Source organism: Oncorhynchus tshawytscha, linkage group LG34 (assembly GCF_018296145.1).
Source record: "Oncorhynchus tshawytscha isolate Ot180627B linkage group LG34, Otsh_v2.0, whole genome shotgun sequence".
NCBI lineage: Eukaryota > Metazoa > Chordata > Actinopteri > Salmoniformes > Salmonidae > Oncorhynchus > Oncorhynchus tshawytscha.
In genome coordinates, this window is record NC_056462.1 from 2,536,944 (window position 1) to 2,681,122 (window position 144,179).

Consider the following 144,179-nt stretch of genomic DNA (forward strand, 5'->3'; position numbering starts at 1 on the left):
AATCATATCATAACTACATGTCATTATAATCAATCATAAAAATTATGAATAGTCAAACAAGGCTTAATGTGAAGGGAAAAGTCATTTTCATTTGACGGTATAAAACTGTCATTCTTCAACTGTTGCCATAGTAACAAATCCTCTTTCCTGCCCCCCCTCCCCTCCTCTCTAGTTGATCATTTCTCTCCATCTTTCTGTCAATGTCTTTCTGGACTCTGTGGCATCACATCAAGCTTTGATCAATAGAAACACAGTTGATGTAAGTGATACATGTGATGAACATGATTGCCACGTGTTTTTCTTCAGGCTAGATTTTAACGGAACCATTTCAAATGATTCACTTTTTGTCAATAGCTCATCACCAAGAGTGGATTCTGAATGTTGTTGTAGATAAAATGCCTTAATGTATTTCATACATATTACTTTCATTTGCAAAATATTTCCAAGTACTTTTCCGAAAATCTGTGCTTGAACACAGATTGACGTTCCAATTCATTTCGGCAATCATTTGTGTGTGCGTACTCAGACCTACTTGTGTGTGCGTACTCAGACCTACTTGTGTGTGCGTACTCAGACCTACTTAGGGACCACAACACTGCCATTCAACTGTCTCCAGAAATGGAACTTCTTCATAAGAGCGTTCCATTAAATGTGATTTTTTTTCAATTAAGACCACAGACAATGAAGAGTACTGACATTTTCTTTCTGCAGTCTTTTAAATACAGATTAACCTTCGTTATGAAAATGGTTTTACAGCGTTAATGTGAGAGGTCTTCATGAATTAGACAGACTTACTTTTCAATCTGTCTTTTAGGTAATAGTAACATATGACCATTTTGATACTTTCCTAGTGCAATGATAAGTTGTGTGTCCAAATAGTTGTCAATACATATTTACAGGATAGTGTTTTCTCCAGCGTTGTGGCAGCTAGACAATATTTTGCTCACACCCCCATGGCAACATGATGTACAGTATGGATTTTGTTCTCGGGAATGAGCGCCCTACGATTTCTCATTCAGGTGGAGAAAGATTTTGAATACACTTTTGTTGCAAAATCAATTGTGAGCTCGCTCTCCGAGCGCTCTTTACCTCACAAATTGTTCGCCACCTTTTCCATTTGATGAATTACACCACGCCAAAAAGAATGTATGGCTGGGTCCTGGGCTTTTTTGCTAGCACACACTTTCCCCATGCCCTGAATTAGTCTGACATTTCATGCCCGAATGGCTCTCTGACATTTAGTTTAAGGAAATATCATGGTCTGCTGAACTGTCAAGGCCTAAACCTGAAAACACAGATGAATAAGGAAAGAAGTAAATACATGATGCAGTACTGAAATGATGGTCTGAAATAAATACATATACCGTCCTGAAATGGTGGTCTGAAATAAATACATATACCGTACTGAAATGGTGGTCTGAAATAAATACATATACTGAATAAATACATATACCGTACTGAAATGATGGTCTGAAATAAATACATATACCGTACTGAAATGGTGGTCTGAAATAAATACATATACCGTACTGAAATGGTGGTCTGAAATAAATACATATACCGTACTGAAATGGTGGTCTGAAATAAATACATATACCGTACTGAAATGGTGGTCTGAAATAAATACATCTACTGTACTGAAATGGTGGTCTGAAATAAATACATATACCGTACTGAAATGGTGGTCTGAAATAAATACATATACCGTACTGAAATGGTGGTCTGAAATAAATACATATACCGTACTGAAATGGTGGTCTGAAATAAATACATATACCGTACTGAAATGGTGGTCTGAAATAAATACATATACCGTACTGAAATGGTGGTGGGAGTCAACCACCTGAAATACAAACACGCTATACTGAAATGGTGGTTTGAGTCAACCACCTGAAATACAAACACGCTATACTGAAATGGTGGTTTGAGTCAACCACCTGAAATACAAACACGCTATACTGAAATGGTGGTTTGAGTCAACCACCTGAAATACAAACATGCTATACTGAAATGGTGGTGGGAGTCAACCACCTGAAATACAAACACGCTATACTGAAATGGTGGTTTGAGTCAACCACCTGAAATACAAACATGCTATACTGAAATGGTGGTTTGTGTCATATTGAAATTGTTTTGTATCAACCTGCCCACATTGCCAGTTTAGTAATGAAGTCTTAATTGTCTCTTTATTGACTCTATTGGTTGAGTGGATTGTTTTGTGTACAATGCTCCAACTTTTTTGGTCTTGTGGTTTGTTCACAACTGCAAGATGCCTGTTTGGATCTCAACTGATTGAATTCCACTTCCTCCCACACACACATGCATTCAACCATCCTCTATAATATTTCCAACAAGCCTTTTTATATGATTGCATGCATAATTAATTTATTTTCCGTCATGCGGAGAAATTGGATCTTTGGAAAATGATAAAAGGGTCTCTTGATTGCTTTGAGATTCGAGTGGTAATTGTCTTTTTCAAATCCCTTTTTTCCCCTCAAGTTTCACTCCTTATAACCAATTCAATTTCTATTTTTTCCCTTTCCCGGTCCAAAAACATATCCTACTCATTGCCATGCACCACTGCTCATGTGGGCCATTACCGCAAACATCAGACTGGTTCCACAAGTGTTGTCATACAGGGCATTGCGTCTTCATCTCAGCCCTGCATGTGAGGTGTGAGATGAATATACACTTTTATCCTCAATGTTCTGTTATTTGCATCCTAACGTTGCCTGAGAGAGAACAGCAGTCACAATAGGCTGGGTCTTAAGATCTTGTGGTGCAGAAGACAAGTGCTACTCCCTGCACCACAATAGCCCAGGCTGTGGGTAGAAACAGATGAACACTCACATACTGAACACTCACATACTAGAGATGATGCGTCCCAAATGGCACCGTATTCCCTACACAGTGCACTATTTTTTTTTGACCAGGGCTATAGGACTCTGGTCCAAAGTAGTGCACTATGTAGGGAATAGGGTGCAATTTGGGATGCAGGCTTAGTGTTGTACACATATGCGATAGAGACCCTATGGTTGCACATATAGACATAGGACAAGGGTAGTGTCTGTTCCTCTCAAATAATTGATTGGATTTATATTGTAGTGCTTACATAGTAACGGGGAACTCACTGGAGATCGAATGACATTGCAGGCTACGTGTATGCTACATCTCATGAGTCAAACAGCGTTTTAGTATCTTTTTCTGTCGTGGCATCTCGCTGTTGCATGTGCAGCACAAGAAAAGGTCACCGCCATTACCCCTAACCTCGAAAACCCGATGATGCATCAATGAAGATCACACAACCTAGTTCTCTTTCAAATACTTGTTTTCGGGCATCTCACTATAGATATAGCGACATCATCAGAGTAACCGGAAGGTTGATCTTTTGACAATATATAGTGCACCTCGCGCTACACAGCACAGAAACACAGCAGCGAAGACAGAACCACCAGCAGAACCAGAGTCTTTTAAAGCTTTACTCATGACAGGCCTACAGTGCCGTAGCCCACGGCAGCATTAACTACTCTCTGTGTCTTGTTTAATATGCTGTATTATTCTGCTGTCACGGCCGCAACGCCGGGGAGCAGACAGCAGCACTTCATGTCAAGCCTGTGATACCAAAGGTGACGGCGAGGCAGCGCAGTGTTTTTTTCTTCTTCTCATGACACCCCTGTGTTGCAGGTCAATTACTAACCCAGAAGATGACAGAAGACGGCAATTAAGAACTCTAGCGTGGCGGCGTGGAGCGAGGGAGGGAGGAGGGGAGGCGGGGGGTATAGGGGACGGAGGTGGTGGCGTCAGTGGTTAATATTCTGCCACCTGCTTAACAACAACTCCCCCAAACTTCCTGTTGCAAGCTATCAAGCGTCCCCGCCGAGGGCTGAACTCTGGCTTTATCAGTGTTAATTCACATGCGTGTTTCTCTCTCTCTCAATTCAATTCAAAAGGGCTTTATTGGCATGTTAAACATATGTTTACATTGCCAAAGCAAGTGAAATGGTATTTTCCACTTATGTTAATTGTCTATCGGAAAGGATCCGTGAAAAATTACTCTCTCTATATATATATAGACATTTCAGTGTTGTAACAATGTGCAAATAGTTGAAGAAGGACAGGAAAAAATAAATAAACAGATAAATATGGGTTGTAGTTCCAATGGTGTTTGTTCTTCACTGGTTGTCCTTTTCTTGTGGTAACAGGTCACAAATCTTGCGGCTGTGGTATTTCACCCAATAGAAATGGGAGTTTATCAAGATTGGTGACCTGTTGCCACAAGAAAAGGGCAACCAGTGAAGCGCACACATTTGTTTTCAAATTCTTTGTGGGTCTGTGTAATTGGAGGGAAATATTTGTCTCTAATATGGTCATACATTTGGCATGAGGTTAGGAAGCACAGCTCAGATTCCACCTCCTTTTGTGGGCAGTGTGCACATAGCCTGTCTTCTCTTGAGAGCCAGGTCTGTCTGTGGCGGCCCCTCTCGATAGCAAGGCCGTGCTCACCGAGTTTGTACGTAGTCAAAGCTTTTCTTAATTTTGAGTCAGTCACAGTGGTCAGATATTCTGCTACTGTGTATTCCTTGTTTAGAGACAAACAACATTCCAATTTTATGTTTTTTTTAATTGATTCTCTTTTTGTTTTCTTCTGATTTGCTTGGGTCTAATTGTGTTGCTGTGAGGCTCTGTGGGGTATGTCTGTGTTTCTGAACAGAGTCCAAGTACCAGCTAGCTGAGGGGAGTCTCCTCCAGGTTCATCTCTCTGTGGATTTAATTTTTTTAATTTGACATTTTATTTCACCTTTATTTAACTAGGTAGGCCAGTTAAGAACAAGTTCTCATTTACCACTGTGACCTGGCCAAGATAGAGCAAAGCAGTGTGACACAAACAACAGAGTTACACATGGGATTAGCAAACATAGAGTCAATAACACATTAGAAAAGTGTATATACAGTGTGTGCATATGTCGTAAGATTAGGGAGGTAAGGCAATAAATAGGCCATAGTGGCGAAATAATTACAATTTAGCAATTCAACACTGGAGTGATAGATGTGCAGAAGATGAATGTGCAAGTAGAGATACTGGGATGCAAAGGAGCAAAAAAACAAAAAATGAGGTAGTTGGGTGGGCTATTTACAGATGGGCTATGTACAGGTGCAATGATCGGTAAGCTGCTCTGCCAGCTGATGCTTAAAGTTAGTGAGGGAGATATAAGTCTCCAGCTTGAGGGCTTTGTTATGGAAGGTTTGAGAATCGCTTCCTTTTAGGTGGTTGTAGAATTGAATTGCTCTTTTCTGGATTTTGATGATTAGCGGGAATCATCCTAATTCTGCTCTGAATGCAATTATTTGGTGTTTTACACTGTACACGGAAAACACCAAATAAAACATGCCCCCCCCTCCAAACCTGTAATGGGTATAGAGGCCATGTTTTCATCCTTTCTTTGCTTGTGTGGCAGCAAACATCTCTGAGAGATATAAGAAGTCTGATTGACATTATACAAATTACTCTACAATCAAGACTGTTTTCAACAGAGTGCCAAATGAAGGAATTGAATGAATTGCACAGTTACATTTGAGAACTCCAGTGGTGAAGGGATACATAGCTAATTAGCTAATAGACCAATTAAAACAAACAAACAACAGTCAACACTCCGAACACTGTATCCTTTAGCTTTGTATGGAAGATAGTGGGCATCGAGGGAATCGAACCCATGACCCTGATGTTATTTAGTCACCTACCCACTGAGCAACACATCTATTTACCCTGGCGAACTCATCTCCAGGGTGATTTAACGCCCTTGTCTGTTGCAGCTATTGATATGCTAAAAGCCTTGCCCATGTCAGTTCGAAACGAGATGATTTTCACTGCCCCCCCCAAAAAAACACCCCAAATACATTTTCTAGAGTGCTGGTCCGCCTTTGCAACATATTTTTCATTCTCTCAAGTGCTACAACACAAGAGTATCTTTTCTTCATTTGTCATTGTTTATTGGGGAGTATATTTCCCCATTGGACTCAACCAGGCCATGGAATCTGATCCTATTAGGATTTCCAGGTAAATCCTAAACACTATTCTATGGATTCAAAAAGGTGGACAGCCAAACGTTTTCTTGACACAGAACCTTCCTCGCCAACTTTGCCAGTTTTGGGGGATTTTGCCATGGTTATGTAGCTCAAACCCAGGACGTGTAACTAAGACGTCGGTCAGATATGCTCCAAATGAGGAAGAAATTACATTTGAAGGGAAACATCTGTCCATCTGGCTGCCTATCCAAAAGGTTGAATTAACGTGACACGTGCAGACCCAGGTCAATTGACTTGAACTCAAAGTCAGTGGACAACAACAACCGTGACAAAGGTCACCATCATTACAGGCACATGACTGACGGCCAATCAGCTGCTTCTAGTTCTCTCAAAACAGTTGCACATGTCTAGATCAGTGCCACACGCGTCTATTCATGTGAGTCAAACATGACCACCATGGCTAACTACGAGGACCTCTCTCTCTCTTGGAGATCAAGCACAATATTAGACACACACACACTCAAACACACACACACCCCTCCCTCCATACTCCATTGAGCATGTTTCTCTCTCTGGTGCCCTGTATTTCAAGGTCTTGCGAGTTAATGAGGGCAGGCTGAGGTGAGAGAGAGAGACTATCAGCCTTTTATTACTCTCCATTAATAGTCTTCTCAGCACCCTCTGTGTTTAAGACCTCACGCTAGCTGTGCTAATGCTACAGTAGGCTTATTGATATTGATCATTGACTTTGAGAACTATCAATTCAATGAGACGGCTTAAGTGTATTCAGACAATTTTCACTGTTCAGGACAATCTTTCCTGAGATTGAATGTTGATTGGTCAACGTTGTCAAAGTTTAAATGCAAGATTCAATAATTGTCCCATCTGGATTCATTTGTCAGCCAGTGGCCATTTTGGCTTCAGTCAGACAAGAGGCAAAGAAGCAGAAGATTTGGTTTCTGTGTTTTGTATTCAGTCACAGGCTGCAGGCAGAGATCAATATTCATGAATATGATGTCCAAATCATTACAAGGCCACTGTTCCCACATCAAAGAGAGTATTTTCTGCATCCCAAATGTCACCCCACCCCTTATATACTGCACTACTTTTGACCAGGGCTTATAGGGCTCCAGTCAAAAGTAGTGCACTATTTAAGGAAAAGGGTGCCATGTGGTACACAACCCAGTTTAAAGACCCAGGAAAACCAAACATTTGTTTCAAGCTCCTGTAAAACACCCAGTTTGGACAAATGACTCTGAAAGATGGTTGTGTTTGTACCGTGTCTACGGTCAGGAGAGGTTTATTTTCCAGCTGGTTTTTTAATGAGTATCTGCCCGGGGGCTTGTGTTACCCCCTGTAACTCTATTATACTTTGTCGAGTTTGATATTGTATTGTTATAATGTATTGTGTGGCAATGTCTGTTTGAGAGATAGATACATTGCTGGATATGGCTCATCAGCACAGGCATTGTTTTCATGCTAGCCTAGATAATTAAATGTGTACTAGTCCATTTCAACCTGGGATCGATTGACTCCAGGTGCTTCTGTAGGGAGGAAAACCACACCCACCCACACACACAAACACACACACACACACACACACACAGTCTGGTAGTTAAGCAATAGGCTCATGTGTTGCACTACCACAGGTCCAACACTTCATCCATTATTGACCTCTGTGGTCTGGGCCAGCTGCCTTAGAGTGTTAGGAACAGAGAGGAATTTAAAGTATATACCTATTACCTATGCATTGTGTGTGTGCGTGTGTGTTCCTGCATAGCAATAACAAGTAAACTTCAGTATGTCTCTCCTTTAAATCCCATATGAAAAACCATGAAAGGAATTTAGCTAAATGATGCAGGGAGGAGAAAGCGAAGTTGTTTTTACTAAAGCAGCAATGTAATTTTAAAAAATCTATTTGCGATAGTTACAGTACATTGTTAGCCAGATGAAAATAACAAGAGGGCCCCATAGTCGATCAATTGAGTTTTTAATATAAACGGAACACATCTAAATTACACAAACATACATACTGTAATTTTCTTAATTAAAAGCTCATTTGCCTTAGAAACATAACCTAACTTTGCATGTTAAAACACATACAATCACTCAGCTGTTGTTGTTCTTCGTAGACTTAAAATAGACTGTAGGGAGGAGTCACTAATTGAAATGGCTTTTTCAAGCTCGTAGAGAATAGCACGTTCAACGCTTACATCTCTAACCATCCATTATCTGGTGAGAGTTTTGCTTACAGACATTAAATTAAACATCCGACATCTGGTAATGTCCATCTGTGTGTCGTTACCTGGAGGTTTCGCTTTATGACATTCACTTTCATCTTGTCACATTCCATGAATATCATTTCTTAACACTCATTTGGATTGTCCAAAAAAAGTGGGGTTCTGACTTAATTGTATGCAAATGTATCATTTTTCTCCATTATGATATCGCTATGAAACGGGATTGCTGCTGGGTTATTGAGAAAACAAATACCTCGGGCCAAATACATTTGGGATTCAATGCATGATTTTTAATCACCCTTTGGACAGAGAGCATATTTTGTTTGACTTTTTGCTATATTGGCCTACTGATTCCATTTATTTTAACAAGAAAAAATGTGCTTTTATTTGTCTCAGGAAAGATCAAGCACATTTAGCTTTTCTGTTCTTAAGCTAGAGATATCTGCATTGGATGCATCTCAAGCCAATGCGTCCTCCAATGTCGCACTTCTGCATCTGCGGTGAAAGGTGACAGAGCTAGAGCGTGTTTGTCAGACCATGAGACATCCCGAACATTGGTGTTCTCACGGAAACGTCTGTGGCGTCCCAACGGTTTGACCTGCAAACTCTACAGAAAGGTGATATTCTCACAAACTTGATTGTGTTCTCCGGTTTGCTCTGCGACCTCCACATGTCTCACGGGACTTCTCTGAAGGTAACCAGTACCAGGTTAAAAACATTTATGGAAGAATGAAGGTACTTTTTAAATTTAAATTGGTTTAATTTAATTAATCTATTTCATTTAAAATTTCCATGTTTCTTATGATTTATTTTTTTAGCCTTTTTTTGTTGTTGCCATTTATGAATGTGTTATTCAATGCCTCTATCAGGGCTATAGAAGTAAAGGCCAAACCATTTGTTTAAATAAAATGTAATCATTTTTGTATACCTAAAAGGGTCCCAAAGTTCTAAATCAAATAGCTAAATGATCCATAGTATTCTCATCTCAAAACAATACCACATGTCAGTTTAGACAATTTAAGAATTAATCATTCCTGCTCTTGTTGTTGATACAGGGCTGACAATGCGTCATCACACATTCACACATTCATCTCCTTTTCCAAATGTTACATATCCCAACCCCTTTCTCAGTGAGGGAGGGGAGTGTGGCAGGAGTTTTACATGGTCAGAGAGCCGCAGTAGAGAGCAGCCATCTCTTGTTAGGACTGCAGCGCTGCGTTTCCTCAACCGAGGATGTGATCCGACTGCAAAAATGCCCATTTCGCCTGATCACATCCCAAAATGACTCCTCTCCCTCCCTCGAGAGCTTGATAAATTGTCGCGCCTCACTGGCAGCAGCCCCTTTACACCTTGTCAATGACTGAGCATTTCTTATGTGTGGGTCTTATTATTCGTCAGTGTATTTTATTCAATTTCCCCCCCTTGTTTTCTCCACTCTTTATCCTAAGCTCTTTTTGCCTCTCCTTTTGTACAGTTTCCTGGTTACATGACATAGCAAATTCATAGCGAGAGCCACTGAAGACAGCATGTTTTGGCTGCATGTTCTCCCCAGTGATCTCTCACTGTGACAGTCCCAAGATGTATAAATCCTAATCCCTATGAATATTTCCATCCCCCTGTTCATCCGTCTCCCTCCTCTACCACTGTTAATGATGCTTCTGTTGCCTCCACCATAGAATAATACTTTCTAACCATTCCATTTAACATGTAACATACCAAAGCATTAAAAAACACAGCCTAACCTAATATACAGTGGTTTGCGAAAGTATTCACCCTACTTGGCATTTTTCCTATTTTGTTGCCTTTACAACCTGGAATTAAAATACATTTTTGGGGGGGTTTGTATCATTTGATTTACACAACATGCCAACCAATTTGAAGATGCTAAATACTTTTTCTTGTGAAACAAACAAGAAATAAGACAAAAAAACAACAGAAAACTTGAGCGTGCGAAACTCTTCACCCCAACTAAAGCCAATACTTTGGAGAGACACCTTTTGCAGCAATTACAGCTCCAAGTCTCTTGGGGTATGTCTCTATAAGCTTGGAACATCTCGCCACTGGGATTTTTGCCCATTCTTCAAGGCAAAACTGCTCCAGCCCTTTCAAGTTGGATGGGTTACGCTGGTGTACAGCAATCTTTAAGTCATACCACAGATTCTCAATTGGATTGAGGTCTGGGCTTTGACTAGGCCATTCCAAGACATTTAAATGATTCCCCTTAAACCACTCGAGTGTTGCTTTAGCAGTATGCTTAGGGTCATTGTCCTGCGGGAAGGTGAACCTCCATCCCAGTCCCTATCGATGAAAAACATCCCCACAGCATGACGCTGCCACCACCATACTTCACTGTGAGGATGGTGTTCTCAGGGTGATGAGATGTGTTGGGTTTGCGCCTGACATAGCATTTTCATTGATGGCCAAAAAGCTCAATTTTAGTGTCATCTGACCAGAGTACCTTCTTTCATATGTTTGGGGAGTCTCCCACATGCCTTTTGGTGAACACCAAAAGGCTTATTTTTTTCTTTAAACAATGGCTTTTTTCTGGCCACTCTTCCGTAAAGCCCACTCTGTGGAGTGTACGCTTAAAGTGGTCCTATGGACAGATACGCCAATCTCCGCTGTGGAGCTTTGCAGCTCCTTCAGAGTTATCTTTGGTTTCTTTGTTGCCTCTCTGATTAATGCCCTCCTTGCCTGGTCTGTGAGTTTTGGTGGGTGGCCCTCCCTTGGCAGCTTTGTTGTGGTGCCATATTCTTTCCATTTTTTAATAATCGATTTAATGGTGCACCGGGGGGGATGTTCAAAGTTTCGGATATTTTTTTTGAACCCAACCCTGATCTGTACTTCTCCACAACTTTGTCCCTGACCTGTTTGGAGAACTCCTTGGTCTTCATGGTGCCTCTTGCTTGGTGGTGCCCCTTGCTTGGTGATGTTGCAGACTCTGGGGCCTTTCAGAACAGGTGTATATTTACTGAGATCATATGACAGACAGATCATGTGACACTTAGATTGCACACAGGTGGACTTTGTTTAGCTAATTATGTGACTTCTGAAGGCAATTGGATGCACCAGATCTTATTTAGTGGCTTCATAGCAACGGGGGTGAAATACTTATGCATGCACCCCTTTTCTGTTTTTTATTTTGTATAATTGTTTGAAACAATCCAATTTTTCATTTAATTTCACCAATTTGGACTATTTTGTGTATGTCCATGACAGTACTGTGCAGCCGTCTTCATCGACCTTGCCAAGGCTTTCGACTCTGTCAATCACCATATTCTTATCGGCAGACTCAGCAGCCTCGGTTTTTCGGATGACTGCCTTGCAGTGTGTCAAATCGGAGGGCATGCTGTCCGGTCCTCTGGCAGTCTCTATGGGGGTGCCACAGGGTTCAATTCTCGGGCCGACTCTTTTCTCTGTATATATCAATGATGTTGCTCTTGCTGCGGGCGATTCCCTGATCCACCTCTACGCAGACGACACCATTCTATATACTTCCAGCCCGTCCTTGGACACTGTGCTATCTAACCTCCAAACGAGCTTCAATGCCATACAACACTCCTTCCGTGGCCTCCAACTGCTCTTAAACACTAGTAAAACCAAATGCATGCTTTTCAACCGTTCGCTGCCTGCACCCGCACGCCTAACCAGCATCACCACCCTGGATGGTTCCGACCTAGAATATGTGGACATCTATAAGTACCTAGGTGTCTGGCTAGACTGTAAACTCTCCTTCCAGACTCATATCAAACATCTCCAATCGAAAATCAAATCAGCTTTCTATTCCGCAACAATGCCTCCTTCACTCACGCCGCCAAACTTACCCTAGTAAAACTGACTATCCTACCGATCCTCGACTTCGGCGATGTCATCTACAAAATTGCTTCCAACACTCTACTCAGCAAACTGGATGCAGTTTATCACAGTGCCATCCGTTTTGTCACTAAAGCAGCTTATACCACCCACCACTGCGACCTGTATGCTCTAGTCGGCTGGCCCTCGCTACATATTCGTCGCCAGACCCACTGGCTCCAGGTCATCTACAAGTCCATGCTAGGTAAAGCTCTGCCTTATCTCAGTTCACTGGTCACGATGGCAACACCCACCCGTAACACGCGCTCCAGCAGGTGTATCTCACTGATCATCCCTAAAGCCAACACCTCATTTGGCCTCCTTTTGTTCCAGTTCTCTGCTGCCTGTGACTGGAACGAATTGCAAAAATCGCTGAAGTTGGAGACTTTTATCTCCCTCACCAACTTCAAACATCTGCTATCTGAGCAGCTAACCGATCGCTGCCGCTGTTCATAGTCTATCGGTAAATAGCCCACCCATTTTTACCTACCTCATCCCCATACTGTTTTTATTTACTTTATTTTCTGCTCTTTTGCACACCAATATCTTTACCTGTACATGACCATCTGATCATTTATCACTCCAGTGTTAATCTGCAAAATTGTAATTATTCGCCTACCTCCTCATGCCTTTTGCACACAATGTATATAGACTCTCCTTTTTTCTACTGTATTATTGACTTGTTAATTGTTTACTCCATGTGTAACTCTGTGTTGTCTGTTCACACTGCTATGCTTTATCTTGGCCAGGTCGCAGTTGCAAATGAGAACTTGTTCTCAACTAGCCTACCTGTTAAATAAAGGTGAAATAAAAAATAAATAAAAATAAAACATGAAATCCAAATAAAAATCTATTTAAATTACAGTTTGTAATGCAAAAAAAATAGTAGTAACGCCAAGAAAGGATGAATACTTTTGCAAGGCACTGTATCATAACATGACACATAACAACATAAAACAAGACAGGTGTTTTTAAACTGGGGCAAACAGAGGGACAGCAAGGAAGCACCAGGGGGTCCACAATGAATTATTTTTTGATATTGGTTTTATCATACCTGCAAAACATGAGTCTTGATAATATGATATATCTGTCTTTTCTATCCACCCCCTCTGACAATCATGTTTTTCCTATCCAGTGATTTTTATTTATGATCAGGTTTTGTGAGAGATGTAGCCACTTTAGATTGTTTCAGTTGATGGGTGCTGTGCTAGTCCGTTGTGCTTGTTGCAGTAAAACTACGTGTGGTTATTATGAGGACCACAACGTCGAATGTTGGCTTCAACTTGGCTTGTCATAGAAAGCGTTCCAGTACAATAGGAATCCGTTTTTTGGTCACTTGCCTCAACATCTCACTTGCCTCAACATAACCCAACATCTCAAATGGCTAGGGTGAGATTCATAGCCACTGGAAATAGTTTGGGGTTGGGGATGCTGCGAGAAATTGGTTTTGCCCATGTTGAAGACGTCCATATCAGTCCACTAATACAGAACTAGCTTAGGCCCAGTGCACTACTTTTGTGAAATTGTTAACTAAATGTATTTGAGTGTTTACAAGCATTTGTAACTTGTGTCTGATAAGTATCTTTACAAAACAGTTCATCTGATAATGATTGTGGAATATAAAAATACTTGCTCAATATGTTTTCCAGTTTCTTGAAATACTTTGCAAACGCAACTTGTTTCTATTTGAAAACTGAAATGGTCTTTTCCTTTTCAGTAGATGCTCTGATCTAGAGCGACTTGCAGTAGTGAGGGCATACATTTTCATACTGGTGTCGAGTGGGAATCAAACCCATAACCCCAGGTACAAACATAGATGAGCGGCCTGTGTACAATACAGTAATGTACATGAACACATAAAAATGGCCTACCTCAGCCGACCCAAAGCCAATTGTGCGCCACCCTATGGGACTCCCGATCACGGCCGGTTGTGATACAGCCCAGGATCGAACGAGGGATTGTAGTGATGGCTCTAGCACTGAGATGCAATGCCTTAGACCGCTGCAACACTAGTAAGAACTGGTTTGTAAGTATGGTAAATTAATACTGCACAAAAAGTGGTTGTTTTCCATGTCATTTGATCAAGAAAAAAATATTGAATTTGATTGTTATGCTTTGTGCCTGGCAAATTGTGCACCTTTTGATGTAAGTGCAAGGTTTTGTTCTTTCTGGATTCCCCTAGAACAGTGCCACAACTCTTACAAATCTGACTACTGAATCCTGCAAGATACTATTGTTAATTATACAACTACCTTTTTGCCAAAGCAATTTGTGCTCAGTTTTTGGCCACACTACAGAGGTCTATGTTGGTCAGCGAATACTAGTAAAGGCCCAGTGAACTACTTTTGTGAGAAAAAGGAGATTTTCTTTATTGATCATTTTTATTTTATTCTGAATTTCAGCACCCTCAGAGTGCCCCTACTTCCCGTGGCTATGGAGAGATTAATGCTTCTGCCAAATGAACATAGGCTTCAGCAACATTTCCCGCTATTCACATCCCCATACATGCATCCAATCTATTTCAGGTGATGTCCACATTATTCTGACATATTTTAGAATGTAAAAATCATTTCAATGCCAATACCTTGGGAAGGCCTATAGAATGTATTATTCTTAAAGTGGTAATGCATATTTTTTTGCATACTTTATGGGGGAAGTTCTTTCTATATTAGGCCTACAACAATATATGGAATTGAGGTCCTTGAATATTACAATTAAGTGCTTGAAAAATTCCTTGAAAGTTCATGAATTTGACTTGCCAATGTCTGCATAAACCTTGTAGCCTATTAGTAACACTTATCGGCCTAAACAAAATGATATAGGCCTACACGTGTACAAGGTGAAAATACATTAGGCAAAAAACATTTGTACGGGTTCCTTGGCCATGGGCTCAACATATTTGGGGGTCCATGACGTGAAAAAGTTGGAAAACCCCTGCCATAAGAGACACACCTACACACACATAACAATGTTCAATCCATCAAGGCCAGTACAACATGTTTTATTTTATTTAACCTTTATTTAACTAGGCAAGTCACTCAATGATCTCAATCAAAATCTCCATCCGACTGAAAAACAGCCCAGCACGTCCTACTGTTTGTGTTTATAGTACCACTGTGCAAACCATCCACCCAGTAACCTCCCACCACTGGCGTTGCTGTAGCCCCAGGACCAGGCCTCTACGCTGGTGACAACGGGCCTCCACAGGGTATGCCCTCACTGGGGCATTGAGATGAGAAGCCTAGCAGAGTCTGTCTAATTGAGGGAGCGGTGTATTACAGCCTTGCCTTAATGCAACGCTGTAGTATTTTCCATAAAAAGCTCCTACTTCCCAAAAAGTGCCGCTAATACGCTTTAGCTGCTTTCCTACAGCATGCTGCATGTTGGTATTGTAAATATCTTGTATCAACAATATCTCCATGACATCCTAAAGGTAAAGAATTGAAGGGATAAAGCTTTTAAATCCAACATCCCCTATTTCTTCTTCAAGCAAAAGAAGAAAGAACATTTTGTTGTTACCAAGTGGGATTAAAATGTCTTAAATTATACTTTTTTTGTACACGATATACACAAAACCATGTCAAAGTGGAAGAAAAAATTCAACATTTGAAAAAACAACAACAAAAACATGATTGGTTAAGTATTCAACCCCCAACCCCCTATGCAGTGGAAAGAAAACATATGTGAACCCTTTGGAATTACCTGGATTTCTGCATAAATTGGTCATCAAATTTGATCGGATCTTAATCTAAGTCACAATAATAGTGGGCAACAAACATAGTGGGCTTAAACTAATAACACACAAATGATTGTATTTTTCTTATTCTATATTGAATACATCATTTAAACATTCACAGTGTAGGTTGGAAAAAGTATGTGAACCCCAAAGCTAATGACTTCTCCAAAAGCTAATTGGAGACAGGAGTCAGCTAAACTGGAGTCCAATCAATGAGACGAGATTGGAGATGTTGGTTAAAGCTGCCTTGCACTACAAAAAAACACAAAAAATTGGAGATTTCTATTCACAAGAAGCATTGCCTGATGTGAACCATGCCTCAAACAAAAGAGATCTCAGAAGACCTAAGATTAAGAATTGTTGACTTGCATAAAACTGGAAAGGGTTACAAAAGTATCTCTAAAAATCTTTATGCGCATCAGTCCATGGAAAGACAAATTGGCTATAAAAATTGAGAAAGTTCAGCACAGTTGCTACTCTCCCTAGGAGTGGCCATCCTGCAAAAATGACTGCAAGAACGCAGCGCAGAATGCTCAATGAGGTTAAGAAGAAATCTAGAGTGTCAGCTAAAGACTAACAGAAATGTCTGGAACATGCTAACATCTCTGTTACGAGTCTTCGATACATAAAACACTAAACAAGAATGGTGTTCATAGGAGGACACCACAAAATAAACAACTGCTGTCCAATAAAAACATTGCTGCACATCTGAAGTTTACAAAAGTGCACCTGGATGTTCCACAGCGCTACTGGCAAAATATTCTGTGGACAGATGAAACAGTTGAGTTGTTTGTAAGGAACACATAACACTATGTGTGGAGAAAAAAGGCACAGCACAGCACACCAACATCAAAACCTCATCCCAACTGTAAAGTATGGTGGAGGGAGCATCATGGTTTGGGGCTGCATTGCTGCCTCGGGGTCTGGACACCTTGCTATCATCGACGGAAAAAGGAATTTCCAAGTTTATCAAGACATTTTCCAGGAGAATGTTAGGCTATCTGTCCACCAATTGAAGCTCAACAGAAGTTGGGTGATGTAATAGGACAACAACCTAAAACACAGAAGTATATCAATAACAGAATGGCTTCAACAGAAAATATGCCTTCTGGAGTGGCCCAGTCAGAGTCCTGACCTCATCCCGATTGAGATGTTTTGCCATCTACAGTGGCTCCTCCTTTAAAAGTTGCAAGCTTTCACCGCGGGTCTTAGAGGTACCCAGCGTCACAGATTAATTGCTCCAGATCACCGCAAGGGGGAGTTAGAGCACTCATTGTGCATTTGGGTTCCAATGACGAATTTGACGCGAGCCACCCATCCCATTTCTTCAACAAAGATGGCTGACATAACATTACGGTGGAAGCAAATGTAAGTAATTATAACGTCATAACGACTCAAGCAAAACATTTACAATTGAGAGGAATATATTAGTTAATGTAGAGACAAAAGATTGTGCATAAGTTTTTGTCATAAAGTTAATTTACGAAAATCGCTATTTAGCAAGGTTTTTTTTCAGTCATATCCAATACCAGGTGTATCAAACTCCATTATGTGAATGATGCTGTGTCTGAATTTTTTTTTTAAATAACCAGACATTCATACAGACTTGCCATGCAGAATTTTTGCACAAGCAAAGATTCTGCCATATCCTGCCAGTACGCCACTCAGTCGGAGAATGATGCATGGAAGACGGCAAGGAACTAGATGGGAGTAACAATCCAGGCTATTTGCTCTTGAGACCGGCATAATAATGTAATGAAACAAGCGACACTATTGACTGTGCACAAATGTATTAATTGGGGTTGGGGCCAACTGTGGCTAAAAACTCTATCAATTGTAATCTTTAACATGTGGAAAGGGGAAAAAGTCTCACTAGTGTTGAGTAATGTGCTGTTAAAATTGGTGTAGGTAAAATGTATTGAAAGAGCATATTGAAGTTAGAAGCAAAAATCTACAACTATTTTAGCACCGTTTCGCGCTGCTCTAAGACAAGCATGGGGACTGGTCTTGATAAATCAATGAGATTTTTATTTTCACTTAATCTCCATTTGGGTATTGGTTAGACTAGAATTAGAAAATTAGAGTGTAGAAATGTTATGCTCTTAGTGTAACCTTTATTTAACTAGGCAAGTCAGTTAAGAACAAATTCTTATTTACAAGGACGGCCTACTCCTTCCTCCCCATCGGGGAATTGAACCCCAGTATCACGCATGCCCTCACAACACAGAGATCCTTTAGCTAAATAGCCCAGTACTGTACTGCCTACCGTCACGTTGTACAGCGCCATATTTTCCGTTCCATCCTAACGGAAACCCAGAGGGTTTTTTGTGTTTCTTGGAATAGAAACACCATAATATTAATCGAATGAATTAGGTCACATTTCTTAAAATCAATCCCATATACTATGTTGTCACTAAAAAAGTTTTAAATTCTCTGGTAATGCCAATATGGAAGACTAGCAGATGTTTCTCAAAGATGCCTTCTGGTGTTCAAACTAGCACTAACTTGCATTAACAGAAAAAATGGCTGCCAATTAGATAACGTGCCACAGGATGCTGCAGCAGCCCGCAAGGTGTGCTGCAATATGACGCAACTTTTAAAAGAGCAACCACTGTATCAATACGTGTCCTTTGCGAGGCATTGGAAAACCTCCCTGGTCTTTGTGGTTGAGTCTGTGTTTGATATTCACTGCTCAACTGATGGACCTTACAGATAATTGTATGTGTGGGGCACAGAGATGAGGTAATCATAAAACAAATCCTGTTAAAGACCATTATTGCACACAGTCAGTCCATGCAACTTGTGACTTTTTGAGCACATTTTTCTTCCTGAAATTCTTTAAGCTTGCCACAACAAAATATTTCAATACACTTATTGACATTTCAACTTTTCATTTTGCATTCATTTGTAAACATTTCTAAAAACATAATTCCACTTTGACATTATGGGGTGTTGTGTGTTGATCAGTGACACAACATCTACATTAAATTCATTTTAAATTCAGGCTGTAGCACAACAAAATGAGGAAAAAGTCAAGAGGGTGAATACTTTCTGAAGGCATGGTATACTGCTGCTGTATTCTGCTCTGGGTGGCAGGCAGCCGCGCGGTTAAGAGCATTGATGATGTCAGTTAAGGCAGCCACTCCCCACATCTCTCTGATTCAGAGGGGTTGGGTTAAATGTGAAAGAATTCACACTGACTAGGTATTGACTAGGTATTCTGTTTCCCCGATATTCTGCTTCATCTAGCTATTGGAAGAACAAGATCTGAAAATGGAAATGATAGACAGCGAATATCGCCGGAGGTGAACCAAGTAGCCAGAATAAGATGGATGAGAGAAGCGAGGCATTCCAGTAAAATCACTTCCTGCCCCCAGACAGTTCAGGATTTTGTTCATAAGAACCATAGCGATACCGTATGGGGTTATGGGTAAACAAATATTGATTTCTACAATAAGTCTAATTACATTGGACATACTGTTGTAGTACGATGACGCACAATATCTATTCACACCACATATGCTGGCACTCCACATGTTGACACGGTTTAGCGCTGTAATGGTTTTTGTACTCATTTTCTGAGTGGTATAGCATTTTTGAAGGTCACCACTGGTTATGATGCCAGTGTTTGCATCGCAGTGTTGTGCATTTGGGAGCAGACTGATGCAGTTAGCGGGATGTCCAGATTGCTAATTGACATTGAAAAGCACCATGAAATTTGGCGCCCGATCTTCCTCTCGCAAATATTTTCTCTTGTCGAGCTTCAGACATGACTTTCTTTTTCCTTTCATTCTATTTGCACACGCTGCTACTGGTGTTGGCAGACCAAGGCTTTGGTAACCTGGCATGCCAAGATTAGCTAAATCTCACATGCCAATAATCCCAGGGACAAAGATGCTATGAATGTGATCAGCTGTGAAAATTGTACTGTTTAGTCAGTGGAAGAATGATCATGAATGATACAGTTACTATATACAGTAGTTGGCCATTTTCCCTTCATGATTATGACTGTGTCCTTACGTGACTGACTGGGGTTCAAACCTGTGGCTCCTGTGTGCCAGTGCATATACAGTACATGTACAGTACATTCGGAAAGTATTCAGGCCCATTGACCTTTTCCACATTTTGTTACGTTACAGACGTATTCTAAAATATATGAAACTGTTTTGTTTTAAGGAGTGGCTTCTGTCTGGCCCTCTACCATAAAGGCCTAATTGGTGGAGTGCTGCAGAGATGTTTGTCCTTCTGGAAGGTTCTCCCATCTCCACAGAGGAGCTCTGGAGCTCTGTCAGTGTGACCATCGCGTTCTTGGTCACGTCCCTGATCACGGTCCTTCTCCACCAATATCTCTCAGTTTGGGTGGTTCCAAACTTCTTCCATTTAAGAATGATAGAGGCCACTGTGTTCTTGGGGACCTTCAATGAGGGGACCTTCAATAATTTTGGTACCTTTCCCCAATCTGTGCCTCGACAATTCTGTCTCGGAGCTCTACAAACAATTCCTTTTGACCTTATGACTTGTTTTTTTGCTCTGACATGCACACTGTCAACTGTGGGACCTTATATAGACAGGTGTGTTCCTTTCCAAATCATGTCCAATCAATTGAATTTACCACAAGTGGACTCCAATCAAGATGTAGAAACATCTCAAAGATAATCAATGGAAACAGAATGCACCTGAGCTCAATTTCAAGTCTCATAGCAAAGAGTCTGAATACTTGTTTAAAAATTGTATTTCTGTTTTTTATTTTCATGAAATATAAAAAAATGTCGAGAAAACTGTTTTTGTGAAAAAAGTCAAGGGGTCTGAATACTTTCCGAAAGCACTGTATTAGCCTGCTGAGCTTAAAACCTAGGCCTGATCACAGAGTCAACGCAGAAAAAGTAACTCATGTTACACTGTCACTGTCACCATGGTGTACAAGGAAAACAATTGACTCTTTTTTATGTATTGGGGTTGTGCCGCAGAGCATCATGGGGGTTGAATGTGTTGAGATAAGCACGTTCTAGATAAATGGTTGAACTGATTCCTCTCTCCTGTCCCATCATTATTGAATTGTTATAAAGACATGATTATATAACCAACAAAACATAACATAAAAGACAGACGACGAGGGAGTATGAACCTACGGGAACTATTCTGTCGGGAAGAGGTGGGTTTCTACAAGTTCAAAACTTATTTTCCATGGTAGCACAGTGTATTACTAGCAGAGGCAGGTTCTTAGTCGAGCTAGCTAGCTAGCTTAGAGTGAGTTAGCATCGTCATGGACAACAAAAAAGGATCTGAGACGAGCGTCGGAGTGGGAAAACCAACGTGATCAAAAAGGGAGGAATGAGTAAAGGAAAGAACATTTACTGTGAAGACAAATTTGGAATTAAAACTTAAGGATGAGACGTCAGTGAGTGAAATGAATGAGTGAAATGAATAAGTGAAATGAATGAAGATACGTGGCTGAGGAAAATATTGACTTGAGTGACAATAAGGAGACTATTGAGAAACAAAAATTTGATTGAATTGTTGGGAATCATTGAACAGTTTGATGACAGTGTTGAGCAGTGGAGCTCATATTCAGAACAGTTGGGATATTTTGTTAAGGAAGAGGGAGAATCGGTGACAATGTTTGCTGCTGCATTAATAAATAAACTATCAGAGCACTGTGAGTTAAATGATGTTCTAAATGACACCATTAGAGACAGACTAGTATGTGGGCTAGGGAGTGAAGCTACACAAAATAGTCTATTGACTGAAAGTAATCTGACCTTGGCAAGGGCCATTGAAATCAGCGTGTCCAAGGAACTAGCTGCTAAAGAGGCTCAGCAGTTGAGTTCATCAGGACGAGTGCACAGAGTTGAAACTTAAAATCGGGGACAGGGGAAATCAAGGATTCTGCTTCCGCTGTGGCAAGAGGGACATTAGTCATCTATGTATATGTATATAAGTCCCCACATCGAACGAGATTGCAGAAACAAGAAAAGCTTGGAGAAAACGTCAGACTGAAAATAACTGAGGGACATTCCAGTGAACGAAAAAGAGATGTTCATTCACGCTGTTGAGCAGGAGAACAGAGGTGAGTGACTCTTCAGATGAGGAAGTCACACGGAATATACTGACTGCTGCTGGTGTGCCGCATGGACTATGTCTCTCCCTTGCTAGAGGGGCATCCGGTGCGTATAGAGATTGACACAGGGGCAGCAGTATCCCGTGTCAGATTGTCTACAAAAAAGGCACTAAAACACCTGCCACTTCAGTCAGCACACATTGTGTTGAAGACTTATACAAGCGAATCTGTCGCTGTGAGATGCATCACTGAGGTGAAAGGACACTGTCCATCGCTACTGGGATGTTCATGGCTGGAGAAAATGGCACTGGCCATCAGTTCGTACAATGACATATGGAGACACAGATCTCTTAAAGAAACATGGAGATTTATTTAATGGAGAGCTGGGTAGCATGAAAGACATTACAGTGAAGCTTAGTTTTAAGCCAAACAGCAAACCAAAGTTTCTGAAAGCATGACGTGCACCTTATGCTATGAGACCAAAACTCAAGGCTGACTTGTACGCTTAGTCAAGAACAAAGTACTGGAGCCGGTCAGAGTGGGTGAATGGGTAATACCATCATACCAGTCCTTAACAAGGATGGTATATGTGGAGGATATGTGGATATGTGGAGACTAAAGTCACAGCTGATGCTGTGTTGTCCACTGAGCAGTATCCTCTACCACAAAAGTTCAGCAAAATAGACCTCTGTCGAGCCTACTTGCAGATGCACATACAGTAGATGAAAAGTCAAAGGAGCTGCTCGTCCATCATTTTAAGCGCTGTTCCGAAGGGTGATGGGACCAAATCTTGAGTGGATTGCCAGGAGTACAATGCTACCTGAATGACATCCTCATTACTGGAAAGGACAAGGAGGACCACCTCCAGAACTTGAATGCAACCTTACAGAAATTGAAGGACTACGAGTTCGTAAGTACAAATGTGCATTCTTCAATTCCTCAGATACGTCATTAATGCAACGGGCCTCCACAAGTCTCCGTTCATGGCACGCACCATGATGTGTTGACTTGTAAGGCTGTTCATAATTGCTGTTCATAAAAGGAATCATTCATGTAGGAGGGGAGGAGTCGTTGTGTTTTGGGGTTGTGCCGCAGGGCATCATGGGGGTTGTTTTGAGATGGGCACGTTCTAGACAAATGGTTAAACTGATCCCTGTATCCCGTCTCGTTGTTATTGAATTGCTATAAAGACATGGTTATGAAACCCATGAGACATAACATTCCGGTGCACTGCACTTAAGACAATGTCTTATTGATGGAAAAATCTATTGACTTTACAAGATCATTTAGACCAGGGCTCTCCGACCCTGTTCCTGGAGAGCTACCCTCATGTAGGATTTCGCTTCAACCCCAGTTGTAATTTACATGATTCAGCTTATCAACCAGCTAATTGTTAGTATCGGGTACAGGATGGTAGCTCTCCAGGAACAGGATTGGAGAGCTCTGATTTAGCCTATTTAGCTGCCTCTGTAATAATTCATTGAAATTCGGGAGTTTAGGACTATAAGGTTCTATCTGCATTTTTGTCCAAATGACTGTTCGATGTAATCTGCCTATTTAGTATTCTAAATACCCCAATTCATGTTTTTTCATATTCAAAAGAATACAACATACAATTGGTGACACCATTCAAATCCTCTTTTTGCAGTTAAAACCTTGTAGTCCCAAGATCTCGAATTGTATAGTGTGTGTGGCATTGTGGGCCACCACCCTGCTCACTACGAGTCCCATTAGCCTACAATCAGGCCACAGCACAGGTGCATGCAATTGTGGCTCGTCAAGCTTTGCATACAGCTCAACGCAGCTGTCAATCACGAAAACTATCAACAAAGGACTGACGCCACTTTTTCACCTGGAATTTGAAGTTTATGTTGTACTACGGTGACGTTTTATTTTGTTGTTCTACCTTTTGAGTTCTGCAATTTCTGTATGATGACAATTTCTTAACATAGTTAGGTGGATACCACCTGGGCTGGGTAATACCCATACAGGTAGATAGAGGACTCATCTTTATATCTATGCCTGTCACGTTCTGACCTTAGTTCCTTTGTTTTGTCTTTGTTTTAGTATGGTCAGGGCGTGAGTTGGGGAGGGCAGTCGATGTTCCTTTTTCTATAATTTGGAATTCCTGTGTTTGGCCTGGTATGTTTCTCAGAGGCAGCTGTCAATTGTTGTCCCTGATTGAGAACCATACTTAGGTATACTTATTTTCCGTGTCAGTGTTTGTTCCACACGGGACTGTTTCGTTTGTTTCATTTATTCACATTGTTATTTTGTACTTTTCAGTGTTCTATTAAAAGTAAGCAATATGAACACTTACCACGCTGCGCATTGTTCCTCCGAACCTTCCTACTACTCCTCCTCCTCGTCACAATGGAGTAACACAATGGACAGTACCATTGAGGCTACAATTGAGGCTGCAACCCATTGAGCCCCACAGTGGAGGTGTCATAATACCCATAAAACCTAGTAGTCAAACAGGGAAATGGTTCCAGTAATTTTAAAACCATTAATTTCCCCCTGGCATGACATTTTGATAACCATGTAAATCTCTCTCAGACAAGGTGACTTATCTATTAAAAAATGATAATTAGCATCAAAGTAGACATCATGCAAAACTACAAATCTCTGCAAGCTCCTGCATGTCATCTCTATCTCCAGAGATTCTTACCTTTGCCTCGATTTCGGCAGTCTCTTCCAGATCATCGTGGCATTTGTATTTCTTTATGATAGCTACATTAGCAGCTAATTAGCATATCATTTTTTTGGAGGGTAAATACAGGCAAATATTGACAAAAGTCACCTTGCCCTGGAGAGATTGACACGGTTATCAAAATGTCACGCCAGGGTAAGCCTACACAAAGCACAGCCCTTATTTGAAGGAAAAACGATTGGAACCATTACCCTGTTTAACCTCTATTTTATATGGGTATTATGACTCATACTGTGGTACTCTATAGGAATCCCCACCCAGTTGACTACTTTGACAACTTTAAAATGTCGGAAGAATGGTGAAAGTCCTCAATGGCGCTGCACATGTTAAAATGGCGTTTTGGCCTCTATCATTTTCTTTGGTAATGGCACAGCAGCCATTTTGCAGTAGAAAGCTCACCACACATCAGCTGTCACAGTGGAGAGGTGAGGACTACTTTTTGCCAATTATGAATCGGTAGTATCTGTAAATAAATGTAACCTCCAATGGTGGATAAACTTTGCTGTCGACTGTGTTTCAGAGCAGTATGAGTTTCTCTTGGAGTCAGTAGTTGGAAATATTGAGTGTCAATCTCATTCCATGTAGGGCTTAGTGTCTGCACGTTTTTTCGTGTGTTTTCCTTTCAAATAAGCCCAAGACCACAAGTTGCAGGGAGTTCCTTACTTGTTGACCTTAATTCATCAATCAAGTACCAGGGAGGAGTGAAAACCTGAAGACACTTGGCCCTCCATGGAATCAGTTTAACAACTGTGTCATATGCAATGCATTTGAATTGTTTTGGGCAGTCAGCTGGTGTGGTCTACAACCCTCAAGGGATTGTCCTTATGTAGACCGAAGGATATTTATAGACCTACATTTCTTATGCATTTAGCAATGCGTAGAAATCATTTTCATTCCATCAAGTGATCCATTTGGATTGGATTTTTTTCTCCCTCATATTTTGACCATTTAATTGATGAATATGGTTGTTCTAGGGGCAATCGGTTGTGGCGGGTCCCTCAATTAAACAATCCATCCCCTGTACCACTGTGTACACCCCGTGTCTCACGTCCGGTTGAATTAACTATCAAGGAATAAATGATGAAATCAAACAACTGCATATCGAGCCGGGGGAAATCATTGCCACTTGTGCTCAGCAGTAAGTGCAGAAATGGCATGGTGCAGTAATCCAATACTATTAGCTTAATAGCGTATGGCAGGCATAAAAGGGGGACAATATTGGCATGCGTGTCATGGGATCCTGTGTGGTAAATGATCGCAATGAATAACATAATGCAATATAGTGATGCCCCCTCCCCTCCACCCACTCTCCCCACCACGTTAAAGATGCGTTATTCAGAACAGTGATGTATATCACAGAACAAAGGCCCTTCGAGCATTTAGACGGAGGCTGCTTCTCAAATGGCACCCTATTCACTATAGAGTGCCTTACTTTTGACCAGGGCTGATAGGGCTTTGGTCAAAAATACTGCACTGTATAGGGAACAGGGTGCCATTTGGGATGCAGGCCTAGGGGTGAATGATGTACTGTAGGCCTACAAAGCCTAAAGATAAAAAACCCTGGCTGTCGCTGTAATTTCCTGCCAAACATATGACACCACTTGATCTAACGTCTTAATCGGAATGCATCTGCATATGCAATTTGTGGTAACTGAATAATCATTGAACATTTGATTTCTTAAGGTCTGAATTCTCTGACTCAATTATACACATCCCACAGTGCGTTGTGAGTTGCAACACGGATGTTTGAGGGCGTAGCGCTAAATAATACTTAACAAACTACATTTGATAAACCAGACTATCTGACTCCATCTGATATTATAGTAAAACTATGTGCAATCAAGAATTATGCCTTTAGCTGACTATTAACAAGGAATGGTCATGAGAAGCGAATTCTAAATACAAGTGATGATAACTGTTACATTAATGAATTCACATACAAGGCATTAAGCTTAAGTTACAAAGCATTAACAACCATTACAAGGCATTATTCTAGGCAGAGCTTAAGGTTAATGTACAAGAAAAAGTATGAACTAATCAGACCTACTCAGGCCATGGGCCTGGGTCGCATGCAAAGTAAACATTTTTCCATGGGCAGGATACAGGAGAAGAGAGAGCAACAAACCGTTCCGTTTATTCCAGATCTGACTTGTTTTGTATTCTAAATCAACTGTTGACCAATCCACAGGCCAAACCAAAAGGTAGTACAACTAAGACATCCAATCAGATCAAACCAGCCAACATCCTCTAGGAAGGTGGTCGCATCTATGTGTGATGACCTGAGGGAGGGGGTGGGCTGGTTACAATAGAGAAGACAACATTCCTGAGAGGACTGTTGCATACGGTGTCGTCAGAGTTCACTCTGAACAACTACAAGTTACCATAGAGATTATACAGCACATCCATAAAGATGGCATCAGAGTCCTCCTTAGGGGACACGTTTCAGATATAATAATACTATAGTAGCCATGTCTGGTATCTATCACACATTCAATGGTCAGTCCTCTGGATACAGCAGAGAGATACATTTTGGCCTCTCAGAGCGGGGAAGGCTGATTGGTCCTTGGGCATTGTCTTCTGTGTTTTGTTGAACCATTTGCCAGGCAGACGAAGGTGACAGAGAGCACATAGATTAGGGCCACACCTACAAATCCCCCTTGGACAGAAGCTGTACATGAACATGAATAGCCTGTGTCCAATACAGGAAGAAACGGCCTGCACCACATGAGAGTTTGTTCTCGAGTCTTCAGTCCAGTTTATGCAATCCGACCTCTAGTCCTTGGGCCCATGGCATCAGGTGTATCTTCCGGGGGAGTGTTGCCAATGTGCTTTACAAATGTAAATGTCCCTAGGTACACATTCCTTCAACCGAGCTCAATAAAACATCTTTGTTCTTTGTTAAGGGCATAGAGGTTACATGAATTATCAACATTTGGTGAAACATTATCACAGTCAAGCGTTACCAGTCACTGTTTTGCTCTGTGTGATGGTCAGATCGGTTGGTCTGGGCAAATGGTAACTTCAAAGTTTATGAAGTATTAATTAGACGAATATAAAATGAAAGGCCATTAAATGTATTATTAAAGTTACACTCTATCATGTGTTAAGTTATACTTTTCTTTGAGGAAGGGAAAAAGTTCAGATTGAAATAGCCTCGCCCCTCTGGGAGGAGATTTGCCTTGAAAATATGAAAACCATATTCATGAGGGGAGAAAAATCACCCCCAGATCAATTATTGAGTTTAGATGAAAAGAAACAGAACATATTTCTAAACCAACAGAGGGTCTGCGATGTAAATGTGCCGAAATGTGTTTAGACCCGATCTGGAAGTCGAGACTCAACCGCATCTTTATTAAACATGGATTAAATGGTAATAAAGACAGAGCAGTCGCATGCAACAATTATTATTTTTTAAACCTGACAAAATCACATTCAAAAGATAAATGAATCAAGTTACTTATCAGATGAGGATGATAGGGAAATTCTAAATTAAACTTGAGTGAGATCCAAAGCTCACCCCCAGCTTGTGTAGATCAAATCGGAATAATTCAGTGAAGAATATGAGATACCCCCCTCACCTTGAACACACACATCAAGGTGGGTGTGGTCAACAGGAAGATTTGACCATATGCGCCATATCCTCATTAACTGGTCCCTTGCACAGCCATGTAATCCATTTGTCTAGCATTGTGTGTGACAACAAAGATAGAACAGTTCAATTTAACGTGTCCAAAGCACTGAATTGCCTAGTTTTATAAAGGTTAAATAAAACAATGGTTGGAATTGTTTCAGCGTAACCTGAAACAAGACATGTTAGCTGTGTGTTAGTAAGGGTGTCTGTATAATTGTTAAGCAAAATGTTCTCAAGACAGGACAGAAACATTCAACAAGTAAGACATGCAACATATGCTGTAACATGGGCAAATATAGGCCTATATATATGGGACAAAGTGAAGGAGTTGTCTTGGCCAAGGACTTCTATCAAAGTCAGTTACATTTTTTTTTAGATCATCATAATTTCCCATTAAAAACACATTATCGTCCCCTGTTTTATATTGAAAGCTGAGTTTGGCATGGAAAACCAACCAGGTTGACGTAATTCCCTTTTATTGTGCACATAAAAGGGGCATAGAGCCGAAAGGACTGAGCTTTCCATATTGTCAGTGACTAGCTAAAATACAGCAATAGGTTGAGTCGTAAAACGTTTTTGTAAAAGTCGTATTTGCTGTGTAAAGAAGAAGTTAATAACCTCTCTGGGATAGGGATCCCACTAGCGGTGAAACTAGAGGGCGCGCAATTCAAATAAATAATCATAAACATTATGGATATTAAACATTTATGTACATACAAGTGTCTTATATCGGTTGAAAGATTAAATTCTAACAGCACTGTCCGATTTACAGTAGAATTCACACGAAAGCATGCCATGTGATTGTTTGAGGACGGCGCCCCACATCAAAATATTTTTCCATCGGCACAGGTTTCATAAATTCACAAATAGCGATTAAATATTAATTTGCTTATTGAAAATCTTCCTCTGATTTGTCATCCAAAGGGTCCCAGCTATTACATGTAGTGTCGTTTTGTTAGGTAAAATCCTTCTTTATAACCCAAAAAGTCAGTTTAGTTGGTGGCATCTATTTGAGTAATCCACTCATTTAACATGCAGAGAAAGGAATCCAAAAATCTACCGCTAAACTTTATTAATCCATCCTTTTTGGAATAGGGGGCAGCATTTTCACTTTTGGATGAATAGCGTGCCCAGAGTGAACTGCCTCCTACTCTGTCCCAGATGCTAATATATGCATATTATTATTAGTATTGGATAGAAAACACTCTGAAGTTTCTAAAACTGTTTGAATGATTGATGTCTGTGAGTATAATAGAACTCATATGGCAGGCGAAAACCTGAGAAAAATCCAACCAGGAAGTGAGATATCAACCGTCTTTAGAAACTGGTTTGAGGATTCTACTGTAAAGGAGGGGCCTGTTTGAGTCAGTGGTCTGGCAGAGTGTCTCAGGCTCGTGATGCGCGCTCCCGACAGAGTTAGCTCTCGTTCCAGTGCTTTTCTTCAGACATAGGAATTCTCCGGTTGGAACATTATTGATGTTTTATGTTAAAAACATCCTAAAGATTGATTCCATACATCGTTTGACTTGTTTCTATGACCTGTAAAGGAACTTTTCGAGTTTTTGTCTGGACAAAGTGCTCGCTCCTCATGAAGATGGATTACTGGGCTGAACACGCTAGCAACAAGTGGCTATTTTGACATAAATTATGGACTTTATGTAACAAATCAGTCATTTATTGTCGAACAGGGATTCCTGGGAGTGCATTCTGATGAAGATCATCAAAGGAAAGTGAATATTTATAGTGTTATTTCTAACTTCTGTTGACCCCAAAATAGCCGATATTTCTCTGGCTGGATTGGGCTCTGAGTTTAAAAAAAATATGACACAGCAGTTGCATTAAGGAGAAGTCTATCTTTAATTCTGTGAATAACAGTTGTATCTTTCATCAATGTTTATTATGAGTATTTCTGCAAAATCACCGGATGTTTTGGAATCAAAACATTACTGCACGTAATGCGCCAATGTTAACTGAGATTTTTGGATGTAAATATGCACATTATCGAACAGAGCATACATGTATTGTGTAACATGATGTCCTATGAGTGTCATCTGCTGAAGATCATCAAAGGTTAGTGATTAATTTTATCTATATTTCTGCTTTTTGTGACTCGTATCTTTAGCTGGAAAAATGGCTGTGTGTTTTTTGACTTGCCTATGACCTAACATAATCATATGTTGTGCTTTCGCTGCAAAGCATTTTTGAAAGCGGACACGATGGGTAGATTAACAAGATGTTTACCTTTCATTTACTGTATTGGACTTGTTAATGTGTGAAAGTTACCTATTTCCCAAAAATATTTTTGAATTTCGCTCACTGCCTCTTCAGCGGAATGTTGTCGAGGGGTTCCGCTAGCGGAACGCCTGCGCTAGAAAGGTTAAAACAAGTAAAAGTACATTTCTATTGACTCCTCAGATACCCTTAAATGTAATCAAACTATAATATTTCATACGGAAAGAAGTATGTTCAAAATGAAAACGATATTAGCAGGTTTGTCTCCTCTTCATCGTGCGCATACACAAATTTCCAAGACTGTGTCCCTGTAGTAAAACTCATTATTCTTACTCGTTTTGGAAGAAACAAGCCTGAAACGTTGAACATTGAGTGCTGACACCCAGTGGAAGCCATAGGAATTGCATACTGGGAGCTAGATTTACGTTTTTCCCTATACTTTCCATTGTAGGAGCATGGGCTCTCAAAAAAACACAATTTCTGGTTGTTGTTTTTTTGGATTTTCTCCTATCATATCTATTGGGTTATAGTCTCCTACAATATTTTAACATTTCTACAAACTTCAATTTGTCATCTTTCCAATGGTACCAGTTATATGCCTATCCTGGCTTCAGGGCCTGAGCAACAGGCAGTTTACGTTGGGCACGGCAGTCAGGTGGAAATTGAGAAAAAACGACACTAGCCTGAAGAAGTTTCATCTTTATCACAACAAGCAAACAAATGTAGAACAAAAATGTCTGAGCTCTGTATCTTGGCCTCTCTGGATGCTGGAGAAAGGCACGGATGTGGCCGCCACCAGGGACAGAAACATTTGCATAAAGGTAGGTATATTCCCGAATACAAGGTTCCAACACCCGTCCCGTGACAGCCAGTACATTGACTGGGAGTATAAGAGTTGAGTACACTGTATAGTGTTCTGTTTAAGGATAACATATTTAGATGCAACAGAACATGCCTAGTTTGGATATCCTGTCCTAGATTCAATATTAATGGCCCCTGTAACAATTTCTTGGAATGTGTTATCTGCAGAACCCCCTAAATCTAATGCTTTACTCAGGTGGGGAGCCTGAGTTGCGTGTTTGAATTGTCCGTAGCACGCCATGGTCACGTGATAGGGTTTCTTGGCCAGAACATTCATAAAATAGTTTCCACAGTCGCACTGTGTACAGCTCAAAAGGTTCTTGTGTGCCCTGCTTAGAGGCAGGGCACACAAGACCCTAGTCCAGTCTGCATGAGATGGACCCCCGAAGAGCGAGCAAGTTTGCTTTGAGTCACTCTAAAATGTCTGCATTGGTTTCATTGTCAACAGCTGGTTGACAATTGTGCCATCGTTGAAATCATCCGTGGCTCTGTGGGCAATTTCATTTTGAATTGAGAGCCAAAAGTGCTTCCAATACATCTCACATTTCTATACTATACACATTATACTGGTTCTTCACCTGTTCCCATTATGGTGTGAATAGAGATTTCACTGGGAATGGTCCAATATTATTTTGGTGAGAGGTGGTCTCCCTGGATGTTAACTGGTGCAAAATGACAGATGTGCCTGCATTGTTTGCCAATGTCCTAATGACTGAAAAATGAGCTGCTTACTGCCCTAAATGGACTCGCTAGTCTATGAGGAGTACAACAGCGGCTGAGAGTTCGAATATGAGGGTGGCAAGAAAGTGTTTTCCTGGAGTGCAGCTGCGCTCTCCACAGTCGCCTGAAAAGCCAACACCACTTTTTCTAGCACTTTACATTGACACTCTAAGGAGGCTACATTTTCAACATTTTGCTCATGTTTATTTGAACAAGAATAGTTTTTTTGGAACGCATTCCGTCAGAGAGGAGTTCTAAAATGCAACAACAAAAAAATTATATTTTGTCGTTTGCTCAGCAAATGCACACTAACCTCTAGAATGTGTTCTCCTTTTTATGCATGGCAATTGTTTAGCAGTAATCAACTATTCACTTGTCAGATGAATATTAAGACCATTCTTATCCTTCTTCATCAATTTTGGAGCTGAATCATGAATACAAGATTCACTTAAACTGGAAAAGGTCTGTAGTTTGCACCTTGTCCATTACATAGGCTACATGTTCGTTATACACTGTGTACCATCCTTTGGGTGGTGGGCACTTCTTGATACACACGGGAAAACTGTTGAGCATGAAATACCCAGCAGCGATGTAGTTCTTGACACAAACCAGTACACCTGGCACCTACAACCATACCCCGTTCAAAGGCACTTAAATATTTATTTCTTGCCCATTCATCCTCTGAATGGCACACATACACAGTCCATGTCTCAATTGTCTCGAGGCTTAAAAATCCTTATTTAATCTGTCTCCTCCCCTACATTTATACTGATTGAAGTGGAGTTAACACGTGATATCAATAAGGGATTATAGTTTTCACCTGGCTTTGTACACTCAGTGTATATCGGGGAATTAATAATAACTGTAACGATCTTCTTCATCTGAGGAACAGGAAAGATCGGCCCAAAACGCAGCATGGTAAGTGTCCATGTTAATTTAATTTAATATCACTGAACAATGAAATACAAAATAACCAAGTGAAACAACGAATTTCGAAACAGTCCTGAAAGGTGACACAGCACAAAACAGGAAACAACTACCCACAAACACCAGGTGGGAACAGGCTACCTTAGTAAGGTTCTCAATCAGAGACAATGATAGACAGCTGCCTCTGATTGGGAACCATTCCAGGCCAAACACAGAAATACAAAACATAGAACAAAAACATAGAATGCCCACCCCAACTCATGCCCTGACCAAACCAAAAAATAGAGACATAAAAAAGGAACTAAGGTCAGGACGTGACAATAACATCCTGAAGCCCAGCAGGTATGCAACACTGAAGGATACTTAAATATTTTACATTAGACTTACATGCGCATGTGGACTGTTCCAAAATGCAAAAAGCTAGAAGACAAAAAAGTTGCTCGAACCGGACCAGACTTCCAGAGTTATCAATAATACTACAAATTATCCGTAAGATCAAATCACATTTTATTTGTCATATGCAGTGAAATGCTTGCAAGCACTTGACCAACAATGCAGTTCAAGAAATGGAGTTAAGAAAATATTTACTAAATACTTTACTAAACAAACAAATAAAATAGAAAATAACACAATAAAATAACAATAACAAGCCTATATACAGAGTATACCGGTACTGAGTCAATGTTGTGCCTTCTTCACCATGCTGTCTGTGTGGGTGGACCATTTCAGTTTGTCTGTGATGTGCACGCCGAGTAACTTAAAACTTTCCACCTTCTCCACTGCTGTCCTTTCGATGTGGATGGGGGGGGGGGTGCTCCCTCTGCTGAAGTCCACGATCATCTCCTTTGTTTTGTTGATGTTGAGTGAGAGGTTGTTTTTCTGACACCACACTCCAAGTGCCCTCACCTCCTCCCTGTAGGCTGTCTCGTCGTTGTTGGTAATCAAGCCCACTACTGTTGTGTCATCTGCAAACTTGATGATTGAGTTGGAGGCGTGCATGGCCGCGCAGTCGTGGGTGAACATGGATTACAGGAGGGGGCTGAGCATGCACCCTTGTGGGACCCCAGTGTTGAGGGTCAGCGAAGTGGAGATGTTGTTTCCTTCCTTCACCACCTGGGAGCAGCCCATCAAAGTCCCGGACCCAATTGCACAGGGCGGTGTTGAGACCCAGGGCATCCACCTTGATGATAAGCTTGGAGGGTACTGTGGTGTTGAATGCTGAGCTGTAGTCAATGAACAGCATTCTTACATAGGTATTTATTTTGTCCAGATGTGATAAGGCAGTGTGAAGTGCGATGGCAATTGCGTCTTCTGTGGACCTGTTGGGGCGGTATGCAAACTGAAGTGGGTCTAGGGTGGCCGGTAAGGTGGAGGTGATATGATCCTTGACTAGTCTCTCAAAGCACTTCATGATGGCAGAAGTGAGTGCTACGAGGCGGTAGTCATTTAGTTCAGTTATGTTTGCCTTCTTGGGTACAGGAACAATGGTATCCATCTTGAAGCATTTGGGGACAACAGACTGGGATAGGGAGCGATTGAATATGTCTGTAAACACACCAGCCAGCTGGTCTGCGCATGCTCTGAGGACGCGGCTAGGGATGCCGTCTGGACCAGCAGGCCTGCGAGGGTTAACACGCTTAAATGTTTTACTCACGTCAGGAACGGAGAAGGAGAGGGGGGGGGGGCGCAGTCCTTGTTTGCAGGCCTCGACGTTGGCACTGTATTATCCTCAAAGCGGGCAAGGAAGGTCTTTAGTTGTTCTGGAAGCGTGATGTTGGTGTCCGTGACATGGCTGGGTTTCTTTTTCTAGCCCGTGATTGTCTGTAGACCCTGCCACATACATCTCGTGTCTGAGCCATTGAATTGCGACTCCACCTTGTCCCTGTACGGGCGTTTTGCTTGTTTGATTGCCTTGCGGAGGGAATAGCTACACGGTTTATATTCAGACGCATTCTGTTTTAAGATGCAACAAGTCAGAGGTCGCCATTTACTGTAGCGCTAAATAATACTTAACAAACTACATTTGATAAACCTGACTATCTGACTCCATCTGATATTATAGTAAAACTATGTGTAATCAAGTATTATGCCTTTAGCTGACTATTAACAAGGAATGGTCATGAGAAGCGAATTCTAAATATAATTGTATTTAATTACACTTACACTGAATGGATTCACATACAAGGCATTACACTTAAGTTTCAAAGCATTAACAGGCATTACACGGATTTATTCTAGGCATACAGATCTTAAAGTTAACTTAGACAGAGCATGACAAAGCATGAGCTAATCAGACCTACTCAGGCCATAAAAATGTCCATACAACCTTATTCCATGGGCAGGATACAGGAGAAGAGAGAGAGCAACAAACCATTCCGTTTATTCCAGATCTGACTTGTTTTGTATTCTAAATCAACTGTTGACCAATCCACAGGCCAAACCAAAAGGTAGTACAACTAAGACATCCAATCAGATCAAACCAGCCAACATCCTCTAGGAAGGGGGTCACATCTATGTGTGATGACCTGAGGGAGGGGGTGGGCTGGTTACAATAGAGAAGACAACATTCCTGAGAGGACTGTTGCATACGGTGTCGTCAGAGTTCACTCTGAACAACTACAAGTTACCACAGAGATTATACAGCACATCCATATTGATGGCATCAGAGTCCTCCTTAGGGGACACGTTTCAGATACAGTAGATACCAGACATGAATACTATAGTATTGTCAGTCCTCTGGATACTGTAGGGAGATACATTTTGGCCCCTCAGAGAGGGGAAGGCTGACTGGTCTTTGGGCATGGTCTTTTTTGTTTTGTTGAGCCATTTGCCATGCGGTCGAAGGTGACAGAGAGCACATGAATTAGAGCCGAATCTACAAGGGTCTCCACCTCGCAATGCTATCCTCTCTTGATGCCCAGTATAATGGCCGTGTGTAACCCGTTAAAGCTTAGTCAAAAGGCCTCTCCACTCGCACCCCTGTCAGGGGGGCGGCCTATATTTTCATAACCTTGTCACTTTCATTGCGCCATCAATCTCAAGAAAGGTCAGCTGATTCTTGCCTGTGCCGAATGGAATGAGGGGTCCGGGGTTAATTGAAAGACCGTGCGTCGGTGTCTATCCAATCCCCCTCCCACCAAAGAGCTGATGAAATGTGGAGGCGCCGACACGCCGAAGCCTGGCACTATCCAACACTTTAAAGCCATCAGGGCGTTTAATGCAATCCTACCCTCTCACGTAACATGGGAAACGCTCTCCTTCTCTCTCCTTCCTCCTCACCGCCTTTATCATTTTTTTTTAGTTTTACAATTTCGCCTGACGCTCCTTGTTAGTTTCTCTCTTCTTTACTACTGTTCCTCCAGGCTTGAAATTAGCACACTTTAGCAGTTATGTGGCGCCACGTAGCATTTGAGCACGCCTTGGCCTGTTGTTCCTACACACAGACACACACGAGCATACACCTGGCCACCACTCAAAAGCAAGGGCGTAAAGGAACATAAGCATTATCAGTTTGCATGAATGAGCAGCATGTGTGTGAAACAACTTTAGCCTGACGTTGTTAACAGATTGAGCAAGGCGCCGTTCCTTTGCCGCTTTCCGCTGCCTTTCCTGCCGCCATGCTCGATAAAGGCAAATAAACAGATAAACAGATAAAGCCCTGATGGAATGCAGTGTTGTAGCGATAAGTTGGGGGGGCGTCCAGCCTGATCCATGGCCTCTATTATAGCCAGTGTTTAGTGACATCCTACGCCCTGGATGCCAGGCGGTGCTCTCCCCACTTATGTGTGCAGTAGCCTGGTGCATTTGTCAATCGCACCCAATGTGTAGCTGTGGAAAGGGGGAGAAAGTGTGTATGTACGTGTTTGTTTAGTTTCTGTATTTCTATGAATGTGTTTTTGGGGAATATATACCGGTGCATATACATTTATAGCCGTTAGTATCCATGCGCACTTCTTTGTGCCATGTAGGTGTACTTGTATGTGCTTGTTTGCATCTACTCGTATGCACGTGCACTTCGAACGTGTGTGTGTGTGTGCACTCTCCCTCATCCTATCCAATTACTCCAGTGAAGGGCTGCCTATCTCTCAGAGCAGAAGTGTCCGTCAGAGACGGGTGTCTGCGTCCCAACTGCTACCTTATTCCCTTTATAGGACACTACTTTTTGCCCAGGGCTCATAGGGCCCTGGTCAAAAGTAGTCCAATATACAGTGAATAGGATGCCAATGGGGACATAATTCTCAGTGTGATTTAAGCCACAACCCCACCAGATCCAACCCCTCAGAGGCCCGAACAGAGCAGAGACATGACAAAACCATACGTCAGTCTGATTAGGACAGTCATGCTGCTAACCGCCGCTGGCTATACTTTCCTCATTAGCATGGTTACAATTCATTATCAAAGGAGACGTGGGATTTTGTCTCGGGATCACTCGGCGGCTCAACGTTTTGACACTTCCCAATTGAACAGATGGAGGCCTCACTTAAGTTCTCTGACTCCCTGAAGACGGATAGGCTTCTCAAATGGCATCCTATTCCCTAAGGTGCACTACGTTAGACAAGAAGCCCTATGGTCAATGGGGATTAGGGTGGCATTTAGGATATAGACATAGTGATATGGCAGTGTTGGATGGTGATTAGATTAGTGAAATCTTGGAATTGTCTTAGCGTGTTGTGCAGGGTTTTCTGAACTCGGCCCTCGGGACCCCAAGGGTGTGCATGTTTTAGTTGTTGCCCTAGCACTACATAGCTGATACAAATAATCAATTAATCATCTAGCTTTGATCATTTGAATCAGCTGTGTAGTGTTAGGGCAAAAACATAAATGTGCTCCCCTTGGGATCCCGAGGACCGAGTTTGGGAAAACGCTGGTGTTGTGACTAGAGGCTGTCATGACACTGTACATGGAGATGTTGCACTGCATCTATAGGCCTCCTGAAGACCTTGGTTGTGTGCTCAGCTAGCTGTTTCCGACAAGTGACATTGTCTTTGTGTGTTATTACCCTCATATACAGTGGGGAGAACAAGTATTTGATACACTGATGATTTTGCAGGTTTTCCTACTTACAAAGCATGTAGAGGTCTGTAATTTTAATCATAGGTACACTTCAACTGTGAGAGACGGAATCTAAAACAAAAATCCAGAAAATCACATTGTATGATTTTTAAGTAATTAATTTGCATTTTATTGCATGACATAAGTATTTGATACATCAGAAAAGCAGAACTTATTACAGGTATCATACGTCTCCTGTAGTTCTTGACCAGGTTTGCACACACTGCAGCAGGAATTTTGGCCCACTCCTCCATACAGACCTTCTCCAGACTCTTCAGGTTTCGAGGCTGTCGCTGGGCAATACAGACTTTCAGCTCCCTCCAAAGATGTTCTATTGGGTTCAAGTCTGGAGACTGGCTAGGCCACTCCAGGACCTTGAAATGCTTCTTACGGAGCAACTCCTTAGTTACCCTGGCTGTGTGTTTTGGGTTGTTTGGCATGCTGGAAGACCCAGCCACGACCAATCTTCAATGCTCTTACTGAGGGAAGGAGGTTGTATCTCGCGATTACATGGCCCTATCCATCCTCCCCTCAACACGGCGCAGTCGTCCTGTCCCCTTTGCAGAAAAGCATCCCCAAAGATGTTTCCATCTCCATTGCTTCACTGTTGGGATGGTGTTCTTGGGGTTGTACTCATCCTTCTTCTTCCTCCAAACACGGCGAGTGGAGTTTAGACCAAAAAGCTCTATTTTTGTCTCATCAGACCACATGACCATCTCCCATTCCTCCTCTGGATCACCCAGATGGTCATTCTAAAACTTCAGACGTTCCTGGACATGCGCTGGCTTGAGCAGGGGGCCCTTGCGTGTGCTGCAGGATTTTAATCCATGACGGCGTAGTGTGTTACTAATGGTTTTCTTTGACTAAGTCCTGCCGTGTAGTTCTGGGCTGATCCCTCACCTTCCTCATGATCATTGATGCCCCATGAGGTGAGATCTTGCATGGAGCCCCAGACCGAGGGTGATTGACCGTCATCTTGAACGTCTTCCATTTTATAATAATTGCGCCAACAGTTGTTTCCGTCTCACCCCAGCCTTGTGCAGGTCTACAATTTTATCCCTGATGTCCTTACACAGCTCTCTGGTCTTGGCCATTGTGGAGAAGTTGGTGTCTGTTTGATTGAGTGTGTGGACAGATGTCTTTTATACAGGTAACGAGTTCAAACAGGTGCAGTTAATACAGGTAATGAGTGGAAAACAGGAGGGCTTCTTAAAGAAAAACTAACAGGTCTGTGAGAGCCGGAATTCTTACTGGTTGGTAGGTGATCAAATACTTATGTCATGCAATAAAATGCAAATGTGATTTTCTGGATTTTTGTTTTAGATTCCGTCTCTCACAGTTGAAGTGTACCCATGTAGACCTCTACATGCTTTGTAAGTAGGAAATCCTGCAAAATCGGCAGTGTATCAAATACTTGTTCTCCCCACTGTATATATATGTGTGTGTGTGATGGCCAGTTTTTTCCACCTCATGTTCTATTCGCTGTTGAGTCCAGAAAAGAAGGTATGCAAGAGGAGGAGGAAACGCTGGGCTTGAGGAAGCTAATCCAAAGCATGGGGGAGGAGATAGGAAAAGCAAATGTGGAGAATGGAGAAAGAGGGAAGACGAGGGAATTAGACGAGGTAGAGAGGGTGTGCGTCCCAAATGGCACCCTATTTCCCTAATAAAAAGCTCATTTAGACCTGGGCCCAATAGAGCTCTGGTCAATCGTAGTGCACTATATAGGGTGCAATTTGGGATGCATATAGAGAGGTGGAAGAGAGTACAGAGGAATAAGACTGTCCTCATCTACATTCCACAGAGAGACCTATCAGGCTATCCATGGGTGACCACGACCCACCGAGCACGGTGCCTTCAAATCTCACGTAGCACACCGCTGCCTGCCTGCCAGCTCCAGTCATCCGTGACCGCCGCTTTAATTGACCAACACTCGAGATGCAACACCGTGCAGGGAGAGGCGTGGAGGCATGGGGGCACTCTCCTTCATCAGGCCTGACATTAAGAAGGTTTCGTATTGCACCAGGGTCTCAAATGTAATTACTTTCCCTCTCCCTCTCTCTTGTTTTTTTTCTCTCTCTCTTCCTCTCACTGTCTCTTTCTCTCACCCAGTCTCTCTCTCCTCCCTCCTTTCTCCTTCCTTACTCCCCCTCTCTCTCTTTCCCCTCCCTCCTCTTCTTTCTCTCTTTAACAAAGTCTCCCTCATCCTCGTTCTCCTCTCTCCCTCTCTAACCAGCCCTTGTCACTCAACCGGAATCTTCAACGTTTTCTTCCTCCGTGGTCCATGGTTACTTAAGGCCTGACATCTGTGGAACAGGCACTGATTATGAAAAATTAGCTCCCTTTGCAAGCCTCTACAGTGAGCGACACCACAGCCCGGGCCCCACGCACACACACATCCAAATGCTTTGTACCTGCTCCAGTGGTTCTGTTTGGAAACGGCCTTTCAGCTAGCTCCGCCATGAATCCTAGGAACCATCCCAGATCAAAATTCCCCATCGACCTGGAGGTGATATTTGTAGTGGTGGAAGACAAAAGTATTGAGGTTGATGGAGGTGGCTCATAAATGGAACGCATAGCAGCGATAGTGCCGACCTCGGGAGTTTCCCTCGGCAGTTTGCTTTGTAATGTCAGTCAGCGCATTCCTCTGGGCTTTTGCGTCCAAAGCGCTCTGTTTTACTTCAGCAGAAGGTCATTTGTATTATAACTGAATGGGCAAGGGGAGAGCGTCACTCCACTTTGAGAAAATGTGTTGAATGACTGTCAACGGCACCTTTTGTGTATGTTATCACGTACTGTACGGCAATCACATCACTCAGTCTTCCAATCTTGACTCATTCAAAGCGGACGCATAAACCACTCAACGTGTCATATCCTGCATACTGTAAATGTACTCTATACGTCTTCAGTCTACTCTAGAGTGAGCAGCATGGTATAATCACGTTAAAAGTTCTTACCTTCTACTTAGAGTAGCAACGGCAAATAAATTGATCGTGATTGTGCAGTGTACTGCAGTTCAAGGCCTACACTGTAAAAAAGTGAAACCTAAGCAAGCCCTAAATATCTTACTTTGAGTGGTAATTGAAAAGAAAAACACATTTTAAGTGAATTGTTTTGTGAAGTGAATTATCACTCAAAACAAGATATTTAGGCTTGCTTAGGTTTCACTTATTGCAGTGTCTCCCCCAGTCATCCTCCACAGTGGTATTCCAACTACGTACTTAGCACATCACCTCATACTTCCATACCAGCAGCCCTCTAAGTGAAATGCCATTATCCTTCCAAGCTGAAGCCGCCCAGTTACCCAGCTGTCAACCTTGACAATGCAATTTCACACATCTGTCATTCAGCAGCCACACACTGATCTCCCAGTGCTCTCCAACACTTCTCAATGACTGGATTGGCATCCCCAGTCTCCCTCTCAACACAACACAGTACAACACACGTCACGCTCTCTACCAAATGGGATTCCCAGAGCCTTCCAACAATGCCTCATCCTTCCAGAGCTCCTGGCATCGCCGTTGTCAATTCCCTTTTGGAGGCCAAACGGACGCTATTAGCAGAGCCAGAGGGGCATTCGACATAAATGATAACAAAGACTTAATCGGCCCGTAGTGTAGGTTCAGATGAGCTCCCTGCTGCCTGAGTGCCTGGCGCACACAAAACCAAACCCATTTGTGTCATCTTTAAACAGATGGCAGTGGGATATGTTTTAGTATATATTAATGAACGGAGGCCCAGTACCGCTTGAAGAATTTGTCTTTCTGACAATACCGCCGTTGGTTGTCCACCGTCCCTATTGAGGACTTACCAAAGTTTTCTTGCATCGATTTTTTTGCATAAGTTATTGTAGCTCTGGCCTGGGGGGAGTCATTTTTAAGGCCGGGTGGACATGCTTTGCGGTGGTCACAACATTTGAACCCCAGAGGTAGAGATAGCAGTGTGGCATTCAATGTATGCGTCTCAAACGGCACCCTATTTCCAGGTCAAGTATAGTGCACTATGTAGAGAGTAGGAGGCCATTTGGCCAATGTCAACCTCAAAATGGGGAACACTCACAAGGGATGCTATACATGAGGCCCTATTTGAAAGTGGTTTGGAGACTAGCAGAATGTTCTTAACAGTATCAGCCCTTATTGGTCAAAATAGTGTTATTCCCCCCTTTAAATACTGTACAGGTGCTCAATATGCATAGTCTGGCCCAATGGAACAGGTGGAATAGTTCCGAAAGTGCTGCTAACTAAAGTTATCCATTTTGTTTCTTGAAAAGATGGAGTACGGATTATGAACAAGACGCTAGGTAAATACTATATGTCAATGCTTTAAAAATGTTTCTGGGTTGTTGTTAAAAACCCTCCACATCTGTGTTGAATCATCATATTAGCCTCGAAACAACAACCACAACGGGTCCACCTTTTCTAACAATGCTGCTGAATAAGTCATGTCTTCTGATCGTTTTTTGGGTTATAAGTTATTCAATAACGCAAGCTCACATTTATGAATAATTTGCAATGTTTTGGAAACAGCCAGCTGCGGTGTTAGCTTGTAGCCATGCGTTTGCCGTGTTTCCTAGACACCCCGCTGTGCGTCGACAACACTCTACCCCCATAGACTTAGCAGAAAACTTTAAAGTACTTAGTTCACTAGACAGTATACTGAGAACATTCAATCCCAAAATAAACTAGCATGATTCTCACCATGTCTGTATCTGTATGTACAAATGTAGGAATTCATCAATGGTTTTGATTTATATAAAGCTTTCCCAGGTGCTCAAAGCACTTTACAATGTATGGAGGAAAATGTACTTCATCAACCTGTTAAACTCTGATCTTACAGCTGGCCATGTCATAAGAATCTCCACAACCCCCCCCACCTCTCCCATAAAGGCCATAAATCAATGCACTATGGTCATATTCATAGAGTATGCAATGTAGGTCAAGCCTCCAAAAGTACAAGCATTTAGTAATCATGGAAAGGGTACACCCTGACGGTAATTGCACATTTGTGGCGGCAGGGTAGCCTAGTGGTTAGAGCGTTGGACTAGTAACCGGAAGGTTGCAAGTTCAAATCCCCGAGCTGACAAGGTACAAATCTGTCGGTCTGCCCCTGAACGGGCAGTTAACCCACTGTTCCTAGGCCGTCATTGAAATTAAGAATTTGTTCTTAACTGACTTGCCTGGTTAAATAAAGGTTTAAAAAAATATTAATAATAAAAAATTCCTTCTCCATCCTTGTATGCATCCTCCACATGCCCCATTGATCTAGCTCATTGTTTAATCGTTTACAATAGGAGAAGTGAATCGGAAAATGCGTTTGAAGATTCCTCATTTGTGTCTTATATTACAAAACTAACCCCCCCAACTTGAAAGCCCCGATTGCTAGTGTCATTTTAAGATGTCGGGCTTGAAAATCCGTTCAGCCATTTTGGCTCAGTGACTCACTACCCAAACCAGACACAACTGGTTCTGCAGTAAGTGGCTAAGAGGCATCATGGGATCTCCTACTGCTCTCCAACGTATGAACTGGGAATCAGACAGGGAATATATCAATGGATAGGTAAAGGCTTCAGCATTCTCCTCATATGTATGCATATCATTCCTGTAAGATGACAAATGAAGGCATGCACTAGCCCTACACTTTTAAAATGGCTGTGTTCCTCAGGGAATGTGCACATGTTCAGAGAGCTACCATTAGGTAAAAGATTTAGGGGAAAAGTACACATTAGAACAGTAATTGGTGACATTTTATTTCAAACCTAGACTCAGGCTCTGTTTTTTCACCTTTATTAGAATCTTTCAGTTATTGCCTTTCTAACAGTACTAAGCATCTGTGGGACTTATAGCTTTGAAACAGAAAAGTACTTTATGAGGGTAGAATACAATATTATGCATTGTTTACAAAATTACCCCAGAGGGCTTCAGAGTTTGAGGTTTCTAACATGAATCCACTATCATCAAGAAGAACCAAACTGCACAGAGCAGTGGGCCTGGAAATTGAAGATCTGGCCAGTGGAAGTTGGGTGTTGTGGATTTGTGACTTCAGGAGCTGCTGAAAGCTAATGGCTCTGGCTGAAGACTCCAGCTGGGTCCCAATGTTGTCAAGAAGGAGGCTGGGGGAGGTATAAAGAGGAGTGGATCTGGGATGCTGCTGACTCTTCTGGAGTTGTGGCTTAATCAACAAAATGTTGATGGTGCCCTCTTGAAACCCCAATGACCTAGATGTTTCATGGGTGTTGCTGCTGCTGAAAACTCAGGTTTTTCAGGTTGTCCTGTGGCGAGTTCAACAAGGCATCTGTTTGATTAGAATGTCACTTAAATATTTTTTGCAGTATTTTAGACCCGAAACAGATACTGACGTTCAACGCACACTACCTTCTCAGACTGTTGGCTAACGTTAGCGAACAGTTGCAGCTAACACAAAACAAATGGAATATGTTAACTAACTATTTGTTGAACTCACCTCTGCTCACATCCTTGTGTGGAGTAGTTTGTGGTAGTTTATGGTAGTGTGGAAATGAAAATGTGGTACTGGTATGTGCTTGGAGTATATTATATGGGCCTAGGCTACAGTATACGATGTATAGTAGCTTGTACAGTAGTACTACATAACTATTACCCCTTTCAGACATGGAATGTGGTGCCTTGAAAGCATGTTTGTCTGTAAGGGTACAATATAGCTTTTTAAATGCCGACACAAGACTTTATCTGGACATAGTTTTGAAGCGCCACTGAACGGACATTTCATTTCTATGTAAAGGAATGCTGCTTCTGAAGTGGAACTAACATCCATCAATAGGCTACCAGAGCTGTCAATCAATTAATCTCGAGCTGCCTGCCTGCTGCTTGCACGCAAACCACTCTACACTCTTTCCTAAAGTGTTTTACAGTTTGTTAAATACCGTAACTAATACTTACCAAGCCATTCAGGAAGAAAACACGTCTAGGGCAGCTGGATAGGCTTTTGGCAGACCGAGGAATCAAACGAACAAAACCCCAAATCATTTCAAATCTCAAGTCCTGAAATCTCAAGTCCTGAAAAGATCATATATACCATGGGGACAACAATAATACAAGTGGTTGGATCAGGAAGGTCCAATTCGTTCATTTCAGTCAGATTTGGGGACACCAGGTCAGTGCTCAGCCAGTCAATGTAATGGGGGCTAACCTGCTGCCAGAGCAAGACTAGGCGGGATCAATGTGGAAGGACACAGACACAATGTTGACACCACATCATAAGCAGGGCCGTCATTGAGCATTAAGGAACAGCTAACATTAGTTCCCCAGCAATCCAGATCAAGTTAGTTCAAATTAGCTAGATGGAATTTTCTTCCCATCAAGCTAGCTAAACACCATTCCTCTGTTCCTCTGTTACAATAATACCTAGCTAGTTAATTAGCTAACTTAACTAGCTAGCTAACTTTTCACAGATGGAAAGTCATAATTTATGAAGTAAACCTACTTTAGGAACCCCTGCATATAACATCATAGAGATAGCTAGCTAGCTACTACCCTTATCGCCAAGGAGATTCCCTCCATCTCAATCATGACAATGCAGGTAACCCCAGGTTGACGTTAAATGCAATCCCTAGCCTGGCTGACATGACAGACTAGCTAGGCTAGCTAGGGAATCCCATGTTGTCTTCACAAATGATGACAGGCAAAATGTCCTTTCTATGAAAGCAACATAGCTAGCTACTAGCTGCAACCATCAACTAACTATTAGCTAGTACGCCATCATTTTAGTCACCCAGGGCTGGACAGCTAAGCCCTTTTGGATGCTAGCTCATTGCTGTCATATAGCCTAGCCTACATGGAAGAACCAAATCCCAATTCATTCTAGCTGTTACCCATTTTTTAAAACCTCAGTTAAATGCACTTTACCCATGTTATATGCCTTGTAAACCACTAATACATGTCTTTATTTACTCCCTAGGTGGTCCCAGAAAGAAGAACAAGCTCCAGATGGCTGTGTGGGAGGTGTCGTCCATGGTCACAAGGCACTTGGAGAAGTCAGAGAGGCGCTTCTTCGAGGAGGAGTTGAGGTGGGACACTGACAAAAAGCATGGTAGAGAAACCTAACAACCGACTTACAGAATTCAGAGGGAGAGGCTAATGCAGATGGCACCATGCAGATGAACATGGTGCTAGAGTTGGGGAACATCTTTCACAACTTCAACCACCTTCTATGTACAGGGGGTGTTTACCTCCCTAGGGCTGCCGCTTCACTCAGCCACCATCCATTTCCACATCCATCACAGTCAAACAATTAATTGCGAGCTGCCTGCCTGCTGCGTGCAGAACCCTCTCCACTCTCTCCTAAAATATGTTAGTTTGTTAAATACCATTACTAATACTTACCAAGACATTTAGAAAGAAAACACATCTAGCTACCTTTCCATTAAAAAAAAACATCAAAACAACAAAATAGTGAATGATAGTGTTGCGACCTGGAGTAAGAGTGAAGTAACTCTTCTTCATCTAACAGTTGATGAGGAAATATCTGTCCAAATTGACAGGACCGTCAGGGACTCAGCGGTCAATGGGCAGCTGGAAAGGCTTTTGGCAGACCGAGGAATCACTGAACAAAAGCCCAAATCATTTCAAAACTGAAGGTACAACATCGGGGACAACAATAATATAAGTGGTCGGATCAGGAAGGTCCACTTCGATCATTTCAGTCAGATTTGGGGACACCAGGTCAGTACTCAGCCAGTCAATGTAATGTAAACACCATTCCTCTGTTATAATAGTACCTAGCTAGTTAACTAGCTAACCTAACTAGCTAGCTAACTTTTCAAGGATGGAAATTCTGTCTGTCATCATTTATGAAGTATTCCTACTTTAGGATCCCATGCATTTAACATCATAGAGATAGCTACCTAGCAAGAAGATTCCCTCCATCTCTATTATGACGATATAGGGAATCCCAGGTTGACGTTAAATGCAATCCCTAGCCTGGCTGACATGACCCTCTTTGGTTTGGTATCAGCCAGACTAGGGAATCCCAGGTTGTCTTCACAAATGATGACAGGCAAAATGTCCTGTCTATGAAAGCAACATAGCTAGCTACTAGCTGCATCCATCAACTAACTATTAGCTAGTCCTCCATAATGTTCATCATCCAGGGCTTGATAGCTAAGCCCTTTCTGGATGCTAGCCTATTGCAGTCATATAGGCTAGCCTACAAGCAAGAACAAAATCCCAATTAATTATAGCTGTTAAACATTTTTTTTAAATGGCCCTGTTTGCTGTTCTTTATCCATGTTCTATGCCTTGTAAACCACTAATCCATTACTTGATTTACTCCCTAGGTGGTCCCAGAAAGAAGAACAAGCTCCAGATGGCTGTGAGGGAGGTGTCGTCCATGGTCAAAACACACTTGGAGGAGTCCCAGAGGCACTTCAAGGAGGAGTTGAAGTGGGACGCTGAATGAAAAGCATGAAAAAAGAGAAACCTAACAACCGACTTACAGAATTCACAGAGGGAGAGGCTAATGCAGATGGGCCCCATATAGACTTACAGTGGGGCAAAAAAGTATTTAGTCAGCCACCAATTGTGCAAGTTCTCCCGCTTAAAAAGATGAGAGAGGCCTGTAATTTTCATCATAGGTACACTTCAAATATGACAGACAAAATTAGAAAAAAAGATCAAGAAAATCACATTGTAGGGGGGGGGTGAGTTTCCCTCAACACACTCATTCAACATATTACTACTTTACTAAAAAAGTATCCACAATTCTCTCTAAACAAGTGGATTATTTATCTTAAGGCTTTCCTACTTGTATATTTAAAAAATTAACTTCATTAGAATATATCTACAACTTTTTCTAAAAATTAGATCAACTTACCACATAATCGTTTTGTTGAAATATCTCCATAAGTTGTGACAGAGGAAATGTTTTGTTGAGCAAGAGCACTTGCAGCCATGATACATTTAGGAAAATAATTGTGACAATCTTGTTGTCTTAATGTGAATTACTGGGGGGCTAGTTACCCCCTAGTACCCTACATACTTCTATTATTTTTTCCCCAACTGGTACTGGGGACCTTCAGATGAGTCTTGTGAGGCCTGTGGGTGTCCTAGAGCAAAACAGTGTTAGTGTGTATCCCAAACTGGGGATATGTATACCGTGACCAGATGTATACAGAATGGTGTCGTCTGCATAGAGGTGGATCAGGCAATCACCCGCAGCAAGAGCGACATCGTTGATATATACAGAGAAGAGAGTCGGACCGAGAATTTAACCCTGTGGTTCCCCCATAGAGACTGCCAGAGGTCCGGACAACAGGCTCTCCGATTTGACACACTGAACTCTATCTGAGAAGCAGTTGGTGAACCAGCCGAGGCAATCATTTGAGAAACCAAGGCTGTTGAGTCTGCCGATAAGAATGTGGTGATTGACAGAGTCAAAAGCCTTGGCCAGGTCGATGAAGACTGCTGCACAGTATTGTCTTTTATCGATGGCAGTTATGATATCGTTTAGTACCTTGAGTGTGGTTGAGGTGCACCCGTGACCACCTCGGATATCGGATTGCACAGCGGAGAAGGTACGGTGGGATTCGAAATGGTCAGTGATCTGTTTGTTAACTTGGCTTTCAAAGACTTTAGAAAGGCAGGGCAGGATGGATATAGGTCTGTAACAGTTTGGGTCCAGAGTGTCACTGACTTTCAAGAGGGGGATGACCGTGGCAGCTTTCCAATGTTTAGGGTTCTCGGACGATATGAAAGAGAGGTTGAACAGACTGGTAGTAGGGGTTGCAACAATGGCGGCAGATAATGTTAGAAAGAGAGGGTCCACATTGTCTAGCCCAGCTGATTTGTATGGGTCCAGGTTTTGCAGCTTTTTCAGAACATCTTCTATCTGGATTTGGGTGAAGGAGACGCTGGAGAGGCTTGGGCAAGTAGCTGTGGGGGGTGCGGAGCTGTTGGCCGGGGTAGGGGTAGCCAGGAGGAAAGCATGACCAACCGTAGAGAAATGCTTACTGAACTTCTCGATTACCGTGAATTTATCTGTGGTGACAGTGTTTCCTAGCCTCAGTGGGCAGCTGGGAGGAGGTGCTCTTATCCTCCATGGACTTTACAGTGTCCCAAAACATTTTGGAATTAGAGCTACAATATGCACATTTCTGTTTGAACAAGCTAGCCTTTACTTTCCTAACTGACTGCGTGTATTGGTACCTCACTTCCATGAAAAGTTGCATATCACGGGGACTATTCGATGCTAGTGCAGTCCACCACAGGATGTTTTTGTGCCGGTCGAGGACAGTCTGGTCTGGACTGAACCAAGCTATATCTGTTCTTAGTTCTACATTTTTTTGAAAGGGGCATGCTTATTTAAAATGGTGAGGAAATTACTTTTAAAGAACGACCAGACATCCTCTACTGACGGGATGAGGTCAATATCCTTCCAGGATACCCGGGCCAGGTCGATTAGAAAGGCCTGCTCGCAGAAGTGTTTTAGGGTGCGTTTGACAGTAATGAGGGGTGGTTGTTTGACCACGAACCCATTACGGATGCAGGCAATGAGGCAGTGATCGCTGAGATCCTGATTGAAAACATCGGAGGTGTATATGGAGGGCAGGTTGGTCAGGATAATATCTATGAGGGTGCCCATGTTTATGGATTTAGGGTTGTGCCTGATGGGTTCCTTGATAATTTGTGTGAGATTGAGGGCATCAAGCTTAGATTGTAGGCCTGCCGGGGTGTTAAGCATATCCCCGTTTAGGTCACCTAACAGAACGAACTCTGAAGATAGATGGGGAGCAAAAAATTCACATATGGTTTCCAGGGCACAGCTGGGAGCTGTGGGACTGGCCATGACCTTAGTGCATCTACCATCTTGTCCTCCATCCTCACTCCCTGCGGGCTGATTTGGTAGCCCAAGAAGGAGACACCCTCTGGTGGAATTGGCACTTCTCTGCCTTGATGAACAGATGGTTAGCCAAGAGGCGTTCTAGGACTGCTCGAACGTGAGCGATGTGATCCTCCAGGTTTGTCGAGAATATCAGGATGTCATTGATGTACACAATCACCTGACGTCCGACCATGTCCCTGAACACCTCGTTGACAAACGCCTGGAACACTGACAGAGCCTTGGCTATGCCAAAGGGCATAACCAAGTACTCGTAGTGACCAGACATCGTGCTGAATGCTGTCTTCCACTCATCCCCCCTCCCAGATGCAAATTAGATTGTAGGCACTCTGCAGGTCCAGTTTGGTGAAGAACCGGGCCCCGCAGAGCTGCTCAATGGCTGACCGATACTTTGTGGTGATGTCATTGATCGATACAAGGGCGTAATCCTCCCTCCTTGGCCATGAAGAAGAAACCAGCCAACGCAGGGGACGTGGACCTGCGGATTAAACCTTGTTGGAGCGCCTCTTGAATGTAGTCCTCCATGGCCTGGGTCTCTGCCACTGACAGAGGATAGATGCGTCTGCGCGGAGGTGTAGCACCGGAAAACAGGCCAATGGCACAGCCCCAGGGCCGGTGAGGGAGTCAGGTAGTGCTGCTCTTGGAGAATACCTCCCCTATATCCTGATATTCCTCCGGGATGTTGGACTGGAGGTTAACCACAGGACTCTCAACCAACGTGGAACCACAGGGGACAGGGAAGCAGGTCTTCCGGAATTCACGTGACCAGTCAGTTGTTCTCATCCTCGACCATGAGATGGTAGGGTTAAGGCGCTGAAGCCAAGGCAGGCCGAGGATTATCTTGTGAACTGGTGCACTGGTGATGAAAATGGAAAGTTTTGCTGGTGAATGGGCTCCACTGTGAATGTTGAGGTGATGTGTGTGATTTGTTCCGGATCCTAGAGGCCGACAGTCGAGACCTTGAACTGGAAAAGGAGAGGAGAGCGGGTAGGTAGTAATATTGAGAGAGGAGGAAAGTGTCTGATCTATAAAGTTCCCAGCGGCGCTGGAATCCACTAAAGCTGTAGACAAAGGGCATGAGGGACAGTCAGTCAGAGTGATGGGTACTAAAAAGAGTCTAACAGGAAGAGCAGTAGATGGGATACTCACTCCTGGTCCAGAGGATATAACATCAAGTGACCGTCTCTCTGCTCTAGTGGATCCCGGATTCTGACGTAACGGACACCGCTGGCGCTTGAGCCCTCCCTGGCCACAGTACAGACAGAGCCCCAGCTGTATCCGTCTGCGTCGTTCCGCCGCGGGATGGAGTGTGACCCCTACTTCCATGCGTTTCAGGCTCTGATCCAGAACACTCGCCGAAGGAGAGTAGTGATGTAGATGCCGGGGCTCCCGGAGGAGGTTAATGAGTGTGTCCAGGATGAGGTTGTCATGTCCAGACGGAACATGCCTGCCGACCTCCTCGCGCAGACCTCTTCTAAATAACGTACTGAGCGGCGGATCATTCCATCCACTGGAAGCTGCTACTGTCCGGAAGGTAAGCGCATACGTAGCAGCAGTCTGATTCCCCTCCTGGAGCTGAAGCAGCCACTCACCTCCCGCTCTGCCCTCCGCGGGATGATCTAAAATACATTTAAACAGAGCCATGAACTCTTTCATAAGACTCAAGCTCCTCCTCTCCAGATGTCCGTAGCCCATTCCAGCCCTCCCAGTCAGCAGAGAAATAACCGTGGCAACCTTAGACCTTTATGTGGTGTGAGTTCCCATCTGATGTGCGAAATAGAGGGAGCACTGAAGGAGGAAGCCACGGCATTTGGATGGTGTCCCGTAATATTTCTCCGGGAGAGATAGACGGGCATCGCTGACCTGAGCGGGTTGCTGAATGTGCTGGTGTGCTGACTCGTTGGGTAGACTGGCTCTAGAATATCCTCCACTGTCGAGACGTTGTAGACTGCGGAGAACCTCTTACATGGCCATCCCTAGTTGAGCCAGCTGATCATGGTGTTGACGAAAAATGTCACTTTGTTCATTGATCGTCTGGGAGACGGCCGGTTGTCCTGTTGCTTCCATATTTTGAGATGGTATTCTGTAATAATGGGACGGTGAGTCTGAAGCAGGTGAAACGTTTTAATAAAACCAAGAACACAACACGAACATAAGGCAGAATACCGATACACAAGAACAATACCAACTGGTGAGTGAACCTGGGAGAGTGACATATAAAAGGGAGGAAATTATGAAGGTAATAGAGTCCAGTTGTGAATCATAATGATTATCGTAATGATTCACAGGTGCGTTTAATGATGAGTGCCAGGTGTGAGTAATGACGAGTCCCGGGACAGGTGGTTAGTACTCTGGCGACGTCATGCGCCGGAGGGGAGGAGCAGGAGCAAACATGACAGTGCGACATTGGCAGATGTGGTGGATTGAGACGCATCCGATGCAAAAAAAGCATCTCTCTAGTTTAAACTGACATATTTCTATGGGGATTTTTGTATTATGCTAATTCGAATTCAGTGGGGTGTGGACATCCACGTTAAGGGGTTAAAAGGAAACTATTACAGTGTGTGTGCAGGCAGAGGGTAAGTGGAGTAGGTACAGCATCTGTATTCACTGGCATCTCTTGTCATGTGACAGACCACAGACTCAAAGGGCCGTCAATGCCATTAGGTCTTTTGTAACGTCCGTTGCAGATTATGTTACGTTGTTGTCCTGTGCGTTATAAGCTTGTGGCTGCTCAAGTCCCTCCTCTCATTCGAACCTCCTTCGTTCCTCATCCCAGGTGTCAAGGTATCCGTCCTCATGGACCTCACAAATGTTGTGGAAGACCCCGCATGCGGCAGGGCAGCCGAGTGGTTAGAGCGTTGGACTAGTAATCGAAAGGTTGCAAGTTTGAATCCCCGAGCTGACGAGGTACAAATCTGTTGTTCTGCCCCTGAACAAGGCAGTTAACCCACTGTTCCTAGGCCATCATTGAAAATAAGAATTTGTTCTTAACTGACCTGCCTAGTTAAATAAAGGTAAAATAAATGCCTTAAGAGGCCAGAGCAACATCCACATCTACCTGCTTCATGACGCATTGCCACCTGCCTTAGAGCCAACCAAAATAATTTTCCACAACCATATGTGCGGAGCTCAGCTTATGGTTGAAGTCATTTTCCGATTCTCACTCTGTGTTAGATGGGAGTCCTTTGGTAAGCCACCTTTTCAGTGGGTAAACTGGATTGGTAATGATGACCACGGGGACCTCCCACCAATCCCACCAAGAAACCGTGATTTCCAAAAGTAACATGCGAAACAACATAAAACAGGTAATAAGTAAGCTGGTTAGCACATGAGTTCTGCTTAGGGCCTAGTGATTTTCAGGTAGGCCACCAGTCCACCCCTGCTCTTTGATCGTGTCAATAGATTAAAATGTTTACTTTTTTTTCATTGGCTAAAACAGGAATGTACTGCCTTTCCCAACACTCCCAGATATGGGGTGTTAAGTGCCTTGCTTGGGGGCACCACGGAAAAAGATGGATCAGAGACCAGCAGTCTAACTAGCCTACGAAACAGTAAACACAAAGCCTGGTAATATACCTTATCTCCTGTGGGAAAAGTGAACTGTGGCAATGTTCCTCTGCCAAAAGTCAGAGTTGACAAGCATTCTTGTATCATGGGTCTTGCCAGGCCATCCAAAATAGGTATCTGGGAAACTGATACGTTGTATATACTTAGGAGGTTGCATAATTGTAACATTGGCTAACCTTGAAACGTCGTTTCGCATATCTGTTAATCTTTGAATATTTTGTTTTATTTGATTGCTACATGACTATTGACATTTTGCCAATGTGACTAAATGAATGAGTGTGATTGATGTGTTTGTGAACATTACCAGTTATAACATTCTGACTGACCTATCGTGTATGAAGTGAATAATAGCTGCTTACCAATGTGGGTGTAACGGTTCTCTTTTGGTGAAGGAGAGTCAGACCAAAATGCGGCGTGTAGATTGCGATCCATGTTTAATCAACAAACGTAAAACACGAATCAATACAAAACTACAAAAAACAACAAACGTGGAAACGTAACGAAAACCGAAACAGCCCTATCTGTTGAAAACACAGAGACAGGAACAATCACCCACAAACACACAGTGAAACCCAGGCTACCTAAATATGGTTCCCAATCAGAGACAATGACTAACACCTGCCTCTGATTGAGAACCATATCAGGCCAGACATAGAATTAGACAAACTAGACATGAAACAGAATGCCCACTCAGCTCACACCCTGACCAACCAAAACATAGAAATATACAAAGTAAACTATGGTCAGGGTGTGACAGTACCCCCCCCCAAGGTGTGGACTCCGGCCACAAAACCTGAACCTATAGGGGAGGGGTGGGCATCTGTCCGCGGTGGCGGCTCTGGTGCTGGACGTGGCCCCCACTTCACCGTAGTCTTCCTCCACCTTGTCCGCTTCCGTGACCTCCTAGCCACGGCAACCCTACTTAATAACACGGGACAGAGGGGCAGCTCGGGACAGAGGGGCAGCTCGGGACAGAGGGGCAGCTCGGGACAGAGGGGCAGCTCGGGACAAAGGGGCTCTTCAGACTCCGACAGCACAGGAGAGGAGGAAGGCTCTGGCAGATCCTGGCTGACTGGCGGATCTGGAAGAGTCTGGCTGACTGGCGGATCTGGAAGAGTCTGGCAGACTGGCGGATCTGGAAGAGTCTGGCAGACTGGCGGATCTGGAAGAGTCTGGCAGACTGGCGGATCTGGAAGGGTCTGGCAGACTGGCGGATCTGGAAGGGTCTGGCAGACTGGCAGAGTCTGGCAGACTGGCGGATCTGGAAGAGTCTGGCTGACTGGCGGATCTGGAAGAGTCTGGCTGACTGGCGGATCTAGAAGAGTCTGGCTGACTGGCGGATCCTGGCTGACTGGCAGATCTGGAAGAGTCTGGCTGACTGGCGGATCCTGGCTGACTGGCAGTTCTGGCAGATCCTGGCTGACTGGCGGATCCTGGCAGACTGGTCAATCCTGGCAGACTGGTCGATCCTGGCTGGCTGGCGGATCTAACTGATCCTCGCAGACTGGCGGCACTTGCGGCGCTGGACAGACTGGCGGCACTGGGCAGACTGGCGGCACTGGCGGCGCTGGGCAGACTGACGGCACTGGCGGCGCTGGGCAGACTGGCGGCACTGAAAGAGTCTGGTTGACTGGCGGATCTTTGCAGACTGGCAGCTCCTTGCAGACTGGCAGCTCCTTGCAGACTGACAGCTCCGGCTGCTCCATGCAGACTGACAGCTCTGGCTGCTTCATGCAGGCTGGCAGCTCTGGCTGCTCCATGCAGGCTGGCAGCTCTGGCTGCTCCATGCAGGCTGGCAGCTCTGGCTGCACTGAACAGACAGGAGACTCCAGCAGCGCTGTAGAGGAGGAAGGCTCTGGCTGCGCTGAACAGGCGGGAGACTCCGACAGCGCTGGAGAGGCGAGGCGCACTGTAGACCTGATGCGTGGTGCTGGTACTGGTGGTACTGGACCGAGAACATGCACAGGAAGCCTGGTGCGGGGAGCTGCTACCAGAGGGCTGGGGTGTGGAGGTGGTACTGGATAGACCGGACCGTGCAGGCGCACTGGAGCTCTTGAGCACCGAGCCTGCCCAACCTTACCTGGTTGAATGCTCTCGGTCGCCCTGCCAGTGCGGCGAGGTGGAATAGCCCGCACTGGGCTATGCAGGCGAACCGGAGACACCGAGCGCAAGGCTGGTACCATGTAAGCCGGCCCAAGGAGACGCACTGGGGACCAGATGCGTAGAGCCGGCTTCATGGCATTTGGCTCGACGCTCAATCTAGCCCGGCTGATACGCGGAGCTGGAATATACCGCACCGGGCTATGCACCCGCACTGGGGACACCGTGCGCACCACTGCATAACACGGTGCCTGCCCGGTCTCTCTAGCCCCCCGGTAAGCACAGGGAGTTTGCGCAGGTCTCCTACCTGGCGTAGCCCTACTCCCTGTGAGCCCCCCCCAAGAATTTTTTGGGGCTGACTCTCGGGCTTCCTTGCCAACCGTGTTCCCTCATATCGCCGGCTCCTCTCTCCGGCTGCCTCTGCTCTCCTCGCTGCCTCCACCTGTTCCCATGGAAGGCGATCCCTTCCCGCCAGGATCTCCTCCCATGTATAGCAACCCTTGCCATCCAATATATCGTCCCATGTCCAATCCTCATTGCGCCGCTGTTGCTGCCTTTGTTGCTGCCTTTGTTGCTTCTCCTGTGGCTCCTGCCTGTTGACACGCCTCTTGGTCCCGTTGCGGTGGGTGATTCTGTAACGGTTCTCTTTTGGTGAAGGAGAGTCGGACCAAAATGCAGCGTGTAGATTGCGATCCATGTTTAATCAACAAACGTAAAACACGAATCAATACAAAAACTACAAAAAAACAAACAAACATGGAAACGTAACGAAAACCGAAACAGCCCTATCTGGTGAAAACACAGAGACAGGAACAATCACCCACAAACACACAGTGAAACCCAGGCTCCCTAAATATGGTTCCCAATCAGAGACAATGACTAACACCTGCCTCTGATTGAGAACCATATCAGGCCAGACATAGAAATAGACAAACTAGACATGAAACATAGAATGCCCACTCAGCTCACACCCTGACCACCCAAAACATAGAAATATACAAAGTAAACTATGGTTAGGGTGTGACAGTGGGTGATCAGCAGGTGGAGTACGATTGAGTACTATCCCTTTCTGTTGTAATAATGTGCTGGGCAATAATTGGTATGTTTGTACCATCTAAAGCACAGGTACACATCGGAAAGCCTCTTCTCTGGAATCCTGCTAAGGTTCTGTCAAGTTGCATCCACGTTGGCAATTCAACGTGCTGTATGTTTTGTAAAGAATATAATTTTCTCTCCTGTAGACTAGACCACTTAATGTTGATATGCCAATACCAAAGAGAGTTGCCATGGTCCGGTATTCGCAAGGACTTGCGAGCCACCACCACACAATGACGGTGCTTTTCTTATGGCAAATTGCATTTCTACATCTGGGGTTCTGCTTTTCAGTGTAGGGGCGAAGCTGGGATACGAGGTATTCAAATGTAGATTTACTCATCCGGGAGTATGCCATCCAATCACTTTTACCGTAATTGAGTAGGGAGCCCCTCCAAAACGCATGCCCATGGCAGCGATCCTTCATCCAAAGTGATCTTTCAGACATCAGACCACAGTCATAGTTATGCAAATCATCTTCCTCCCCTGATTCATCTTGTAGGTAGGAAGTTGTTTTCTCTTTGTATTAAGTTATGTCTTTCTTTTGTGCCTTAACTGCACATTATAGAACGCTTGAAGATGATGCACTCAAGAAGGAAAACATTACTTTAAGTTGGAAATACAAAGGCAAAGAAAAGAAAAACACGGAAAGGATGCAACCATTTGCATCTCCATATCTTCAGTGGGTGGCATGTTTCTCAAATGTAGGAAATTAGTTGACATTTGGTATCTATTTAGGCCTAAAACGAGCAGATTTTGTCAACATCAATCAGACAAAGAGATTCACTATGGCAACAACTATGCAGCCTGAGGCTGGTAGTTTTTATGGTAGTATGAAAGTGAAAATGCGGTACATTCAAATGTGTTACTGATAAGGCACGAGGGGTTGTGGTATATGGCCGATGTACCATGGTTAAGGGCTGTTCTAACGTACGACGCAATGCGGAGAGCCTGGATATACAGCCCTTAGCCGTGGTATATTCACCATATACCACAAACCCCCAAGGCGTCTTATTGCTATTATAAACTGGTTACAAGGTTATTAGAGCAGTAAAAATACATGTTTTGTCATACCCGTGGTATACGGTCTGATATACCACGGCTGTCAGCCAATCAGCATTCAGGACTCGAACCACCCAGTTTATAACATGGTTTACAGGGCATACTCTACATAGGACAACACAGATACATTCTATGGGTTAAGATTTGGGCAGAGGTTATGGTTCTACGGCCAATGTTCACTGGTATCGGTACGTCTAAAAGCCAGGGCCGTTAAGCTTAACAGTGGCCATGGGGAGAATCGAACTAGGAGTCCATGGCTACAGATGTGTCGTCTCCGTTGCCACACAACGCCAGAAGCCAATGCCACCAGCTCGACCGTCTGATTGACGCTTCAAACCAGCTCCCCTAGCTTATGTCATGAGCATGTCAAGCTGGAGCAATCTAAACCCAAAGAAGTGCCGGAGCATGGTGCAAAGGGAGATCGGGGAGGCTGAGGAAGAAAACCAGCAACTCACAGCTTTTGAAAAGAAGAAACGTCAGCTGTACACACGAGGTGCACGTAAGGAAGATGAACGCTCTCGATAATGTGGCCTAAAGACCATCAGAGGAACGTAGGGAATGGACCCAAAGGCAGCTTCTTTCTCAGGGATACTCAGAGTTTGCATTACAGGTCTATAGAGCATATTTCTGCTGGAAGTCCAACCACAACAGCAGCCTGTATTGTTTTATGTCTATGATTGTTTTGCAATGTGTTTTGGAAGAGTAGCTGTTGCAGCTAATGGGGAACAAATAAATAAACGACAGACGTCATTGTTTTCAGCAGTTTCTCTTAGTAGCTATTTTGAGTCAGACAACTCCCCATACTTTAGCTATAAAACAGACTGGCCTCGATTTTTGCCCTGAAATGACCTTTATTTATGCTTTTTTTTAATGTAAGTGCTGTTTTGGTTCTGACTAAGCATTTTCCTTACATTTAGTGGCTATTAACCATATCCGATTGCTAAGTGCAAGAACCGACGAGCAGGGGAGAGCAGAGAGGGGGAGTCAGATGAATAGTGAGGTAGAGTGAAAAGGGATGCAGGGAAAGTAAATTGCTCTTAGGGGAACGTTTAAAAGCCTTCTCCTTCAAAAGCCAATGAGCATCATTCAGTGATTAATGGGAGGAAGGTGGAATGAGTGCAGTTATATGTTTATGAGCAGTTAATAGCACCTATGTTGTGTAATGTCCATGTAGTGCCTTTAACCATGTTACACACGTGCTTATAAGGCATTACGAAGAGAATATTCCTGGGAAGTGAACCGGCTGAGCTAGCTGTGCTCTTCAACACCACGGGTGTGTCCCAAATGGCACCCTGCTCCATATTTAGTGCACTACTTTTGACCAGGGCCCATGTAGATCATTACGTAGGGAAAAAGGGTGCCATTTGGGGCGTAACCCATGCTTCTTCAGCCCATGAGCGTTAAAACCACTGACGCAGGCCATCCAACGAGAACATGGCAGGGAACAGACAGAGACACCGTGGCCAAGTGTTAGGACAGATGCTTTGCTGGTCTTGTTTTAACAGGGTAAGAGGGAGCCACCCGCCAAAGCCCAGGAGGACCTGAGTGAAAGCATGCCGACAGGCTGCTAGGCCCTGCGGCAGAGTGGAGAACCGTGGTAAATCCCCTCTGACAGCTAGGGAGAGGAAGAGAGTGGATATGGAGAGGGGGAAGGAGTGAGAGACGGAGAGAGCGACGGAACATAGAAAAAGAGAGAGAAGTCGGGAGAGAGAGTGAACAATGAGGCAGAGGCGCAGGGGAGGCAAAGAAGGAGTTGGCGAGAGACCGAGACAGAGAGACAATCAGAATGAGACAGACAGAAAGACAGAGGAAGGCTTTCGACATCTGAATTTGAATTCCAAGAGCAATCTGTACCCTGTAATGTCCTCATCTCCAGTGTGATCCATGGATTTCAACAGAACCAGACTCCGTTCATTCAATCCATCTCAGAGTATGTCTGTGAACGTCAGCACATCCACCGAGCGACAACCCAATATGACAACCTAATCGAATCCTCCCTCCTCTGCACATCGCTTCTATGACAGTCTGTCTTTTATGATTTGCCAAATGCGCCTCGACTTGAAAGACGCCTCTCCTTCCACATGGAGGCCTTTGTCCTGTTGTACGTAGTATGTTTCTTTTGTGATTTTTATGTCTGGAGCCAGACAATTAATGGACTATGAACAAGTGACTCATTGTCTCATTGAGTTTGTGGACGAATGTCATTAACTGTGCATCATACATGTGCATTACGAAAAATGCATAGTGACACAGAGCTAAGGAGAATAAACGACTGCCCTGAAGCAGTGGCGTGTGTGTGTGTGTGTGTGTGTGTGTGTGTGTGTGCGTGTGTGCGTGCGTGTTTGAATGTGTGTGTGTGTGTGTGTGTGTGTGTGTTTGTGTGTGTGCGTGCGTGCGTGTTTGAAAGTGTGTGTGTGTTTGTGTTTGTGTGTGTGTGCGTGTGTGCGTGCGTGTTTGAATGTGTGTGAGTGTGTGTGTGTGTGTGTGTGTGAGTCTTCACGAGACGCGTGGTGTGTCTTTGTGTGTACTGCCACAGCGTACAAGCGTTGGAAAAGTCCACACGTCTGAAAGCCCCGCGTCTCCGAGGTTCGCATCGAGAGAGCTTAATGGTGCGCCGAGTAAGAATACATTAAATCAAAGCCCTAATTAATTAACATTTCTTACCGAGCCAAATGGATTAATTACTCGAATATTCATGATTTTTGCACAAAACACCATTCTACATCGAATTAGATTCTCTACATTAATGCCTGGCGGTTATACAGATAAGCTCACAGGGTGTGCGGTAGAGGGTCACAGCGTCATAGCTAACCCACCAATGGCAAGTGTCACCGAGTCCTAACGCACCAATGGCAAACATCCCTCGGAGCCCATTTTCAATGGGTGACTGATCCCCTGATAGAATACCAGCCGAGTGCCACAGTGGAGCCATTGGTATAGCTGCTGCAGCCATGACAAATGACAGAGCCGGAGAAAGAGAGGGGGAGAGGAAGAAGGGAGCGCGAGAGAGATGGGTAGAGGGGGAGAGCGAAGAAGAGAGGGACATAGACACAGAGAGAGAGAGACACAGAGAGAGAGATGATAAAGAGAGAGAGAGAGTCCTGTAGCCCCCCTTTGGGCGGACCTGTCGACTTCTAATGAGTTGGTGGCGCTGACCTGTGAAGGAAGGAGAAAATGTTGCAGTTTAGGAGGAGAAACAGCCAACCTGCGATTCCTTGTCCATTGTCTATAACTTTAATTGAGAACATCTATTAATCATGACACTTTGCCGATAAAAGTAATTCCCCCATTCTCTCACCGACCCTCATCTGTTATGTACAGTAGGCTTAGTCTCTGAGATGGGGTTATTTGTGATGCCTGGTTGCCCACTCACGCTGAGATGACCGCACACACTGGCTCACACCATTATACTTTTTATTTCGCAATTTCACTCATTCACTCTAATACACTTTTTATTTTCTTCTTATTTTGGGATGCAGACACACACACAGAGACACACACACACACACACACACACACACACACACACACACACACACACACACACACACACACACACACACACACACACACACACACACACACACAGACACAGACACACACACACACCCCAACACATTCAAGCTCAGTCAGGGTGAACTGACACAGGGATGATATGTACAGAGCAGGGAATGGAATTTGGAATGTGCATTAACAGGAATCGTTCCGACATCATCGTCAGTAAAATGCAACAGTTTGACATGAGTCCCCTGCCGAGGGGGGAAAAGAAGGAAGGAATTTATTATCAGGGAAGAGATCTACTTATGATGGCCAGCCTGACAAAGTTTTCCCCTGCTCCAATCAATCAGCGATGTCCTCCATGAGAGGGCACCGTGCAGAGACCCTCAGAGGCTTACTGTACAGATTATTCACAGGCTCTCCTCTCTTCCACTCTCTGCTCTCCTCTCCTCCACTCTCTGCTCTCCTCCACTCTCTGATCTCCTCTCCTCCACTCTCTGCTCTACTACTCCTCTTCCTCTCTTCTTCCTCTCCTCTCTTCCACTCTCTGCTTTCCTCTTCCTCTCCTTTCCTCCTCCTCTTCCTCTCCTCTCCTCCAATCTCCTCTTCCTCTGCTCTGCTCTACTCTCTTCCACTCTCTGCTCTCCTCTTCCTCTCCTCCACTCCCCTATCCTCGCCTCTTCCTCTCCTCTCCTCCTCCCTTCCGCTCTCTGCTCTCCTCTTCCTCCCCTCCCCTCTCCTCTTCCTCTCCTCTCTTCCACTCTCTCCTCTCCTCTCCTCTCCTCTCCTCTCCTCTCCTCTCCTCTCCTCTCCTCTCCTCTCCTCTCCTCTCCCTCTCCTCTCCTCTCCTCTCCTCTCCTCTGCTCTCTCTGCTCTTTTCCTCTTCCTCTCCTCTCCTCTCCTCTCCTCTTCCTCTTCCTCTCCTCCCCTCTCCTCTCCTCTTCCTCTCCTCTCTTTCTCTGCTCCTCTCTTTCTGCTCTTCCCCCTCTTCCTCTCCTCTCCTCTTCCTCTCCTCTCTTCCCTCTCTGCTCTCCTCTTCCTCTCCTCTCCAATCTTCTCTCTCCTCTCTTCCACTCTCTGCCCCCTCTTCCTCCCTCTCCTCTTCCTCTCCTCTCTTCCACTCTCTGCTCTCCTCTTCCTCCCCTCTCCTCTACCTCTCCTCTCTTCCACTCTCTGCCCCCTCTTCCTCTCTCTCCTCTTCCTCTCCTCTCTTCCACTCTCTGCTCTCCTCTTCCTCCCCTCTCCTCTTCCTCTCCTCTCTTCTTCCCTCTCCTCTCCTCTTCCTCTCCTCTCTTCCACTCTCTGCCCCCCTCTTCCTCTCCTCTCCTCTTCCTCTCCTCTCTCTCCACTCTCTGCTCTCCTCTTCCTCCCTCTCCTCTACCTCTCCTCTCTTCCACTCTTTTCTGCCCCCTCCCTCTCCTCTCCTCTTCCTCTTCCTCTCTTCCCCTCTCCTCCCTCTTCCTCTCCTCTCCTTTCTCTCTCCTCTCTTCCACTCTCTGCCCCCTCTTCCTCCCTCTCCTCTTCCTCTCCTCTCTTCCACTCTCTGCTCTCCTCTTCCTCCCCTCTCCTCTTCCTCTCCTCTCTTCCCCTCTCTCTCTCCTCTCTCCTCCCCTCTCTCTCCTCTCCTCTCCTCTCTCTCCTCTCCTCTCCTCTCCTCTCTCTCCTCTCCTCTCCTCTCCTCTCCTCTCCTCTCCTCTGCTCTGCTCTGCTCTTTTCTCCTCTTCCTCCCCTCTTCCTCTCTCTTCCTCTTCCTCTCCTCCCCTCTCCACTCTCTGCCCCCTCTTCCTCCCTCTCCAATTTCTCTCCTCCTCTCTTCCACTCTCTGCTCCCTCTTCCTCCCCTCTCCTCTTCCTCTCCTCTCTTCCACTCTCTGCTCCCTCTTCCTCCCCTCTCCTCTACCTCTCCTCTCTTCCACTCTCTGCCCCCCTCTTCCTCTCTCTCCTCTTCCTCTCCTCTCTTCCACTCTCTGCTCTTCCTCTTTCCTCTCTTCTTTTCACTTCTCAGTTGTTCTTGTCTTTCTTTGCCTTTTAGTATGGTGTATTTTCTTGTCTTGTACTAATCTCTCTTTTGTTCTCTTCTCTCTTTTCTATTTCTCTCTCTTCACCTCTCCTCTTTTACCAACTTAACAATTGAAATAGAATGGAAGAGAAGAACTGAGAGAGACAGAGCCCGGGAAGACGGGAGGGAAGAATAGCTGGGGTTAGAGTGGGTCGAGAGATTGAGATGGAGAGAGATGTACACTGAGGGTACCAAACATTCGGAACACCTTTCTAGTATTGCGTTGCAACCCCTCAATTTGTCAGGGCGTGGGACTCTACAAGGTGTAGAAAGCGTTCCACAGGGATGATGGCCCATGTCGACTCCAACGCTTCCCACAGTTGTGTCAAGTTGGCTGGACACCCTTTGGGTGGCGGACCATTCTTGATACACACGGGGAACGGCTGAGCATGAAAAACCCAGCAGCGTTGGAGTTCTTGACACAAGCCATTGCGCCTGGCACCGTTCAAAGGCACATAGATGTTTGGTCTTGTCCATTCACCCTCTGAAATGCACACATACACAATCCATGTCTGAATTGTCTCAAGGCTTAAAAATCCCTATTTAACCCGTCTCCTCCCCTTCATCTGCACTGACTGAAGTGGATTTTAACAAGTGACATCAATAAGGGATCATAGCTTTCACCTGTGTCATGGAAAGAGCAGGTGTTCCTAATGTTTTGTACACTCAGCGTATGCCTAATAGTAGCATCTAGGTTTGAAACTGTGACGGTGAGGACTTTGGTGAGCAAAAGCTTGCATCTAGAGTCAAAGAGACCCATTTCGCCTCGTCTCATCTGATGCTTTGTGTCCTGGAGGTAGAACTGAGCTTTTTGGTATCAAACATATGGCTCCTATTTCCTCTTTGCTCATCTCATTGTCATCGTTATAACCCTTTGGATACCTGGAGGGGAAGGATATTGACCCCCCCCAAAAAACATTTTAAAAACCTGTTGCACTCACTCCCAATATATAAATGAAGTGCTTCAGGAAAGTGGCTGTATCACCGCGAGGCTAGGTTTGAACTCCAAGGCCCAGACTCCTACACTTCCTCCTCTATCCCAGCGGTGCCCCCCGATATGGCACCGAATGTGCCAATTAACTACAAAGTATTCCAGAAAGTGACTATATCACTGACAGTTGTGGTACTTATGAGGTTTGAGTAGTTTACTCCAATTATCCGAATGTGTCTCAAATGGCAACATATTCCCTCCGTAGTGCATTACTCTTGGTAGACATTTAGGTATTTCTGGTCCAAAGTCATGCACTATAGAGGTATTAGGGTGCCGTTTGTGACACAGACACCAGCCCCCCTCCTTCTTCTCTTTCCCATTGGTGCCCCCCCCCGAAAATGGCACATTGTTAACGATGATCCCCCTGTAAATGTCGTGACAGACACACACACACACCAACTTGTCCACACACATACACACACATACACACTTTCAATTTCCAGCAGTCAAAGCATTACCAATACCAATTACCTTGGCTCTGACCACTAGTACTAATGCCAACAGCTTTTGGCAATCCTCCCTAACCCAATATCATGTACCATTCACTATGGGCATCCAGGCACAAAGCCAACCATGCTGTGTTAATACCAGTTAGCCTCTCCAATCAGGAGGGCCAGTCTGCACACTGTCTGCACACTCGGGCCACTTAAGTTTGGCCATGACCTTACTTTCTGCTTACACACATTATAATGTGACCACTCGCTTGTCCGCGCTCCAGTCCCCAGTATTCGTTGGCTCACCTCTGAGCCCTTTGCTAACTGGGCTTAATAAGTTGTGATCGGTGGAGTTGGAGGGTTGAGAGATTGGGGGTTGAGCCCCACCGTATACAGTATAGATGACATTGGAGTCAGGCAAAGGCAAGCAGGAGGCAGGAGGAGAGGCGTAGGGATACGGTAGAGTGAACTGAAGAGACCTCACCTTGGGCTGTGTGTGTAGGCCAAACTGACGCCAACTCTGTTTTTTAACAGTGAAATTGGATCTCTCTCTCTCTCCCTCCCTCCATCCCTCAGGCACTCTTCTCTCACTTTCTCTCCCTCTCTCTCTCTCCTCCCCTCTCTCTTCTGCTCTCGCCCTCTCTGTCGACCTCTCTCTTATTCCATCCAGGAAGCTAAGAGGTAGGTGTTCTTTCCTTTCCCAGACTCCCTCTCTCTCTCTCTCTCTCTCTCTCTCTCTCTCTCTCTCTCTCTCTCTCTCTCACACACACACACGCACGCACGCACTCACACACACACACACACACACACACACACACACACACACACACACACACACACACACACACACACACACACACACACACACACACACACACACACACAAATCCCTTCACTCGACGTCACCTCCACTCAAAACATTTGTTCAATCGAGGATGTGTGTGTGTGTGTGTGCGTGTCACTTGTCTGGATCAGTGAGGTGAGCCAATGACAAGACAACATCACAAGCTCTGCTTCACTTCAGGAAGCTGTTGTTGTTGTAACTACCAGGCAGCATTTATGTTTAAAGATTCCGATTTATATATGCACATATCCCTTTCTCCCCGTTCCCAGGGGGCACGGCAAGCACCCGGGGGATTGTGGGTAATAGGACTCTGGGGAGCAGGGGGGCAGCCAGTGTGGCATTGGAATCTCTCACAGGAAGTGCTCTCAAAGAGAGCGAGAGTTCGTGAAGAATGCCTCTGGGGATAAGATGAGGAAAATGACTTGTCCTGCGAGTCGTGATTCACAGCGACGTGTTTTGATACTGTCCCGTCGAGCTACAAATCTAAAGGCGAGTACACTGCCCACTTAATATTGTCTTAGGAAACAGCCACCCTACTGCCTTAGCGTTTTGGAAGGGGATACAAGTCCCTATAAGGACTGTGACATGTTGGTAGAAATTGTGTGGGAAAGGGGTTTTGCATTGTCTCATTTGGTAGAGAAACCATGTTGACGATGTACTGTTTTGCTTATACATCCAGTTAACACTGTGAAGTCATCATTTGACCACGGTGGCCACTGTGACATGTCTTATTTGCTAGAATCCCCAAAATGACATTTTTGTATTTTCTTCAGGTTAATCGTATACCTAACATCATCTAACTTTAGAAGGGCCCTGTCTAATTAAGCCTAGCGAGGGCGTGTTCGTTTTATTTATTTAAACGGCTGAACTTTTTCTTGTTTTTTTTTTACATCTAGGAATGCTGACATGTAATCGCTTCCCATACTGCCATTGTTAACTTTTCGGCCTTATCATTAAAGCAAGACTCACCTCAGTTCATTTAATTTCAGTTTCAGTCAACTTTATTATCCCACGTGGAGAACATCAATTTCATCATCACACTGTGCACAGAATTAATTCAGAGAAGATATATATATATATATATATATATATATATATATATATAGTTTGAAGCTTCCTCGCAGCAGTGAAAGTGAAACTTATGTCTTCACAGTGGAAGTTATTGTCAGCTTCTGAGCTAAATAGGATGTGTCAGAATGGACAGACACTACAGAATGATCTTTGACCCCCAGAGTGGTAGATGGAGACCATTAGATTATCAGGGTCAATTATCTTAGCAGGACAGTGTAGGATGTCAGGAGTTTCAACTCCAGAGGTGTGTGTGTGTGTGTATGTGTGCGTGCGTGCGTGTGTGTGTGTGTGACAGACAGACAGAGATATATCTGGTCTAATTATAAAAGAGTCACACTGACACACAGTTAAAGACATATTGTCTGTGTTCGTGCCAAACTGTAGGAATGAATTGCGCATACCATTGTAATATATTACTTTTAAAAAGACTGTGCAATAAATTCAAATGCAAATTCTTATGATCAACAGTAGTACTAAGTAAATGTCTTTCTCTACACCACAACTACAACTCCCTCTGTGCTTTGGCAAAGTGGGTGGGGTTATATCCTTCCTGTTTGGCCCTGTGGGTGTCCTCGGATGGAGCCACAGTGTCTCCTGACCCCTCCTGTCTCAGCCTCCAGTATTTATGCTGCAGTAGTTTATGTGTCGGGGGGCTAGGGTCAGTTTGTTATATCTGGAGTACTTCTCCTGTCCTATTCGGTGTCCTGTGTGAATTTAAGTGTGTTCTCTCTCTTTCTCTCTTTCTCTCTTTCTCTCTTTCTCTCTTTCTCTCTTTCTCTCTCTCGGAGGACCTGAGCCCTAGGACCATGCCTCAGGACTAACTGACATGATGACTCCTTGCTGTCCCCAGTCCACCTGGCCGTGCTGCTGCTCCAGTTTCAAATGTTCTGCCTTATTATTATTCGAACATGCTGGTCATTTATGAACATTTGAACATCTTGGCCATGTTCTGTTATAATCTCCACCCGGCACAGCCAGAAGAGGACTGGCCACCCCACATAGCCTGGTTCCTCTCTAGGTTTCTTCCTAGGTTTTGGCCTTTCTAGGGACTTTTTCCTAGCCACCGTGCTTCTACACCTGCATTGCTTGCTGTTTGGGCTTTTAGGCTGGGTTTCTGTACAGCACTTTGAGATATCAGCTGATGTACGAAGGACTATATAAATACATTTGATTTGATGTGATTTGATTTGACTTGAACTATTGGTCTCAATTTACATTTTTTGCTAAACAATCACCTACACTCTAAGGTCTCCTGTGTTTGTTTGTGTGTGCGTGTGCATGTGTGTGTGTGTGTGTGTGCTTGCACTTTATGTGCGAGTTTGCTTTACTGCTCATGGCAACAAGCTCTATCTCCCAACCTGGTGGCTCTTGGGTAAAATATGACCCTGCTCCATGGAAACAAAGGGGATGAAACATGGCTCCTGACAACAGAGACAAAGTAACCAAATAAGAACGTATAACAAATCGAGCCATAAAAACATGTTTTTTTCTTCTTCTTTGAAGATAGAATCCAGAGGCTTTGCGGAGTGAAACATAAGGAGGGTGCACATTTCTTTCCCGGCGACTTGTGATTGGTTGACACTGACTGAGGGGAGGCTTGTTAGCGCTTTGCCCGGGTACAAACGAAGAGGTTACCACCTCCACAGACGAACAAAGATTATAAAAAAGGATGAATTCATTAGAACGTGCATAAATTCGCAGTCGCGTTGAATTAACATTCATTTATGTGAAAATGACATGACTAATTTAGAGCATTGAAATGATTTCTTAATATGTGATTATCTCTGGTTCTTTTCTCCCAATGCCGCTCAGCCGTTCGACCCAGGGTCCCGATTAAATATGGATGACATAGACCTATTTAAGACACACGCATGGAGGAGGGTAAAACCAATAAAGAGCACTTTCGTGTTTATTCTCCTCTCTTGCTGTGCCGGGGGTCCGTCCCTGCATGGTAAAGTGTATTTTTTAATTAATTTCATAAGGTTGTTTGTACGCCTTTTGGCCTTCGAGAATGGTACAGTGATGCAAAATGCTAAAAAAACAAACATATTTTTCCCTCTCCAGTTTACCCTCTGAAATGGTCATTTAAACAAATAGCTCTACTTTCCCAAAGTTATCGCAAATGATCTCATCTAAGGTAATCAAAATAATGGCTAATGAGGCTAATTTACAGCTCTTAAAAAAAAACGAATGGATTAAAAAAGGTTTCCACTGAGAAATGTATCGAGTTGTTCATATTTCATTTGAACAGGGCTCAATGTGATGTCATAAAGTCCTCCACGGGTGCATTGATTGCCTCACCGGACCATCATTTAAAGAGGCCAGAGAGTGTTGTTTATGTGGGTTTCAAATGTTCCGGCCACCAATCTGCTCTCACAAGATACCCGTTAAAGAACTCTACTCAGTGCAAACGTGTTTATAGAGTATAAAAACAGCACTTCTCTGAATATAATCGCTCCCACTGTCGGTAGATAAGTTCACATAACCTTTACAATCTCCTATCTCTACAATAACCTGTGCTCACAGTTGAAAGTGTCTTACCAGTGTGAATGTGTGTTTTGAGAATATAAAAACAGCACTTCCCTGAAGAGAACCGCTCCCACTCTATGTTGGAAAGGTAACATATCTATTAGGGTCAAATTGCTCCACAAGGACCTGTGGTTTGACAACTTACGATAGAATGTGTTTTATCCAGTGAAAAACTATATGTACTGAACATAAATACGAGTATAATAAAAACTTTTGTATGATACTGTATCTCTGTAGCAAAGTTAGCATAACTTCCAGTCTTATAACTCTACAGTACAATGAAACCTGCACCTTTGTGGTTAGGGGAATTCAAAGCAGCACATTGCACACAGGGGAAATGTGATGTTGCGTTTCCTCTGTCTTTACTCTTGCATATTTCCTCTGCATTTGTCAAATTATTTGCAATGCTTTATTGGATTTGTGCCTTGGCTTTGACTGCGGCACCGGAATCAATGTCATTGCTGAGCAACCTCTGTGGACGCATTTTATAAATATAGAGACAGAAACAGAATCCCTTTCAGTTGCGATATGGTGGAAAAGGCCTGAACGAATTACCAACTAACTCAGAACTTTACTTAAGTCTTGAAGCAGGACATTGTCATTCTGGTCTAGTTCAGATTAATTGTCAATTGCGGTGAAATAAGTCTTGACTGTCTGAGGTTTTTGAAAACTTTCTTTTTTTAAAACTCAGTTAAATTGTCATTTTACTTACAGGAGAAAAATGAAAAGCATATGCAAAAAGCATGGTAGCAATTGAAAGGGAACAGTTTGGAGATCATGGGGAAAGTATTAGACCCAAGGTGAGTACACAGAAGTAGACACAAGGCTGATTCCAAACATTTACGCTGCCGATTTTATGTGCGTTTTATATTTACTGTATATTTTGCCGCCTTTGTTGATAACAAAATCTGAAAATACTCTGGATACATTCAGTAACGTGATAAGACTATGTACTGGAATATGTGGGGTAGGGTGCAACATAAGACAATAGAATGAGAAGGGTTTGAGTGAGAGGACTTACTGGTGTCTCCAAATGGCCACACACCTCTCCAAAGTCTGCACTGTTCCTAAGCAATTTCAATGCACCTTTATGACTCAAAGGGGAGGTTTTAACTATAGAGTACTTGTTTTTTTTTAGCTCTCCAAGCTGTGCCGTTGAGAAATTAGAACAGGCACACCTGAATTTGTTTCATTTGGAACACAAGCCTCAAAGAAGAGGTCCTCCCGCCATCACGCGATTACCATTTTTGTTTATGCGATCCAAAAACTGCAATCTGGGTTAGGGGGGCATGATTTGAAAGCTTGGTCAGTTTCCATCATGACTAGCTAAGTAGTAAAATACGATCTCTCAGTGTTAGGCTTTCACAAGGCAATTCAGAGAAACAGAATTATGGTTAGCGCATTCAGGTCAGAGCTGGAATGGAATGGCTTCAAACACATGGAAACCAAGTGTTTGATACCATTCCACCGATTCCACTCCAGACGTTACCATGAGCTCATCCTCCCCAATTAAGGTGCCACCAACCTCCTGTGATTCAGGTGAGTGTGCCGCTGCAAATTTTCATCGGAATAAAAACATTGCGTTCAGAACTACCCAGGGTCTGACCACATGTCGTCTTGTAACTGTGCATCAAGCAGAGGGATCATAAACGTTGACACTGTGCATCAAGCAGAGGGATCATAAACGTTGACACTGTGCATGACATGAGTTTTATGATTTGGAGATGTGAAGAATCACAGGTGTTTGGATCGCTTGTATGACATCAAAGCTGTATTTTTTTAATAATCCTCAAGGTCTCATCTTTCAAAATTGCATCGAGTCATCTTAATTTACAACATTTCCCTCACTCAATTATTATAATTTTTTTGGGGGCAAACGTTGCCACATTTACCGGGAGGGATGGGGGCAACTTATTCTTCCGCCCGGCACTCAAGTTTATAACAGCTATCAGTCAAAACCCATACAGCGCAAGTTACTGTTACTACATTCCAATTTAGGTGCTTATTTGTGCCCAAATCAGCTATATTCTAACCCGTACACGGGTACGATGTGTAAAAGTGATGTCTCTTGGACCAGAACATGCACATGCTGGAATGGTAGTAATACATCTGCCATTGGGGTCAAATGAGGACCGATCTTTAAGCTTTTATTAGGAGCTTACATGTTAGTTGCTCCTTTAACGAGGAAACACTCAACACCTTTTCACTCTGTTATGCTCTGTTAAACAGTACATGTGAATAAAGATAGGCATGTTTGTTCTACATTATTCTATTTCTATCTGAAGGGTGCACAGTTCAATTAACTGTGTTTCCTGTTAAGGGGAGCATAATTGGTAGTGGTGGTTTGCATTTGCTATTGGATGGTGGACGAGTGTGTTTAATTTGTGACATTGATTGCTTTAGGTTGTCGAAACAAGGGCCAATTGTAATCACAGGTCAATTGAGCCCTTCCTTCAACCACTCCTGTCTGATTTGCTGGTCGACACATTGTCAGTGTGCTCTCATTTGGCTCAAAGGAACTACCATTTTGAGTTCCATGGAGCCAAAGGAGACCATACGGACCTAATGCGCCACCGCCGCGATTCTGTGATGAAACGTTAATTGTGTTCCCGCATTACTCAAAGCGTTATGCCTTACCTAATGCATTCTCAGCACTGTTCAATCACTCATCCCCATCATAAATCTATACTACGGATCAATGTGTTCATTTTCCTCCTGTGCACATGTTGACGTGCGCTCGCCTGAGTCCATTGACCAGTAACCAATAGTTCGATAGTTACCATACGTTCAGTTTGTACGGCTATTGTACATAGAGTTACCGTGACTGTGTGGTATAAAGACGCATCTGTTGGAGTGTTGTGGCGGTGTGCAAATTGCGTCAGGTAATCTTTGGTGAGCCCAGAAGCGACTGTAAATACCAAAAGGTAAAAGCTATGCAGAAAGGAGCTGCAGTGCTGTACGTACGCATTCTAGGGAAACCTGCTGTGTGTGTGAGTGCTGTTCTGTGTTGCTGACAGAAAACATTTGATTGACAAGCCACTCAAAGGAGTCAATTCTGAGAAGCTCTGGGATCACTGGGGTGTTCCGACTGTTGTAAAGATATACAAGATATACTCTGTTCACGCTACTGAGCCAAGCTGGCCTGGTTACGCATCCACCATAGTTGCTGTAATGGACAACGTGAAAGGAAAATATCTGAGCACTACTAAAAGGGGCGAATTTGGATGTCAGTGGCAAAATGATGCATTTTCTTGGACTCCGTGTGTTGGTGTTTGGTGTTGGTGTTTGTACAAGCTAGGCGCTGATGTGGTGGCTGACTGTACAGTATGGGATACGGTACAGTATGACGTGTTTGTGTGACTGTGCTGAGACACAAGCACAGCTTTGCAGTCTACACCGAAGACAGCCTGTGACATCAAGTCACATTCACCTCATAACATGTTCGATCTCTCTTCCAATCAGGTTGCATAGCTGTACTTTCCGCTCATGCGAACTAGCAATATACCCAGACTCCTTCACCTGTAAATATTTCATTACGACGGCCCACGCCCCAAAGAGGGCAGCAGGGGGAGAGTAGCTTCCATTCATTTGAATGAATTAAAGGATGCCACTTCCATCCTCTACACCAGTGCAACTACACCCTGGGCCAGTGCAGACGACGCTCCCTGCAGTCATTTCTTTACCTCTAGCTCTTTGAATATGAATAGCTGTAAATTTTAATAGCGTTGGCCGTGGCTGTTTCCAAATGTTATTAACCTTTTCGAAATTACCTTTGCATTTACAATTGGCAAGCGACGGCCTCGTTGGTTGGTGCTATATCTACTGTTCCTGAATCCTTCTCGTTTATCCACTCCTTTTTAAAACTTTTTCTTTCAAAATACTGGAGGAAAACCAATTCAGTGTTTGAAGGCGGCCCGCCAATGCCGTCTCACCTCATCCCGTTGTGTGGCAGTGTGTTTAAAAAATAAAAACGATTATTAAAAGTGCAACAAAGCCCCCAAGGAAATCACAGCTGTCAGCGGCAGCCATTTTCTCCCCCCTCTTCTCCTCTAAATGACAACGTCAACATGTATATAGATATCGCGCCAGCTGACGGTACACATTAGTCCCCCCCCCCAACCGGATTGGATCCAATCTGCATAATGTATGCTGCATATCATCTGACTGACAGCACTTTGCTAAATAGATAAATAATGAATTCATTATTGATGCGCGTTTTATGTACTCTGCTGCATGTTATTATGGCTGCTGGGGGGGTAATGCGAGAGGCAATACCGCTAAGCCTTGTTGCTACTCTGACTTTAGACATTATAAAGGTACTTTGTTAGCATCTGCTCTACAATGTGTCTGCCACTGACTGGGTTGTGTTCAGTTAAAGAGGATGGCAGCCAGTGCCTCCTATCTGGGCTTTACAATGACCCTGTTCATGGACCAATCAGCATCCATCTAGATTGCACGCCAGGAAATAGATTATATTGGATGATCAGGTACTGTAGAATGGGCAGTATACTGTACTCACCAAGGAGCATTTTTTGTATTATTTATATGATCACAATGGCCGAGTTACTAGAATTGTAAAATCGCATCAACGGCCATAGCGAGTGTTAAAGAATACCTTCTGAGTAATAGCAACTTGCAGTCAGCGTCAGTGGAGCGAAAGGGAGTTTTCTATCAAACTGTTTTCCCTTGACCTTGACCAAATCAAAACACACAGCTCTGACTGTATCTAAGTCCCCGTAAACAAAAAATATGTTCATCTCTCTTTCTAATTTACTAATATCCTAACAACCAACTCACAGGAACTGTGCCGTGTGCCACAAAATCTTTCGCCGTAACCCCCTTATCCAAATCTGGGCTCGGTTGGTCGGCTGGCTGGTTACAGTAGGTTGTGCAGTCCTGTGCAATTTTCTCATAGCCCGACTTGCCTTGTGCATGAGGTCGAAAAGATCGAGAAAACCTGATGCTTGGTTTCCAGCTCAGCTCAGTTCAACGGTTTCCCTTGGCAAAACCCACAGAATCCAAGAGGAGGTGGATCTTGGCATCGCCCTAGATAATCAACTGTTAGTTTCTCTCAGCATTACCTCAAAGTTGGTGTTAAAACTTGTATCGTTCCCGGTTCTTCCAGTTGCCCAGGGATGACGTAATATCATTCCCTGTGTTCAGGCACAAACTCCTTGACTTCTTTTATTTATGTTTTAACACATCACTTAGACACATAACAGTTGTCTCTACTCCAAATTAAGCGAGGCGGCTGAATGCCCCAATGCACAGAGAGAGTGAGGGAGAAAGGCAAGAGAGAGATGATCTAAAATGCATGGGATGTAGGAACACGTTTCCCCTCCTTTATGGACAACTGCCAGGTTGACAGTTTGTTTTAGGTTTGAGAGGTCTCTTTTTCGCTCTCTCTCTCTCTCTCTCTCTCTCTCTCTCTTTTATACTCTCTCTGTCTAATCTGACTCAGTCAACCGTTAACAGGCGAGATATTGTGAAATAAAGGAAAGTTGGGGATCAAAGCATAACTGTATTGAATTCAGGTTTCTGCTTTATAGAACAGCTGAAACGTTGTCATGAATATAAATAGTTTTAGTGTAGGTTAGGGACATGGATGTGATAGATGGATGTAAGGGGATAGAGCAATGTTGTCTATTCAAAGTGAATGGGGCCAGCCTGAGATTCACTGAGTCTGTCCCCAATGGCACCGTAGCACTCTATTCCCTATGTAGTACATTACTTTCGACCACTATCGGGAATAAGGGTGACATTTGGGACACGTGCCCCCGGGGTAGAGTCAGTGGAAGGACACGGGGTCAGGCAGGGGGACGGCCATAGTGCGTTGTGTCTCTACGGGGGTGATGTTCAGCGACAACCATATCAGTGGGGATCCTCCTGCCTGCGCTCCACAGACAGGGCACTGAAGGGAAGTAGAGGGAGTCCTCCTCTCCGTCCATCTGTATCTCTCTTTATTTTGTTTCGCTCGCTCATTCTTTTTCTCAATCTCTCCCTTTCTCTCTGTCCGTCTGTAGGCCCATCTCTCACATTCTCTCTTCTCTCTCATTCCCCGCCCACTCTCTCTCGCTCTCTCCTTCACTCTCTCTCTCTCCTTCTCTCTCTGGCACTCTAACCATGCAAGAACTGCTAGATCCTTTTTGGCTATATCACATGAACCCAGCAGTGACATTTTAGGATCTCCGCTGACAGGTCCAAGGTCAGCCATTTATGCCTGCAATATGGGGCCATGTACGCTGATCCTGCCCACTTTTCGTCTTGGAGTGTTTTGAAGTGGACTAAGCCGGCATTTAAGTATCTTCTCTTTTGCCAAGGTTATCCAATTGTCAATGCATCTTGTGTCGTTATTTCCCAATGCATGTTCTCCACTTGAAAACACACGAAGAAAGAGATGTGGTTTTATTGAAACCTTTCTGTTTGACTGTTATATCCTCCATAGGGGTGCTGAAGGCAGACTTTTCTCCTTTTCATGTCCTTGTCCTTTTATTCTGAAAAAGCAAACATTTTCGCAATGATGTTTGTTATGACGCGTACATTCGCCATAATCACCTCCTGTTTGGAAATGGGTGAAAGTTGGCCAACAGTTGTGTATATCTGCAGTACAATTTGGGTCATGTATAGAGATATTGCCCAATTTTCATTTCGGAGTGTTTTGAATTGCAGCCATGCCATTCTTCTCAACCAGAAGATTCAACAGTTTGCTGTGCAATGATGTTTGTGATGCATTCATTCACACGCTATAATCATCCATTTGGAACACAGGAAAAACAGTTGCACATGTTTTTTCTTGTTCTCTGTGTGTTTAACCCGACCCTCCACGGTAATATGAACGACTCTCTCTCCCCGTGACACGATGACTCTCTCGTCATGTATGCTTTGTATGTATGCACACGTTGTATGCAGGCATGTCAAGTCGAGTCCTGTGGTTAACAATATGTCATTCAAATGTGTATTTTTTTCGAGGCGTTTTTACAACCATCTTTTTTGAAAAAATACAGCATAAGCAGACAGAACTTAAAAGAATGAATCATAAATGATAGGGAACAGGAAAAACAATCGAATGACTACCATCCGAATGACAAGTGGGCTACTTTGTATATGGGGACTTTTACTCTTTTTTTTTCTGTCACTGCACAGGAAACAACATTGCCGTCATCGTTAGGGCTGGAATTTGCCAAGGACCTCGCTATACGTTCACAAGACTTTGATGCCAGTGCAATATGGATTCTCACGATTCTATATGTATTGCGATTCAATGTTCCAAACATACTGCTCGTCATATGTCTGCTGCAGACAGACAAGAGAGAGCCATGAGTCATGGAAATAAACGTGCTGGAAACAAATTAAGATGGAGAACAAGCTGTGAAGGAACAATACTGTTTTAGCGCAAAAATCATTTTGTGATATTGTCAAAGCGATGCTAATATATCATAAAAAAATATACAACTGTATACATTTTCTCCCCCGTCACTAATTATTATGATAATCAAACATACTATGGATTTTGTTAATTACAGATTGTGATTAAAGTGGACCCAGGCCTGATATGTCATCATCGGAAAATAAAAAGCATTCATAGTTCGATAGCAATTATTGGCTTCTCTAATTTTCCCGTGTTCCAAAAGCCTTTTGTCATTTGGCTAGAAGAAAAAATATCACTGGGATGCTTCATGGATTATGTATTCAATTAACATGTAGGCTTTCCCAAATGGCACCCTATTCCCTATGTAGAGCACTATTTTTGACCAGGGTCCATAGGATTCTTGTCAAAAGCGGTGCACTATGTAGGGAATAGGGTGCCATTTGGAACGCAGACGTAATATCCTCCAGGCTTATATCTGTCTTAAACAATATATCAATATTGCCATTCTCTACTGAATTTTCATCAATATTACAAGTTGTACGTCGGCTTTAATGTCATCCGTCACCCTATGTTCATAAATCTTAGAAATGGGAACATGAATCATGGTAATGTGGACAATTTCAATATTTCAATCATTCAAGCCATTTCTTCTTTATGTCTTCATCAAAACGTGTTTATCGTCAGTGATGCAGCCTACTGTACCTCGTTTGTTCCCACCAAACCCCACTCTGAAGTGCTGCTGCACATATCACACACGAAGACGAAACAGAGGAAATGTTGCCGAGATGTGTGTAGTCATATTTTTTTCTCCTGAAGGCACCAGCAAATTAAAGTCCTTGGAACGTCTTCAGAGAAATGTTGCCTCGGTGCCAGTGTTCTGGGAAAAAAATGTTGTTTTTGGAGACAGATATATAATGAATGGGACGTGGTGCCTTGAGAAAGTATCCATTCCCCCTTCTCTTCTTCCACATTTTGTTGTGTTACAGCCTGAATTTAAAAAGGATTCAATTGTCTTTTTGTTGTTGTCACTGGCCTACGCACAATACCCCATAATGTCAAAGTGGAATTATGTTTTTAGAAAGGTTTACAATCTAAATCAAAATCAAAAGCTGAAATGTCTTGAGTCAGTAAGTATTCAACCCCTTTGTTGTGCAAGCATCTCTGTACCCCACACATGCAATTATCTGTAAGGTCCTACATTCGAGCAGTGAATAAAAAAATATTATTAAAAAAACAGACACTGAATATCCCTTTGAGCATGGTCAAGTTATTAATTTCACTTTGGATGGTGTATTAATAGTCACTACAAAGATACAGACATCCTTCCTAACTCAGTTGCCGAAGAGGAAGAAAACCCCTCAGGGATTTCACCATTAAATCCAATGGTGACTTTACAGTTACAGAGTTTAATGGTTGTGATACTGAGGATGGATCAACAACATTGTAGTTACTCCACAATACTAACCTGATTGACAGAGTGAAAAGAAGGAAGCCTGTAGAGAATAAAAATATCCCCAAACATACATCCTGTTTGCGTCAAGGCACTGAAGTAATACCACAAAAGAAATTGACAAAGCAATTCACTTTTGTACTGAATACAACGTGTTATGTTTGGGGCAAATCCAATACAACACATTACTGAGTACCACTCATCTCACGGATCCCTACAGTACTGCTGCTCTTTCCGGAATTCTCCGTCACCGGCTTCTAGGTGTCAGTGAACTGGTTCATTACCACCAGCCTTGTCTAATTACACACACCTGGTTCCTATTTCCCCCTGATTAGTAATTGTATATATGTGCCCTCTGTTCACCATAGGCTTGTTGGTTATTGTTACCATGTCCATTGGTCTCGTGAGCACCTGTGCTTTGTTGTGTAGATTGTTGACAAGATGACAAATCCATTTTAATCCCACATTGTAACAACCAAATGTGGAAAAAGTCAAGGGGTGTGAATACTTTCTGAAGATAGTGTAGATCCATGGCAACAGAGCAACATAAAAGTACAAAAGTCAGGCAAAAGCAGTGACGGTTGTGATATACAAAACAAGCCTCTAGGTTTGTTACTCTAACACTTTTCCACTTTTCATCCAAATGCTTTGTTTTATGCTGACAAAGTCAAAGCCAGATCGCTAATGATTTGACCCCTGAGTTGTTAGCGCACGTTAGCACAAAGAGCAACTTTTAAGAAGCTGCTAAGCTGGACTAAACAGAGGATGCGTATTGGGCTCCCATAATGGAATGACACTTTAGGTTCACGAGTAACAGTTTTGTAGGCCAATAAGCCCACACAATGCCTTGAAGCCAGTTGCAGCGGTATGCAAATGGACTCCCGATTTTTCATCCACATGGTTTTTGTATTGCCTGGAGTTTCCCAGGGCCTCTGATTCCCGAGTCAGTCCTCCTCTCAGCTCGACTGTTTGCATTTAGAAATTAAAATGTTCATGCAGTGCTGTAAGGTATATTAACAATTATGCAAATATATATTTGGGCACCCGATAGTAAGAGTGGAATGGTTGTAAAGCGTAGGAGAGGAGGTGAATTGTGTTAAGGAATTGAAATATGCAGAGCATACAATTACAGGTATAGTAGCCAAAGATGTAATGCAAGATGAATGGTCCTAATTTGTTATCCAAATATTCAGTCTCATGCACAACACACAGACCCTACTTAAGTGTTACGTTCGCTGGAATAAATATCGGACCAAGGCGCAGCGGATGTTGAGTTCCACATAATTTAATGAATAAAGTGAAACTTAGCAAAGACAAAAACAAATAAACAAACTAACAACGAACCGTGACTACAAAGATGCTACGTGCACTAACTCAAAACAATATCCCATGAACAAAGGTGGGAAAAACAGCTACTTAAATATGATCTCCAATTAGAGACAACGATTACCAGCTGCCTCTAATTGGGAATCATACAAATCACCAACATAGAAAATAAACTAGAACCTCACATAGAAATAAATAAACAAGATCACCCCCAGTCATGCCCTGACCCACTTCACCATAGAGAAACAATGGCTCTCTATGGTCTGGGCGTGACAATAAGCCGGTGTTTGGAGGATATATTAGCACGGGTGTTAGGCCCAAGACCAAGTCGATGGCCGGCAAACAGTGCCAAAAAATCCCCCAAACAATGGTTTTGAGGGCCTTATAACTTGATGATTGACATATTTTCATAAAAAACATTTTTTTAAATTAATTATTCATACTATTTCATCCTTCCACAAGATATAGTCCTGCCACAAATCTAGAGATGCTACGGAAGCCGGCTGGTTGTTCGTTCTATAGGTTCGGTTGCCAGAGACGCAACCCAGACGCTCAGTCTTTTTGTTCTGTATCTATGGATGCGACCTAGTTCTCCATTCTAAAAACATTATTATCCCTTACTAGCTAGCCAACTACGGCTAACTTACAGTCACATCAAATGTCAAAAAGCAAAAGTATCTGCATTGTATTTGTTTAAGCTGTTTTTCTAGTGACATTTATTTGGATGCATCCATAACAATGGGCTAATCAGGCGCAATTTCGCCTGGCATGGCAAATGTGCTTTCTCGTCAGGACACTGCTGTTCAGAGGAGCTAGCCAACAACACAGCTAACACAATGAGTTCAAACACTGAAGCTGTAAATACTGCAAACTAGCTTCGTTTAAATTGAATTTTTTTCATTGACATTTGACACTTCTTTGTATATGTCCATAAAAGTGATTTTGATTGGTTGACAAACACTGCGTGCCTTTCGGTCTCGCCTTGACCACCACCCCCCTACACGTTCATTACTATGGGACAGCTGGAGATGGAATTGTAATATTAAAACAATGTTGCCAATGTCGGAGAGACCAAGGTTTATACAAATCTTTGCTGTTGAAAGCTAAATGTTAGCCTAAAGAAATGTGAAATGCTTTTTATAGTGGAGATAAAGTTTATAATTTGCCTGGCTGGGCTGATGAGACAGGCATTTTAACGTCATAGACTTAGCCGGTGGGAACTTGCAGAATAGACACCGTCTGGAATGTGTTTTAAACCAATCAGCATTCAGGATTAGACCCACTCGTTGTAAAATGTACTATAATGTCAGTACTTAAAGTAAGACTCACTTCTGCTTTAGTCACCTACATTGCACAGACAACCAATACACAACTGCATATATCCTTTGCATATTTCAACACGATTCTGTTAATAGACCTAGGGTAGTGTACTTGAAATTCAAGACAGAGCACGTCACAATGGTGGCAAGTGAACGTGCTCAACTGCTATGTCCTTTAACGTGTCCTAGTCCATCAAGTGTGAGCAGGAGAAGGGGAGTAGAAAACACTGCTTCAATGCACTTAATATAGGGCTAATCCTTAAATATTTTCACCATGCTGGTTGCGCCCAAAATGGCACCCTATTCCCTGGGCCCTGGTGAAAAGTAGTGCACTATGTAGGGAAAGGGGACCATTGGGATGCAGACCTAGCCCCCTCACTTAATAGAGATAATCAATTGGTAGTGGCAGGCTCCTCTTGAGATCAATAGCTTGTTAAAATGCAAAGTGACATCTCCTGGTTATGTTGCCTGCTGTAGATTTGTTTTGTCAGTTAGTGAATCTGACAGCTTGTCAAAGTTTTGAAGGGAAAAATGTAAGGGGCTGTGGGACAAAACTGTGAGTGTGATAAGGCACATGTAAACGTTTTATGTGATCTTATTATATATCTCTTGTTCATCTGTTTAAACAAAAATGCTTTATCTATTGTTGTGTGTGTCTGTGTCTCTGTGTAAAAAGTATTATATTGTGCTGTGCTACTCTTGTAACCATCAGTAGTGTACACCAGGGCTGGCGCCAGAACGAATCAGTTGGACGGGCATTTGATTCCCATAGGCGCCCCCGTTCTTCTCAAGGGACCTATGTGCATGCACATATTTTTTAATGGGTGTTACAGTAAAGACCATAGGTGGCTCGTTAGTTTCAAGTTTAGGGAAGCTTACAATTGTCTGCCTCCCTTTCTATCTGTCTGGACTTGGAACTATCTGCTATTGACGTGCAACATTGTATCAAATCAATTAACTGGTTCTGGCCCGAAGCTGTTGCATCAAATAGCCTATTCCCTGTCTGACTCCCTTTCTATTGGTCTTGACTAGAGCTGTCCCTAGCAAACTTGCAACATTGTATCAAATAGCCTATTCCAGGCCCTCAGAGTTTCGCAGGTCATTGAGCTCGGGACAGACAGCTTTTTCAAAAAATGTTTAGCTCTTTCACACCGAGGCTTGTTGATTATCAAGGCCGGAAGAGCGTTGGAAAGATTTTTCAAATACTTTTAGGAACTAGGATACTGTGGGTGAGGTCAAGAGAAAATGACTGACAAGCTTATTAGTGGTGGATGTGGTGAGTTATCCCCAAACGGGCACTTTCCTCCATATTGCACGCAGCAGGCCAGGTAGGTTTACTTTAATGCGTGCTCAGGCATACACGCTTCCCAAACATTATCAGGACAGAACTGGGTCAAATGTTTCGGGTAGCCTTCCACAAGCTTCCCACAACAAGTTGGGTGAATTTTGGCCCATTCCTTCTGACAGAGCTGGTGTAACTGAGTCAGGTTTGTAGGCCTCCTTGCTCACACACACATTTAAAGTTCTGCCCTATAGGATTGAGGTCAGGGCTTTGTGATGGCCACTCCAATACCTTGACTTTGTTGTCCTTAATAAGCCATTTTGCCACAACTTTGGAAGTATGCTTGGGGTCATTGTCCATTTGGAAGGCCCATTTGAGACCAAGCTTTAACTGACTGATGTCTTGAGATGTTGCTTCAATATATCCACATAATTTTATTGCCTCATAATGTCATCTGTTTTGTGAAGTGCACCAGACACTCTTGAAGCAAAGCACCCCAACAACATGATGCTACCACCCCCGTGCTTCACGGTTGGGATGGTGTTCTTTGGCTTGCAAACCTCTCCCTTTTCCCTCCAAACAAAACAATGGTCATTATGGCCAAACAGTTCTATTTTTGTTTCATCAGACCAGAGGACATTTCTCCAAAAAGTACGATCTTTGTCACCATATGCACTTGCAAACCGCAGTCTGGCTTTTTTACGGTGGTTTTGGAGCAGTGGCTTCTTCCTTGATTAGCGGCCTTTCAGCTTGTGTCGACATAGGACTTGTTTTACTCTGGATATAGATACATTCGTACCTGTTTCCTCCAGCATCTTCACAAGGTCCTTTGCTGTTGTTCTGTGATTGATTTGCACTTTTCACACCAAAGTACATTCACTTCTAGGAGACAGAAAGTGTTTCCTTCCTGAGCGGTATGATGGCTGCGTGGTCCCATGATGTTTATACTTGCGTACTATTGTTTGTACAGATGAATGTGGTACCTTCAGATGTTTTTAAATTGCTCCCAAGGATGAACCGAACTTGTGGAGGTCTACAATTTATTTCCTGAGGTCTTGGCTGAATTGTTTTGATTTGACCATGATGTTAAGCAAAGAGGCACTGAGTTTGAAGGTAGGCCTTGAAATACATCCACAGGTACACCTCCAATTGACTCAAATGATGTCAATTAGCCAATCAGAAGCTTCTAAAGCCAATTTTCCAAGCTGTCAACTTAGTGTATGTAAACTTCTGACCCACTGGAATTGTGATTGAAATAATCTGACTGTAAACAATTGTTGGAAAAATTACTTGTTTGATTTCTATTTGTAACTGTGCTATTTCACAAAATGTCTTAACCTATATACATTTTACAGACTCTGTTTTACATTGGTTATCCTTTTGTTTGTAGTACCACCCTTCAGCTCCATTCAACCACTCCCATCTATCTTTAACATCATCCAGTTTGATTTTAATTTGTAACTGTGCGATTTCACAAAATGTCTTAACCTATATACATTTTACAGACTCTGTTTTACATTGGTTATCCTTTTGTTTGTAGTACCACCCTTCAGCTCCATTCAACCACTCCCATCTATCTTTAACATCATCCATATTGGATTTCTATTCGTCATATATTTTTCAACTGTTCTGTGTTGCTTCACAAAAGTACTGAACCTTTCTATTCTCATAGTTTCTACAGATTGTAAATTAAAGATAAACATTTTGCTAAAATAATAATTATATTATTGATCGATTGACTATGACTTTTCAAATCACCTAGTATTGCTATCTGCAGCATCAGTTCTAGGTAAATGTTGCGATTCTAGAGCCATTCCTGGACTTGTAACCAAAAACGAGCTACATATGGACAGTACCAAAATAAATGATCTAATGTCTCTGCCTCCTCACTGCAAAATCTGCAGAGCTGGGAAGATTGTATCCCCCATATACACTGCTCAAAAAAATAAAGGGAACACTAAAATAACACATCCTAGATCTGAATGAATGAAATATTCTTATTAAATACTTTTTTCTTTACATAGTTGAATGTGCTGACAACAAAATCACACAAAAATGATCAATGGAAATCAAATGTATCAACCCATGGAGGTCTTATTGACTCTGGGGCTGATGAAAATCTTATGGATGCCACTATAGCTTCGGAGCTTGGTATTCCCACTCAGCCTCTCTCTGTGCCCATTGATGCTAGGGCACTGGACGGCCGCTTTATAGGGGAATTCACCCATAGTACTCTGCCCGTTCAATTACGGGTTTCTGGTAACCACAGTGAGACAATACAGTTCCTCCTTATTACATCTCCCCATGTTCCGGTTGTTTTGGGATTTTCCTGCCTTCAAAAGCACAATCAGATGATTGATTGGACCACAAACTCCATCCTGGGTTGGAGCCCATTTTGCCATTCCCACTGCCTTCCAGCAGCACAGCCTTCCTCAAGTCATCTTCCTCATGATGTTAGCAAGACTGTGGCTGTTTCTGCTATCCCCACAGAATACCATGACCTCCTGGAAGTGTTCAGTAAGGCACGTTCTACTTCCCTTCCCCCGCACCGTACTTATGACTGTGCCATTGATCTTCTCCCAGGCGCTACACCACCTCGGGTCAATTGTATTCTCTGTCTGGACCAGAGACAAAAGCTATGGAGGAATACATAGAGGAGTCTCTGACCACTAGGGACGTCTGTCCGTCTGCATCTCCTGCCGGCGCAGGGTTTTTCTTTGCGGAGAAGGACAAAACCCTGCGTCCGTGCATTGACTACCGGGGACTTACTGTCAAGAATAGTTACCCCCTACCTCTCCTCAGCGTTTGAACCTCTCCAGGGGGCCACACATTTTTTCCAAGTTGGACCTTCGAAATGCCTACCACCTGTTTTGGATACACGAGGGGGCGTTATGAGTACATTATGAGTACCAGGTCATGCCATTTGGACTCACCAACGTTGTTTTCCAGGCTTTGGTCAATGATGTGCTTCGGGACATGCTAAACCGGTTTGTGCTCGTGTATCTTGACGATATCGTGTTTTTTCCCCGATCTGCACAAGAACATGTTCCTCATGTCAGACAGGTCTTTCAGCGACTCTCGGCGAGCCAACTATTCGTGAAAGCTGAGAAGTGTGAGTTCCACCGCTCTACCATCACCTTTCTGGGATGTGTCATTGCTGAGGGCAATGTTCAGATGGATCCTGGAAAGGTGAAAGCAGTGCTGGATTGGCATCGACCAACGTCCAGGATACAGTTGTCTTGATAGTTTTACTCCCCTTGACATTTTAAAACTTTCTGAGAAGTAGCCAATGTTTCCTATTTTACACCTAGGGTTACTATATATAACTTTAATGCATTTTCTAAGAGATTCTCCAAAATGTAAATATTCTAGGCATATATATAACTCCAGTCGTACTTTTCAAAAGCCTTTTCAAATCAGCTATGAAAACCAGGCCTGCTTTCCCCAATATTTCATAGTATTCCATTGTTTCCAGCACTTGTCTTATATTATCTCCAATGTATCGTCCACGTAAAAAACCTGTCTGATTAGGATGAATAATATCTGACAATACCTTTTTAATTCTATGCGTCAAGCGTTTAGCTAGAATTTTTGTATCACAACACTGAGGTGTAAGTGTCACGGTTGTCCTCCTCTTCTTCTGAAGAGGAGAGGCGAGGAGGATCGGAGGACCAAAATGCGGCGTGATATGTGTTCATGATGAATATTTAATAAAAGAAAGCACTAAACACTGAATACAAACTATACATAAACAAATAATGACCGTGAAGCTATAAATGAGACCTGTGCTGACACAAGCAACTAACATAGACAATCACCCACAAACAAACAGTGAAACCCAGGCTACCTAAGTATATGATTCTCAATCAGAGACAACTAATGACACCTGCCTCTGATTGAGAACCATACTAGGCCAAAACATGCAAATCCCCAAATCATAGAAAAACAAACATAGACTGCCCACCTCAACTCACGCCCTGACCATACTAAATAAATACAAAAACAAAGGAAATTTAAGGTCAGAACGTGACAGTAAGAGGCCTCCATTTCTTTTAATGTTTATATATATTATTTATACCATTTGGATCCTGTTTCAGTAATACTGAAATCAGACCTTCTTATTGCTTGTCTGATTATCTACCGTTTATATAGGAGTGGTTAAAACATGCTAATAATGGTTCTCTGAGTATATAACAACAGTTTGGTATACCTCCACTGGTATGCCATCCAGCCCTGGAGTTTCCCTGGACTTTCCATCAAGAAGTTCCTCATCTGTAATTTGTCCTTCACATGAGTTCTTCTGTACAGATGTTCATTTTACATTATTAATAGGAAAAAAATCGATACAATTAGCATCGGTTAGTGGAGATGGAGGAGACCGAAATGAAAACATATTCTTAAAGTACTTTACTTCCTCTTTCAAAATATCGTAGGGTGAATCATACATGACTACATCATTTGTAACAAGTTTCAATACATTTTTTTTGATTTTTTTATATGTTGAAAAATGAAAAAGAATTAGGTGCATTTTCCCCCATATTCCACCCAGTACACTTTATTTTTTATAATACATTACACTGGATCTTTCTTGAATAAGTTCCTCTATTTCTTCTTCTTTTTCCTCTAACTTCCTCTGTGCCTCTATGGTACCGTTTGTATTGCTTTCTATCTGTACTGTTAGTCCTTTCATTTCCTTTGTTAACATTGATCCAAGTGTATTTTGTTTTATAGATGAGTACTGCATTGCATGGCCTCCAAAGGCAAATTTTAAATTGTCCCAATAAGGGGATCTGCTGTACCTGTTATGTCGGAAAAAGTCAGTTATAAATTAGTCTGTCCTAGTTATTAACAAGTTATCATCCAGTAGGCTTTGATTAAATTTCCAATATCCTCGCCCACGTCGAAATTCTGTAAGAGTAATATATATGCCAATTGTGTGATGATCCGAACGCATTCTGTCCCCTATCAACACTTTTTAAACTTTTGGTGCCAAAGAGAATGACATAAGAGCGTAATCAAGACGACTAGCTTGATTAAGCCTCCGCCATGTATATCTCATTAGTTCAGGGTATTTACACCTCCATATACCCACTAATTTCAATATATCCATTAAATTCATGATTTCATTAAGTACCTGAGGGTGATAGTTTTAGTGTGATTTCCTTTACGCTCCATAGACGTATTTAAAACCCTATTAAAATCTCCCACCATAATAATAGAGCCCAGTGTTGCTTGTGGAGTTGATAAATTATTATATATATATATCTTCAAAGAAGCTTGGATCTTCATTATTTGGACCATTTCTCAGAACAAGAAAAGACTGATGCGTTTCAGAAGAAAGTTCTTTGTTTCTGGCCATTTTGAGACTGTAATCGAACCCACAAATGCTGATGCTCCAGATACTCAACGAGTCTGAAGAAGGCCAGTTGTATTGCTTCTTTAATCAGAACAACAGTTTTCAGCTGTGCTAGCATAATTGCAAAATGATTTTCTAATGATCAATTAGCCTTGTAAAATGATCAACTTGGATTAGCTAACACCGTGCCATTGGAACACAGGAGTGATGGTTTCTGATAATGGGCCTCTGTACACCTATGTAGATATTCCATAAAAAATCTGCCGTTTCCAGTTACAATAGTCATTTACAACATTAAAAATGTCTACACTGTATTTCTGATCAATTGTATGTTATTTTAATGGACAAAAAATGTACTTTTCTTTCAAAAACAAGAACATTTGTGACCCCAAACTTTAGAATGGTAGTGTATATTAAAAAAATCATCATCAAATTAATATTTGTAGTAATGTAGGCAATTTATGTAAGCAATTATTATTTTATCAAACGATTATTGTGATTCATTCTATATTGTCCCTAACATATTTTACTCCCTCGCAGGTTGTGGGATACACACACACACACACACACACACGCACACTCAAACCCTTTCCCACAAAACAACCATAGACTCAGATTCTCAACATTCTCAACATTCCAGAGCCTAACTCAAGAAAGGTCTCGATTTACTAATGCATATACAGTTACAGCTATATGAGAAGGCCTGCAAAACGGAGCAAAAAAATTGTCAGAAATGGGGAGATTTCATTAACCATTGTCACATCCTAGATGATGGAGGTCAGATATACCCCCATCCCCTGAAACACCCACAACATGGTCCCCCATGGGTGACCATATTTCCAAGCATCTCCGTGCAGTCAGACCTTTGATTTCGTGCCCCCATTGGCCACAATAATATACCCCCTCTCTGAATGTCCGAGTGTGACCCCCTCCCCATTGGTTACTGCAGCTATGGTGTAATTGAATTGATGTAACCAAATGATGGGGATTAACGGTACATTTACTAGGCCTACTGGTGACATATGTAATGGGGAGTTAAAAAAGCAAAAACAATCAAGGGGCAAACATTTCACACTATGAAACAATGAATGCGTAAGAATTAGCGGGAGACAGCTGAGTGCATTCTAGAGCGCTGAGTGCATTCTAGAGCGCTGAGTGCATTCTAGAGCGCTGAGTGCATTCTAGAGCGCTGAGTGCATTCTAGAGCGCTAGCGCTGAGTGCATTCTAGAGAGAAATGCTACATATCTTCGCCGCACACCCCTTTGCTTCTTTTTGTTTTAACATTTTATATTATACTCAAGACACAGTGAGTATGGTTACGTGCACAGAATAATGCCATTTTTGTGGATAGTCGGATTAATATAATAGCATGTTTAAAACGTTTACATGCTTTGCAAGGAGAATGATTCTCCTAATAATTCTGAAATCAGGAAACCTGTTGGCACTCTGATAAATGCAGAAAATCGTCAATCAAAATAAACATTCTACCACAGCGAACATGTTGTTTATGGGAAGCCTTTTTGATTCTGAGTTCGGGACATACAGTGGGGAGAACAAGTATTTGATACACTGCCGATTTTGTAGGTTTTCCTACAAACAAAGCATGTAGAGGTCTGTATTTTTTTATCATAGGTACACTTCAACTGTGAGAGACGGAATCTAGAAGAAAAATCCAGAAAATCACTTTGTATGATTTTTAAGTAATTAATTAGCATTTTATTGCATGACATACAGTGGGGCAAAAAAGTATTTAGTCAGCCACCAATTGTGCAAGTTCTCCCACTTAAAAAGATGAGAGAGGCCTGTAATTTTCATCATAGTTACACTTCAACTATGACAGACAAAATGAGAAAACGAAATCCAGAAAATCACATTGTAGGATTTTTAATGAATTTATTTGCAAATTATGGTGGAAAATAAGTATTTGGTCACCTACAAACAAGCAATATTTCTGGCTCTCACAGACCTGTAACTTCTCTGTCCTCCACTCGTTACCTGTATTAATGGCACCTGTTTAAACTTGTTATCAGTATAAAAGACACCTGTCCACAACCTCAAACAGTCACACTCCAAACTCCACTCTGGCCAAGACCAAAGAGCTGTCAAAGGACACCAGAAACAAAATTGTAGACCTGCACCAGGCTGGGAAGACTGAATCTGCAATAGGTAAGCAGCTTGGTTTGAAGAAGTCAACTGTGGGAGCAACTATTAGGAAATGGAAGACATACAAGACCACTGATAATCTCCCTCGATCTGGGCCTCCACACAAGATCTCACCCCGTGGAGTCAAAATGATCACAAGAACGGTGAGCAAAAATCCCAGAACCACACGGGGGGACCTAGTGAATGACCTTCAGAGAGCTGGGACCAAAGTAACAAAGCCTACCATCAGTAACACACTACGCCGCCAGGGACTCAAATCCTGCAGTGCCAGACGTGTCCCCTGCTTAAGCCAGTACATGTCCAGGCCCGTCTGAAGTTTGCTAGAGAGCATTTGGATGATCCAGAAGAAGATTGGGAGAATGTCATATGGTCAGATGAAACCAAAATAGAACTTTTGGTAAAAACTCAACTCGTTGTGTTTGGAGGACAACGAATGCTGAGTTGCATCCAAAGAACACCATACCTACTGTGAAGCATGGGGGTGGAAACATCATGCTTTGGGGCTGTTTTTCTGCAAAGGGACCAGGACGACTGATCCGTGTAAAGGAAAGAATGAATGGGACCATGTATCGTGAGATTTTGAGTGAAAACCTCCTTCCATCAGCAAGGGCATTGAAGATGAAACGTGGCTGGGTCTTTCAGCATGACAATGATCCCAAACACACCGCCCGGGCAACGAAGGAGTGGCTTCGTAAGAAGCACTTCAAGGTCCTAGAGTGGCATAGCCAGTCTCCAGATCTCAACCCCATAGAAAATCTTTGGAAGGAGTTGAAAGTCTGTGTATGTGTAGCATAATTCATTTTCACATACAAACCGCATACAGTGGGGATAACAAGTATTTGATACACTGTCGATTTTGCAGGTTTTCCAACTTACAAAGCATGTAGAGGTCTATAATTTTTATCATAGGTACACTTCAACTGTGAGAGACGGAATCTAAAACAAAAGTCCAGAAAATCACAGTTTATGATTTTTAAGTCATTCATTTGCATTTTATTGCATGACATAAGTATTTGATCACCTACCAACCAGTAAGAATTCCGGCTCTCACAGACCTGTTAGTTTTTCTTTAAGAAGCCCTCCTGTTCTCCACTCATTACCTGTATTAACTGCACCTGTTTGAACTCGTTACCTGTATAAAAGACACCTGTCCACACAATCAATCACAGTCAATCAACCTCGGTCTGGGGCTCCATGCAAGATCTCACCTCGTGGAGCATCAAGGATCATGAGGACGGTGAGGGATCAGCTCAGAACTACACGGCAGGACCTGGTCAATGACCTGAAGAGAGCTGGGACCACAGTCTCAAAGAAAACCAAAACTCAAAGTAACACACTACGCCATCATGGATTAAAATCCTGCAGTGCACGCAAGGTCCCCCTGCTCAAGCCAGCGCATGTCCAGGCCCGTCTGAAGTTTGCCAATGACCATCTGGATGATCCAGAGGAGGAATGATCCAGTGGATCTGAACTCACTTGACTCGCACAAAAGAGGGAGGCTCACTCTGCTGGTGAAAGCACATGCACAGATCAGATACACTGCTGGAAAGCCCAAATCCTAATCATTTGAAAGATTGCTCAGAAAACCAGGTGTTTTAATCGGTTTATGCTTACTTCGATTTTGATCTTACGCCGACTATCGCATAATCTGCCTACTGCCATAACCGTTTAATATTGAATTATCAGTGTGCATGTAAACATACTCATTATCGTCAGACATATTTTAGATGCTTTTCACTGACGGCCACAACTCAGTAATCAGCTAGTCCTATTGGCACGAGCGCTGCCCAAATTGCAGGCTTCCTAAATAGGCATAGACTTGCGCACTTGTGATTTGAAACAATGCACAGCAAAAATAATGTAAGAAGCTAATGATCCTCTGTAGCTAAATCATGCTCTCCAGTGAAGTATTTTTAATTATTTTATTTAGAAAGGAATAATTATATCATTTTCGTAAAACATCATCGAACTGTACACTCGCCAACTTTCTTTTTCCAATTCGCAAGTGGCTGAAACCATAGATCTATACACAGTTGAAGTCGGAAGTTTACATACACTTAGGTTGGAGTCATTAAAACTTGTTTTTCAACCACTCCACACATTTCTTGTTAACAAACTATAGTTTTGGCAAGTCAGTTAGGACATCTACTTTGCATGACACAAGTAATTTTTCCAACAATTGTTTACAGAAAGATTATTTCATTTATCATTCACTGTATCACAATTCTAGTGGGTCAGAAGTTGATATACACCAACTTGACTGTGCCTTTAAACAGCTTGGAAAATTCCAGAAAATGATGTCATGGCTTTAGAAGCTTCTGATAGGCTAATTGACATCATTTGAGTCAATTGGAGGTGTACCTGTGGGGGTATTTCAAGGCCTACCTTCAAACTCAGTGCCTCTTTGCTTAACATCATGGGAAAATCAAAGTAATTCAACCAAAACCTCAGAAAATAAATTGTAGACCTCCACAAGTTTGGTTCATCCTTGGGAGCAATTTCCAAACGCCTGAAGGTACAACATTCATCTGTACAAACAATAGTACGCAAGTATCAACACCATGGGACCACGCAGCCATCATACCACTCAGGAAGGAAACACTTTCTGTCTCCTAGAAATGAATGTACTTTGGTGTGAAAAGTGCAAATCAATCACAGAACAACAGCAAAGGACCTTGTGAAGATGCAGGAGGAAACAGGTACGAATGTATCTATATCCAGAGTAAAACAAGTCCTATATCGACATAACCTGAAAGGCCGCTAATCAAAACCGCCATAAAAAGCCAGACACGCTTTGCAACTGCACATGGGGAAATAGATCGTACTTTTTGGAGAAATGTCCCCTGGTCTGATAAAACGATATAGAACTGTTTGACCATAATGACCATCATTTTGTTTGGAAGGAATAATGGGAAGGCTTGCAAGCCGAAGAATACCATCCCAACCATGAAGCATGGGGGTGGCAGCATCATATTGTGGGGGTGCTTTGCTGCAGGAGGGACTGGTGTACTTCACATAATAGATGGCATTATGAGGTGGATAATTATGTGGATATATTGAAGCAACATCTCGAGACATCAGTCAGGAAGTTAAAGCTTGGTCGCAAATGGGTCTTCCCAATGGACAATGACCCCAAACATACTTCCAAAGTTGGGGAAAAATGGCTTAAGGACAACAAAGTCAAGGTATTGGAGTGGCCATCACAAAGCCCTGACCTTAATCCTATAGAAAATTTGTGGGCAGAACTGAAAAAGTGTGTGCGAGCAAGGAGACCTACAACAAACCTGACTCAGTTACATCAGCTCTGTCAGGGGAAATGGGCCAAAATTCATCCAACTTATTGTGGGAAGCTTGTGGAAGGCTACCCGAAATGTTTGACCCAAGTTAAACAACTTAAAGGCAATGGTACCAAATTGTATATGTAAACTTCTGACACACGGGGAATGTGATGAAATAAATAAAAGCTGAAATAAATCGTTCTCTCTACTATTATTCTGACATTTTACATTCTTAAAATAAAGTGGTGATCCTAACTGACCTAAGACATTACATTTTTACTAGGATTCAATGTCAGGATTTGTGAAAAACTGAGTTTAAAATGTATTTGGCGTATGTAATCTTCCAACTTCAACAGTACACTTAGTGGACAGAACATTAAGAACACCTTCCTAATATTGAATTCAACACCCTTTTGCCCTCAGAACGGCCTTAATTCATTGGGGCATGGACTCTACAAGGTGTCGAAAGCAACATGCCAGCATCCACAGGGATGCTGGCATGTTGACTCAATGCTTCCCATAGTTGTGTCCAGTTGGCCAGATGTCCTTTGGCTAGTTGACCATTCTTGATACAGACGGGAATCTGTTGAGTGTGAAAAACCAAGCAAAGTTGCACTTCTTGACACAAACCAGTGCACCTGGCACCTACTACCAATCCCATTCAAAGGCACTTAAATTGTTTGTCTTGCCCATTCTCCCTCTGAATAGCACACATAAACAATCCAATACTTTAACATTCTTCTTTAACCTGTCTCCTCCCCTTCATCTACACTGATGTGTAGATGGATTTAACAAGTGGCGTCAATAAGGGATCATACCCTTCACCTGGATTCACCTGGTCAGTATACAATATGTCATGGAAAGAGCAGGTGTTCATAATGTTTTGTAAACTCAGTGTATAATGACAAGATGCTAATGTCTCCGCCCTAACAGTGGGAATCGTTGTCCCAATGGCAGGAAGGCAGGTGACAAGCTTAGGTCTGCATATTATGTCCATAGAAACGCATTGGGCTTATTCTGGACAAATTTTGGCGAGAGTGAGCCCTCTTGCTTCGCCTTGTCCTCTCTGCTGAAACTAGGTCTATCTGACTGGAGGAAGCATCCGAGCGAGTGAAACAGCCCATGTATCTGATACTGTCTGGCCATATTTAGTATGACATACTCTTTTTGACAAGACAGCATCATGGCCTACACATACTGAGACAGAGGGGCATCGGATGCTTTATCTGAGATTGATGCGTCTTTTTGTTAGCGTGCGTCTCCGTCAAAAAAAAAGATCAATATTTCTATATTTTATTTGGACGGACAAGGAGGTACGGTAGGGCGGGCCAGTCCCCCTAAGGCCCACCCATAACTGTGGTCATGGTGCATATTGGTAATTAGTGTTATCACGAAACCAACATTCTACTAACCATATAGGCTATACCATGGGGGAAATGTCAGTGGCCTAGCATCCTGTTCGTCCCGTCCCCCGTACTCTTTGTCTAGTTTCTAAATGCTATGCGTACAGTATGTCCTATGCAAAAATCATGCCACTGATATTCGCACTTCTAGTCAATATGACACACATTGAATTAACTTCACATGTTTCTCTGTATAGGCCTAATAGAACACTCAATAGAATGGCTGATTTGCTCATATTTGGTGAGGCCTACGTGTGATTTGGCTGGAGGAACGCGAGGATGAAATATAGATGCATAACGATCTGCATGTCATTGTTGCGGTGAGGGAAAAGCACTGCACGAAACCTTTGTTACACTTCAACTAACTCACAGACACACTCACACGCTCCCTCCCTCACACAATCTCCCTCTCTCATGAACACACACACACTGCTCCCAACTTTATTTCTCCTTTGCCATTATAATCCATGATCCATCCACCTGACAGGTGTGGCATATCAAGACGCTGATTAAACAGCTTGTACTAAGGAGCATAACAGGCCTCTTTAACATGTGCGGTTCTGTGAAACAACACAATGTCACCAATGTCTCAAGTATTGCGGGAGCGTGTAATTGATTGGCATGCTGACTCAGGAACGTCCACCGGAAATGTTGCTGGAGAAATTCACGTTCATTTCTCTACCATAAGCGTCCGCCAACATCGTTTTAGAGATTTTGGCAGTAAGTCCAACCGGCCTCACAACCGCAGGACAGGTGTAACCACGCCAGCCCAGGACCTCCACAACCAGCTTCTTCACCTGCAGGATCGTTTGAGACCAGCCACCACCAAGACAGCTGCTGAAACTGTGGGTTTGAAAAACCAACGTATATCTTCATAAACTCTCGTAAACGGTCTCAGGGAAGCTCATCTGCGTGCTCATTGTCCGCACCAGGGTCTTGACCTGACTGCAGTTTGGCATCATAACCGACTTCAGTGGGCAAATGCTCACCTTCGACGGCCACTGGCACGTTGGAGAAGTATGCTTTACACGGATGAATCCCGGATACAACCGTACAAGGCAGATGCCAGCGTGTATGGAGTCTGTGGGCGAGCGGTTTACTGGTGTCAACATTGTGAACAGACTGCCCCATGGTGGAGGTGGGGTTAGGGTGTGGCAGGCAGGCAAAAGCTGTGGACAATGAACACAATTGTATTTTATCAATGGCAATTTAAATGCTCTTGATCAACATATACAACAGCGTGTTCCAGTTCCCGCCAATATCCAGCAACTTTGCACAGCCATTGACGAGGAGTGGAACAACATTCCACGGGCCACAATCAACAGCCTGATCAACTCTATGCGAATGGGATTTGTCGTGCTGACTGGTTTTCTGATCCCTGCCCCTACCTTTTATTTTAAAGGTATCTGTGACCAACAGATGCATACCTGTATTCCCATTCATGTGAAAACCATAGATTAGGGCCAAATTAATGTATTGATTGTTACGTTTATATTAATTTGGGCTTACATTAGCTCTATAAGGGAAAGTGGGATACCTAGACAGTTCCTACCTTTGAAGCCGATCTCATGAGTAGCAGACACTTTTCCTTACTTCCTGTGCAAATCCATTTTGCCAAGACCTACTGTCAAGTGAGCAGATTGTTAGCTAGCTAGGTGACATGACTGAACAACATTGTTTGTTAACAAACCAACAGTTAGTGACCCGGGATTAGTTTAAAACAACCCAGGACATGGTTTGTGAAATTATATAAAACGCTTGCGAAGTCGTGCGGGAAGAGGAAAAGGTAGCTCTGGTACTATTTGGACTGTACATGCCTTTTCCTTTGCTGTAAATGCCCGTGCTCCACATGATCCTCTCTGTAAGTCAGTCTGGGTGTGTGACAACAAACTTGCAAATGTGAAGTCTACTCAGACTGGCCTGCGCTCTTGGTTATAACAGGCGCTGCTCCAGTGTAGCAAATGTAACGACAGAAGAGACTCATCAGGGTCTGTATCGCTGCTCGCCATCAAGGCTAAAGCTATATTTCAAAAACTGATGGAAAGATGGATGTGCCGGGAAGAGAGGACGGAGAGAAGCAGGTGAGTGATGGCTGGAAGTGGATGCTACTGGCTGATCACAGCTCCCACACGTGAGACGCGGTGAATGTGAAGTGGACATTATGGGACTGGCGCATACAAGTGACTAGTTGCTGTTGTTTAAATGAAGCTGAATTTATAGACATGTTATAAAAGGCGGCCGGCTAGTTATTTAGATTGGCAGGGGCCGAAAAATGTGATTGTATCGTGTATCACTACAGTATTCTAAAATGTTGGAGTCATAAGTATCATGACGTTTTGGTACAGTGATATCACCATGGTGCTGGTATACCCTGTGTACAACTTTTGAAAGCAAGCATTTCTGGATTAAAAAAGTAAAGGTCTTAACTGCTTTAGTTCAGAAGCAAGAAAAGGGAAAATATTGATACACTGTACCTTAACAAAGGGTGAAGTACAAAGTAGGATAACCAGCCCAGACAGACAATGAGACGTACGCTTAGGTGCTCGCTCGCTTCCAAAAAAACTATACTACTACTTACCAAAGCCCCAGCAAAATAAAGACTCAACAGAGCCGGTACAACTCATAGACAAAGGTTTGGGAGAAGCCATTCAGGTCTTGTCAAGGTTGCTAGCAGCACCCGAATGCGGCTTTAGCTACAGCATTCTGCTCTCCAAACCTGAAAAATACCTGGGTACGCATATCTATGGCTTTTCACCTTGTCAGCCTCGCTCTCACTATGGAACAATAGGCAAAACACTTGGTTCATAGCTGAACTCTATATACAACCTACTCCAAAGAGAGTGATTATCTGCATGGAGAAGATTACTGATGCTCTAACTAAGGCTTTTCTCTGAGACAGAGGAGGACAAATACCCCTTGAAATTCCAGAACACTGGAACTCCTCACATGGACTGATAATCCTTGAGTAAAGTCCCCTATTTCAACTCCATGTTAGGCCTCAACGGTATGTTCGCAGTAGAACAAACAAGACTCAGTATGTCCCAAATGGAACCATATTTCCCTATCGGGAAAGTGGTGCACTATATAGGGAATAGGGTGCCATTTGAGACACTCCACACTCTTTGTAGTATGAAACTATTCTGAAATCTCCCTACAGTTAAACGTCAGAATTTTTGGGGGGGAAGGGGGTTTATTCTTATTTATCTTTGAGTAACATAATATTATTAAATTTAATCAAAAACAATCCCAAAACATCTACCTGCAATAGAGCATGCTGGGAAATTTGGTAATGATGGGTGTAGATTTGATGGGAATGTTTTACTCTCCACAGAGTTAAACGCAAACAATCAGGCTCTCACACTCAACAGTGGTTATTAATACCAACACTGGGGTTCTAATGCATTCAGTTGCACAACGGACTAGGTATAACCATTTCCCTTTTGCACCAATGAGTGTGAATTTCACACGTACATAGTTAATTTAACACCTGAATCAACAGAAGTGTTGCACTGAAAAATCCACACTAGGTAACACTGGCCAATTTGCTGTGTGTTACAGATGGTTCAGAATCTAATAATACAACTACTTGACTGGCAATTGTGCCTCTTTTTTTATCCTCCCCGCAGTGTGCATTGTAGCTATAGCTTGAATACATTTCCAGACAGTATAGTAGCTAAAGGCATTCAAGTCGCCATCTGAAATGGAATAGGCAGTGCACCAGAGTGCCCCATGGGACCTATTCAATCCCAGGCAGCTCAATGGCAGCTGGCAGGTATAGGAGCACTAGCAGTGTGGCTCATTACAACACACAGGCCTAGCGTCTGGGGGTAGCTGTGGTACAAGCGCCCTGACAAGAGACTGAGATTCACTAAACTGTAGTCTGGGCTGTGTTAAGGGGCTCAGAACGAAGTGCAATCCACTGCAGACATGGGTTCAAATTGTATTTGTTTTAATTGAAAATGCATATTGAGTCTGCCTGGCTTCAGGTAGTATTTGTTTTCTTCCAAAAAGACATGGGCATTTGAATGAGCTCGTCCGGAATGTCAGATGGGATTGGTTGCACTTTTGGGAATATACCATTGGCTCCATTGCACCAGACATCCATTGTCTTCTCCCCATAGGATAAATCCTATACCTCATAACCACTCACTCAAATTTTACAGTACATACGTATCCACTTGCGCCACAGAGCTTAGAAATTCCATTCTCCGAGTCCATATTCACGTAATAAAACAAAATTCACCTCGACCACACCCAAGTTTCTGCTGTGAGCCAATGGGGTAACTTCGGTAACCACAGGCTTGTGGAGCCGCAACGTTCTATCTAGTACCGACTGGGACTACAAGACACTGATCAAATATGTACAGAAATAGTCGGTCTGAAGTGTGACAGCAGTGGGCAGAACTTGAAGGCTATAATGTTATTTTTACATGCAAAGTCTACAGTAGTGGCAGTTTGCGCAGGAAGGCTCCTCTAGGGAGGCGTGGTGAGGCTAAGCCCAAGGCGGAAGACCGTTTTGGGAATCACCACCACGTTCCCCGAAACATGGCTACCCAATCTCATCCATCATTCTAGTATAGTGGTGTGACCCATATAGACTGATCCGAATGCTCGGGACAAACCTCATTCAAAACCTATAGGACTTTTAGTATCCATCTATTTAGTATCTATGCATGTATCATTAGTATCTATGTATTTATCCTATTTAGCATTAAAATCTATCTGTTTATCCTGCTACTGGTCACTATTACTCCTGTTTACATTAACCATTAATATTTTACAAATAGTATTCACATATATATTCCTGGTACCAGTCACTTTTCAGCCCTGCTGTATTGATCATTATTATTATTGTTTATTCCACTACCAGTCACTTTCTCCTAATCCCTGTCTACATGTGCATATCTACTTGATTCATCTATTATCCCTGCACCCTGTACATTTGTTACTGGCGCTGGCCCTGTATATATATTACACCCTCCTGTATTTGTTTTCTAGTTGTACTATTTTGATATTGAATACTGCGTTGTTGGGAAGGGCTGGCAAGTCACACATTTCACTGTACTTGTGCATGTGGCAAATAAAACTTGACATTTTACAAGAAACCCTCATTCAAAACCTGCAGGAAATTTTAGCAGGGTAGGTGCAACAGTACTAGCTTGTCATTTCTCATTGAATTAGGATTTGTGCCACTGTTGATGCATTGCTAGATATATCTGAGGTAGTTCTAGGCAAATTCGCACTCCAATCATTTGAATCTCGTAATTTGAGTTGTGTTGTCCGTCTAGATTACCAATGCGCTGAGACGAGTGCTTCTCCTAATAACTTCCCATAGCATTTGCGATAATTGAAGTATCCCTCAGTCTATAGCACATTCCTATGTGATATTTCATTCCGAAACAAGTATTCCCTCATGTTATCAGAACCGAGCAACAGTTTCACCCCAGTCCAATCTAAAAAACATTCCAATATTTCTCCACTCCATTCCCCCTCCAACCACCACCTTCCTCCGAAAACATTCAATCAAAAAAAAAAAATGAAAACAATGAGATAGTGGTACCCCAAGAGAAAGAGCCCGAATGATAACAACACAACACGACAATGACAATGTACCCCTAGGCGAACGAAAACAAACCCTGCCGTGCACTACTTTTTCTTCTCGGTGACATTCCTCAAATTAATGATTAAACAGTGCAATTCTTTGGGAATAAAATGGAGCGTGGAAATGTGTATGGGTTTTTGCGCTCAAAGCTTCCCAAGCCAGCCAAGGGCCATATTTATGCCAGATTGCCATACTTTCCCTAATAGGCATCACACAGCATTTGTCTCTGTATAATCGATTTGAATGCTTCTCTCACTCTGATTATCTTTGTTCGTGCTGTCGATGATAAAGACTCAATTGCCAAACAAGCCTTGCGGGAAATTACACAAAAAAACACAAACCAGTTGACTTGGTTATGACACGAAATGGAAGATTTCTGTTTGAAAATGTAACATTTGTGTAAATTGATGAGTTGATCGAGAAAATGTTCCCGTTCTAATTTACAGTAACATCCTAGGGGAGAGTTTTAATGGAATTATGGTTTTAGGGGAGAGTGGGGTAAGTTGAGTTTTTACATTCAGCATCACTCCATCAAGGGAAATATAGTATTATTTATAGCAATGATATCTACATATATTTGTTATATATTTTGTGTATCCCCGGAAATAATCATAATTCATGTAAACATTGCAGTTTTGAAAAAATAGCTTTTACAAAAAAAGTGGTCTCTTGGCACAACTTACCGCGGCTATGGTTAAGTTGACAGGGTGAGTGAAACCGCCTACAAACGTCTGTACTGAATTAAATATTACCACTAACTTTTTAAAATAATGTCTATCTTTATTTCCCAAACACAATTTTACACAATTACAATATTTTTTGTCTTTTAATAACTTTAATCATCATCTTTTAAAGGGAAACTCGGCCACTTTTCAACCTGATTCGTGATCTCCAGCACCAAACCACTGTCTACACATGTGAAAACGGCATATTTCTACGTTTTGCAGAAGAAGAAAAAATGACAGTAAAAGTTCTACCCAATGACATTAAAATATTAAACATTTTAAAAGCAGTGATTTTCAAACACTATGAGATACTCGGTGTTGTGGGAAGAAAATACCCTCCTTCTGGCAACAAACTCATTTCAGGTTTTGAAAATCCCAGTTTTTCTTACTTTTAATCTACACTGTGATGAGAAGAATTTGTAGGACCTTTCTTTTTGACCACATATCACAGAAGCACACCGTTTTCACGTATGTAGACACTGGTTTGGTGCTGGAGATAATGAATAAGAGGTTGAAAGGTGGTGTCATATACCTTTTTTTTTTACCCTTCCAGCGATTTATGCCTTGCATTACGCCTGGGAAGAAAACACTTACATTTGCTCAACTTGCCATTGGCTCAACCATTGGCTCAACTTACCCCATGGCCATTGGCTCAACTTACCCCATGGCCATTGGCTCAACTTACCCCATGGCCATTGGCTCAACTTACCCCATGGCCATTGGCTCAACTTACCCCATGGCCATTGGCTCAACTTACCCCATGGCCATTGGCTCAACTTACCCCATGGCCATTGGCTCAACTTACCCCATGGCCATTGGCTCAACTTACCCCATGGCCATTGGCTCAACTTACCCCATGGCCATTGGCTCAACCATCAGCTCAACTTACCCCATGGCCATTGGCTCAACTTACCCCATGGCCATTGGCTCAACTTACCCCATGGCCATTGGCTCAACCATCAGCTCAACTTACCAAGGCAAACATTTGGACTATATTATCTCCTACAGCTACAGCTGCTTACCATTTTTTCCATGTGGTTTCTTCTTTCACAGACGCCATGAAATAATGACATCTTCCTAAATATTTGGTCAACTTATACATGTTGTGTATGGTTTCTTAGAAACAAGGGTGGCTCAGCTTACCCATTTGGCTCAATTTACTCCACTCTCCCCTAATGAGCCATTAGGAAATAGTGATGATTTCTACAGTAAATTAAAGGTCCCAAAGAACTTGAAAAGCACTTCAAGAGCAGAACTGTTAATGATCAAAGAGAATCAGGACAACAATTAGACATCTCATCCAAAGGACTACTCTCAGATTCATACGTATCGAAGGTTAGAACAACAGTTTGTCTGTCCATCAGACTTTTCTCTTCACATTATATTTTTCTGAATAGTTGTCCTCAGTCGCTGTCCATTGTCTATATTAAATTATTGGATACACGTAGCCTCTTAGCACTGTTAGATAGCTTTTAGCTTGCCTCTTAGCTAGCTACTATAGCTAGCCCGAGGAGAGTTGCTTAGAGACAGGTATTAGTATGTGTTAATCGTCTTGACATTAGCCTGCCTCTGAGCTAGCTACTATAGCTATTTGTCGGAGAGTGGCTTGCTTGGAGACATGAGGCGTTAGTATGTGTTAGATATCCTGACAAGAGCCATGGATAATTTCTCTGCATATTGCATGTGTAGCAGCCATCCCCTGCCTAATTATATTATTCTAATTGGTACTTGTGGTGGAGGAAAACCTCAGAAACAAGTTGTGGCGGATTGATGCCTCCGTTTCCCTCGCTTCTGCATATTGTATACCATCGTCGCCACATGTAGGCCTTCCGAACCCTCTTCAGGAAATTGCATTTCCAATGAGCTTATCAGATAAGTAATTTTTCAGTCTTTGGAGCCTTGTGGCAAAATACATTATTATTGGTACCGCTATGCATAAAAGGAGGGAACATTTTTGTACACTAACCAAAACCGCTTTTGGTACTTTGATTAGAGATGCAATGAATGAAAGCAGTCACATTACTGCCCATATCAAACCTTTTTTCTTCAATGACACATTTAATGACAAGCACTCATTCAACACAATATGAGAGAAAAATAGGCATAATTGATGTTACTCTTTATTTGGCTGTCAGTCCATTTTCTAGAGACTGAATTGCACTGTGCCTTCAGAAAGTATCATACCCCTTGACTTATTCTACATTCTGTTGTTTTACAGCCTGAATTCAAAATGGATTACAGACATTTTTTTTCTACACACAATACCCCATAATATGTATCATTTCTAGACAGCCATTTTCAAATCTTACCATAGATTTTCAAACCAATTTAAGTCAAAACTGTAACTAAGCCACTCAGGAACATTCAATATCGTCTTGGTATGCAACTTCAGTGTATATTTGGCTTTGTGTTTTAGGTTATTGTCCGGCTGAAAGTTGAATTTGTCTCCCCAGGTTTTCCTCTAGGATTTTGCCAGTGCTTAACTCTATTTTGTTTCTTTTTATCCCCCCAAAAACTCAAGTCCTTGCCGCTGAAAAGCATACCTAAACATGATGCAGCCACCACCATGCTTTAAAACATGACGATTGATTGCAAACAGGATGCATATGGAATATTTGTATTCACTCTGTCATTTAGGTTAGTATTGTGGATGAACTAATTAACTATTAACTAACTAACTAATTAAACTCTATCTGGTTATAAGTCACCATTGGCCTCGTGGTAAAATCCCTGTGAGGTTTCCTTCCCCTCTGGCAACTGAGTTAGGAAGGACGCCTGTATCTTTGTGTGTATTGATGCATTACTGGGTTTGTTGATACAGTATCCAAAGTGTAATGCATAACTTCACCATGCTAAAAGCTATATTAAATGTCTGTTTTTTTATTATTTTTACCCATCCACCAATATGTCCACCAATATGTGCCGTACTTTGATTCTGTGTTTGAAATTCACTGCTTGACTGAGGGACCTTACATATAATTATATGTGTGGGGTGTAATGCAACAAAATTGGGAAAAAGTCCAGGGGTGTGAATACTTTCTGAAGGCATATAGCTATACTGACTTAATTTCACTGGAGATCTAGCTCTATATACTGCAGTTTCCTGGAGGGATGATAATGGAGCCTCCTTTATTGGCCAGTCTTTGAATACCTGTGCTCCGGGCATCTGTGTGGTCCTTGTGACCTTCATTTTGTTGGTCTTTGTTGATCAGAAGAGTGTGAAGGGCACAGAGAGGGCATAGCGAGGGCACTCTCGTTGCTCGTGTCCATTCCTGCCTTGCATCCATAGTTCACCTCCTTGCTTTGAAACCCTTGTTGGCTTTTGTAGGCCAGTAGTAGATCAAAGGAGGAACAGAATAATTTGTCCACTGGGCACTTTTTTGCTTTTTCGGACGAGATCTAAGCTGTTTTTATCTACAAACAAAAAAAACAACAAAGGTATCCACCCAGTAAAAAAAGAGAAAGGGGGAGAACAGAAAACAAAAAAAAGAGATGGATGGGATCTATCTTTTATCAGGCGTTTCAGAGGCTCTAAACGTCCATGTCAACCATGGGATGTTTAGATCGGTCCATTAAGACTCACAGAGGGGTAATTATGCTTTGGATGTTTGTTTTTTTACACATTTAGCAGACATTCTTATCCAGAGCGACTTACAGGGGCAATAAGGCCCTTGATCAAGGGTACATCAACAGATTTTTCACCTTGTCAGCTCAGGGATTCAAACCAGGGATTTTTCGGTTACTGGCCTAATGCTCTTAACCGCTAGGCTACCTGCCGCACATAAGCAATGCATGGTCATCTAACACATGTTTGGATAATGCTATGATGAGTTTACTTTTTAAAATCTGTTTCACACAAAAACTATATATTTCTTCCTATTTTTTCAGTTTTTTTTCACACTTTCTGGGAGGTCCACACTTTTGTGATCATTTCCAAACTGATGATTGTTATTTGATCACGGTTTCACGCTGGGTGAAGATGAGTCGTATAAATGATCGTCATTTAGCGACATTAGTGGTCACATTAGACTTCCACATCCACTGTGCTTCACTGATCACTCATTATCCCCCCATTTATCTCTTAACGCCACTTTTATTTATTCGCACTTAGATTACACAAACTGCCTTGGAGCATGTTGCAAGTCTCTATGAATATTAATCGTATTAATGGACATCTCCATGGCAAAGTATTTGGGGCGGCAGGGTAGCCTAGTGGTTAGAGCGTTGGACTAGTAGCCAGAAGGTTGCAAAGCTCAAACCCCCGAGCTGACAAGGTACAAATCTGTCGGTCTGCCCCTGAACAAGAAGTTAACCCACTCTTCCTAGGCCGTCATTGAAAATAAGAATTTGTTCTTAACTGACTTGCCTAGTTAAATAAAGGTTAAAAAAGTTTGTCTTTACAAATTCTTGAACTCTCACAGAACAGCTGTCAAAATTTAAACTTGAGTTGGAGATGCTGTTTGCCACCAAGTTGCATTTTTGTACATGTTAATAAAGACAGCTACTGTATACAGTGTATTGTAAGGCTATAATACACTGTAGCTGCCTGAGAGCCAGATTCCTCCACATCCCATTCACATCACATATCCGACTCTCTCTCTTTCTCTTTCTCTCTCTCCGTCTCTCATCTCGCTCCCTCTTTTCTCTCTCGGGTTCACTTGCAACACTTTTCTTTTCATTCCTCATTTTGCAATTATCATTCAGAGAAGAGGGCGAGGATGAAACATCTTGTTGGTTGGTCTGCCAGCTCTTTCAGTTCCCAGTGAGATAATTCAGCAGGGGGATTTCACTCTGCATGTGTTGTGTGTGTTGTGTTGTGTGTGTGTGTGTGTGTGTGTTGTGTGTGTGTGTGTGTGTCTTGTGTTCTCTGTGAACTGTTGTGTCAGTTCAGGGGCCGTTCTCCTGTCTAAACGTCATGTTATCAGTGCAGACTCCTACAAGCAGACTTCTATTACACACTCCAACATCACAGTGGCTTTTTACCGCCATCGCCACAAGACTTTATAGCCTTTATAGATGGCCCATCAACTGAAACTAGGAGATTCAACTGGGGTTGAATCCCTGAGATTATAACTGAGATTCAACTGGGAGTATAGCTGAGTATAACTGGGAATACATCGCTCCAACTCTCAGCACAACATCTCTCAATGCAATGCAATATCAATGCATCATTTACAAGTCTGATTTGCATGCCTTTACACTCATCTTTACACTCATGTTAAAGCATGTTCAATTCCAGGCAGATCATTATTTTTCGTGAAGGGTTTGTCAGTGATGAACGGCCTACCGGGGAGGGTATTTTGCTCTCGGTCAATTACGATCTGCCATGAATTTGTAGACGGGCAGATTGTAGCTGTGTTGACTCCTTTCATCTCCCAGACATACAAATTGATCGCTAATCCATGATTTATGACCCTGGCGCTGGTTAATTTATTGGTTAATTTGTTAAACTCCCCCATCTAGGGAGGTTTAGACGAGGAAAGCCTCCTGATCCAGTGGAGTCTGTGGAGGTTGGAGACTTCAAGAAGATGGTGCAATGGAGCTAGACTACAGTTAGACTGCGTCCCAAATGGCACCCTATCTCCTACATGGTGCACTACCTCTGACCAGGGCCCGTAGGGCTTTGCATCGAGAATAGGGTGCCATTTGGGACGAAGCCTTAAAAGGGCCCGCTCATCCTCTGACTCACTTTGATCCAGTCATCCACCCCAGTAACCGAGCCGCCTCTTCATTGTGTGTGTGTGTGTGTCTGTGTGTTGATGTGTATGTGTGCGTGCCTGCGTGTGTGCGTTTTGTGTATGAGTGTCTGTGTGTGTGTGTGTGTTAGCAATCGAAAATAATTTGACATTATTGACCGAGCACTCCTCTTCTTACTCCTCCTCTTTACAGGGTGTGCCGGCGCATCAGTGAGCAAGGTTTACCGTCGCCAAAAGCACACAGCGGAGACTCTGAGACAACCGCGCTGACTTACCCAGTATAAGGTAGCCCACTAAGATTCAATCTGTCCCCCAACCCCACATACAATAAAAACCCAGGATCACGTCTATGGCCTCTCATAACGGCTTTGAACATTTCTCCAGTGCTTTGAAACTCCATTATTATTTTTTAGACATAAAGGCAGATTACTTTAAAGGCCAATGTATATACACGGTGGAAGCTGGTCGGAGCCGCTCCAAAAAAAGCCATGTAAGAAAAATAATAGTTTTGTCTTCACAGTACTCTTATTGACAGTATTGTATATGCAATGCCGATGTTATATGACAGTGCCTTCTGCTTTTGACGTGTCTTTGTGTTGGGAGGCGCCGGCTCGGTCTTAAAGTTTCTCCTTCGGGGCAGAATGTCTCGATGACGTCATCAGGACGGCAGATAGCCTAGAGGATAGAGAGGCGAACCAGTAGACAGAAGATCACCGGTTCAGGTATTGCACTGGGTAGTAAAGGGGGCTACAGGTATCAGGTCCCATTCCATTGTGCCCTCGAGTTAAGGACTCAGCCCAAAAATGTGTGTTGTCTGATTGGGTTGGGATGAGAGCATGAGACAAATGTCAATTTTATAGATTGTCAAATAAAGTACCATTCCATTAAAAAAAGTACCTTTTATATTCCATTCAACTAAAGTCACATTCTACTCTGTATGAGGCACTTAAGAATAGAACCCCCTCAACTTGATCCATCTCTACTTCCTGTTGTGTACCTAACTGCCTTGGTTTGCTCTAAATTCTACAGATAGAGCCAGAACTTCTACTATGCAAACATCACACCTAATCCCCTTCATGTAATATCTCTGCGCTCTGCCCCACTCTGCCACCGATCTGCTCATGTCCGACCTTTAATAATTCACATAGATCCCTAGCCTGCTAGCCCAGAGCTCGTGCATTATGAAGGTTATCCCGCCACGCTGGTCAGCACTGAGCCGGGTTAGGTGGCGGTTCGTTAGCATTCATTAAGTGAGCCTCACAGACTGCATGTCATTATATACATGAGAGGAGGAGGTGAGGCGACGGGTGAAGAGTGGTTGGGGGAGGGAATGAGGAGGGTAGGGTAGGAAGGTGGGTGAGTAGAGGGTAGGGGAGCGGGAGGAAAGAGCAGGAGTGATAGAGGAGAAGAGACAAGAATAAAGAAAGGGAGAGGAGAGGAGGGGGGAAGAGAGGAGAGGCTGTGAGGGAGAAGGGGGAGAGGAACAAGGAGGAATGGAGAGAACGCCAGCCTTATGATGCTGCCTGGCACCTTGAATTTATGGCGGCGGCCATTAGGAAAGGCATGATTGGGTGCTAAACTGACCGATCACTCAGCAGCACCCACATCCAAGAGGTTTACTGATGCATGTGTGTGCCATCTCTTTCTTGTTCACCCCCCCCTCTGTCTTGGTCTCTTTTTCTTTCACAGTCGCTATCTTTGCCTCTCTCAATCTGTCAATTACGTTCACAGTATTTGCACACACAGGCACACGTTAACTCTCTCTTTCATACGCCCTCTTTTCTCTCTCACATGCTCCTTCACACAATCTTTAACTCATTCCAATATATTACCACACTCTTCCTTGCTCACACACACACAGCCAGTCTGACAGCTTGGTCCTGTGATGCGGAAAGTGATGAGGCTCTGTGGTGGCAGAGAGAGAGGGAGAGGGAGAGAAAGAGTGAGGGAGGAGGGAGGGAGAGTAGGTGGGAAAAGAGAGAGAGGAAGGGAGCGTGAGAGAGTGGTCGTGTATGAATACAAGTATTTGCATTTGAAATAGCAGGCATTTTGGGTTATAGTATAGTGTTATAGTATGTGAAATGTTGTGTGCTTTTCATTTATAGAATTCGCTGCAAACTATTGAGGAAGAGAATCATATTTCTGACAACAGTTGATAATCAGCTGAGGGGATACGCTGTACCAAAATGAACGAATGGCTGGAATCAACGCTATTGCGCATTAGATGACGCAGTAAGATTAGTCTTGTATGCTGTATTTGTTACTTACTGCATTCGTTTTTAGAACAGTACTTTCTAAATAGTATGTTGTACGATTAGTACACAGTATGCAGTTTAAGTAAGTAGTAGGCAAGGCAGATTTCAGACACTGCCAGAGAGAGTAGGTAGGGGGGTGAGAGAGATGGGGAGAGAAGGTGGAACAGAGAGCGAGAGAGATTGAGGGGGAGAGAGAGATCGAGGGGGAGAGAGATAGATCGAGGGGGAGAGAGATAGATCGAGGGGGAGAGAGAGCGATCGAGGGGGAGAGAGAGCGATCGAGGGGGAGAGAGAGCGATCGAGGGGGAGAGAGAGAGACCGAGGGGAGAGAGAGAGAGATCGAGGGGGAGAGAGAGAGACCGAGGGGGAGAGAGAGAGATCGAGGGGGGAGAGAGAGAGATCGAAGGGGGAGAGAGAGAGATCGAGGGGGAGAGAGAGAGATCGAGGGGAGAGAGAGAGATCGAGGGGGAGAGAGAGAGATCGAGGGGGAGAGAGAGAGATCGAGGGGGAGAGAGAGAGATCGAGGGGGAGAGAGAGAGGAACAGAGAAAGTGGAACAGAAGCAGGAGAGAAAAACAGGAGCAACTTACATATGTGGACATTATCTCTCTCCAACATCGGAGGACATATCGGTCAGTCACATGATCCGCATTTGGACTCCCGCATGAAATGACAAAGTAGCCATTTGGCCGAACATATCACACTCCCAGAATAATGGTCCTTTTGCATTGCCGACAACGACAATGTGCGTATGCAGACCTTTTTTTTTTTTAAACACTCGGAAAACCCAACCCGCCTGCAAACCAACAGACGTCAACAGAAATATATGTATCGCCATAAATAATCTTTAGCTAATGCTTCGCCAAACCCTCCCTCCCTCCCTCGCTATCCTCTCCTTCCATCCACCTCAGCCGACCAATTTCCTAAGCCATCGATCGGTGGTCAATTCCAGCTGGAGAGAGAGGCAACTCTTCTTCCCGATGGATTTTCACGTCACCGCCGATGACTAACTGCAAATAGCCAATCGCCAATCATGTCCCACTTTCCGCATGACCTTTCCATAACACTCACACCTAGTGCTCTAATGCAGGAATGTGTTTTCTCCACCAAGAGGGATACACAAACCGGCAAGCTTATTCGGTGTGAATTGAAGATGGAGTTCGAGTGTTTCTCGGTCTGTTTGGGCCAATTTTTTGCTTAATGCACTTAGCATGTTTCAATGGCCTGGGGACTTCAAGCAAGGAGGAACCCCAAAAGCACAATAGGACTCTCATTGAATAATGAATCTTTGTTTTGTCTTTAGCATGTGTTAGATTGGTGGGCATGAGGATGGGGATACATTTCGAAAAAATGTTGTGTGTTTGTGCTTGTGAGTGATTGTACTGGGTTTGCGTTAGTTGGGGGTGCCTAAGGGTGCTGGATGAACACTGCCAGAATTAACAAGAAAGAAAAATATTGATGTTGGTTCTCAACCCACTATTTTAAGGGCACCCCCAAGTATCAGTCTGTACAGTAGTTTGAACCCTGGTGAGGTACACACACACACACACATACTCTCTCTCTCTATGGTACGTGGGAAGGAATTACCATTTCAATCTCACACCTTAAATCATCTCGAGTCCCTCTGCCTCAATAAATCTTTAATCTCATGCGCTCTCTCCTTCATAACGCGGGTTACCTATTTTATTCCTCTAGTCCTCCGTGAGGCTGGTTGGCTCAAGCTGTCACTTATTTCCCTCTCCTTCTTTTTTCTCTCACTCAGTCCATTCTCAGGTTCCCACCAATGATGCCTCAATTGCATTCCCCCTTCTATATTTCTTTCCTTTTTTGTTCTTCCTTCTCACGCCCCCCGCCCCCCCCACTTCAATTTTATCTTGCCGAACAGGGATTGACAACTCTGCCAGCGAAATACATTCTGATGGCCCTCTCAGGGATATAATTTGTTTTCCATTCAATGTGGTGTTGATGATCGCATTGGCGACCCACAGTACTTACACTTCTCGGCCCGTATTCAAAAGATTCAAAAGATGGCTCAGAGTGGCTCAGAGTAGAAGTGCTGATCTAGGATCATTTTGGACTTTGAAATCATAACGAAACATAATGCCAGGGGTCCTAGATCTGTCTGTTTTTATTATGATTTAGAAGGCAGAACTGATCCTAGATCAGCACTTCAAAATGCTTTGTGAATATGTTTCCTTTAGCACCTTAATGAATTCTCAGACGTGATTGAGCCTTACTGCAATGCTCTACTTTCCGGCTACCCGGATAAAGCACTAAATAAACTTCAGTTAGTGCTAAATACGGCTGCTAGAATCCTGACTAGAACCAAAAAATGTGATCATATTACTCCAGTGCTAGCCTCTCTACACTGGCTTCCTGTCAAAGCAAGGGCTGATTTCAAGGTTTTACTGCTAACCTACAAAGCATTACATGGGCTTGCTCCTACCTATCTCTCTGATTTGGTCCTGCCGTACATACCTACACATACGCTACGGTCACAAGACGCAGGCCTCCTAATTGTCCCTAGAATTTCTAAGCATACAGCTGGAGGCAGGGCTTTCTCCTATAGAGCTCCATTTTTATGGAAAGGTCGGCCTACCCATGTCAGAGACGCAAACTCGGTCTCAACCTTTAAGTCTTTACTGAAGACTCATCTCTTCAGTGGGTCATATGATTGAGTGTAGTCTGGCCCAGTAGGGGAAGGTGAACGGAAAGGCTCTGGAGCAACGAACTGCCCTTGCTGTCTCTGCCTGGCCGGTTCCCCTCTTTCCACTGGGATTCTCTGCCTCTAACCCTATTACAGGGGCTGAGTCACTGGCTTGCTGGGGCTCTCTCATGCCGTCCCTGGAAGGGGTGCGTCACCTGAGTGGGTTGATTCACTGATGTGGTCATGCTGTCTGGGTTGGCGCCCCCCCTTGGGTTGTGCCATGGCGGAGATCTTTGTGGGCTATACTCAGCCTTGTCTCAGGATGGTAAGTTGATGGTTGAAGATATCCCTCTAGTGGTGTGGGGGCTGTGCTTTGGCAAAGTGGGTGGGGTTATATCCTTCCTGTTTGGCCCTGTCCGGGGGTGTCCTCGGATGGGGCCACAGTGTCTCCTGACCCCTCCTGTCTCAGCCTCCAGTATTTATGCTGCAGTAGTTTATGTGTCGGGGGCTAGGGTCAGTTTGTTATATCTGGAGTACTTCTCCTGTCCTATTCGGTGTCCTGTGTGAATCTAAGTGTGCGTTCTCTAATTCTCTCCTTCTCTCTTTCTTTCTCTCTCTCGGAGGACCTGAGCCCTAGGACCATGCCCCAGGACTACCTGACATGATGACTCCTTGCTGTCCCCAGTCCACCTGGCCGTGCTGCTGCTCCAGTTTCAACTGTTCTGCCTTATTATTATTCGACCATGCTGGTCATTTATGAACATTTGAACATCTTGGCCATGTTCTGTTATAATCTCCACCCGGCACAGCCAGAAGAGGACTGGCCACCCCACATAGCCTGGTTCCTCTCTAGGTTTCTTCCTAGGTTTTGGCCTTTCTAGGGAGTTTTTCTTAGCCACCGTGCTTCTACACCTGCATTGCTTGCTGTTTGGGGTTTTAGGCTGGGTTTCTGTACAGCACTTTGAGATATCAGCTGATGTACGAAGGGCTATATAAATACATTTGATTTGATTTTGATTTGTACAGCTTCATTGAAAAGACTGACCACTCTCTTTATTTCATTAAGAATTAACTCACCTACTGCCCTGCCTCATTAAAGAGTGAAATGAGAGGATGCTTTATTTAAAGATGGAGATATGATGGTGAGTCAGGATGAGGAGAGGAAAGGAGGGAGAAGAGGAGAGGAGGTGAGTCAGGGAGGGGAGTCATCAGTAAGGTCAATTACAGATGAGCTCTCCTCTCACACCTGGCTCATCAGGGCTGTGCCACAGGCACAGTGAGAGAGTGTGTGTGTGTGTGTGTGTGTGTGTGTGTGTGTGTGTGTGTGTGTGTGTGTGTGTGTGTGTGTGTGTGTGTGTGTGTGTGTGTGTGTGTGTGTGTGTGTGTGTGCTTGCGCGTTAGAGAGTATCGCATGACTTTTTCAATTTGCATTTGTGTCAGAGAAGTTTTTTTCATTTAAATGTGTGTGTGAGAGGGAGTGTGTGCATGCATGGGCTCTGGCAGCTGTGGTGTACATGGCTGACTTCAGCGCCTGCCTTGCCTCTGTAATGGACCAGCTTCTACCATGGACTCAGACAGCTGTTCCTCTCAAAACAAATCATTCCGTTATGAACCCCTCCAAGGAAAGCCATAACATCTTAGATAGAGTTGTTTTATCAATTTGTTCTTGTGTCTGCTGCAATTTGCTCAAACTTAGGGGCGAAGAGACACACTAGAACAAGGAGGATTGGGAGATTTGTGAAACGATACAGGCGATTGAAATGATTAGGGTGTTTTCTCAAGAAAACATGCCGTTTTTTCAATTAGTTAGGGCTAAGAACCTTACGTCATCTTCAATATTGATCCAACATACTTTGCTAATAAAATTAAAATTAAATTAAATTGAAGGGACTTTTTATTAAGCCCCATTGAGTCCCGTCCACATCCAACCAGTGTATTCACCAGGATAAACAAGGGATGCATTCAGTTGATTGAGCCTTTTGATACATTGCTACAGTAGATGGTTTGTACTGAATGGCATGTTTCCCCAAAACGGAGTGCACCTTTGTTTACCAGACTCAAGGTATGTTTGCTCCTGTTTAATGGGTGTGGTTTTCTGCATTGTTGGGAATGGCCTGTAAGTAAGCATTTCACTGTTGGTCTACACTTGTTGTTTATGAAGCATGTGACAAATACAATTGTATTTTATTTGGTGGGGTGTGACCTGATCAATATGGGGGTTACCTGTTGAAATGGGAAAACGTGTCCAGTACACCATACACAATCGCCCTCCAAGCCACCATTATCATAACATTCTTCAAACTGGTCGTTCGGAACTGCACTGTTTCCGTTGATTTAAAAGTTGCACATCGCTGTGCTCTGCAGAACTCAGCCCAGGTGTGTGAGTGTGAATGGGAGGCAGTGACCTTTCCTTCAGGTGTACTCTTCAAGCAGGAGGGACAAGTCTTTAGGGTGTCTGTGTGCCTCATCAAGATACCAATCAGACCCCATCCTGAGTCATTGAACGTAGCAGCAACATTCATGGAAACGTTATCACAATGTTATCGCACCTGGGCAATGTCACCCCATTGTATTTGACACTACATGATTATTCAACGTGATTTCCAATGATGAACTATGATGATTTGCAGCTATGTTGTGCAACGGCAAGATTCCATGTTATGTCTCGTCGGTGGGCGAGTAACGATAACTCTGAGATTTTTTTGTTTGTTCACTTTATGTGTTGTTGCGCATCATTTCGCGATATAGACAGTTCTGAGGTGCCTTGTGTGAATATATAGTCTTGGCTCTGAGAAGAGATGCCTATCTCCAGATGTTTGTGTTTGAACAGACATCGTCTGTATGTGTGCGCGTTTGTGTGTGTATGCATACATCTATCTGTCTGTGTGTGTGCCTGAGCGAGTGTCAAACATCCATTTAATAAATCCAGCTTTTCAATGAGATTCAGGTCATTAGGTGGTAGACAATGAGAGAGATTTATGCGTCATAGAAGATACATTACTGTCACCATTGGAGGTCTTCACGGGTCCAAAAAGTTGGACCTGAAATGCATGTGGCGCAGCGGTCTAAGGCACTGTAACTCCATGCTTGAGGCATCACTACAGACACCCTGGTTCAATCCCAGGCTGTGATTGGGCACAGCTCAATTGGCCCAGCGTCGCCGGGTTTGGGCGGTGTAGGCTGTCATTGTAAATAAGAATTTGTTCTTAACTGATTTGAGACAGATCTTCCTAAGGTTGGGGTGTGGCAATCTTTACCAAGGATCACCTTCAGTGCTCTTCAGTGTTTCCATCAAGTATCTCCCGTAACAATTTGATTTGCTGGTTTAAAGCACTAAACTTTCAAATAGCTCTTTGTTGAATGTTGCTGGGTGCTATCGTCCTCCATCAGCACCGGCCTGTACCCTACCTGCCCTAAGCTCTCTTTAACTTTAATGAGCAAGCCTTCCTGAACTGGCCTCTGTAAAATGGTATAGAATCAGCTTGATCCCTGTTGAAGACCCTTGAACCTTCTTTCTTGATATTTTCAGTGGTATTGTTAACAAACACGCCCCCATAAAGAAAATGAGAATTAAAAACAGGTTCAGCCCCTGGTTCGACCGTGATTTTGCAGAGTTACTCCTCCTCAAGAATTACATTTGGCAAAAGGCTCGGCACACGCATACTCAAGCTGACTGGCGAATGAGAAATAAGTGCACTCAGGCTATCCGTAAGGCCAAAGTTAGTTACTTTAAGGAGCAGTTCTCTCTCTGTGGGTCTAACCCCAAGAAGTTATGGTTAATTAAAGACCTAGAGAATAAACCACCCTCCTCACAGCTGCCCATGTCCCTTAATGTTGATGATGTAGTTGTTACTGACAAAGAGCACATGGTTGAGCTCTTTAGTCACCACTTCATTAAGTCAGGATTCCTGTTTGACTCAGCCATGCCTCCTTGCCCGTCCAACATTTCCTCATCTCCCACCCCTTCTAATGTGACTATCCACAATGCTTCTCCCCTTTTTCCCTGCCCCGCTACAAAGTTTCTCCCTGCAGGGAGTCACTGAGTCCAAGGTGCTAAAGCAGCTCCTTAAACTTAACTCCAGAAAACCATCTGGGTCAGATGGTTTAGACCCTTTCTTCTTTAAGGTTGCTGCCCCTATCATTGCCAAGCCTTTATCCAAACGTTTTAACCTGTCTCTCCTTTCTGGGGAGGATCCCATTGCATGGAAGGCAGCCACAGTTCATCCTTTATTTAAAAGGGGAGAATCAAGCTGATCCTAACTGTTATAGGCCTATTTCTATTTTGCCCAGTTTATCAAACGTTTTGGAAAAACTTGTCAATAATCAACTGACTGGCTTTCTTGATGTCTATAGTATTCTCTCGGTATGCAACCTGGTTTCCGCTCAGGTCATCTTCTCTGCGAGTAAGGCTAGTTTTCTGAATTTCCGCCTGTCTGACGTTCCCAAAGTAAACTGCCTGTTACTCAGGCCAAGAAGCTAGGATTTGCATTAGAGGTCGACCGATTAATCGGAATGGTCGATTAATTAGGGCCGATTTCAAGTTTTCATAACATTTGGAAATCGGTATTTTTGGACGAGGTTGTTTTTTTTTTTACACCTTTATTTAATCTTTATTTAACTAGGCAAGTATTTTAAGAACACATTCTTATTTTCAATGACGGCCTAGGAACGGTGGGTTAACTGCCTCGTTCAGGGGCAGAAAGACATATTTTCACCTTGTCAGCTCGGGGGATCCAATCTTGCAACCTTACAGTTAACTAGTCCAACGCAATAACGACCTACCTCTCTCTCGTTGCACTCCACAAGGAGACTGCCTGTTACGCAACTGCAGTAAGCCAAGGTAAGTTGCTAGCTAGCATTAAACTTATCTTATAAAAAACAATCAATCATAATCACCAGTTAACTACACATGGTTGATGATATTACTAGATATTATCTAGCGTGTCCTGTGTTGCATATAATCTGACTGAGCATACAAGTATCTAAGTATCAGACTGAGCAGTGGTAGGCAGAAGCAGGCACGTAAACATTCATTCAAACAGCACTTTCGTTTGTTTTGCCAGCTGCTCTTCGTTGTGCGTCAAGCATTGCGCTGTTTATGACTTCAAACCTATCAATTCCCGAGATGAGGCTGGTGTGACCGAAGTGAAATGGCTGGCTAGTTAGCGCGCGCTTCACTCGCTCTGAGCCTTGGGGTGGTTGTTTCCCTTGCTCTGCATGGGTAACGCTGCTTCGATGTGGTGGCTGTTGTCATGTTGCTGGTTCGAGTCCAAGGAGGAGCGAGGAGAGGGACGGAAACTATACTGTTACACTGGCAATACCTATAAGTGCCTATAAGAACATCCATAGTCAAAGGTTAATGAAATACAAATGGTATAGAGGGAAATAGTCCTATAATAACTACAACCTAAAACTTCTTACCTGGGAATATTGAAGACTCATGTTAAAGGAACCACCAGCTTTCATATGTTCTCATGTTCTGAGCAAGGAACTGAAACATTAGCTTTCTTACATAGCACATATTGCACTTTTACGTTCTTCTCCAACACTTTGTTTTTGCATTATTTAAACCAAATTAAACATGTTTCATTATCTATTTGAGGCTAAATTGATTTTATTGATGTATTATATTAAGTTAAAATAAGTGTTAATTCAGTATTGTTGTAATTGTCATTATTACAGATAAAAAATATAAAAAAATAGACCGATTAATCGGCATCGGCTTTTTTGGCCCTCCAATAATCGGTATCGGCGGTGAAAAATCATAATCGGTCTAATATGCATATTGATAGAATTCGATAGAAAACACTCTGAATTTTCTAGAACTGTTAAAATAATGTCTGTGAGTATAACAGAACTGATATATCAGGCGAAAACCCGAGGGAAATCGATCTGGAATAATTTTTTTTGAGCTTGGATTGACTTCCAACGCAATGCTATTGAAAGATCTAATTTCCGCCTACCAGATTGTAATTCCTATGCCTTCCACTAGATGTCAACCGTCTTTATACAATGTTTTAGACTTGTTTTGTTTTTTTAAATGAAGAAGTATTTGTTGTCGTTCCAAGTTGAGTGCCAGGGCAAAAGTAGTCTTATCGTTTAGATATTAGATATTAGACAACCTGAGGATAAATAAAAAAAACATTGTTTGACTCGTTTGGACAAACTTTGCTGGTAAGTTTTTGGAATCCTTTGTATGCATGTTGAAGGATTGGATTATTGAATTCAACTAAACAGTGTTTTTAGGATATAAAGAAGGACTTTATCGAACAAAACGACCATTCATTGTGTATCTGGGATGTTGGGGATTGCAAAAAGAGGAAGATCTACAAAAGCAAGTGATTTATTTAATTAATCGCTATTTATGATTTTGTGTTGCCAGTGCTGGTTTGAAAGATATGTTGACATAGGGCGCCGTCCTCAGACAATCGAATGCTATGCTTTCGCCGTAAAGCATTTTTGAAATCTGACAACGCAGTTAGATTACCAAGATTCTAAGCTAAATAATCATGTATGACACTTGTATTTTCATGAATGTTTAATATTACGATTTTGAGGTAGTCACCTCATACAAATACTTGGGAGTATGGCTAGACGGTGCACTGTCCTTCTCTCAGCACATATCAAAGCTGCAGGCTAAAGTTGCATCTAGACTTGGTTTCCTCTGTTGTAATCGCTCCTCATTCACCCCAACTAACCCTGATCCAGATGACCATCCTACCCATGCTAGGTTACGGAGACATCATTTATAGATCAGCAGGTAAGGGTGCTCTCGAGCAGCTAGATGTTCTTTACCATTCGGCCATCAGATTTGACACCAATGCTCCTTATAGGACACATCACTGCACTCTATACTCCTCTGTAAACTAGTCATCTCTGTATACCCTTCGCAAGACCTACTGGTTGATGTTTATTTATAAAGCCCCCCTAGACCTCACTCCCCACTATCTGAGATATCTACTGCAGCCCTCATCCTCCACATACAACACCCGTTCTGCCAGTCACATTCTGTTAAAGGTTCCCAAAGCACACACATTCCTGGGTCACTCCTCTTTTCAGTTCGCTGCAGCTAGCGACTGGAATGACTGGATGACTGGAATGAACAAACACTCAAACTGGACAGTTTTAACTCAATCTCTTCATTCAAAGACTCATGGACATGGACACTCTTACTGACAGTCGTAGCTGCTTTGTGGGATGTATTGTTGTCTCTACCTTCTTGACCTTCTTATTTATTTATTTTTAATCCCAGGCCCCCATCCCCGCAGGAGGCCTTTTACCTTTTGGTAGGCTGTCATTGTAAATAAGAATTTTTGTTAACTGACTTGCCTTGTTAAATAAAATAAATAAATAAATAAATGCAGTGCCTTAGACCGCTGCGCCACTCGGGAGCCCGAGAACCCTATCACCATGTAATCACTACAGGAACGGCAGCTAGGGCTCGGGCAGGCGGCAGTGGCAGCGAGAGCACGTCATTAAAATGCACTGGGTGAGTTTAGTTGTGGAATCAGTCATAGAATCATATGGAAGGTGTCCATCGTTCCACCTTTTGTATGCATTATGTGGGTTCGCAGTTGCTTATGCATGTATGCGCATCTGTGTTTTATAATATATAATATGCTGTGCTGTGTGTGCGGGTGTACGCCAGACTTGTTTTGCTGAATCTGTTGGTGTTTGCATGCATAAACTGCACCTGTGTTTGTGCTACAGTGTATTGTACTATTCCAAGGTATTACCAGGCTGTCTTGGGCATGAAACAAAACAAGGTTACGTGATGTAGCGTGTGACGTTGCAGCAGTACACAACAGTAAACGGTACACTCTACAATGAGCCACTAAGCTGCTTCTCCACAACGGAAATGAACTGCAGTGCCATAATGAAAGTTTAATGATGTATTTCTGCTACATGGATAGAGAAAAGAGACAGAAAAAAAAAGTCATTACAGAGTCTTTGAGAATAATTGAACTTCTACTTTCTTCCATTTTGGCAGAATATTTCCACTCGGAGGGAAAATAATGATCTAGCGTGCTTTATTACATATTACAGGTCTTCTTATTACACACATTTAGATGCACGCACGCACGTGCGCACGCACGCACACACAGACTCTGTCTTCATCTGAGCAAGACAAAGGCGCAAACTGCTTCAACCAAACGACTCCTGACGTCATTACTTCATTGTCCCCACTGTGGTGCAAACTATTACACAATATTGATGGGAAAGCTATCGAGGTTTTCGAGTGATGAGCAGTGTTGGCCTTAAGTTTGGTGCAAAATCAAATCAAAACAAATGTTATTTGTCACATGCGCCAAATACAACAGGTACCTTACCGTAAAAATGCTTACTTACAAGACCTTTAACCAACAGTGCGGTTCTAAGAAAATAGAGTTATGAAAATATTTACTGAATAAACTAAAGTAACAAAAAATATACATATATGAAAAATACATGAATAACACAATAAAATAACAATAATAAAGCTATATACTGAAAACACATAGAAATGTCACAGTAGCTCAGAGTAATACTACTTAGATGGAGGTAGATGGAGAACCTGGGTAGACACAGGTTTCCAGGAGAACCTTACCCAGGGACGAGGTCTGATGATAGGGCAGAGAAAGATTTTAGAGTTGAGCGACATTGTTTTGTGATATTATGTTTTTTTAGAGTAGAACTGTCATACTGTACTGAACTGTTAACCGGTGAGCTATCCCGGGCCTGTTTTTCAGTCTCACAAAACACACACGCACACACAGGCACTCACGCACACAGGCACACAAGCATGCATGGTGGCAATCACTCACCACGCACGCACACAAACACACACACACACTTACTATTCTTACTTACAAACTCAAACGCAAAAATAGTTTCTTCATAATACTACAATATTCCACTGCAACCTAATAGCATATTTTCCTTCTCCACAGACAAAAAACTAATATACATTTCAGGAGTTTAACATATTTCTTACATTTTCCTGAGCTGCACATTTCCACAGGGGTTTGTGGGTATTTGTCAAATAACTTATTGAGTCTGCCTGCCTACATGGCGTTATCAAAGCTGGGCCGTTAGAATAAATGTTAAAAGACGATGACGACGACAGGGAGAACACAATGCAACCTGACGCTGATGTGACATCAAACAAACATTTGTATTGTTGTTCAGATGCTGAATACAGACAAACACATTTGCTCCAGTTCCACCTGACGACTAGGAGTGACACGTTTAGCCTTTTATTAACCCCGTACACTCGTGGGAATTGGCCTGTATGGAGAGGGCTACGTTTAAATGTTTCTAACAGAAGAAACTTGGAAAGCATATGCATAGCCATGGTAGCAATCAAAAGGGAACAGATTGGAGATTATGGGAAAAGGATTAGACTAAAGGTGAGGACAAAACCGTTAGTCTGACACTGAATCCAAACAATACACTGAATCCAAACAATACACTGCATCCAAACAATACACTGAATCCAAACAATACACTGAATCCAAACAATACACTGCATCCAAACAATACACTGCATCCAAACAATACACTGCATCCAAACAATACACTGAATCCAAACAATACACTGCATCCAAACAATACACTGCATCCAAACAATACACTGAATCCAAACAATACACTGCATCCAAACAATACACTGCATCCAAACAATACACTGAATAAACAATACACTGCATCCAAACAATACACTGCAAAACAATACACAATCCAAACAATACACTGCATCCAAACAATACACTGCATCCAAACAATACACTGCAAACAATACACTGCATCCAAACAATACACTGCATCCAAACAATACACTGCATCCAAACAATACACTGCATCCAAACAATACACTGCATCCAAACAATACACTGAATCCAAACAATACACTGCATCCAAACAATACACTGCATCCAAACAATACACTGCATCCAAACAATACACTGCATCAAACAATACACTGCATCCAAACAATACACTGAATCCAAACAATACACTGCATCCAAACAATACACTGCCAAACAATACACTGCATCCAAACAATACACTGCATCCAAACAATACACTGAATCCAAACAATACACTGCATCCAAACAATACACTGAATCCAAACAATACACTGCATCCAAACAATACACTGCATCCAAACAATACACTGCATCCAAACAATACACTGAATCCAAACAATACACTGCATCCAAACAATACACTGCATCCAAACAATACACTGCATCACTGCAAACAATACACTGCATCCAAACAATACACTGCATCCAAACAATACACTGCATCCAAACAATACACTGAATCCAAACAATACACTGAATCCAAACAATACACTGAATCCAAACAATACACTGCATCCAAACAATACACTGAATTCAAACAATACACTGAATCCAAACAATACACTGCATCCAAACAATACACTGAATTCAAACAATACACTGAATCCAAACATTACACTGAATCCAAACAATACATTGTTGATGTTCGCCACATTTGTTGATAACGAAATCAGAAAATACTCTGGATACATTCAATAACATGATAAACAATGTGGGGTAGGTGCAACGTACACTGAATCCAAACAATACACTGAATCCAAACAATACATTGTTGATGTTCGCCACATTTGTTGATAACGAAATCAGAAAATACTCTGGATACATTCAATAACATGATAAAAAATGTGGAGTAGGTGCAACGTAAGATATAAAAACAAGGGTTTGAGTAAGGGGTCTAACGGGTGTCTCTAAGTCGCTACACACTTCTCCAAAGTGTCCAAAGTTCCTATGTAATTCCAATGCACTGTCATGGCTCAAAGAAGCGTCTTTAACTTTAAGGGACTTGGTAGAGATTTCCTAACTGTGCCGTTGAAGAGCTAGTGCAAGCAGACTTGTAGTTGTGTTCTTACACAGCCCTGCATCCCCACATTTACACAATTACTGTTGTTGCTTACACAGTCTAAAAATGGTCCATTATAAATCGCAATCTGGACAGTTGGGCATCATTTCAAAGCGTGTTCTATTGTCAACATACGCAAGATGACCAAAAGTACATAGACACCTGTTTGTCGAACATCTCATTGCAAAATCAATCTAAATTTGTTCAATAGAAACTCTTGTTTGCAACTGTTTGGACTAATAATTACACCCTAGATCAGCTAGATGGAGGAAAGAGTGTGCAAGACAGAATTGAATGTGTCACTGTCTGTCACCTTGATTACTAACATTTGTCTCCTGACCTATGCACCTCTACGTTATAAACTTTAATTCGTAGGCTGGGTTGTAAGCAACCTCATGATGGGTATAGGGGAAATTTGAGTATCATGTAGTAGCCTAAACCTAACAATGTTATATTGTGCTGGGTGATTGGAGTATGAATAAGTCATCCAATATGCTATATTAAAAATAAGAATCGTCCTCCCTAATCTTAAACAGCAACGACAGCCACTGACACACACACACACACACACACACACACACACACACACACACACACACACACATCTACACACACACGCAGCATGCACACACACACGCACACACACACACACACACACATCTACACACACACACAGCATGCACACACACACGCACATTGCACACAAACACAGATGTGTTCATGAATTTCAAATAGTTTCCACTTTTCCTGCACACCACACTCGGAGACAGTGGCATCTGTATGTTTCCCAGGTGATGTAAACACTTTAAAGCTTTTAACATGAGTGAGGTACACAATGTGTCTGCCATGCAGTACACGCGTATTGTTTTTCAAGGTAAAAGGAGGCAGCAAAAGTGACTTTCGATTTGCTGTTTTATTGCCTTTGCAATGTAGGCCTACCTCTAACATTTTAGAGCTTGTTATAGTGTGTGTACGTGCATGTGTGCATGCTTGATTTCGCCCGAGTCACTGTTAATCGCGAGCCCGTCATTCTGCCTTAACACCAGCGCCAGCGCACTTGACACTTACACTGTCATGTCACGGTGTGCGCCTCAAAGCATATCACAGTCCAACCCATCGTTTCCTCTCAGCCAAGATCAAAAGAGACTTCATAACTTCACCAAAGCCCAGAAGTTCCTCTCTTTTTTTCCCCAGCTATTGTTGTGTTTATGTCCATCATTCAGGAAGACCGTTGGTCAGAGGCAATCCTTTACCCTGAGGACGTAAACAGTCAGGGACAATGCTGTTTGCAGCAGGTATAACTGGCATTACGTTTTTTTTTCTCTGCTGCAAGCCCCAAATACACTGAGTCAGACTAGTGGAGTCTGGTGAGGGGAGGACAGGCTCATAATAATGACTGGAATGTAATACACTGAGTCAGACTAGTGGAGTCTGGTGAAGGGAGGACAGGCTCATAATAATGACTGGAATGTAATACACTGAGTCAGACTAGTGGAGTCTGGTGAGGGGAGGACAGGCTCATAATAATGACTGGAATGTAATACACTGAGTCAGACTAGTGGAGTCTGGTGAGGGGAGGACAGGCTCATAATAATGACTGGAATGTAATACACTGAGTCAGACTAGTGGAGTCTGGTGAGGGGAGGACAGGCTCATAATAATGACTGGAATGTAATACACTGAGTCAGACTAGTGGAGTCTGGTGAGGGGAGGACAGGCTCATAATAATGACTGGAATGTAATACACTGAGTCAGACTAGTGGAGTCTGGTGAGGGGAGGACAGGCTCATAATAATGACTGGAATGTAATACACTGAGTCAGACTAGTGGAGTCTGGTGAGGGGAGGACAGGCTCATAATAATGACTGGAATGTAATACACTGAGTCAGACTAGTGGAGTCTGGTGAGGGGAGGACAGGCTCATAATAATGACTGGAATGTAATACACTGAGTCAGACTAGTGGAGTCTGGTGAAGGGAGGACAGGCTCATAATAATGACTGGAATGTAATACACTGAGTCAGACTAGTGGAGTCTGGTGAGGGGAGGACAGGCTCATAATAATGACTGGAATGTAATACACTGAGTCAGACTAGTGGAGTCTGGTGAAGGGAGGACAGGCTCATAATAATGACTGGAATGTAATACACTGAGTCAGACTAGTGGAGTCTGGTGAGGGGAGGACAGGCTCATAATAATGACTGGAATGTAATACACTGAGTCAGACTAGTGGAGTCTGGTGAGGGGAGGACAGGCTCATAATAATGACTGGAATGTAATACACTGAGTGGTATCAAACATATGGTTTCCTATGTGTTTGACGTATTGTTTTTTATACCATTCCATTCCAGCCATTACTATGAGCCTGTCCTCTGATTTAAAGTGCCACCAGCCACCACTGGGGCAGACCCAGGTAAAACAGGGGTTGGTAGTCTGGTCTATTTGGGGCTTAGATGTCACATTTGCGACCAAGTCCGTCCCGATTTAATTTAATGTCTATTGCCTACAGTCAAAATGGTTGAAATGACATTGTTAAAATAAAAAAACTGTTACCCAGTGTTGCCTGCTGACTTTGAAGGAGAGCTTCGCTAATTACTAGAACAATCTACCAGTGTTTTTTTTCCCATACCACATGCTTTTGAAAGCTTTCTAGGACTTCCTGTGACTGTTAAGGTTTGACGACGTCCGGATGTATGCTAGCCTAGTTAAGCACAGTTTGTACCATAACCTAAACCTGTGTTCTGTTTTCCCCATCTCCCCAAGGAGATGAAACTACAACAGTGTTAGTGTTTGTGTTAACCATCCCCTCCCCCCTCTAAGAGGTGGTTCTCTCAAGTGTATTTAACACCACAAATCACACTAGTGGTCCGGCTTCCTACTCTGCAACCAGGGCGCTGTCGCTAAAGAGATGCTATCTCTCTCTCTCTTTCTCTCTGTCAATACCTGAAACTGGGTCTGGGACAGACTGCTGACCCCTAACCTTAAGGGTCAGTTAGTTAGGGGAACAGGGGACTTCTCACACATTTGTGAAATAGTCTGAGAGACTCGTACCACACACCTGGGTCTCAGACTGTTTCTGTATCAAGTCTCTAAATAGATGGAGACAATTCAATCTCAGTGAAATCTTGATTTAGACACGTGTAACTTTTACACAACTTCTTCCGGAAAGGGTTAGGGTTAGGGTTATGGTTAAAAGTGCCACCAGCCACCAAGAGTGTGCAAAGCGGTCATCACGGCTACGGGTGGCTACTTTGAAGACTATCAAGTGTAAAATATATTTAGATTTGTTTAACACTTTTTTTGGTTACTACATGATTCCAAATGTGTTATTTTATAGTTTTGATGTCTTCACTATTATTCTACAATTTAGAAAATAGTAAAAATAGAGAAAAACCCTGGAATGAGTAGGTGTGTCCAAAATTTGGACTGTTACTGTATATATTTTAATTTAACATGATGCCCAGAAATGAACAGTGTACAAACACATCTTCACATTGTAGCCATTAATCAGGTCCTTGTTCACTTACTGTGCATTAAAGAAGCATACAGCGCCTTTGGCAAATTATTCAGAACACTTGACATTTCCACACTTTGTTACATTTCAGTTCTATTCTAAAATGTATTTTTTTTAAAATCCTAATCAATCTACACAGAGTAGTCCATAATGACAAAGCATAAAAGGATCCTTTTTTAGATAATTTATTCAAAAATACAAAACTGAAATATCACATTTACATAAGTAAATACATAAGTATTTTGCTTCAACAAAGAGTACTTTGTTGAGGCATCTTTGGCAGTGAATACAGCATCGAGTCTTCTTGGGTATGAAGCTACAATCAATCAATCAATCAATCAATCAATCAATCTAAATGTATTTATAAAGCCCTTCGTACATCAGCTGATGTTACAAAGTGTTGGACAGAAAACCAGCCAAAAACCCCAAACAGTAAGCAATGCAGATGTAGAAGCACGATGGCTAGGGAAAAACTCCCTAGAAAGGCAGGAACCTAGGAAGAAACCGAGAGAGGAACCAGTCTCTGAGGGGTGGCCAGTCCTCTTCTGGCTGTGCCAGGTGAAGATTATAACATGGCCAAGATGTTCAAATGATCATAGATGACCAGCAGGGTCAGATAATAATATTCACAGTGGTTGTATAGGGTGCAACAGGTCAGCACTTCAGGAGTAAATATTAGTTGGCTTTTCATAGCCGCTCATTCAGAGTTAGAGACAGCAGGTGCGGTAGAGAGAGAGTCGAAAACAGCAGGTCCGGGACAAGTTGGCTGGTCCGGTGAACAGGTCAGGGTTCCATAGCCGCAAGCTGCCAGCTTGGCACATCCGTATTTGGGGAGTTTCTCCCATTCTTCTCTGCAGATCCTATCAAGCTTAGTCAGGTTGGATGGGGAGCTTTGCTGCACATCTATTTTCAGGTCTCTCCAGAGATGTTCCATCGGGTTCAAGTCCGGGCTCTAGCTGGGCCACTCGAGGACATTCAGAGACTTGTCCTGAAGCCACTCCTGCGTTGTCTTGGCTGTGTGTTTAGGGTTGTTGTTCTGTTGGAAGGTGAACCTTCGACCCAGTCTGACGTCCTGAGTGCTCTGGAGCAGGTTTTCATCAAGGATCTCTCTGTACTTTGCTCCATTAATCTTTGCCTTAATGCTGCTTCTGAAAAACATCCCCACAGCATGATGCTGCCATCACCATGCTTCACAGTACAGACGTGATGCTTGGCATTCAGGCCAAAGAGTTCAATCAGACCAACGAATCTTGTTTCTCATGGTCTGAGAGTCTTTAGGCGCCTTTTGGCCAAATCGAAGCGGCCTGTCATGTTCCTTTTACTGTGGAGTGGCTTCTGTCTGTCCACTCTACCATAAAGGCCTGATTGGTGGAGTGTTGCAGAGATGGTTGTCCTTCCACAGAGGAACTCTAGAGCTCTGTCAGAATGACCATCAGGTTTTTGTTCACCTCCCTGACCAAGGCCGTTCTCCCCTGATTGCTCAGTTTGGCCGAGCGGCCAGCTTTAAGAAGAGTCTTGGTGGTTCCAAACTTCTTTCATTTGAAGAATGATGGAGGCCACTGTGTTCTTGGGGAACTTCAATACTTCAATTGAATTTACCAAAGGTGGACTCCAATCAAGTTGATTGAAGGATGCACCTGAGCTCAATTTTTTAAAATGGTATACCTTTGCAAAAATGTCTAAAAACCTGTTTTCACTTTGTCATTATGGGGTATTCTGTGTAGATTTCTCAGGATTTTTACATTTTATTTAATCAATTTTAGAATAAGGCTGTAAAGTTTTAAAAAATATGAAAAAAGTCAATGGGTCTGAATACTGTACATGCCTTATATACTTAGTTAAACGTTTGGAAGATAATCATACAAGAAGAAATGCAATGAAATAAAGAAATGTCTATAGTCATGTCTGATGTGATCAATTCTGTCTATAGAATGTGTCCGATCTACATCGAACTTCGCTATAGTTGCTAGGCTTTTTGATAAGAAGTTGAACTCTTTGCAAAGAACAAGAAGATCAAGAGTTGAATGTTATTTTCTGTCATTTACAAATTCATAATCCATCTACTTTGTACTTGTACTTGGAAAGTAGGACCTCCTACCCTTGTTCAGTTTTGATTATCCTTAATAACAACATACCTGCACCATTTCCTGTTCAACCATATTAAGAACCATCACCGAATGCTATTATTATTCATTATTATTTCTACTCTGCAGTGGATCAAAGTCCTTCTCTACCGCTCAAGGGTTGCTGAACTCTGAGGTTTTTTTTGCACATGATAACCGCTTATAATATTAACCAAAATGCGTTTTCTCCCTTTTCTTTTCAATAACGCACCAGTATTTCTTTCAGCCTTTGGTCATGTAAGCACAGATGCAGAGGTTTGCTGTTATATTATGGTTAGAACATTCATTACGCCCTCGCCTATGTGTGTTACGTTATTTCTCATTTCAGAACATTGTGAAAAAAAGCACAAAACAACCTGGAGCAGAGAAAGCAATGCAATTGATCGGATGGGGCTGTTGTTGAAAGGACAGGGGTATATATCCGTGCTTTTTTTTTTTGGCTCAGGTCAGGGAATCTCAAGACAGGCATTTACATAACAAGTGAATATTTCTTCTTCCCTTTGTCAGGCCTTGGCACTGTCTGTGAGGGAGGTGTGTTTATAATTCTACACTGGCAGTGTGATCACACACATTGAGACACACACACACACACACACACACACACACACACACACACACACACACACACACACACACACTGTTGCTTGACTGCAGCGTTAATGGGCTTTGCTGTCTGCCTTTAGCCAGGGAGCAGACAATAGGATGAGTTCTGAGCCACGCACAGCCACGTTCACATCCAAACCTTTAATTGACCCCTCCAATGACAATGGCGATTGTAATTTCTACCACTGGGGGAGTGAACCTCCCTCTTTCTAAAGAGCCTTATCCCTCTCACTCCCTTGCCTTCTCTCTTTCTCTCTTAATTTATATTCCTCTGTTCATGTCTCTCACTGGTTCTCTTATCTCTCACACACTAGTGTCTCTCTCCCTTTCTCTTAATTTCTCTCTCTTCTCCCTCTCTTTTTCTCTCTCTGTCCCTTTCCCACCCTCCCTCTTTTCTTAACACAACACAGCAGAGGACAAAGGGAGAGAAAGGGAAGGGATGATACGATACAATATACTTTGTCAATTTACATGGACATTCGTTTTGTGAAGCCAGCATACAAATACACAAAAAAATACACGATAACACATTAAATATGGAAAACACTGGCAAGATAATTATTAACACACACAAATTCAGTCTCTGCGGTCTAAACTCTGACCATGTATTGGGCCTACATCTGTCCTGTGTCCCACTGTTCAGCATCCTGATGGCCATCGGAATTCATCTTGTCCTGCTCCTATTCTTGCTGAACGATGGGACCTTCCGGGGGGCTCAAAATAGCAGCAGCTCAAAATATTGGGCAAGATTGTGTGTGGGGTCCTCTAGGATGTGCTTTGCCTTCATAAAGGGAAAGGGAGAAGGGTGGAGACAGGACAGGCACCCAGTCAGAGGTGGCGGCCAGCTAGGTCTCACTTCCCGATAATAGCAATCTGTAGCAGGCCAGTGCTCCGGTTCACTCTCACCTTACACGCACTGCTGGTATCGGACAATAGACAGGAACGGGGAAAAAATGCAAAAAGAAAGTTTTATCTATTTTTGGGGGGGTAGTTGTAAACGCTTGCATTTGAGAGACTCTCACGTTACTGGTGGAGATGTGAGTTGCGCTGAAACCTTTGCTTTCTTTGTGTACAGTATAATCTTTGATGTTATAAATGACTGCCCGTTACAAGGCTCCTAAAAGTTATTTAGGTTACAAGCCACTGCTACTCTTTGCACTGCAAGTGAGTGTGTGTGTGTGTGTGTGTGTGTCTTTCTGTGTGTGTTGTTCAGGTTACCATTCAAGATGGGCCTTTCAATTAGCTTTGTGTGGCAGTAGCTGTGAGTTTGTGTGCGTGCATGTGCGTGCATGTCCAATGTCTTTGTCTCTGTAATTTTAAAACCAGGAGACAGAAGGAACGAGGCGGAACAGCGGAACGAGGGTGGAAAGTTTTCCTTCTGTTCACGTAAATCTGCTTCAGCAGCATGAGAGAATTATTGATCTCTTAGTGGCTTGTTCTTTACACCTCGCTGTTATTCTCTCATTCCATCGTCCTCCTCCATTCCCTTACTTATTTATATAGTTTATTCCTCTTTGTTTTACTATTGCGCAGCGGCTATATCTCTCTCTCTCTTCTCTCTCTCTCTCTCTCTCTCTCTCTGGGTTTTTACAGAACCTAGGAGCTCTTCTTTAAGTAATAAGCCTCTTTTGTTTATGGCTGTCGTTACCTGTCTGCCGCTATCCCGAGGGCAGGATTTGTGACCAGGGGCGTGAGTATGTTTAATACCCATGTCTCTCCTTTGTGTTATATGTCCCCTCCCCCCTTGCGAGCGAGAGAGGATGCTTCTTTATGGTCTACGTCTGGAGTGTCATCGTGCCCGTCTTGACTGTGTTGGTTTAAATCCTACCGTATGTCTTGTTCACTGCACTTTGGCACCCTTTCCATATCCCTATCTCTACCGCTCTCCCTCTCTTTTTCTCTTCTACAAACACCCTGGTTTCATCTCCCCATACAGCTTACAGTCACGCACGTCGTCAATAACGGGGGCCAGACTGAACGATTTCTAACTCTAGCCCTCCCTGGGAGTAGTTATTGTCTCCATTGTCTGGCCGGGACGATATTCTAGAGCCAGCCTCTGAAGTATATTACAAGCTAAACTGCGTATGACACTCAGATACTCACTGAACTTAGTTTACTCACTGTATACTGGTGCTCTCGAGTGGCGCAGTGGTCGAAGGCATTGGCATCTCAGTGCTAGAGGTGTCATTACAGACCATGATTCAATTCCAGGCTGTATCACAACCGGCCGTGATGGGGAGTCCCATAGGCCGGCGAACAATTAGCCCAGCATCATACGGGTTAGGGTTTGGCCGGGGTAGGCCGTCATTGTAAATAAGAATTTGTTCTTAACTGACTTGCCTAGTTAAATAAATGAAGGTTAAATAAATACTAAATATACTTGAGAAGAAATTAAGAAAAAATACAGCAATGGTGAGCTTTGAAATAATGATTTCTTATCATTATCATTATTTTGTAATAACTTTTGGAGCTTTTTTTGTCAGCTCGGTTTTGATCCAAAGATATCAGCATAGTCCTCAGCAGGCATTGTGACTTTGTCTAGTCGTATTCTGTGCTGTACCTGCCTACACACATCGGGGCGGCAGGGTAGCCTAGTGGTTAGAGCGTTGGGCTAGTAACCGGAAGGTTGCAAGTTCAAATCCCTGAGCTGACAAGGTACAAATCTGTCGTTCTGCCCCTGAATAGGCAGTTAACCCACTGTTCCTAGGCTGTCATTGAAAATAAGAATTTGTTCTTAACTGACTTGCCTAGTTAAATAAAGATAAAATATAACTATGATAGTATCTCATCACAATGACCAAAAAAAAAGCCTTTTTTCTCTGAATTCCACCCAAACCTTTAACCCCCCCCAACTAAACAGAATAGGATCTCCGCAGGACCCTGCCATCCCATTTTCATTGAGGGAGCTAATTGGAAAGAGGGAGTGCAACCTTCTTTACGTAAAAAAGCACCCTTTGTTTATGGCTGTTGTTACCTGTCTGCCGCTGTCCCGGGAGGAGGATTTGTGACTGGGGGTGCGGGTAGTTTTAATACCCATGTTTCTCCATTGTGTTGTGTTTTTCCCCTTGCGAGAGAGAGGACACTTCTTTATGGTCTACGTCTGGAGTGTCAACACTCCCGTCTTGACTGTGTTTAAATCCCCCATATGTCTAGTTCAATGCTCTCACTCACCCTTTCAATATCCCCATTGCCCTCGCTCTCCTTCTCTTATTCTCACGGTCTGTCTTTGTCGGTCTCGCTATTTCTCTCTCTCTCTTTCTCTCTTTATACACAAACACCTTGGTTTTATCTCCCCACTTGTCTGTTGTTTGCGTACAGCTTGTAGTCACGCATGTCGTCACTGACGGGGCCAGACTGAAAGATTTCTAACTCTAGCCCTCTCTGGGGAGTAGTTGCTGTCTCCATTGTCTGGCCTGTCTGAAGTGTATTATAAGCTAAACTGTTTTATAAAACTCAAATACTTAGAGGTTAGCTTAGAGGTTAGCTTACTCACTGTATACTTGAGAAGAAAAGGAGAAAGAATACTTTTGAAATGATTTTATCAACAACTTTATTGCTTTTTTTGACAGCTCGGTTTCGATCCAGAGCCTCAGCAGATTTGTGTATAATAGTCTTTTGTAGTCTCTCTCTCAGCATGGATTGTGACTTTGCGGTATTCTGTGCTGTAACTGCCGACATACACAACCACATTTGTGATAGTATCTCATCACAAGAACAGAAAAAACTATTTTCGCAGATTTTCACCTCAACTTTTACCCCCCACTAAATAGAACCCGATCTCCGCAGGACCCTGCCATCCCATTTTCATCGAGAGAGCTAATTGGTCCCTCGGAAACATGGGGCGCAACCTACCATGCTGACCCCCCTATATAGAAATATAACGGTTCCGAAAAAGTTCAGTCTTGCCATCCACTTTGGCATTGCTAATTCCGTGCCGGATCCTCTCGGTTTTGACACTTAACATTTCCAATAACCTTTTCCTCCCCATAGGTGAGAGAGCAGTGCACAGGGGCGATGATAGACAGCTCTGGAATTACATTTCCATAATGTTAGTCACCGACGCCAACAATGATTATGTTCTTGGGGGCCTATTGTTCATCCAAAGTCATTTTATGGTTTACCTGTTTATTTACCGTTAGGAAATGGCAGTTTTGAGTGCATTTGGTTGAGACAGCGCTACTACATAATTAGGTGGCAGCTTCCTGTTTGGCGTTGCCAGGAAGTGGCGTGGCTAGTTCTAGCACTGTCATGGGCTGCGTCCCAGATGGCACCCTATTCCCGTTTTCTACTTTAGACCAGGGTCAATAGACAACTGAGACATCACACGACTGGCCCTCCCGCCGATAGTCGAAGCGAGGGCTCAACACAAGGGTGACACATGAATAGCAAAGTAGATGTTTTCAATTTGGGTGACGTGTACATCAATACCTATTGATTGCACTTCACATCAACAACGATTTCTTGAACGATGAGAGAAAGGCACTTGAAGTCAGTAACCCTATAGGTTAGTCAACTTTTCACTCTGCTTACTTGTTCGTGTGTGTTTGTTAGCGTGCGTGTGTGTGTGTGCGTGCGTATATGAGAGCTTGCACGTGTGATGTTGTGCGTGCACGCAGGATATTTGGAGTGTTAATGTCTTTATTAAAACACACTCACCTCTCTCTTTGTCACAACTTCCACAGCCATTTTTGAGGCCGCTGACAGAGAATTCCATTTTGTCCAGACTCAGTGCAATGCAAGTACTGCCTGTGTGATGAAGAGTTTACGCAAGGCCGCGGAGCTTATTGAAATGCTGACACTTATTGATTTTCCTCTCTGTCTGCAGCTATGTTGTGTTTGAGTCTTTCCATCTCTTCTCTCCTGTCTCTTTCTGTCTCTCTCTTTCTGTCTATCTCTCTTTCTGTATCTCTCTCTTTCTCTCTCTCTCTTCTCTCTCTCTCTCTCTCTCTCTCTCTCTCACTCTCTCACACTCTCTCACACTCTCTCACACTCTCTCTCTCACACTCTCTCACACTCTCTCTCTCACACTCTCTCTCTCTCACACTCTCTCTCTCTCACACTCTCTCTCTCTCACACTCTCTCTCTCTCACACTCTCTCTCTCTCACACTCTCTATCTCTCACACTCTCTCTCTCTCACACTCACACACTCACACACACACCCTATATGTCTCTCTCTCTCTCTGCTTTCTCTCTTTCTACATCTTTCTTCTCTCTTAGAAGACACATCCTATCCACACTTCATATCTTCCGGTGCCGGTATGTGGCCATATGATATAACCATGCACGACGCTATAGCACCAGACGGCAATTGGCAACTACACCAGTTCCAGGGTTGAGGTTAAATTCCTTTTCTTGAAAAAAAAAACATTTTTATAAAATACACGAGATACACACATAGTATACTTACACCAACTTAAATCCTACCGTATGTCTTGTTCACTGCACTTTGACACCCTTTCCATATCCCTCTACTCACACAAACAACAACTACAACAACAACTACATCTCATCTACCCAGATAAAAAATATTGGTTGCCCATGTTATTTCAATAATAAATCATTACATTTTTCCATTGTGTTAATGATGGCGTATTTGTATTTATTATTTATTTATTAATTTATATTTATTTCATAGTATAGTTTCTTCTTCTTTTTGTTTGGTTTACTCAGTTTGCCAATCGGTTATGCAGCCAGACTTATTTGACATTCCTTTTGCCGCATCCCTCTCAACCATAACATTTTTAAATTCCTCATCAATGCGCATTGATTGAACTGTTTTTACAGTCATTTTCTTAATGGCCGCATCCTTATTAGTAACTGTAAGTAAGCTATTTCAGACATGTGTCAAGTGCAGCGTCTGGTTGCTCCTCATTACACACCACAGAGCAGCAAATATTCTTTACATCATCAACATAGGAATCACAAATACCTCTTGTAGGACTTCTTATAAACAATATTAGGTCCAGCCTTTGGAATATTGGTTATCCTAGATATGGCCACCATACTGCGACCGCTACTGGATTTGGATACTACTTTACAGCATATTTTCTGCAGCATTAGTAAACATGTGTTCAATACATGTGGATGATTTCATACCTGTGCTGTTTGTAAATACCCTGGTAGGTTGATTGATAACCTGAACCAGGTTGCAGACACTGGTCACAGATTGAAACTGTTTCATTAGTGGCCAGCTTGCCGAAAGACATATTTAGGTCACCCCCAAAAAAATGTATACCTCATTTCACACATTATCCAGACACTGTTTGTTAGCACTTGGTGGTCTATAACAGCTTCCCACTAGAATGGGCTTTATGTGATGCAGATGAACCTGTAGCCATATTACTTCACCAGTATTTGGCATGAGATCCTCTCTAAGCTCTACTGGAATGTTGCTCTGAATATGCAACACCAACCCCGTTAGCATCGCTGTAAGTGTGATAACCATGTATTGCTACCGCTATATCATCAAAGGTATTATCTATCATATGGACATCCTTTTCTGACTCAATAAGATTCCCTCAAGGTTGCTCTGATGTGCAAATGATTTTAAAATCGATATTTAGTGAAATGTAACTTTTAAGTTGCTTGTATTTGAAAATACAGTGCCTTCGGAAAGTATTCAGACCCCTTCACTTTTTCCACATTTTGCTAACTTTAGTCTTATTCTAAAATTGATTCAATAAAAGTTTTTCCTTTTCAATCTAAACACACTACACCATAATAAAACATTTAAAAAAGGGTTTTCTGAATTTATTTTACATAAGTATTCAGCCCCAATAGAAACGCCTTATTTACATAAGTATTCAGTCCCTGAATACTCAGACCTTTTCCATATTTGTTTTACGTTAGTCTTATTCTAGAATCGATTAAATAAATGTAAAAATCCTGAGAGATCTACACAGAATACCCCATAATGACCAAGCGAAAACAGGTTTTTAGACATTTTTGCAAAAGTATTCAGACCCTTTCCGATGAGACAAAATTGATTTCAGGTGCATCCTGTTTCTATTGATCATCCTTGAAATGTTTCTACAACTTGATTTTAGAATTTTAGAAATGCCTTTAAATTAAATTGTGCAACAGTTTCCGAGGCACAAACAGTGGACTTCCTTGTTGCCGGCTCTCCAAGTTTAATGAGCTGCCATTAATTATTTAACTGTTCCAATCCCTACAGCTCGTTGAATTATAGTTTACACTGTGTATGTGTGTGTATGTTACTCACCCACAAACAGACCATCACCTGAATAACACGTGTTACAGGAAGTAGATGACACTTACACGGCTCCTGAAAGTTATTTAGGTTATAAGCCACTGCTACTCTTTGCACTGCAAGTGAGTGTGTGTGTTGTTCAGGTTACCATTCAAGATGGGCCTTTCAATTAGCTTTGTGTGGCAGTAGCTGTGAGTTTGTGTGCGTGCATGTCCAATGTCTTTGTAATTCTCTCTCAATTCAATTCAATTCAATTCAAGGGCTTTATTGGCATGGGAAACATGTGTTAACATTGCCAAAGCAAGTGAGGTAGATAATATATAAAGTGAAATAAACAATAAAAATGAACAGTAAACATTACACATACAGAAGTTTCAAAACAATAAAGACATTACATTTAACAATGTACAAATGGTTAAGGTATACAAGGGAAAATAAATTGGCATAAATATGGGTTGTATTTACAATGGTGTTTGTTCTTCACTGGTTGCCCTTTTCTCGTGGCAACAGGTCACAAATCTTGCTGCTGTGATGGCACACTGTGGAATTTCACCCAGTAGATATGGGAGTTTATCAAAATTGGATTTGTTTTCGAATTCTTTGTGGATCTGTGTAATCTGAGGGAAATATGTCTCTCTAATATGGTCATACATTGGGCAGGAGGTTAGGAAGTGCATCTCAGTTTCCACCTCACCTCTCTTGTGCCATTTGGGATGTAGAACCAATAATAAGACCGGTTTCTAAGATCTTATCTTAGAGAGAGAGAGAGAGAGAGAGACCTTTGAAACGTTGGGGAGGGGGGAACATGGCTATCTGAGTTTTTCTGTAGTTGATGCACCTTAGTGTGTGTGTGGTGGGGGGGGGGTGCATTCACATGTGTGAGTAGATGCCTGTACCATGTGGAATGTGCCTGCATTCACCCCTCTGGAGAGTCTGTGGTATTTTGTATTTTATTACGGCTCCCCATTAGCTGCTGCTAAGAAAGCAGCTTCTCTTCCTGTTGTCCAAATACATTACAGAACATCACAACAACAAAAACAGTAGATCATGTAACATTATTACACCACTACACACAGTTGAAGTCGGAAGTTTACATACACTTAGGTTGGAGTCAATTAAACTCTTTTTCAACCACTCCACAAATGTCAAGTTAACAAACTATAGTTTTGGCAAGTCAGTTAGGACATCTACTTTGTGCATGGCACAAGTAATTTTTCCAACAATTGTTTACAGACAGATTATTTCACGTATAATTCATTGTATCACAATTTCAGTGTGTCAGAAGATTACATACACTAAGTTGACTGTGCCTTTAAACAGCTTGGAAAATTCCAGAAAATTATGTCATGGCTTTAGAAGATTCTGATAGGCTAATTGACATCATTAGGGTCAATTGGAGGTGTACCTGTGGATGTATTTCAAGGCCTACCTTCAAACTCAGTGCCTCTTTGCTTGACATCATGGGAAAAACAAAAGAAATCAGCCAAGGCCTCAGAAAAAAATTGCAAAAAAACTGGTTCATCCTTGGGAGCAATTTCCAAACATCTGAAGGTACTACGTTCATCTGTACAAACAATAGTACCCAAGTATCAACACCATGGGACCACGTAGCCATCATACCGCTCAGGAAGGAGACCCGTTCTGTCTCCTATACATGAATGTACTTTGGTGCGAAAAGTGCAAATCAGTCTCAGAACAACAGCAAAGATCCTTGTGGAGATGCTAGAGGAAACGGGTACAAAAGTATATGTATCCACAGTAAAACAAGTCCTTTATCTTCATAACCAGAAAGGCCGCTTAGCAAGGAAGAAGCTACTGCTCCAAAACCTCCATAAAAAAGCCAGACTACGGTTTGCAACTGCACATGGGGACAAAGATCGTACTTTCTGGAGAAATGTCCTCTTGTCTGATGAAACACAAATAGAACTGTTTGGCCATAATGACCATCATATTGTGTGGAGTGTTTGATGTGAAGCATGGGGGTGACAGCATCATGTTGTGGGGGTGCTTTGCTGCAGGAGGGACTGGTGCACTTCACAAAACAGATGGTATCATGAGGAAGTTGCTTAAGGACAACAAAGTCAAGTAATGGAGTGGCCATCACAAAGCCCTGACCTCAATCCTATAGACATTTTGTGGGAAGAAGTGAAAAAGCGAGTGCGAGCAAGGAGGCTTACAAACCTGACTCAGTTACATCAGCTCTGTCTGGAGGAATGGGCCAAAATTCACCGAACTTATTGTGGGATGCTTGTGGAAGGCTACCCAAAACGTTTGACCCAAGTTAAACAATTTAAAGGCAATGCTACCAAATACTGAGTGTATGTAAACTTCTGACCCACTGGGAATGTGATAAAAGAAATTAAAGTTGAAATAAATCATTCTCTCTACTATTATTCTGAAATTTCACAGTCTTAAAATAAAGTGGTGATGCTAACTGACCTAAAGCAGGGAATGTTTACCAGGATTAAATGTCAGGAATTGTGAAAAACTGCGTTTAAATGTATTTGGCGATGGTGTATGCAAACTTCCGACTTCAACTGTAACTCCAATACAACATTTTATAATACAATCATACAACAATATTACAATGTGTGTGTCTCTGTGTGTGTGTGTCTCTGTGTTTCTTCACAGTCCGTGTTGTTCCATAAGCTGTAGTTGTATCCGTTTTTTAAATCTGATTTTGCTGCTTGACTGAGTTACATGATGTGGTATAGAGTTCCATGTAGTCATGACTCTGTGTAGGCCTGAGTGTTTCCCGTAGTCTGTTCTGGACTTGGGGACTGTGAACAGACCCCTGTTGACATGTCTTGTGTGGTATGCATGGGTGTCTGAGCTGTGTGTAACTGTTTGGACAGACAGCTCGGTCCTTTCAACATGTCAATACAGTACCTCAAACAGAAACAAGTAGTGATGCAGTGCATGTCCGTCAACTAGGCTCCGTGGCAGTCAACAGGCAGTCAACAGGCAGTCAACAGGCAGACCCGGGAGCAAACACTGAGGATAGGCCAGAGGGCCCGGGGGGATTAGATCCCCTGGTGGAACTACCTGTGGCTAAATAGGCTGTTATTGATCAAACAGGGAGAAGGAATGAGAGCGAGGGGTGAGGAGAGTGAGCACCTTTAGCCCCCGGGGGACCATAGAATTCTCCCAGGACACGCACAGACTGCAGTTTCGGTTCGGTGAGCTACGTGTGACAGGCTCTGAATGAGAAAGATTAGGGCAGTGTTGTATTGAAGGGTGGAGGGAGAGAAAGTCAGTGGAATGAAAAGTTACTTTGGAGTCTCCTCACAACACACACCACACACACACAGATACACACATGTACTGTACAGTAACCTGAGATGACAACTCTGAGAGACTTTTTCTATATTTTGATGTGGATATAGACAGCTGAAAGCTTTAATTAAAATTATAACATGCTCCGTAATCTACAGATGGCATCACACTCCATAATTACACTAGAAGTGCAAATTGAGTCATTTTGAATCAATTTGAACTTAAAGTGGAAATATCCCTGCAATGTTTTAACTCATGCTCCACTTTGTGCTTTACATTGACTAAATAAGTATATTGAACACACATAGGTTGTTAGAATTTTGATAACAGAAACAGAATTTGTGTTTTAAGCAGTTTAACACCCCCCCCCCCCAAAAAAGGGACCTTTTCAATCCCTCTTCGAGTCACATAAAGGTACCGTGTTTGATTCCTGCATAGTATCAGAAAGAGCAGATTTGAGGTTTCCAAAACATTTAGCCAAATAACTTTCAAAATTCAGGAGATGAGATCTATTTCAAAATGTCACTATTTCCAAGAATAACCTCTGTTATTCGCTCCACACATGGCAACAGATAGCCTACAGTAACATAAATGAATGAAAATGCTATTTTGTTCTTTGAAATAACCATTTTTTAGTATTGTAATGTTACCCAAGACCTTCATAAACACAACTAAATTATTATTTTTCCGAAAGTGTAAATTAAGTATTCTGTTTTTTTTTTTACTGTTAGAATGCCCTTAAAACCCAGCTTTTCTAGTCTTAAAAGGGCAACACACTCCATAATCTTTGTTGCCTGCAGTTATCGCAAATGCCTCCATTTGATGAATATACAACATGGATTGAATGAGTTTTGTCTGCCATGGGGACATTTCAAGACACGTTTGTGTGCGTGCGTATGTGGGAGGACATGAGCACGTTCTTATGTACGTGCAGTACCCCATGCAGTCCATCTCTTTTTGGAACTCCAATTTGACACAGTGGTTTGAGTGGCGCATGTTATCCAACCTGACATATGCCTTGGTGTGCCTTAGTCATGTTTCTGTTCGCATTCCGCCAGGTGTACACCTGAGGATCAACTTTAACTTCATTGCAGAATATGTAGTATGTTTTGTGAGCCGTGAGCACTCCGATGCAGGCACTATTCATTTAATAGCTTTTTCCAAGCCAGTATGTAACGGTGAAGATAGTTGATGAACCTTGAGCCGCTTCCCACACCATCACAACGCAGCCACGCTCTAAGCACAGACTTTGAAATTGTCTGTGTGTGGATCTCAATGAGTGGATGTGGTTGTGTGTGTGTGTTTGTTTGTGTGTGCTACCTAACCCTACCCTCTCTTCCTGGTATTGCATTCATCTTTATAGTTTGTGCTTGGCCTGACAGTGATCAATATTATCTTAAAATTAGAATGTTTGGTCACCCAAAACATACAAGATGTCTTTTTTTATTAAAATGCCCATCAACCCATCCTTTAGCGGACTTTAACATGGGGTGAAGTTTTAATCTGGTTTTATGCTAAATCACACCCTATTCCCTATTGAATTACTTTGACCAGGACCAATTGTGCTCTGGTCAAAAGAAGTGCACTAAGTAAGGAATAAGGTACCTTTTGGGAGGCACAGATTGTGTTTAGATAAGTGTTACCTGGAAAAAGGTGGAATCTTGCTCACCTCTGTATATATCTTTAGTAATCTCTAATCCAGGTAATGGGGAGGATGTGTGCACACACAACGACTATCACACACATCTGCTCCCATCTCTTCAACTCTTTAGTGTCCATCTGAATGTTACTTAGCTCTGAATGTTACATAGCTCGATATGTTACTTAGCTCTGAATGTTACTTAGCTGTGAATGTTACTTAGCTGTGAATGTAACTTAGATGTCAATGTTACATAGCTCGAAATGTTACTTAGCTCTGAATGTTACTTAGATCTGAATGTTTCCTTACTCAAAATGTTACTTTGCTCAAAATGTTACTTAGCTCTGAATGCTACTTCACTTTGAATATTACTTAGCTCTGAATGTTACTTAGATCTGAATGTTACAAAGCTGTGAATGTTACTTAGTTGTGAATGTTGCTTAGCTCTGAATGTTACTTAGCTAAGACAGTTACTTAGCTCTGAATGTTACTAAGACCTGAATGTTACTTGGCTCTGAATGTTACTTTGTTCTGAATGTTACTTAGCTCTGAATGTTACTTCACTTTGAATATTACTTAGCTCTGAATGCTACTTCACTTTGAATATTACTTAGCTCTGAATGCTACTTCACTTTGAATATTACTTAGCTCTGAATGTTACTTAGCTCTGAATGTTACTTCACTTTGAATATTACTTAGCTCTGAATGTTACTTAGCTCTGAATGTTACTTCACTTTGAATATTACTTAGCTCTGAATGCTACTTCACTTTGAATATTACTTAGCTCTGAATGCTACTTCACTTTGAATATTACTTAGCTCTGAATGTTACTTAGATCTGAATGTTACAAAGCTGTGAATGTTACTTAGTTGTGAATGTTGCTTAGCTCTGAATGTTACTTAGCTAAGACAGTTACTTAGCTCTGAATGTTACTAAGACCTGAATGTTACTTGGCTCTGAATGTTACTTTGCTCTGAATGTTACTTAGCTCTGAATGTTACTTAGCTCTGAATGTTACTTAGCTCTGAATGTTACTTAGCTGTGCATTTTACTTAGCAGTGAATGTTATTTAGCTCTGAATGTTACTTAGCTCTGAATATTGAATAGATCTGAATGTTACTTAGCTCTGAATGTTACTTTGCTTCAAATTATACTTTGCTCTGAATGTTACTTAGATCACATTGTCAGATTTAGTTGTTTCTTAGCCGTGAATTTTACTTAGATCTGAATATTACTTAAATCTGAATGTTACTTAGGTCTGAATGTTACAAAGATCTGAATTCTACTTGGATATGAAAGTTTCTTAGCTGTGAATGTTACTTAGATCTGAATGTTACTTAGATATGAATGTTTCATAGCTCTGAATGCTACTTAGATCTGAATGTTACTTAGCTCAATGTCACATAGCTCTGAATGTTACTTTGCTCTGAATTTTACTTTGCTCAAAATGTTACTTAGCTCTGAATGCTACTTAGATTTGAATGTTACTTAGATTTGAATTTTACTTAGATCTGAATGTTTCTTAGATCTGAATGGTATGTGGTATCCCAGGAGGTCTACGCCGGGGGATATTAATAGACCGGAGGTACGTTAGGAGACGTTGGCTTCCTCTGCTGGGAATACGGGAGCTGGGAACCCCTACACGGACTGCTCCAAGTGGACATAATTAGGGGAAAGTGCCAACCAGCCGTGGAGGCCAAATAGAAGGAGCACTGTGGCACACCCCGAGAGAGAACGGGGAGAGACCGACAACAAGCAAAAGTAGAGGAGAAGGACCGAGCCATACCTAAGTGATTTTCTTTGTTATGTTTGTCTGTCTTAGTAAAGTTGTTTTTTTGCAGAGTAAAACCTCCCTGTCTCTGTATCAATCTCTGCACGCTCAACCCAACACCCCACGGTTTACCACAGTTACTTAGATCTGAATGTTACTTTGCTCTGTATGTTGCTTAGCTCTGAATGTTTGTTACGTTCCCCAGTTTCTGTGTTTGTGTGTGTTTCAGGAAATGGCTCCCTGGATTCCAAGCAGCTGATTGGTTGGCCCCATTGCAGATTTGTTCTCTGACCCCGCCCTCTCGTCAGGGGATACAGCTGTCTGCAATTACAGACTCCTTCTACAGCTTGAAAATCCAGTGTTCCTTTGTTAGGATAGAGAGCATATTTGTATGTGCTGTGTTGGTTGTTTTTCTGGTAAATTTGTTGTAAAGTATTTTGGTAGCCGGTCCTGCAGAGATATGTGTTTGGTGTAGTACCTAGTGTTTTTGGTTTATTCATATTGTTCACTGAGTTTGCTGATATTTTTTTAATTTTATTATTATTATTTTTTTTTCTGTTTCATTTGTTCCCAATGGGGAAGGGGAAGGCACCTTTGGAGTGCTTAGGGCAAGAAACCTGCGAGCATACATAACCCGTAGTATTTACTGTCTTTTCACGCTAGGTAAGACCTGGGCAGACCACCCTGTGTATTTTGGTTAGTGTGGCGTTCAGAATAGGTAGGTAAGGGCGGAGAGGGTACTCTGTAACTTTTACTTTCTTGGGTTCAGTCCCTTTTCCCATATTTACCGTATTAAAAAGAAATCCCTGTTAAAGGTTATATTCTCTGCCTCTTTCATCCTTACCAGCACCTACAAACAAGTACCTCTTTCACTCCACGTGGAGTTGAGTGTAGCAGGGTGCTGCGTTCCCTCCTCCTATAGGTGTGTGCAAACGATGTTACTTACAGTTGAAGTCGGACGTTTACATTCATCTTATCCAAATACATTTAAACTCAGTTTTTCACAATTCCTGACATTTAATCCTAGTAAAAAATCCCTGTCTTAGGTCAGTTAGTATCACCACTTTATTTTAAGAATGTGAAATGTCAGAATAATTAGTAGAGAGAATGATTTCAACTTTAATTTCTTTCATCACATTCCCAGTGGGTCAGATGTTCACATACACTCAATTAGTATTTGGTAGCATTGCCTTTAAATTTTTTAACTTGGGTGAAACATTTTGGGTAGCCTTCCACAAACTTTCCACCATAAATTGGGTGACTTTTGGCTCATTCCTCCTGACAGAGCTGGTGTAACAGTCAGGTTTGTAGGCCCCCATGCTCGCACATGCTTTTTCAGTTCTGCCCACAGATTTAATGGGATTGAGGTCAGGGCTTTGTGATGGCCACTCCAATACGTTGACTTTGTTGTCCTTAAGCCTTTTTTCCACAACTTTGGAAGTATGCTTGGGGTCATTGTCCATTTGGAAGACCCATTTGTGACCAAGCTTCAACTTCCTGACTGATGTCTTCATGTTGCTTCAATATATCCTCATACTTTTCGTTCCTCATGAAGCCATCTTTTGTGAAGTACACAAGTCCCTCCTGCAGCAAAGCACCCCCACAACATGATGCTGCCACCCTCGTGCTTCACAGTTGGGATGGTATTCTTCAGCTTGCAAGCCTCCACTTTTTTCCTCGAAACATGACGATGGTCATTATGGCCAATCAGTTCAATTTTAGTTTCATCAGACCAGAGGACATTTCTCCAAAACCAAAAAGAATGACGTTTTTATGGTGGGTTTGGAGCAGTGGCTTCTTTCTTGCTGAGGACCCTTTCAGGTTATGTCAATATAGGACTTGTTTTGCTTTGGATATAGATACTTTTGTACCTGTATCCTCCAGCATCTTCACGAGGCCCTTTGCTATTGTTCTGGGATTGATTTGCACTTTTCGCACCGAAGTACATTCATCTCCAGGAGACTTGCGCATCTCCAGAAGACTTGCGGAGGTCTATAATTTTTGTCTTGAATGATTTATTTAGATTTTCCCATGATATCAGTGCCTCTTTGCTTGAGTTTGAAGGTATGCCTTGAAATACATCCACATGTACACCTCCAAT